The sequence below is a fragment of the Eretmochelys imbricata genome, chromosome 15 (assembly GCF_965152235.1).
Source record: "Eretmochelys imbricata isolate rEreImb1 chromosome 15, rEreImb1.hap1, whole genome shotgun sequence".
Taxonomy (NCBI): domain Eukaryota; kingdom Metazoa; phylum Chordata; order Testudines; family Cheloniidae; genus Eretmochelys; species Eretmochelys imbricata.
Genome location: NC_135586.1, coordinates 8,358,812 through 8,485,408, shown reverse-complemented (window position 1 = coordinate 8,485,408; position 126,597 = coordinate 8,358,812). Strand labels below are relative to the sequence as shown.

General features: G+C 44.6%; 2 protein-coding genes across 5 annotated transcripts; one reads left to right on the top strand and one right to left on the bottom strand.

Annotated features, from left to right (window-relative positions):
* Positions 1-9,039: 9,039 nt before the first annotated feature.
* Positions 9,040-49,385, bottom strand: RNFT2 (ring finger protein, transmembrane 2). Of its 3 annotated transcripts, XM_077834931.1 has the most exons (12): positions 49,340-49,385; positions 46,855-46,933; positions 46,106-46,406; positions 45,919-45,977; positions 41,688-42,166; positions 40,602-40,678; positions 38,946-39,046; positions 35,513-35,666; positions 20,772-20,921; positions 15,090-15,155; positions 13,795-13,896; positions 9,040-12,951 (listed from the first exon to the last, which is right to left on the bottom strand). In XM_077834931.1, exons 4-12 carry the CDS (start codon positions 45,963-45,965, stop codon positions 12,817-12,819), a joined length of 1,311 nt encoding a protein of 436 aa, XP_077691057.1. In that variant the 5' UTR covers positions 45,966-45,977; positions 46,106-46,406; positions 46,855-46,933; positions 49,340-49,385; the 3' UTR covers positions 9,040-12,816. The 3 variants fall into 3 exon arrangements, with proteins under 3 accessions (XP_077691057.1, XP_077691055.1, XP_077691056.1); XM_077834929.1 differs by having other exon boundaries at positions 45,919-46,406; XM_077834930.1 differs by having other exon boundaries at positions 45,919-46,343.
* Positions 49,386-49,454: 69 nt separating this feature from the next.
* On the top strand, positions 49,455-62,559 carry SPRING1 (SREBF pathway regulator in golgi 1). 2 transcript variants are annotated; one of them, XM_077835267.1, is made up of 6 exons: positions 49,455-49,580; positions 50,340-50,683; positions 53,269-53,422; positions 56,579-56,791; positions 59,165-59,278; positions 60,630-62,559. In XM_077835267.1, the coding sequence occupies exons 2-5, from the start codon at positions 50,510-50,512 to the stop codon at positions 59,242-59,244; spliced, it is 621 nt and encodes a 206-aa protein (XP_077691393.1). In that variant the 5' UTR covers positions 49,455-49,580; positions 50,340-50,509; the 3' UTR covers positions 59,245-59,278; positions 60,630-62,559. The 2 variants fall into 2 exon arrangements, with proteins under 2 accessions (XP_077691393.1, XP_077691392.1); XM_077835266.1 differs by having other exon boundaries at positions 56,579-56,730; positions 60,630-62,554.
* The last annotated feature ends 64,038 nt before the right edge of the window (positions 62,560-126,597 follow it).

The following is a 126,597-nucleotide window of genomic DNA, read 5'->3' as shown; positions in this document are numbered from 1 at the left end:
TGTGTTTTAAATCACAGTGCAGGTGGCCGAGGTGGTCTCAGGCTAATCCACGGTGATTGTTCGCACGCACACAAAAAGCCACTGCATAGTGGCTAGTCTCTGCTCAGCAGAAGCCTAGAAATAAAATTGACAGGAGTTCTACAAGCCAGAGCTGAGGTGCATTGACAGCATGTGTAGGAACCCAAGGCCGGAGTAACAGTTGTGTCCCTCACAAGGTCAAAAGCACTGAAGTGAGCTGTGTGTTCATACCTGCAATTAAACAACCCCCTAGCAAGAGCCCCTTAGCCCGAATCAGCTGGCCCGGGCCAGTCACGGTGTCTCACTGCAGTGTAGACATTCCCTAAGCCAGTATTATCATGCCCTTGAGCACTAAACACCTTTCCCCCTTTTCCCCACCAGAAGAAAGTTCCTACAGCATAAGCAGATCTGCAGAAAAGGTGAAGGTTCAGGCACCTCCGTGTGTGTGTATGTGTGTGTGTGCACACGCAGTATCATAGGTCAGGCAACTTGCATTGCTTCCTGTGGGTGGCCTAACCATTTGACTGGTGTTTCAGTCCTGGCTGATTCAATTTGGACTTGGTCCTTCTAGCTTTGTTCACGGTTGCTTTAGATACTTTAGTCTGACAGCAGGAGCCATGGATAGGGATGGGTAGAGAAGGGAGTAATTGCTGAAGTTCCATGTAGACAGGGACCTCTGAGACTTTGTGGAAATTGTTCTGTTTCTGTGGAAACACACCAATCTCTTGTTGCTGAAACAGAGCATGAGTTCAGGAGTTACTCAGCAGTCATTTGCAGCATGAGGATTTGACCAGTTTCCTTAATGGAAAAGATCTAGGGTCAGATTTGGATCATGTATATATATATATACACCCATGTAAATACAAAGTAACAGTACAGAAGCCATGGAGTTACTCTGGATTTCCATTAGTAACTTAGACCAGAATCTGCCCCATAACAAACTGTCAACCCAAATTACTCTCTCATAGTTGACATCCTTGGATATTTTACTACTCACACTTGTGAAATTCATCCGATACAGAGGGCCAGCATAGATTTACCTATTGAGGATTTTATGAGGTCACCCATCATGCTGGGACAGTGGGGGGCAACCTGCGGCCAACGGGCCGCATGCGGCCTGTCACGGTAATCCACTGGCGAGCCGCCAGACCACTTATTTACAATTGCACGGCCGCCCACAGCTCCCAGTGGCTGCGGTTCACCGTTCCCAGACAATGGGAGCTGCAGGAAGCGCTCTGGGATCTGAGAGCTATGAACCTCTTAAGTCCCTTAAAGGCCCCATAACGGGTATTAATGAGACTTAAAAAGTGTGTAGACCTTGTGCTGGCTCTCTGCCAACTGAAATACTGGAGATGCAAATATGACATAGAAACTCTTTATTTTAAGAGTTTTTCCACAATCTGCTCTTGAGAACTGGGATTTACACTTGCAAATGCCTTTATCAATGAGCACATGTGCCCTAGGACGACACTACCACTTATTTGCATTGATATGGCACCTTTCATCTGAGGATGAAACCCTAACCCTAAGCGTTTTACAAATATTAAGATATCTTTGAGGCAGGTAAGTTATTACTGCCCTGATGTTACAGTGAACGTGAAACACAGAGGCATGGGTCCTGCTTTTGAGCAGGGGGTTGGACCAGATGACCTACTGAGGTCCCTTCCAACCCTGATATTCTATGATTCTATTCTATGATTAAGTGATTTGCCCAAGGCCGCAAGTCAAATCAGTGGCAGAACAGGACTAGAACCCAGGAGTGCTGCAATTATCAATAGACCACAGTGCTTTCCTGTAACAGTTAGTTGTTTCTCTAAAAGTTAACATTTAACTCATCTGAAGCTGGACACCCAAGAAGACTGGGTGTCTTCTTTGGGATACCCAAAGTTAAAGCCACACAGGATTTGTGGTAGCACTGTGAATAAAAGCCAGATCTCTTGTTCTCCTGTGATTTAACCACAAAGCTGTCTTCCCCATAAATTACATACGCCTCTGGTCAGTAAATTCTTGCGTCAGCAGGAAGGTTTATGCATGCATTTAGAAGATGCTTTTATGCTAACCATTGCATCAATATAATGAAAAACAAATTATTTTGCTTTCTCAGGCTGGAGAAAACCCTGCACCCTTGGAGAAAATCATTTCCCCTTTTCCTGCAGGGAGTACAGAGTCTGAGCAGCAGCTATGAAGAATGGAGAAAGAAGAGGAGGAGGATAAAAGAGGCTGGAGCAATGTGAAAGAAGATTTGTACTGAAGGAGCTGTTCAAGTGCCCAGCAGCAAAACAGAGACACATACATGCTAATATAGAGAGCATACGTTAATACATGCATGCCTTGTTGAGAACGTAAGCAACATTCCTTTTAGATGACTGTGGTCTGAGCGCTTGTGCTCCTGCAGTTTGAGTCAAAAGATTAGTGATGTCCTTGCTGTAGTGCTAAAACTTTCCCCACCAGGCATTGTCTATTGTATGGTATGGCACGGCACGCATCTGCCCCTTTAAATGTAGAAGTGTGAAAAATCACTTGCAAACCCAGGGTTAAAGAATACCAGCAGATAGTGCATTTGCTGCAAATAGGCATCGGCTTGTCTTGGGAGGTGTGGGAAAGGGGTGTTTAGCCGTTTTGACAAGAGACAGAGTGTGTGTGTGTGTGTATATTAAGCTCTATGACACCAGGCGAGATATGCTTTTCTTACAACTGTACTTTCTCTGGTGCTACCTTTAATGTTTGTCTAGGGCTCAACTGTCTCTTTGTGGTGCTACAGTTTTACCAGGACGATGTTCTGAAACATGAGACTGGGAGAAATATATTTTGGTTATTAATATTTATACACAAAAAATAGGTTAAGAAGGTGCTATTTTCCTTTCTTTCTACCTGTAAATAAATTAACAAACAAACAAAAAAACCACCAGCCAATCTAACCCTGAACTTTATAAAACAACTCACTTTGGGACAGCTCAGCTCTTGTTTTGCTGGAAAGTACCATGTGATATGATAGCAGTCGTGCGGAACAGGCGATTACTTTCACCCCTAGATATTCAAAAAAGGCTGAAGGATTTGGCCCAATAATCAGCTATGTTAGAGCTCTGTGGTGGGGAGCTGGTAGGGCTGCATGCCTAAGTCCTTGCTACTCTTTGAAACCATAAGGGTTTAAAGAGCTACAAAGTGCTCAGAGCAGTTTTAAGGCCACGGGGCAATAACAGCCATTCCTACTAGTACTGCGTTAGGTGATGTTCCATTGTAAACCATTACTTTCAGAAGTCTCATAAAAACAGCGATAAAAATGGCTCTGGGCTGGACGTTTACCAACCGAATCTGATCCGATTGGTCATTGTTCTCACTAAACATTTTTAATAGACTGGGTCCGACACATCCATATTAAACAAGTGCATTCTGTTATTTCAGAGATGTTGTGTTGGATGATCAGCAGAAAGAAGACTCAAACACACAAAATATCACTGAATGTAAACTCACATGAGAGAACATTGTGTATTACCGTTGTGAATAGCACACACTGCACCAGCAACAAGACTAGATCTGGCAAAAAATATTTGCATGGAAATGTATTCAAATTTACAAACAAATAAATGCTCACCAGACCAGAACATTGAACAAATATTGCAGAATGCTCACAGAAAGTCACTGGTGAGTTTGTTACTGGGGTTTTTGCACCCAAAGATTGATTTTTCTAGTTATGGGGGAGATTTTCAAAAGACACAAAGGGATGTCAGATGCCCAACTTTCATTGACTTTCAATGGGAATTGGGCACATACCTGCTCTTTGAGGCTTTGAAAATCTTCCTGTACTTTCATCCCACCATAGAACAGAAATATACCATGTGACCTTTATATGCATAGAACTGTTTGAATTTTGGATACTTGCAGAGAAGAGTTTCGATGCAGTCTCTAGGCTGAAATCTGTGCGTCAAGCATTCATCAATTTTCAGGCACACCTACACGTGTCTGTGAGAATTACTGGTTCTTGAACAATTGATGAACAGGGAAAAGGGTGTAAAGAATAATTTTTTTCCCAGCTCAAATTATGACACACAGTGAGTGAAGAATGGCACTCTTGTTGAGGAGATTTGGATGGGACATGGCTACGAATGGACCTCAGTCTCTTCCATACCACATTTGGGGCATGATTCTGAGAGGTGCTGAACACCTTTAGCTCCCCTTGGGCCCTAGCTCACTCCTACTGAAGTAGATGGAAGTTTTGCTGTTGACTTCAATGGGAGCAGCCTTAGGCCTGCTGATTTCAACAAGCATTGTGGGTGCTCAGCCCTCCTCTGGATCAGGCTGATTCTTTAAGAGAAACATATACATTTATGAAAATAAATCATAAAGGAAATTAAATTGTACCTCTATATATTTTAGCATGATATCCTATACAGACAGGAATCCCGTACTGAGGTGGCTAGGCCACCTCATGTGGCAAATTATCTGGTTTATGTTTATTTGTACAGGACAGGCAGGGACCTCCCCTCCCATGGAATGTCCTCCCCTTTTTAAATGATCAGCTTCCTGCCTCTAAACAGTCAATAACTTCCCAGCTGAGGGAGGAATTGGTCCCCTTCCCTTGAAGCATGTGTAGTTTGCATTATCATTTGCTATTTATATTATGACCCATGGGCTACCTCGGTCTGCAGCTCCAAAACCTTATGTGGCTTTTGCCCCATCTAGGGCTTTCATAAATCAGTCACAGATAAGCCACAATCCTGTGACACAGTGAGACAGTTTAAGGGCACAAGGAATAGGCTCTGCTCTCAGTGTTGTGTCCCTGGTCAGTGGGAGCGACTTCAATCAAGGTATGAGACTCAACAATGAGGCACACAGCACTGACTAAACCTGCAAAGTCCCTTAGTACAGACAGGGCTCAATGTAAAATCCAGGAAGGATTTTCTGGAGGAGGACCGGGCCGAGGATGGGGATAGGGAGAAAAGGGACAGAGACCTCTTCAGCTGTTCCCAAGAACTCAGTCAAGAATACAAAAGGACACATTATGCCCAGGAAAGCTACAACCATATCAAAAGCATTTCACAGGTTTACATGAGAACAGAATTTGGCATGGGAATTCTTCTTTAACTCTGACTTGCCTGGCTTTTGTAGGCTTAAATCAGATGTTTTGTGTGAATGGAATGTTAGGTTTACGAAGACTTAATCTAACAGCTGAGTCAAGGAAACTTTGCTAGAGAAGTCTCTTGGCAGAAGCTTTACAGCCAACATTCTCTGTAGATAAATTCAGTGATTTACTAGAGGGTATGTATTTGTCTAAGCCTTACATTTTCAGGTATAAATGACTATACTTGAATGCCTCCATTTTTTGACAAGGAGTGTTTTTATGCTTTTTTTAAAAAAAATACCAGATTCAACTCCAGTTGATATTTGTATTTGGAAACTAATACATGTTGTATACTCCCCACCATTGTTCTTGTTCATTACAAGGACTGTGCAAGATGGTGGTGGTGGGGTTGTACTTTCCCAATGTAAAGGAAGCCTGCACGGTCCCTCCCCCCCTCCTCTCCTTTTTGCAGCACCCAAGAAGCCATTGATTTTGATTAGCTCTGCAGAGGAGCCTCTGTGAAGAGCGGGAGTGCTCTCTAAATGAAAAAAAGGCCTCATCTTAGGTTTCAGCAGACAGTGTGTGTGCAAGCCAGGGAAGAAGGTTATGAGATCATAGTCTGTATGGAATGCTGCATAATGTGGCTGTGAAGAAAGTCTTTATTAATTTTTAAAGCAGCACTTGCATGAGATAGATCCCATGGCTTATTGGAACTTCACATTTCAAATTAGAAATGCAGCTAAGAATAGGATAATACTGCCTCCTCATCCCCCGCATCACTAGGCCAAATTTATTCCTGGTGTAAGTCCATTGACTTGGAGTCAGTGGGGTTATACCCAGGGTGGAATCTGATCTAGTGTTTCTAGATTTCTACTCTCTTTCTTGGAATGCTTTTCACCAGCTAAAAGGGAAGGTGTGGAAGCCATTCTACCCCTTCTATATTACAAGACTATCTGCGCTCGCCTACATTTTTGTGTCCTAGAACAAGTGTTACCATTTGGAGGCGGAGGAAATCATCAAAATACATAGTTTTGTGCTGATGAGGCTTAACTGATCCACTGACTGCTTGTGTACACATTGAAATTGCACCAATTTAACTAAATCTTTCCCTAAATCAGTGTAGTTAAATCAGCGCAGCTCCCTTCGAACAGTTTAAAAAACTTAATTTGGTTGTTACCACCTTAAACTAAATAGAGACAAGACCTTCAAGTCAATTTTAGAGTTTCCAGAAAGAGGGCAGCAGGTATTTAACTAAATTGTTTAGAAACAGATTTAGTTAAGTGGGTATCCCTTCATTGTGTAGAGTGGGCCTTAGAGATAGGCACTTTCTCTGTTCTTTCGAAAACACTTGACTAAGGGCTGCTACAGCCATATTCCTCACACCAGAAACCTAGGAGATAGAGAAAGAAGCATCTCCCTGTGGGAGCTGGTGGAGAACAGAAAAGTGAGGCAGCTGGAAACTCTTCTCTTGAGAAGCCAATTTCCCTTGTAGAAAAAATGTGTTGATAATGGGACCCGGTCTCATGTTGCCAGACCCAATTTTATTTATTTCCAGATTTCTTTATGAACAGCTTAGAGAAGATAGCAGAAAGATCAAGGAGTACTTGTGGCACCTTAGAGACTAACAAATTTATTTGAGCATAAGCTTTCGTGGGCTAAAGCCCACTTGTTAACTGTAACAGAACTAGGGAGAGCTCCAAACCAAAACCGTGGATCCAAACCCACCAAACCTTGTGGTATTTTGGATACAGAGCCACACTTCACAGCTAGACCATACCTCTGTAACATGTTCCCACATTCACATCCCTCTAAGTTTTGGACAAGTTTAATTCTGGAGGCAAACTTTGTGGTTCAGCCTCATCTATACAAGCTGCTGTATGTGATTCATCTTGTTCATCTCATGGGACAGAAGCTTTGAAAACACTGGCATGATTGATTACGACCATGTTAATCAAAGTCAAAACCCACTTAAAGCATGAACAATGGGTGACTTAAGAACATAAGACCGGCCATACTGGGTCAGACCAAAGGTCCATCTAGCCCAGTATCCTGTCTTCTGACAGTGGCCAATGCCCAATGCTCTAGAGGAAATGAACAGAACAGGTAATAATCAAGTGATCCATCCCCTGTCGCCCTTTCCCAACTTCTGGCAAACAGAGGCTAGGGACACCATCCCTGCCCATCCTGGCTAATAGCCATTGATGGACCTATCCTCCATTAATTTAGCTAGTTCTTTTTCGAACCCTGTTATAGTCTTGACCTTCACAACATCCTCTGGCAAGGAGTTCCACAGGTTGATTGTGCATTGGGTGAAATATACTTCCTTTCGTTTGTTTTAAACCTGCTGCCTATTAATTTCATTGGGTGGCCCCTAGTTCTTGTGTTATGAGAAGGAGTGAATAACACTTCCTTATTTACTTTCTCTACACCAGTCATGATTTTATAGACCTCTATTATAACCCCCACCCTTAGTCGTCTCTTTTCCAAGCTGAAAAGTCCCAGTCTTATTAATCTTTCCCCATACGCCAGCCATTTGATACACCTAATAATTTTTGTTGCCCTTTTCTGAACCTTTTCCAAGTCCAATATACCTTTTTTTTTGAGATGGGGTGACAACTTCTGCACACAGTATTCAAGATGTGGGGGTACCAGTGATTTATATAGAGGCAATCAGAGTAAGCTATTACCAGCAGGAGAGTGGGATGGGGGGAGAGAAAACCTTTTGTAGTGGTAAACACCCATTTTTTCATGCTTTGTGTGTATAAAAAGATCTTCTATACTTTCCACAGTATGCATCCAATGAAGTGAGCTGTAGCTCACGAAAGCTTATGCTCAAATAAATTGGTTAGTCTCTAAGGTGCCACAAGTACTCCTTTTCTTTTTATAGAGGCAATACAGTATTTTCTATCTTATTATCTATCCCTTTCTTAATGATTCCCAATGACTTCACCTTCTCAAAAGAATTCCAGGATATCAGGTACTCTAAAGGGAGCGGAGGAATCCTCATGTGCTGTCTCTAGTGTTCCCCTTCCCCAGTCTGTTCTGGATTGAATTTACAACCCCGTATTCCAGAGCCCTCTTTTCTCATCACACAGAGCATGTTTCTGCATCCAGCATGAGGCACTTCCCTTGTCATCATCGTTAACCTCTCTCCTGCTGGTTTGAATAATGCTCCCTTTGCCTTTGCAATGATCACCACCGCCACCTAGCCCAAAGTCCTTTCCACCCTCAGGTCTTCTAAGGAACAGCATCTCCCACGACTAGCTGTGGGACAGAGCTGGGAGCTCTACTACAAACTGTGGAGTTAGTGTATCCGTAATATAAGAGGTTGGTGCCATTTATTAGCGCTCAGCACACAACAGCATTTTTTTTCTGTCGCTGTTCACTCAAATGCAAAAGCGGCTTTTGATATAACCATGTCCGTACACCATCAGCGCAGGTATTTGAGCACTTGTGCTTTACCGGCCTGCGAATATTTGTGAAAAGTTAGTTTTCAGCTTAAGGTTCGAATATTCACCAAAAGTAGATTTCAAACTGTATAAGGGACTCTCAGTATTTCAGGCCATATTATATCATTATTGCCATTCGGTCAGAGAGCAGAAACTATGTCCCCTGACTTAATTTGCAATCATATTCATAACACTCTAAGATCAATCTGAAGACCACGGTTTATTTGCTGAAGAAATTCACCCGGAATTTCAAAGAGTGAATACATTTGAGAGTTTTCCAGTTTGCTCCCAGTCACACTCCACGAACAGATTAAAAAACGTGAAATGCATCAAATCGACTGGGTACAGGAAAGACCCTACAGAGTAACCGTGCAAGTTCCTTCCCACACCAAAGCTAAGGCAAGGCATGTGCTTACTGCAGATGCAATGAGCTAGTTCTGGCTCTTGTGTATAGATGGACATGGCTTCTTTCCCTCTTTTGTAAAAGGAATTTCATATGCTGGAGACTCTTTGTACATATTTGTAATGACTTTATTAAAAAAATCAATTGTTCACTGGGAAGAAAAGGTCTTACTTTTTATTTTCTCTCCAAAATAGAGAAGATCATTTACTATGAATTCTTTTCCCAACCTTGCTCCTGCTCCTACTGAAGTCGATCAAAGTTTTGCCATTGACGTTCACTAGAGTAGGCGTCGGCCCTGTGTTACCTTCTGGAAGGCTAAATGCCATGTCTGAGAAGAGGCTAAGACTCTTTTGCCCCATGAATAAGAATCACCACAACTAATATGAGACAGGGCAGCTCAAGGAATTGCTAATGGACTATAGAGCCCATTACCTCTGTGCTGCCCAGCACACATTGATAATGACCAAAAAAAAAAAGTATTTGACCCACAGCTGTTTGGTGGAATATGTGAACTGAGTTGACCTCTGCCCTTCATGTGCAACAAGTGCCCACAGTACAAAAACACCACTATACGTGGCACTAAACAATCTCAGGAGGGAGGAGGAAGGTCCAAGGAGACTGAGCTAGTCTCTCACCTCCAGACATGGCTCTTCCACATCAGGACTGAAGTCCATTGGCAGCAATCAGCATGAAGAGAGTTACTCTGCTACGGCTAGCTCTGCACCTGCTCTGTAGCGAAAGGGAGTCTCCATTTCAGGCTCCAGGAGCGTCAGACCAAAACCCTCATGTGCTTCTGTAATTATAGAGACACTGGAAGCTTAGCATGGCTCGCTCCCTCAGGGCGGTCTGATCACATATCATGGCCTAATGTACTGAAATAGAACATAGGAGAACCATGCACATGTCTCTGAAGCTAGAATACAGGCCTGGAACAGAGGGGTGAAACAAGAGTCAATAGGGCACTTTGAGGAGGCACAGAGATGGAGAAAAGGCGCTCACATCTCCCAGCAAATTAAAGTGTTGTGGCAGGTGTATAATTCTACTGAAAGCCTCAACCAAACGGAGACATTCCCCCCAGTGAGCAGTAGTATCAAGCCTTGTGTTAGGCTTTTCTGGAGTGTTTTGGCAGTAGTGAAATGTTTTAATCCTATCAAGTTACTATTAAGATGCTAATTCACTCTCATGTTCGCAGCTGGAAGACAATAGTCAGGGGGGGAAAAAAGGGAAGAGAAGAGAAAAGACCAATAACAGATATATCTTGCACCTATTGATGGCAGGGGAGGAAACACTAAACAAAAAAAATCTTATTTACAATCAGAATGTCAAATGCCATCAGTAGTTTTAATCTTTCTCCTATTAACATTTTGATGCACTTCACTATCGTTCCCCACAACACAGATTTTTGCAGTAGTTCCTAAAGGCAAGCAAAGAAAGAGTCACTCCTAACTGGAACCAGGTTTTCAGAACAGCCTTGAGACTCTAGAAAGCAGAAACTACATATTAACCTATAAGTTTCACTCAATGGTATTACACAAAGAGAACGGAAGCCGAACCCATTCATACTACATTCACCTGTGTTTCCTTGCAGAGTCAGCCATTTGCCATTCGACCCAGATAAAAGTTCACCCAGGCTATGATACACATGTCAAAATTTTATGCCAGTTGGAAATCTCTCCTGTTTCTTACAGAATCTAAGGGACCTTTCCTTTGGAGACAACCAGAGGACTGTTTGGCTTAGTCCATGCTTTTCTAAAGAGGCTTTTAACAAAGGCACCTCACCGCATTTTGTGGGGCAAAGCCTATACTCCTCTCCCTTCATCCCAGCTCTCTCTTAATTCAGGTTTGATTCAGATTCTGCCTGCATCATTTCTCCTTTGTCCTATTTTTTTCCAAGGAAAGTTAAGACAAAACCCAGTTGCCATTAGCTCCTGTTTGCTTTAATTTTTCCCCCAAGGAGGCTTTACAGTAGGAGGGGAGGAAAGCAACCAATACATACGTGCAGCCCTGTTTCCCTGAGATACAGTTCTTCCTGCTTGATTATCCAGTCAAGTGGGATTGTAACCTTACGGCCATTTCCACAGTAATGAGCATGGAAGATGCCATGATTGCTTAATGAAGCCATTTCTCTGTGCGTTCAGCAAAAAGTAAATTGTCTAGTGAAAGAGAAAGCTCCAGCTTGAGACACAGTGAACAAACATCAAATCCATTTGCATCCTAGTGCCAGCGTAAGATTCTCGACAGACACTGTGACAGCAGAATACAGACTCATGCTACTCCAGCACATAGTCTGTTCATTTGCCTATTAAGGGTACAAGCCACTGTCCTTAAAAAGCTTTTTCTGAAGCTGAGGCATTTGCTTGTTTAGGTGAGATGTGGTTTATCAATAGAGAAAGTTTGTCCCAGTCTACCCTGGATGGTGGAACCTGACTGCAGGTCCTCATAATGAACAAACTCTCAAGTAAAATGCACCCTGCATCTATTTCACACAGCTCTCATAGAAGGAGGGGGCCACTAATTGCTTTTATTGGAGGAGTTGTCAATATGATAGGGAATTTAGAAATATTGTCTGTTTGCATGCAGGCTGGCCACATCCAGATATATACCCTAGATCTAGGAGAAATCTTAAGATGAGCTACAGGACCGTCTTTGGACATCTCAAATGAAGCTCGAAAGACTCCAAATTCTTTATGCCTGTACAGACTGGTAGCATTTGCATGCAACACTCCACCCTGTTAGCAGGCATCAATCCTGCTAGGAAACAATGAGGTGGATTCTGCTGACTCCCTACAGAGAGAGGATCAAGTGTGGGCTGAGCAGCCCCGAAAGAGGAGCCTTCATAACAGCCAAGCCTAGGAAGAAAGTTCTGAGCTAAACTATATGTTATTGGATTGCCATTTTGTTTTTTAAATAAAGCCAATCCCCAGGAAACAGCACGAGGTGCTTTTTTTTTTTTTTTTTTAATTAACTCTATAGAGTTTGTGGGCTGTGTTTGAGAAAGCCACCTCCGGACATGGCCTTCAATTAGCACTTGAGCTTTTGTAGTAAAATTCAGACCTGGCTTTAATCTCTCCCCATCTCGCCATGCTCTCCCACTTGCAGAGGAAGCAGGTAATCTGACCGTGAACATTAAAGATGGAACATTCCAAAACTGAGAAAATGCCACCCCCTCGTGGTCTCTTTAGTATGGCCCTCTCCTATTTCTCTTGAGGTTTCAGAAAGATCAAGATGGCAACCCATGTGTTTTAGGGTATCAATGACAACAACAGGGCTATCGGCCACCGGCCTCTCCCAAAACCCTAAATGAACCTCTGAACCAGTGGTACTGAAGGAGTGTTTCTCCAGGTAATATAATAGTGGCCATGTAACTTTATGACGACAGATTCTGGGGAGTCAGGAGGCTGTTTAATGACATAACTCCAGTCTGCTGTCCTCTCATGAGTCAGTTGAGGAAAGCTTTCCTCCAATATTATGGACTACACACATACAATGGGAAACTCTCATCATGTTTTCCCTACAAACAAGACATTTATGTACACTCAGATAACAGACAAAGAGGGGCCAGCCTGGGGTAATTTGTGCTGTAGACAGCAAGTTCAAGCAAGGACCTCGGCCCCAAGTTAGCAGTGAAGAGTGGCAGGGATGGATTCTGACTCTGAAGAGTTGAAAACCCTCTCCCCTTCCCTCTCCTTAGAGAACTCTTCATGCTAACGGACTCTGCTCCCTGCTACAGACGTAACAACATGCCAACCTGCTCCCCTGGTTGGATGGAGAGAGAGAGCTGCGTGAAAGACCGGGACAACAACCCACTAAATACTTGGAAGCAAGGAGTTTCCCAGCTTTTTCTTCTGTCTGCTCACATGTCATCCTGATGGTGGTATGTGCTGTGGTTAATAAACCTGGAAGTGAGCTGAGGTGGTACCATCTTTCCAACAGCGCAGAGTCTCCACCGCGATGGAGCGACAAAGGGGACAGGTCTTCTCCCTGTCAAACCACAGGCAAAGGCACTCCTCACAAAACACATGCTGTGGAGAAAAAGGGACTCATCAGGCTGAGGGGAGGGGAACAACCCCGTCACCCAGTGCCCGGATGCAACAGAAAAGCTTTGGTACAGGAAGCAATGCAAGTTCAGAAGGAGGGAGCAACCTGTAGGATCTCACTCACCCATCTGCATGAACAATAAACCCAAACATGAGCACACTAGCCCCACACAGGTAATAACTCAGACGTCAGCATCTCTTAATGAAGAAATGGAAACACACCTGTCCAAACTATAGTTCAGTGCGGGATGTCTCTCTGAGTGCATAACAGCAGGGCTCTGTGCTCTGCCCTAGCTATCTCTTCTCTTCAAAGTGCAATTCCAGGTGCGGGCCAGGCTCTCCAAACCTAGGGGTATGTCTAGGCAACATTTTGGAGTGAGTCACAGCAAGGCTCGTGCTAGGGCTCTAAAAACAGCCGTGTGGGCAGCACTTTGAAGTTGCAGCTTCAGCCAGAGCTCGGGCTTTGAAGCCTACGGACGGCGGTTGGCTTCAAAGCCTGAGCTGCAACTTCCAAGCGCTGTCCACACAGCTATTTCTAGCCCAGGTCTGTTGACCCTCTGTGTGGACCAGCACTAGAGAAGGATGAGACACACAAGTGCCTGCAAGTTTCACAGATGTTTGCTGACAGTAGAAGAATGGAGAGACTTGGGGATCTTGGTTATAATCTAGGCTCTGCAGGGGAGTATCTATGTCTATGCTATGTTGGGTGCTTGGACAGATGTCCACTGGGCACTAGACAGAGATACTATGTCTATTTCTATGCTATGTTTAGAAGTGACAAGGCTAAGTTTGATCCCACAACGGGTTTGTCAAGTTTGGTGTTCTTACCTGGCACATAAGGATCAAAGGTTCCCTGAACTCCACTTGGCAAATAGCACAGATGTCTCCAGCCTCACTGCACTGCTGGCTGGTTGCACGGACTCCATAGGTCTGTTAGGGAGAGGGAAGAAAAACCTCTCTGTGCAAAAGGATTTAGATTGCCTGGTTTGTTCTTGTACACGCACACAGATGCTTCTTTTCATGCCCAGCTTTTCTACACTTACGAGAGCCCACTGGAAACTAAGTTACATCGCTGCACTGTGGTGGATACACAGAACTTGGGAGTCTGGAGATGAGGGTCCTAGTCCCCGCTTTCACAGTGACTTTGTTGCAGGATGTTGGGTAAGTCACTTCACCCCTCTGTGCCACAGAGTCTACAGCTGTGGAATAAGGATAATGATATTTATTGAGCTCAGTGGGGTGTTGTAAGGATTAGTTCAATATCGTTTGCAAAGCACTGATAGAAGGTGCTTGGAAAGTGCTAAGTATTATTATCAACAAGTTACCTCCAAAAAACCCCCAAAACACTTTTCATCCACAGACCTCCAAGCTCTTTATAAAAAGGAGGGTTTATGTCATTACCCGCACTGTGCGAATGGGGAAACAGAAACCTAGAGAGGTGAAGTGACCTGCCCAAAACCATATGATGAGAGAGTCAAGTGTCCCAACTCATAGTCCAGTCCCCTATCCATTGGGCCACACTGTCTCCAAACATACACAGTGCCCATGCCAAGTGCTGAGAAAGTACCATGGTGTTAGGTCCCATATCTATACTCCACATGGCAGAAAAGCCACTATAAAAGATAATAACCACAGTATTCTCCAGCAGTGGCTGTAAATACCACCATAACACTACTGAACGTTGCCATGTTCGGGGTGAATACGGTAGTATTTATTTTAATAAAACTGCACATCAGGGGATGTCTTAAAGTCTCTGCCTCACACAGACACACACACAAACGGAAACTCGCCGTTTTATTAGACTCAGTGCATCAAACAATACTATTCAGCACCTCTCACCGTCACATCTCGTACATACTTGTCAATCTGTTTCCAGAAAAGGGATGCAGCATCTTGCAATAGACCTGCCATGCACTGTTTCATTAACATTGTTGGGAAAGGGCAGACATCAGGAATTGCTTCCCCACCCAAAAGTTAGGTAGGGCTACCCGTCACAGCCATGGGGTGGTGGGTGTCTTTTTCAAAAGTACCATAGATCTGGCACCCTGAGCAATGCTTTACTGAACCTTTCCTTTGTGGCAACATTTCCCATGTCAACCTGGCCACACACATTGACTACTTACCTGAGGGGTGCAAAGGACCTTCAGTGCCTTCCGGACACTCCCCACACGGCCACAGATGTCAAAAGACTGCAATAGAAACATGTAGCTTTAGACACTGTTCACAGGGTTATAACAGACGTAGAGTCCTGTAACTTGGAGAGCATCTAGGGTGAGATGGTCCAAACCAATACTCACAGGAAAGAAAGAGCCTGGGAAGCAGTAATACCCAAAGAGACTTAGGGGCGACAAAGAGCAGAGAAACAGACATGAGCGGTCACTGCAATATGGTAAATAAAAAGGACTATAACTTTAAGCTGCATACCCAGAGACTTCACGTTAGAGGAAGGGGGACAAAATAGTCTCTCTCACTTTCTTGACACCTCTGATGTGACCACATCTGGAACATGGTGTCTATTTCTGGACTCTTCATTATAAATTGGGAGGAGTTCAGAGAGGATCAACAAAAATGGGGGGAGTCCTGATTTCTGAGAAAAGATTAAAGGATCTAAATACATACAGCATGGCTAAGTGTGACAAAAGGTGAGTGAGTGTGTGTGGTGAGGGACACGACACCTGTCTACATATCTCAAGGAGGCCGAGAAATTATTTTGCATAAAAATAGCAGTGAGGATAGAGGTAAGAAAGGGAAAAATCTGACAGAGCATCAGGGATACATTTCGGAGAGTTTAATCTCTCAGCCTGTGGGACAATCTCCCAAGACAAATAGAGAAAGCCATACTGCAAACTAGACTAGACAAGATGTGAGAAAAGGCCCCATAGGGAACAGCTCTGCATTAGCAGGGAGTGGGGCTGCATGGCATAACAGGACTTTTCCATCTCTAGCTTGTCTGGATACGAAGCGAGTGGGAGGGCAAGGGAAAGACCTAATATGAAGAACTGCATTAGACTTACAGGATATGCACACACATCAGAAACACTGGATTTTTTTGTGGGGGGGTTTTTTTTCTTTTTGGTTACTGTGACTAAGTGGGCTCTCTGCAGAGAATGCCTGTGAGATCACCATGCAATAGATGTGGAATAAAATGCAGGCAGCAGTAATGCTTCCAGTCAGCAGATAAAAGGGCTCCAAGGGTCCTTCCGTAATGTTTCCAGTCAGCTCCTAGGGCTTGAGGCTGCGGACTGTTACGGATCTTTAAAAGTTAATGATCCCTAGATAGGTAGCAGCAGCTCTCTCTCACGCAACCCCATTCTCTCTCTCTGGGGCTTATTTGTATCTCTGCTGGGGCCCCACAGTCTCTTCTAGCATCCTCCCTACAACGTGTGTTTCCCTTGCCACCCACTGAAATCTAAATTGCAGCCACCATCTTTCTGGCCGAGGAATTGCTTCACCTCTGTTCACAGCTAGCCAGTGCTGCTCCTTAATGAGCTGGAAGGGCAGCCATAAAGCAACACCAAGTACCTTCAGCCTCCACTGGTCCAAGGAGAGTGAGACTGGATGGGGCTCAGATCAGGGTCCCTGATTTGGCAATACAAATTCCTGCCTGTAGGCCGGTGAGCCAGCCCTTCCAAACTGTTTTCCCAACCCCTCTCCTCTCCTATGCAAGTGAAGCCTATAGAACTTTGGGCAGAACTCCTCTCTCTGGTAGGGCATTAAGACATGGGCGTGCATGCATATGAACAGCTGGGATTCCCGCACCAACAACAATCCCTGTGTTTACACGTAAGTCAGCCATAGGCATTGAGGTGACCACTGCCAGCTGCTCTACACAACCTCCCTATAACTCGAGCCTGCCCTTTGTGCCTTGGAGAGGTGATACAGTCCAAGCTAAGCCCTGGATTTCTGCCAAGAGCACAGAAGGTCTGAGCACCAAATAGGCTTTTGTGGTTTTTCTAATGTGGTTTGTGGCTTTGCTAATGTGGACTCCTAGGGGTATATTTTCAGTGTGTCGGGCAAAGAATTAGACTTGCAACTCCTGTGACTGTAAATGGGATCCGAGCATCTAATATTCCATGCACTGTATTGGAAATGTATACCAGCCTATTCCCTCTCCCAGTCCACATCTCTCACACAGTGTCTCCAGTGAAAGGGGAGCTGAAATCCCTAGCCTGATTGTCCAGGATTTGGGGTATGGCTGATTTGGGGTATGGTTTAAGGGGCACCATAAATGATTCCGGACTCTCAGCCACTGGGTTGTATTAACTTCCCACTTACACTGGTTTAACTCTACTGACTTCAACAGAGTTACTCCCAACTTACTTCAGCGCAGAATGAGAGGAGAATCAGGCCACGTTTTGCCAACCTCTTTGGCTTTTCCCAACACTAGGCTGTAGGCTAGAGGCCATGGTTGCAGGCAGGAATTTAGGATTAAAACAGGTGTTTCCTGGTTAAAGGTAGCAGATATTTGCTTACAGCAGAAGCGGCCGGGTAGTTCCCTCCCATTCCTGACCTCTGCTGTTGGTTATGAGCCATGCGTTGGCAGTGTCATGAGCAGGACAGGGCAGAATTGGCAGTCAGAATTATGCAAGCGAAGAATTCACAAAAGATGCCAAAGAAGGGCAGCTTTAGTGGCAGGGGGGCAAGGTCCTGATCTGCTACAAAGGTGCTCTTCTGAAGTATGTGCACTGATGTCTCTCCTCCCACCACAGAGCCCTTGTATATCAACAAGGTCCTTGAATAAAGCAGGAAGGAAAGAAACTTGCACGCTAACAACATATGCAGAGAGACTTCAACAGAAGGGAGCCCTGCAATGCTACTCCTGAGCCACAGTGGAGGGCAGTAGATCGTTATTCTCCTTCGATACTGCAGCTTCTAAATCACAAAATAGGAGAACTTTTCAGGACAATCAATGGCTTCATCAATCCAGCTTGCCATCCAGCTACCTCAGAAGTCAGCACCTCACCCTGTGGAGAAATGTCAGCCTATTCCATAAAGAAGAATGACCTGAACCTGGGTTGCTCTCTCCAGACAACAGGAGCCATATGAGGAGCCCAAGACTGGAAACATCCCTTCCCCTTTCCCAGGCGCTGCCCATTTACATAACAAGAGACACCTAAAATACTACAGGAAATCAGAGTCACTGCGTGACTCAAAGCCACGCCCCACATGGTGCAGGAAGGACACAGAAGATCGCTTAGGTCCCCTCCTGGAAGCTTACACTCAATCCCACTTTTGTGTAGGGAAGCTTCCTACCACCCTAAAACATGAAACAGTTCAGTCCTCCAAAAGCACAGTGGAGAGCACAGGCAGGCAGTGTGCGCCAGTGGATAGGCACTGCACTGGGACTCAGGAGTCCTGGTTCTATTCCTGGTTCTGCCACTGACCTGCTATGACCTTGAGCAAATCACTTCAGCGCTCTGTGCCTCAGTTTCCCCTCTCTCCATTTGTCTTGTAATCTCTTTAGACCAGGGACTGTCCCTCATTAATGTCTGTACAATACCTAGAACAAATGGAGCCCTCTAGGCAATACAAATATATTACAAAGAAGCAGCTATCTCTGGACTTTACAGACTTAGGCCATATCTAGCTGAGCAACTTGCACTGACTTAAGAAAATCTGTTTAAAAACTAATTCCAGTTAAATTGGTCCAGCCCCCTTATGTGGACAGACTGATTTTGGTTTAAGAGCGTCCACACAAGAGGGTTACACTGTTTTAACTTAATCAGTGACCCACCTTTTTAGTTTAGAGAAGGCTGTAAGCTAAGCATTCAGCCTGCCTTTCTTGAGCAAACTAATGGAAAGCATGCCAAGAGCAGTCTTCCATTACATCTATCCACCACTCAGCCCCTGGATCTCTAATCAGCCCGGTTTCAGGCAAGGACACTGAATGGAAATGGCACTACTCGTTTTGTCCACATAGGGGCAGCAGAAAAGATTTATTCTCCTATTACTAGACCAGAGGTTCTCAACCTGCGGGCCCAATCAGTACACAGCTGCAGCCCATGTGACATCCTCAGGGCCATACAAGATGCAGTCCACATAACACAGAGAGGGCTGCATAGGGCACCCACAATGGTAAATAGGTTGAGAACCATTGCACTAGACCCTTCTGTATTCAGTACTGTTGATTACACTATACTTTTATTCTGCCTCACAGGAGGAGCAGGGATTGATGGGGAAACCCGGAGCTGGCTGCAATCTTTCCTCTGAGGCTGCACTCAGAGAGAATGGTGATTTGCAACTTCTCCTTGTGCTACCAGACAGTTCATCTGCAAAGTCTCTCAAGGCCCTAGACTGTCTCCCATCCTCTTCACTGCTTCTAGATACTTGGACAGCTACAGCTGCTCAAACCAGCTTTTTCCATCTGTAATTGGCCAGGGGCTATCTGTCCAGGACCCAGGCAAAGCAATCCATGCCTTTGTGATTTCTAGGGTTGGCTACCACAACTCATTGGACTAGAACACATTGACCTTAGAAAACTCCAGCTCGTCCAGAATGCAGCAGCTCACCTCCTTAGCAACACTAGCCACGAAGAACATAGCACTGCAGCACTCGAATCACCGCACTGGCTCCCCAGACAGAACTGGGTAACTGCCACGATCACAGTCCTCATCCTGAAGGTCATCCATCACAACAGACCAATTACCCGAGAGCAAGACCTCCCTTGGGAGTTATGTTCCACAGGAATAAGAAAACCATCAGCAGCATAGGTCAGACTGATGAAAGCGGGGCACACAGCTTGCTCAGAAACCACCTCAAGGCAATGGTGAGAATCACACTAAGGACCTTACATCCTTCAGAACTAACTGCAAAACTCACTTCTCTTCCCTCGTCTTGCCTCGAGTGAAAAGCAGAGAGGAAGATGAGAAACTCTCTTATACACACACACCTCTCCCAGAAACCGCCTGCAGAAGAGGGTGAAATTTAGTTCATTTGTCCATCTCTTAGTCTGGGACCTAACATTTATGCTTGTAAATGCAATTCTGCCCTAGAGCCTGGTTATTGTAATTAAGAACAACGGCAAACTCCAGGAAGCTTCCCATCTGGACAAGATCCATCATGCTGGTGGGGATGCCAGCCTCAGTCTCCAGTGGTGTTAATCCAGTATCTGCCATAAAACTATGTCCATCGGTCAGAGCTCTCATTCTGGCTGCACTAGTATGATGTCTTCACAGGCACATAACTAAGCATGGCTGCTTTCATAAGTGTAACGGGTAAAAGGATGATACAGCAATTAAGGTGCCAGCCTGATACACAGGGCTTGTCTACATGAACATTTAGACCGTGGCAAGCTATAAATCTATCTCACACGAGTCTGCTGTGGTCTCACTGTCCATGTGGACCCTGCTGAGGTGTGTGAACAGTTAGCTAGAGCACTCGGAGCTAGAGCAAAGTGCTCTGAGGAATTGTTAACGCACATCAGCATGGTGCACACTGACAGACAGTGGCAGGCCAGTGAGGGGCAGGATTCATACCCCAGCTTGCTGAGGTCTAATTGTTCATGTAGGCACACTCTCAGAAGACTAGGATTCAATTCCCAGCTCCACACAGACTTCCTGTAGAACCTTAGGCCACTCATTTAAATCTCTCTGAGCCTCAGTTTCACCATCTGCAAAGTGGGGATAATAGTACTTCTCATGGGTGTTGGGTGGATAAAATACTTTGAAGAGCATGAAGTGCTCAGATACTTATATGGCCCCCATGAGTGTTATATCTAAACTAGTACATTTTAAAAGAGCTTATTTAAAAAAAAATCAGGGATTTTGCTGCCGTGTACAGAGTTTACTCACCAGGCATCCCCTTACCTTGCAGAGACTATACAGTATGATCAGGATCCCTCCTAGGAAATAGCTGCTGGATGGATCATCCCCCATGATGTATTTGCACCACAACTGGATGGGGACAAGCGAGCGGAACAGCTGGCTCAGCTCTTCAATAACCAGATAAAACTTTCCCTGTAAAGCATAAATGATACAAATCATCATCACTGCCAGGGGCCCAAAAGGAGAAAAGAGAGGCTCAGACATAAGAGTTCATGCTATGAGGAGTCCTGCATGTCCATTAGCCACTCAGGCACTTTGCTAATGGTTGCACACACCAGTATCAGTGAGTTGCAACTATTGCCCTCTTCACTGTCATCTAATTCAGTGCCCAGAAAGGGAAAAGTATCATCTCATTGCTTCCTTGTGCTCCCGCAAGCAGTTTGTTTTATCCAGTTGTTGTCTACAGTCCTACACTTAGAAGATTTTCAGGGCAGGGACTCTTTGCTATATGTTTGTATAGTGCCCACAAGGCACTGGCTTGTAGGCATTGTTGTATGACCAATAATACTAACAAATAGGAAGAGGAGTACAAAGACATATTTCACTTTCCCTGGTCCCACCACTATGCTGAAGGCAGAGAATTACTATTGTACAATCAGCTTGGCCTCCCTATTTTGCAGAGAATCCTGGTGAATCAAATTGCAACAGGCCCTCCCTTGCTTTCCAGCATTCCCTTCTGCGCAGTGTGTGCTGGTCTCACATACAAACTCTGAGACACAAAGACCAGCTCTGAAATACAACCTTTAGTTTCAGAGTTGCTAAATCCTCCTAAGAATTGTATTGGGAGAGAGAGTTCATCCAACTAACTGCTCTACATTAGGGAGCCATGCACCTTGCAGGAAGGGGCCCTATGCCCTTTTTAAACCTCTACTGAAACAATCCTCTCATCTTGGGTATTTCCTCTAGATTGGAAACCATTTGTTCTTACAAAGGACACCATCAAGACGTCATTGATTACCTCCAGGTTTTTCATAACCCCGGGAGGCTGCAACAGAAGTACGTTTTCTAACCACATTTTCTTTCACTCTATAGCAGCACCGAGAAGCTGGTCACATAAGTAGGATCTAATTTTGGGTCTCCCAGCCTTGATGAGGATTTGTTTTTGTGTTGTCACTCATAGTTTAGAAGGAAGAATTGATGCCAGGGCAAAGGGGTGAGATGAGGGGTCGTAAACGTAAACGAACAGATCAGATGTCATGGCGTTAACACTCTGAAAAGTTAAATTTCAAGATGTCAGGATTTGGGATGGGAAAAATTCCCCTAGAATTTTGCTGCATGCATCACAGTAACAATATCGTTGATGATGTCATCACAGGTCGCTGTCATTAATCGCCATCGGTGGGGCGCAGGGATTCAATCCTCTGCAGTCCAGGAAGAAAGCAGCAGCCAGCACCCTCCCCCTGGGTCTCAGAGATGAGATCACTTGGCAGGCTGTCCTGCTGTGCTGAACAAATCGAATCCTTCAGAGAGCTCTGGCATTCTCATGATCTCATATCCCCCCTGGGACAGTGAGTGAGGTCACACCAGCTAAAGGACCTGGGCTTTTTTTCCCCTTCCCCCAACCCTCCTCTTTTTAATCCCGTGTGGCATCACATAGCAAAAATGTAACAGCAACAATCTGGGATTCTAAATGTAAGCAATTTATTAAATTAGCACGAAAGGCTCTCTCGCCAGACTCACGCTTCAGTACGATCATCATTTATTTCATAAGCCCCTGTGACAGAGGGTCGCAGTTTGCTAATGACTAGTCTATCACTTCCTTTAGCATAGGCAGCTCTCCACACACACATACACACACCCAGCAACCAACCCTGATGAAAACAACTGGCAAGTAAAATGCACTGCAAATTCCTAAAGCAATCCACTTTGCCTCTCCTTTTTAATCCTTTCTCCCACTAGACTCAGACTTTTCCTTCATCCAATTCAGCATCCGTAACAGACGGCCCTGGTATAGGTCAACACTCGATCCTCCAAAGATTTCAGATGTCTTCTGTGAAGCTATGGGATAACAAGAGGAGTGCCACTCCTGTGAAGCTCGGGAGCTGGCAGGGCTAAAACTAAGCTCCTGCAGAGTTTCTGAGCTTCCCGGGGGTGGAGCACAGGGCTTTGAAACATTCAAGTGAGCTCTGGCCAGGGAGCAGAAGCGTAGGAAGAGGCAGAGATGTACTTGCAGCAAATGGAAGACTCTGATTCTGTTAACTATGGTGCCTCCACTCCTGTAAAGCTAAGAAGTGTTACATATAATTCCAACTCAGTCACGTCCCCTAGGCTAGCACTTCCCACAGGCTTTTACTGGTAACTGGAGGACTTCTCAGCAGCCTAGAGATGTGTTAAGAGCCCCAGCTACCAGCATGAAATGGTTATGCACCATCCTAGATGACTCACCACCACCAGAATGACCATCCAAGAGAACCCTGCAATCAGATACACTATTGTCACAGCCAGGACGGGTGCAGCTACATAGATAGCGAAATGAGATTTCATAAAAGGAAAGAGTGCCCTATGAAATGTTGCCCCAACAAAATTAAAAGCATTGCCTTCTGGGAGCATGGAGTACAGAGCCTGTACCCATCAGGTACACCAAGTCTCAACCCTCCAGGACATTTGTCTGTGACATGGCCTCTTTTTAAATTTAGGAAAAATCTCAGAATAGCCATAAAACACTGGCAGAGATATGAGCCAGGAAAGAAGTAAGGTCCTTCTCTTTTACGAGGTATATAGTTTCCTTTATCCTCAGCTGAAAAATTTAGCATTTCTGATGTCCATAACTCATTACAGGCATCTTTGTGAGTGCTGCCTATTATTAAGGTTGGCTGACATGTCCCATTTTAAGACCCTGTTTCCAGTTGCTTATAAAACTTTGCTGAACTTTAACCATGTGGGCTGAAGTTTTCCATGCCACGTGTCCTCCTCAGGCTTTATGTTATTTATTTAATTAATTTGTAAGTTTCAGCTATTTCTGATAATGAGGTGAGGGAAAAGTCCATTGCTTCGCCAGTGTTAAAAATAAATCAGTCATAATGCAACCCTTTCCTTAAGAAGGTCCAGCACCCCTACACTTCAGAGCAGGGACCCAGGGGTGGCCTCTGTCAGGATATGCCTTTTGCTATTCCCATCACCATCTTCACAAATGTGGCCAAACCCATCAGCCTTTGAAAAAAATCTCCCTTCATACATGCTTCTTAGAGACTTGTTAGAGCGTCACCTAAAACCTGAGGATTCTGTCCACACCAAGCATTCGCCAGCCCCCCACTGCTCCTTCGTGTGACTGGATTGCACATGTGCCATCCCAACAGAGCAGATGAGCATGCTCCAGCCCAGGGCTGCAGGGGCTGAGGAGGCTCCTGAAACTGCAGCTCTCACCTGCTCCAGGACAGAGTGGGGCAAGGAACCAGAACTATGAGCAGAGCTTCTGTCTCTTCTGTGCTCTCACTGACTCCTGGCTGGTGTCCAGTATGGAGGAGGAGGAGGAGGAGGAAAGTGCATGGATAGAATGTAGAGAAAAGTTGAGGGAAGGGGACAAGGAGAGAAAGAGAAATTGGGACAGGGAGCTGAAGTGGGGCAGTGACTAGAACTGGTTGGAAAAGGAAATAGGATCTGGGATAAAAAGCTTGAGGAGTGGAGACTGAGAATGGGATGGGGAGTCAGTGATGGGGAAGAGATAGGACTAGGACAGTGAAAAATTGGAGGGGACAGAAGGGTCTGTGACCACTAGAGAATAGTCTTTTTCAGAGTCTGGAATGGAACCCAAGATCCCAAAGTCTCACCATTCCTCTACTGTCAGCAATTACCTGTGAAACTCACTAGCAAAGTATGTGTTTCATTTCCCTCTGGTGCTGGTCCACATAGTGGATGACAGCCTACTACTGCTCTCAGTTATTCCACTAGCTCAACTGGCAGAGATCTGTGTGGTAGATCTAAAGGTGATAAGACATGATGGAATTTCTTTTTTCACTTTCCTTTTTCTATCCCCCCACCTCCCGCAAACAGAGGAAATTACACACAAAACTAGGGGAAAATATTATGAAGGTTGCACTGTGAGACGTTAGGAAATGCCAGAATTAAGGTTGCCTGTACAACCTTAATTCAGACCCCATGTGTGTATGCATTATGATACAGTCTTTAATTATATGATCACATACTTTTTTCCTCACAAGCCCTCTGCTTCATTCAGTGTACAGGATGGATGGTGCTCATTTAATGAACAACTATTCAATATTTTGTCTTCATGTCATTCCATGCATGACCTCAGGCCTCATTTACTGCACAGTGTTTAAACCCTGCTCTGAAGCCAGAATTAATTTCCACACAGGCTTTTCTATGGCTCTCATCCCCATAGTATCTGAATGCGTCACAAACATTAATTTATTTTCACAACACCCCAGAGAGAGGTAAGAAGGTGCTATCCCCATTTTACAGATGCAGAACTGAGGCACAGAGAGACTAAGATCAGAAGTATCCACTAATTTTGGGTGCCCAGTTTGAGAGACCTAGCACCCAATATGTCTGAGTGCTTCCCATTATATAGCACTTTATCTGTTCAAACCGCAGCTCCTGACTTGAGTTGCAGCTGTGAGTGCTCAGCATTTCAGCAAATCAGCCCATAGAGTCTCAAACCAGGCACCCTGAAAACGAGGAACACACCCTTACTGACCTCCTGCGGAAAGTCTGTTCAAGTGACTTCCCCCGCATTGCACAGGCACTCTGTGGCAGAGGCAGAGAGAGAATCCAGTGCTCCGGGGTGGCATTCAGCTGCCTTAACCATGAAGCCATCCTCACCTCATTCACTATGCACCTCCAACTTCTGCAAGGAATGAAGCAGAGGACCTACAGAGAAAAGTGTCCTTCACTACACAACCCTGATTCATTCCCAGAGCAGGCTGAGCCAGTGCATTGAATGTGAGGGGTCCTGTGGAGAAAGCAGCATGGTGCTCATGTAGTTAAAGACGTTCATAACACATATGCGCAAATGGGCCAAATTGAGGCTGTAGGGGCAACATTAACTCTGGTATTTCCTAACTTTTGAGCGCTTGACGTTGCAACCTTAATGTTCTTTTAACGGTGGGTGGGTGTGCGTGGCAATGAGACAACTGTAAATTGCGTGTGATTGATTCCCTGGAGAAGTTCTGAGTCACCCTTGCCCAGTTGCCAGCATTGTTAGGACATATCCTAAAAGAAGAGGATGCTGAAGAAATCTCTAAGAGAAACCTGCTGGCTTTCAGACCACAGGACAGCAGGGAGATAGGCTCTAAGGGAGAGGGCTTTTGGTTACTTTGCCAGCACAAGGAAGGAAACAGGTTGGATAGAATGAAAAAAGAAAAGAAAAGACTGTTGCCAATATGTAAAGGCAGGTGAAAATTCACTGCAGCTAACTATGAATAATTTAAAAGGGGTTTTCTTTTTTCAATTTCAGTAAACGTGAGCAACTCCCATTGGACCTCTGCCTAGTCATTGGGAGTTGAAGGTGCTCAGCACTTCTGAAGATCAGGTCCCAGATCTCTCAAGTTGGCAAGTCAAAAAACTAAGGTACCCAAAATCAGTGGCCACCTCTGAAAATGCTGCTACGACCCTACCTCACGGGGCATTACGAAGGTAAAGACATTAAAGACTGTGAGGCACTCAGATACCACTAAAAGAAAAGGAGGACTTGTGGCACCTCAGAGACTAACAAATTTATTTGAGCATAAGCTATCGTGAGCTACAGCTCACTTCATCGGATGCATTCAGTGGAAAATACAGTGGGGAGATTTATATACATAGAGAACATGAAACAATGGGTGTTACCATACACACTGTAACCAGAGTGATCACTTAAGGTGAGCTATTACCAGCAGGAGAGCGGGGTGGGGGTGGGGGGGAACCTTTTGTAGTGATAATCAAGGTGGGCCATTTCCAGCAGTTGACAAGAACATCTGAGGAACAGTGGGGGGTGGGGGGTGGGGGGTGGGGAATAAACATGGGGAAATAGTTTTACTTTGTGTAATGACCCATCCACTTCCAGTCTCTATTCAAGCCTAAGTTAACTGTATCCAGTTTGCAAATTAATTCCAATTCAGCAGTCTCTCGTTAGAGTCTGTTTTTGAAGTTTTTTTGTTGAAGAATTGCAACTTTTAGGTCTGTAATCGAGTGACCAAAGAGATCAAAGTGTTCTCCGACTGGTTTTTGAATGTTATAATTCTTGATGTCTGATTTGTGTCCATTTATTCTTTTACGTAGAGACTGTCCAGTTTGACCAATGTACATGGCAGAGGGGCATTCCTGGCAAATGATGGCATATATCACATTGGCATATGTGCAGATGAACGAGCCTCTGATAGTGTGGCTGATGTGATTAGGCCCCAACGAGAGACTGCTGAATTGGAATTAATTTGCAAACTGGATACAATTAACTTAGGCTTGAATAGAGACTGGGAGTGGATGGGTCATTACACAAAGTAAAACTATTTCCCCATGTTTATTCACTGAATGCATCCGATGAAGTGAGCTGTAGCTCACGAAAGCTTATGCTCAAATAAATTTGTTAGTCTCTAAGGTGCCACAAGTCCTCCTTTTCTTTTTGCGAATACCGACTAACACGGCTGCTACTCTGAAACCTGTCAGATACCACTAAGCACCATAACCACTTGGCTTTGTGGTGATCAAGGCATAGTTTGTTACCAGCAACGGACTGCGACATGTGAATGTGTGAGTCATCTCTTCCTTTGCAGATTCAAGTGTCATCAAGGACGGGAGAGGAACGGACACCTTTGGCTAGCACCGCTATCGGAACAAACCATTGTTTTTCAGTCACACTATAGCAGAGGATTGGGAAAAACTTAGTCATGGAATGTGAGTTACACAAAAGAACCCTCCTGTGTCTCCCACACTGCGTCCAGGCCAACGCTGAAGCCACAGATGATGAGACAAACTATGATGATGCCGTGAGGCGGGGAGGAAGCGAGTAAAGGGAGACTGAACTGAATGGAGCAGTGGAAGGGTGGCAATTTCAAGCACAGGGTCCAACCCTTCACCTTTGAAGCCAGTAGAGCATTTTAATGGGAGCAGGATCAGGCCTATAATGACAGAATGTAAATTACCCACAGTGTTAAAAAGGCCTCTTTTTCCACCTAAAAAAGCCCAGTGGAGCAGAGCAGAAATTTAAATAGCAGCTGGGTTCCTAATTTCCACAGGAGTGGGGCTTGGCTGCCACCCCACATGCTGAAAGCTCTCCATTAAAAAAAAAAAAACCCAACAAATATCATTTGGTTCAATATAAAATGAATTAAAGTAAATTAAACTGTAGGAGCCATGTGGCCTGTGAAGGCCTCCATTGTTGTACATCTATAAATGGCAGCTTTTCATCTTCACTGCTAAGGAACGACAGCTTGGTGGGTGTGGAATTAAAAGTAAATAAATAGAAGAGACACGCTTACTGAAGATTGCAGTTTAGAAAATCCCAGGTGCGTGTGAGACTCCCCCATCCCCTTCCCATGTGGCTATTAAACAATCTTTGCTGCTCTTCCAGGGAATGGAATAAAGGGGAACAAACAAAAAAAGAGAGAAAGATGCAAAAATGAGTGAGGTAAGAGAGAAAGGAACCAGGCTTCTACTAGGGACAAACTTCCATCCAAGGAATCTTGATTGCTGGAGGCTTTTAAACAATTGATGGGGGCAACTTTTCTTCATGGCAAAAGGGCTTTCCTGGTCCTGTTTCGTATTATCCATCTTCCCCAGGAGAATCATGGAAACCAGAAGCTCCATTTAGAGGGGAGAAAATAAATACAAGGGGAAAAAAATCCAAGGGCTCAATTGTTTTAAAGCACTTTAATGAAATACTTATCACTCCTTTTAAAGATCTGGACCCAAATACTCCCAAATGTCCAGGGCGTTTAATATGGCCCATTGTGATTTGGGTCCTGGTCCTGAAAAGATTTATGCATGCACCAAGTCTGTGCCCTTCTGAGTAGTCCCAATGGTAGGTATTCAGCACCTCTGAAAGTCAGGGCTGAGCTATATAAAGTTGGCCACTCAGGACAGAATCCCCTTTTGAAAACTTGTAAGTGACTTATCAAAGGACGCAGTGTCAGAGATGAGATTACAACTCAGGAATTCCTGGGTTCCTGGCCTGGATCAGACTACTACTCCATACCTCTTATCAAACCTCTATTCCTCGTCTCCCTTCCAACCCAAGGATTTTCAACATGCCCAAGGGAAAGAGGAGAATGAGAGCATTGGAGAAAGCCACATAATGTTCAGAAAAGCCTGGGAACTTTGATGAAGGGTAGGAAAATCTTGAGGCATGGCCAGAAGAGCCAGAGTAGTTTTGGACTCAGAAGGATGGGACTAATCTGAAAGTGACTGGTCTGAAGTCAAACTGAGAAAGATAAAAGCCTGTACATTAGGCCCCAATTACCAAGTTTCACTATAACCATTGCCGAACACCAGAGAGGCACTGCCAGCAAACACAGGAGAAAATCCCGGCCCACCCCCTTCCTTCTCCATGAGGTTGAAATATATCATCTCTTTCACTGGTGGCATGAGGTTTTCCACTCCTGCTCCTAGGCCTGGCAGCTTTGATCAGGAAGAAGAATCCAGTAGCACCAGCATTATCTCATGGCAGCTGAAATAAGCATCCATCTCTCCACTCTGATTTTAAGTGGACATTCCTCTGGTAGCTTTCACCTTGAAGGATCCCAAAGCATTTTGCTACATTAGCCACATATAGATAAGACTCACCTCCCCCGTCAATGAAATCACAGACTAATATAGAATATCAGGATTGGAAGGGACCTCAGGAGGTCATCTAGTCCCACCCCCTGCTCAAAGCAGGACCAACCCTCAACTAAATCATCCCAGCCAGGGCTTTGTCAAGCCAGGCCTTAAAAACCTCTAAGGATGGAGATTCCGCCACCTCCCTAGGTAACCCATTCCAGGGCTTCACCACCCTCCTAGTGAAATAGTGTTTCCTAAATCCAACCTAGACCTCCCCCACTGCAACTTGAGACCACTGGAAATGGAAAGCAGCAGCTGTTTAAACTGCAAACAGCAATGCCATAATCATAATTTTGGGCAGAAAGTGAAGAATACCCTATCTGGCTGACATTGCAAGAGGAGCTGTCAGACTGTAAATACCTTGAATGGATTTTGGCCAAAACACAAAGAGTATGTCTACACTGCAAATGGGAGCATGCCTCCCAGCCTGGGGAGATAGACACTTTCTAGGTTCACTTGAGCTAGTATGCTAAAAATAGCAGCATGGACATTGTGGCACAGGCTAGCCACTCAAACGTGGACCCTGGGGATTGCACTACTAGATCCACTAGCTACTAGATCGCATGCCCTGGTTCTCATGGGTGACTTTAATTTTCCTGATATCTGCTGGGAGAGCAATACAGCGGTGCATAGACAATCCAGGAAGTTTTTGGAAAGCGTAGGGGACAATTTCCTGGTGCAAGTGCTAGAGGAGCCAACTGGGGGGGAGCTTTTCTTGACCTGCTGCTCACAAACCGGGAAGAATTAGTAGGGGAAGCAAAAGTGGATGGGAATCTGGGAGGCAGTGACCATGAGTTGGTTGAGTTCAGGATCCTGACACAGGGAAGAAAGGTAAGCAGCAGGATACGGACCCTGGACTTCAGGAAAGCAGACTTCAACTCCCTCAGGGAACGGATGGGTAGGATCCCCTGGGGGACTAACATGAAGGGGAAAGGAGTCCAGGAGAGCTGGCTGTATTTCAAGGAATCCCTGTTGAGGTTACAGGGACAAACCATCCCGATGTGTCGAAAGAATAGTAAATATGGCAGGCGACCAGCTTGGCTTAACGGTGAAATCCTAGTGGATCCTAAACATAAAAAAGAAGCTTACTAAAAGTGGAAGGTTGGACATATGACCAGGGAAGAGTATAAAAATATTGCTCGGGCATGTAGGAATGAAATCAGGAGGGCCAAATCACACCTGGAGCTGCAGCTAGTGAGAGATGTTAAGAGTAACAAGAAGGGTTTCTTCAGGTATGTTGGCAACAAGAAGAAAGCCAAGGAAACTTTGGGCCCCTTAATGAATGAGGGAGGCAACCTAGTGACAGAGGATGTGGAAAAAGCTAATGTACTCAATGCTTTTTTTGCCTCTGTCTACACGAACAAGGTCAGCTCCCAGACTGCTGCGCTGGGCATCACAACATGGGGAATAGATGGCCAGCCCTCTGTGGAGAAAGAGGTAGTTAGGGACTATTTAGAAAAGCTGGATGTGCACAAGTCCATGGGGCCGGACGAGTTGCATCCGAGAGTGCTAAAGGAACTGGCGGCTGTGATTGCAGAGCCATTGGCCATTATCTTTGAAAACTCGTGGCGAACGGGGGAAGTCCCGGATGACTGGAAAAAGGCTAATGTAGTGCCAATCTTTAAAAAAGGGAAGAAGGAGGATCCTGGAAACTACAGGACAGTCAGCCTCACTTCAGTCCCCGGAAAAATCATGGAGCAGGTCCTCAAAGAATCAATCCTGAAGCACTTACATGAGAGGAAAGTGATCAGGAACAGTCAGCATGGATTCACCAAGGGAAGGTCATGCCTGACTAATCTAATCACCTTCTATGATGAGATTACTGGTTCTGTGGATGAAGGGAGAGCAGTGGATGTATTGTTTCTTGACTTTAGCAAAGCTTTTGACATGGTCTCCCACAGTATTCTTGTCAGCAAGTTAAAGAAGTACGGGCTGGATGAATGCACTATAAGGTGGGTAGAAAGTTGGCTAGATTGTCGGGCTTAACGGGTAGTGATCAATGGCTCCATGTCTAGTTGGCAGCCGGTGTCAAGTGGAGTGCCCCAGGGGTCGGTCCTGGGGCCGGTTTTGTTCAATATCTTCATAAATGATCTGGAGGATGGTGTGGATTGCACTCTCAGCAAATTTGCGGATGATACTAAACTGGGAGGAGTGGTAGATACGGTGGCAGGTAGGGATAGGATACAGAGGGACCTAGACAAATTGGAGGATTGGGCCAAAAGAAATCTGATGAGGTTCAATAAGGATAAGTGCAGGGTCCTGCACTTAGGACGGAAGAACCCAATGCACAGCTACAGACTAGGGACCGAATGGCTAGACAGCAGTTCTGCGGAAAAGGACCTAGGGGTGACAGTGGACGAGAAGCTGGATATGAGTCAGCAGTGTGCCCTTGTTGCCAAGAAGGCCAATGGCATTTTGGGATGTATAAGTAGGGGCATAGCGAGCAGATCGAGGGACGTGATCGTCCCCCTCTATTCGACATTGGTGAGGCCTCATCTGGAGTACTGTGTCCAGTTTTGGGCCCCACACTACAAGAAGGATGTGGATAAATTGGAGAGAGTCCAGCGAAGGGCAACAAAAATGATTAGGGACCTGGAACACATGACTTATGAGGAGAGGCTGAGGGAACTGGGATTGTTTAGTCTGCAGAAGAGAAGAATGAGGGGGGATTTGATAGCTGCTTTCAACTACCTGAGAGGTGGTTCCAGAGAGGATGGTTCTAGACTATTCTCAGTGGTAGAAGAGGACAGGACAAGGAGTAATGGTCTCAATTTGCAGTGGGGGAGGTTTAGGTTGGATATTAGGAAAAACTTTTTCACTAGGAGGGTGGTGAAACACTGGAATGCGTTGCCTAGGGAGGTGGTGGAATCTCCTTCCTTAGAAGTTTTTAAGGTCAGGCTTGACAAAGCCCTGGCTGGGATGATTTAATTGGGGATTGGTCCTGCTTTTGAGCAGGGGGTTGGACTAGATGACCTCCTGAGGTCCCTTCCAACCCTGATATTCTATGATTCTATGATTCTATGGACGGGCTTGTATTCAGGCAGGCAGCCTGTGCTGCAACATCCATTTTTAGTGTGCTAGACATACAAGCTTTGCTTGAGCTCTCTACCCAGGCTGGGAGGCATGCTTCCAGCTGCAGTGTAGACATACCCCCAGGTTGATGCATCTTAGGATCTTCAAAAAGAAAAGGAGGACTTGTGGCACCTTAGAGACTAACCAATTTATTTGAGCATAAGCTTTTGTGAGCTACAATTATTATTTTAATAATATTTTAATATTATTAAGGTATTGTTTCATGGTCTCTGTGTATATAACGTCTTCTGCAGTTTCCATAGTATGCATCCGATGAAGTGAGCTGTAGCTCACGAAAGCTTATGCTCAAATAAATTGGTTAGTCTCTAAGGTGCCACAAGTACTCCTTTTCTTTTTGCGAATACAGACTAACAAGGCTGTTACTCTGAAACCTTAGGATCTTCAATACTCTTAAGTGGACGAGAGCTTGGGTTCTCCTCTGCCAGTGGGGCTTCCAGCATCTCAATGCACCCTAAAACTAAGCTGGGGCATCATCTCAGCAAAACCTGCTCGACTCCATCACTAACAGCACTTCCTGTAGTGTGCTGGGTTTTTCTTCGAGCTCTCCCATTCAGGTCTGATCCTGCTTTGTTTTCGAGATCAGAACAGATCACAGCCCCAAATGGTTTGACGGATGCAGAGAGAACAGTGTGTGTGTGTGTGCACAAACCCATGATTAAGTGATAGCAACAGAGCCTCAGATGTCAAGGGACAGAGAAACCATCAACAACATCTCAAGACAAAAATGGACGAAAAAAAATTGGAGAAATATCACTGTGCAGAAAAAGGTATTAAAAATGAAGCATCTGTGCTGCAAGCCATTATAGGCCCTTGACAGATGTGATCTTACCAGCCTCCCACTGTAGCTGCAAATAAAGACCCAGTCTCTTTCTTCTCCCCGGACAAGGATTAATGAGTACTTGGGATAGCTCTCAGACTAGCAAGCAAAGGCTGTGAACCTTTTCCAGTGCAGCAATTTATCTTGGGATGACTATTCACATCACTTTTTTTGCAAGCTGGATTATGCTCTGACCCAGCACATTAATCTCCCAAAATAAAATAATAACAATAATAGAAAAAAAAAAGAACTGGACAATCGCCAGAGATAAATTAATAACCATCTCAAGTACCCCTGGTGCACAGGAACAAACAGCTCAACTCCCCTGCCACCCATCTTATTTGTAAGCATAACTATTCCTGCTTTAAAAATTCCCTTTAAGTGCTTTGCCTGAGACTTTCAGTGAGGGATAATGATAGTAATATCTTGCATTTATATAGTGTCTTTCATTCCAAAGGCCACCAAAGTGTCTCCTTACAAAATTTAACTGATCCACAAGCTCTACTTACCACATCCATCACTGGTGACGGGTTGGGGGTGGGGGCAAAGAGAACATGACAGCTCTAATAGTGAACAGGAACTTTACACAACTATTTAGGACAGGAAGTGAAAAACCATCATACACTGAGACCTAGTCTACACACAGTTTCAGTATCGATGGAATAGGTTCAGTTAGGGATGCAATTTTCTACTGAAATAGTTAAATGGGTACTGCGCCTGCTTTGGGTGCAAAGGTGCCAATATAGCTTTCCCCCTTCCCTTACAAGAATAAGCTATACCCATATAAGTCACCTTCAGACCCACATAACTGCATCCACACAGGAAGGAGGTGTTGTGCTGCTTTAACCTGTGTGCAGACAAACGTTTAGGGTGATATAAAGTAATTATTTAAGCTGGAATGTTCCCACAACACTGGGGTTAACACATCTATTTTTGTAAAACTATAAAATAAAAAGAGTGTTACAGGTCTGCAGTGAACACAAGAGCTCAGAACCAGAGTTTCACATCTCATCCAAGAATCACAGCAGCATAATGTACCCTAAACATGCTGGGGGATTGGATAAGTACTGGCTCAGAAGGAAGAATACCAGCATCTCTGAAGATCAGCCCCCACCGGCCCCCCCGGGGGGGGGGAGGGGGCAGAGATCTCAGGTTCAGTGCCCAAAATTAGAAACTACTTTTTTTAAACAAACATTCACCTGCCATAAGAACTCAAATGCAAGAGCACTGAGATTCCGCATGCACATCAGGAAACCAAGTCCATAAAATGAAATGGATTCTAAACATGAAGTGACACTGGCCTGTTTAGTTTCATTGTACACAATGAGTGATGATAGAATTCAGGGTAAAAAACAAGAATGGTGAGGGAAGGGAGAGAGATTGTATCAATTAATAAGTATATATAACAGAGAAGTTTCTATCAGTTCTACAGTCAGTCAGAAAAATAACCCAGGAAAAATGGTGCAAAAATTTTACCAAAACTTTCCAGGATGTTTTCTTCCCTAACATCACATTTTCATCAAAATGTTGATATTTGAAAAATTGTGACCAGTTCTGCTACATACATGGTAAATCAGATTTTTAAAATTCCATTTTAATAATCTAAGGTGTTATCAGTTACAAGGATACGGATGCTTGTCTTCCGCAAAGCATGCAATTTTTATCACTTTAATCTACTGTTTTTCCAGCAGTGGGAGGAAGGGGGTGGGGGGTTCTTCACAAAAGGCTACATAGTGCAAACTGCCCACAGCCTGTAGCAAGGGGCAGTGCTTTACTCTCACCCATTGTTGTTGGCTATAGCCCCACCTCCCCCCTTCCCTTTTTGGAGCAATATGCAGTTCTGGGAGGGAGGGAGCCAGCAGCCCTCAACCTACCTTGAACATAGGAGTGAAAATCTGTCTGGTCCTTGCACAAATCATGCAAGGGTTTGGGAAAATGGAGACTCCATTGCCTTTGCACACCCAGGCAAGGACCAAGCAGAATCTGTATCTAACCTCAGAGGCATAGTTTCATTGTGTGGCTCCCATCAGACAAGGACCAGGAAGAAAGCGGAGTCCTTTACCTTTGACTTGACAGCCAGAATGATTTTAGGCAGGGCAACGACCAGGCATTTCAAAGAGATGGTGAGATACTTCAGCACAAAGTCCGTGATCCCCACAGTCCACATCAGGTCAAAGAAATCCAGGCTCTCCAGGTTGGGTTTCAGAAATATCAGGCTGAAAAGCAGGACAGCAAGACCCAAACATTAATGAATGGCACATCATCTGCCCTTCATCAAAGCTCCAGTACAAAGAATGGGCCCAGGGACTCCACCAAACGTGAGCACAGGTTCTTAAGAGCAAGTGTAACAGGAGTAAGGTCAGCAGGTTAGTCCCATAGTCCCTCCGGGCCTTTGACCCAGGCCTGCTCTTATCCAGCCCCCCTGAGGTCAATGGCTTCAGACTTGCCCATTTTCAATAAAGGGAACACAGTCATCCACAAAGCCTATGGTGGAAGTTAACCCCTGCACTCCAGGCCGATATAAGAAACTTCCCTCCAGGGGGGTGTTCCCAATATCAGCAGCTCTGGTCTCCAAGTTTTCCCCCTCCATCCTATTCCTGAAGGAAAAGCCACCTACATCTCTCCATCTTTACACTGGGGAATGCTCTGAACCATGCACTCCAGTGCAGTTCAGAGCCGCGCTGTGGGTCGTTGCCATTCCTCAGTCGGAACAGCGCAGGCCAATCCAAGAGCACCGTGCTCTGTAGACCGGTCTTGAAGCCCCACAAAAGCACATTCTGGCAAAAGCAGAACTACTGCAGGTACAGTATTCTCCACAGCACCCAGCTGGCTGGGTATGCAGGGCAGGCATGTGACAAGGGCAGCATCGCAATAGACACAGAACGCTCAGGGCCATTCAGCATGGGGTAATTGCACTGAGACAGTGGCTCACAAACTTCTGAGGCCGACTAAGAGCTGAGCTCTGTGAATCAGCATCGCCGATTGAAGCGCATGTATTCCAAACCTATAGAAAGTGGAATCCAAGCTCGGTCACAGATTCCAGCAAAGACAAACTAATGGGAGGTGGAGAGCAGTGACCCAGCAGGGCTCAGCATGCAGACCCTGCAGCTGCAAAGGATCCTGGGGCCGCAGAAACCAGCATGGTTCTGCTGCAGAGCGACAGAAGGCTGGATTCCAGGCGACTGTTCAAGGTGTACATGCTCCATGTGCGGCATTCAGCCCAGCAGCTCACACTGAACAGGAAGGAGCGGGGCATGGGTGCGGTAGGGTCAGAGTATCCACTGCGGCACACGTGATCTGATTAAGCCCCTCACGTGCGTTGGGCACACATTAGGGAATGTGCAAGTCTACTTCAGCCATGGGCTAGAACAGCCTTCACAGAGCAGCAGAAAGATGCCTCTCTTTTTCCTCCTCCTGCCACCCCCCGTTCAGCAACTGGGGCTGGACACTGAGTTGAATATTTGCTCCCTTAGGTAGGAGGAGCCTAGGGTACCAGTATTTCAGGATATCACTGCATGGGGTACCAATTAAATCAGGACCTTCTTCAGCAGCCACGAGGGGATTCTTGTCGCTATTACTGTCCACCAAGCTCTCTCATGTGAAAAGCAAAAACTTAACAAGAAAAACCCAAAACAAAAAGCCTGAGCATGAAATTAAAATACTCACAACTCTGGCACAGCACAACAGGTAAAATTAAACCCTAAAAACAGAAACAAAATCAGAGACTTAAATATTATTGTGGGCTAGGAAAATAAATACACAAAAACAGCAGCAAAATCAGGAAATGAAAAATAACTGAAAGGAACAAAAAGCAAATGGCAATTTCTAACCTCACAAGCCTGTGCAGGACTCCGGGCCCCAGTGCTGCCAGGGTCTCCACATAGACAGACCTCTCCATCCACACGGAGCACTGCTGAAGTCCAGGGGACTCTGCATGGGGCTGCTTGGCGGATCAGGCCTTGGTGTGGAACTCTTTGTCAGCCTTTTCAATATATTTAACCCTTTCACATCAACACACCACTCCCCAAAGAAAGGGGCACAATATTCCTGTTTTGCTGAAACTCTTTGAACTAACCTGCCCCTCTCCCAGCCCACCTCTGCTGTTCCTTTCCAAATCTGCCTGGCCTCATCAGCTCCCACACACCTCCATCTCACCTTCCAGCTCCCCCATACCCCAATCATCATCCTCATCAGATCCCCCACACCCCCATCTCACCCCCGCTGCTGCTCAGAGCCTCCCAGCAGCCTCCTTGCTGCCTTCTGTTTCCCAGCTGCCCACTATGGCAGCCTTTCCAGCACATTCTCTCAACCTGTTTCTCCTGTTCCACTCTGACCCAATCCTTCCCTCCAGAGCCTCTGAACTGCAACTTTCCCTACCATGTCCCTTCACTCGTCTGCTTCCAGTCTGATTCATACTACAGCAGCCCCTTCACTCCAAACACCCAGGCAGAATCCCAGATAAGAGTCATATTTTTTTTAAATAAAATAATTCAGAGTGTCGGGGTCAAATGAAACTCATTTTTCTCCAAGCAACAGTTAAAGACACAGGTATTTCTAATAACTGCTAATGACAAATTTGGTTTAATAAAGCAAATTCAGATGGGTGCCATGGTTCTGAGCGTACAAACGTTCTACCAGTCAATGTTCATTTTTTCCAGGGAAGAGATGATTCTATTACCGCTGCCTTATCACAATTAAAAATAGAAACACTCTACCTGTGATGTCATCTAAGCTATTGTTGCTCATCTGATGCAAGACTGTTCAATACAATGCATAATCCAATGATTTCTTTAATATATACAGTTCCAAGTCTCAATCAACACTGTCAGTGGGACTCCCAAAACTTCCCTTGGGAAATTATTCCACAGGGGTACAGATCTCACTTTCAGACCAATTTTCTTAACGTTTGGCCTAAATTTGCCCTTGCATCATTTCACCCCATTTATCCTAGTTACACTTGCTTAGCCTAACTCCAATAGCTTCTCCTATTTTTAGCATTTAATTCTTCCTTTGTCACTGTAACAAGAGATTGACCCCAACCAAAACCCTCAGCTTCGGAAAAGTTGAGCTCCATAACTAAATTTGGAGACTGGCCCCTATTTGCACCAGATCCAAACACCCCCAAATGCTGGGAACATTTGGCTCTGGATCCAAATCTAAATGTTACTACTCAAGTCCATCTTTAGTAACAGAGTAAAAGCCTGATACATAGCAATGGAAAGAAGCCATTTTGGGAAGGGAAAATGAATGTCAGTATTATCATCTGGTTCCAGCACTCAGGCTCTTTATATCTCAATTACACCATGATAGAAAATCCCAGCTTCCATGGGCAAAAAGTGACCCGCATGCTTTCCCTCCATTTACCGTAGCAGAGATGGCAGATTCCATGGAACTACACTTTCATCTCACAAAAGTGTGAGAGAAGGTGGGCACCCTCTGTTCCACCCTGGCAATTACTGCCTGTTTCCACCAGGCAGGAGTTACCACATGCCCACCTGTTGTATAGCTGCTGGGAGCTGAAAGTGTAAAGCAAGTATAAGGTATTCCCCAGGAGGAAGGCCAGGATCCAGAAGACAATCAGCACCGACCTCTTCTCCTGAACACAAACAAGAGGCAGACAAGACATATTCAAAAGTCTAAAGGGAACATGCATATTGTGCACAAAGCCTTTAACTGCTGAAAAATGTGAGACCAACCCAGGGGACAAACACACACTTCTGAGCATTCAGTAATTAGTTATTTACATGGGAGTGAGACATAAAAATAGGCAGCAAGGTACAGACATAGATAAACAGGACCAGAATCTGCTCTCGTTTACTTTATCAAGCACAGTTACTCCATTGAAATCAAGGGAATTACACTGGCAGAAAGGGAGAGTCAGACCCACATAACCCAGTTTTCAAAGGTGGGTGCCTCAACAGGACATCCAAATCCTACATGCTTACACTCAGCTTGATAAGTAGGAGCAGATATGCTGTACCATAGGTCTGAGCTTCCATAAGCAGGATCTAGATGGCCTTATCAGGGGACACATTTGATAACTGGACCTATCACATCTAAACATGTAGCTTTCAAAACAATATATTACCTAGACTCTTTTAGACCATTATCATACCTAGAACATACTGCATAGAGCATGAATGGACAGTGTTTGGATGCAGGGTGGTTTCAGAGCATGTGATATAAGCAAGAAACAACCGAACAGATGAAAGAACCAACAGTAGCGTAAATTCTACACCTGTGAAGATGGGAATGAATGACAGAATATTAGATCCTAAACTCAGCACGTGTGAAGGTCTGAAGGTTGCCTCTTCTGAGCCTTGGACCAGCGTAATTTTGAGAAGGAAATTCCCCATTTGGGAGGGAAAATGAGAAAGAATTTTTCGGGCAGGTTTATTTAGTAAAAATGTGGCTCTGTGAAGCTGTTCAGAGGAATGCTAGATTGAGTCTTCAAGCTAACGTATTAATGGGCAGGGTAAGGTTTGGCAGTCAAATGTGCAAGACAGAGATAATTAATACCTAATTGGGCAATTTATCCCATCAGTCTGCATTTTGTCACATTTATTTCATTACCACATGTGCATAATTATATATTTATGCCACTCACATATCAGCTATATGAAAATGCAGCCCCAACCTGGCACTGCCATGCTGTTGAGATATCCCAATGAGACTATAAAACATGATACCTGAAGAAGCCAATTGGTTTATTTAAGATGTAACCAGAACACCAAGTATATTAATAAGTAATACTTCTATAGCATCTTTCATCTGAAAATCTACAGGCTCTCTGTAAACATTAATGAATTAAGCCTCACCACATCCTGGTGAAAGGGGCATTATTATCCATTGTTACATATAGGCAAACTGGGGCACATAGCTGTTGCTTGAAGTTGCACTGCAAATCAGTGACAGGGCCAGGAATAGAAACCAGTTCTGATTTTTCATTCTCTAATCACTATACCAGGCTTCCAGCAAGACAGGGAGGCTGTGTGGGGCAGGGAGGGAACAGAGTGTTCATATATGTAAAAAAAATCTGTGCACATTCATTGTTTCATCCACAAAGTGCAAGACAAGATCTGGCATCAGCATTATGTTGCATATTAAGAGCAATGTCTCAGGAACACCATAGAGCAAGATACCATACTCACCTTCAAAGAGACCTGTTCTCGGAGAGTTGAGTTAGCATATGCAAATGTGCTGGCCATACCAATGCACACAGCAATCCCTGCAAGGAAAGACACGCATCAAAGGGCTGTTGAGCTGGGGAGGCAGTATTCACATTGTTAAATTATTTTATACTCAAAGTTTTAGGTTTAAAGCAACAAACAGAACACCACACCTGTAATTGTTGGATATAGTGGGGGATGCTAACACACTGGCTGCTAAGCTCTGGAGAACGGGGTTCAGATCACAAGCCAAATTAACGTGAATGTGTCATGGCCATTTCCAGTGCGTATATGCCCAGAAGCACAAGCTGCCACCCGGTCTAATACAATACTGAAGAAATGGCAGCCTCTGTTCAAGAGAGACCCAGGAACACAATAGCAAAGGCACTGCAGAGCATGCCTGAGTTGCACGAACAGAGCTAGGGAAGGAGGGAAGACTGGAATAGCAGCTGGTTCTGCAGATCAAGACTGAGGTGCACTGGCAACGCTATGTTGTGACCCACTAAGGGATCTGGATGCCCAATTCCCATTCAAATTAAAGGAAACTGGGTGCCTGAATCCTTTAGGCAGCTTTGAAAATCTCAGTTGTAAAGTTTAACTGGTGATCCCATCAGATCCCATCTCCCAGCTACCATCCTTCCAGCCAAGCACAATTTGAATCCCTTCTGAGACTTTCAGTACCACACAAGATCTGACCAGCAGAGGCTGCTGTAAGCATTCCCATCCCATCTGTCCCCTGGAGAGGTCTGAGTGAGAATGGAGAGGGGCAGGGAGAGAGACCAAGACAAGGAACAAAACAAGAGTCTGCCACATGGCAGGACAGGACATAAAACATGGACCTCACTCAGCTGTAACAGCTAGTAATGACATTAAAGGGGAAGAAAGGTCAAGATGCCTAAAGACAGGTAGCTTCACCCCTGACCGCCTAGGTCCCCTTTACCCACTGAATTTGTTACCTCTAAGAATTCTTACAGAGATGAACACAGCAGTCACTGCGGCAGGACACAGTTGCTGAACCACCCTCTCTCAACCTTGGAACCAAATGAAAATGGCGAGTTGGCTGCTTACCAAGCTTATGCTGGAAACAAACTTTAGCCAGGAGTATCAGGATGAAGGGAAGCCCCTTCTGGAGCCAGCAGATCACAGCCTTCAGCTCCGAGAGGGCAGGGGCAGGAGTCCCAGGCTGGTCCTCAGGATTGTCTTCTGCGTGTCCGTGTCGGTCTCCACTAGCCATGTGCAGCAGAGAGGATCCCCGATGGTGGCCATGGTGATAGTGATGGGGCTGCTGCCGGTGGTGGAATGGAGCTCCTTCTGTTCGGCTGGCCCCTTCTTCCCTTGGGGCTGGCATCTGAATGAACACATCCCCGCCTCCTGCTGAAGAACCCAGGACCAAACCTGACTGGAATGGGGTAGTTGGGATGGTACCAGATGGGATGCCTGCCAGCCCCGAGAAGAGCTGCTGGGGTGAGGGAGTTTCGGACTTCAAACCTTCGAAAACTCCACCTTCCTCCACGCTGGTCTCAGAACTGACCGTCTGACTCCGGCTTCTGTAATGGGGAGAGAGACCCCACAGCAGGAACCATCAAACAACCAGCTGTGCACTGGGAAAAGCATCCTCCTGATTCTCCAGAGCACCGAGGCTGGATTCGATTCACCTTGGCATGGCTGGAGTCGTTAGGCAGTTCAATGGTGCTGGTCAAATACTGTTGCTTCCCCCACCCCCATATGGGTCATAAAGTTCCTGAGCTCCTCGCTGGCTTTTTAAATCAGTGTTGGAGGGTTCCCAAAAACAGCCCAGTTACCGGCCAATTCAAAACTGTACATCATCTCTAAAATGGTTTTGACAGTAAACACATAGTGTATGCAAAACACCGTGGGCAGTGGTGTATGTTTTTTATCGGTACGAATCTGAGATGGCCACACTACCCACGAGTGAATTAACTGTGTCATCCCAAATAAATGACCTAACAGCTCCACTTGCCAGGCTCTTCCCACTTTATTTAAGGGTGACCAACTGCCATCCTGGCACTGTCTGGAGGGAAAGCCAAATGACAACAACATGGGTGTAGTGGGGTGGCTACCCCACTCCTAAAATAGAAGAGGTTAAAAGCAGCTCTGGAGAGGGCTGTGGCTGGCTGATTGGGGAAGCAGCCGCAGCTGGGCCACACCCCAATCAGGCCCCAGTTGGCCTGTATAAAAAGGCTGTGAGCCAGAGGCCCAAGGAGTCTCTCTCCAGGCTGGGAGAGAGCAGGGCCTGGCTGCCTGCCTGACAGGGGTCTGAGGGTGGCGCAGTGCTGGGGAAGGAGCAGGCTGAGCGGGGTGCTCCAGGCGGCAACTCCCCAGGCTGTAGGGCCTAGTCCAAGGCAGAGGAAGACAGTGCGTCCAAACACCCTTGCCTATGATGAGTGGCCTTTACACTGCAGTCTGCTCCAGGGAGCAACGGCTTGGTGATGACTGGCACTAGCCCAGACTGAGGCAAGGTGGGAACAGTGGGTTGGGGAGACCCAGAGGCAGAGTGGGGGGGTACTGCCAGGGGGCAGAACCCCAGAGAAAGGGGCACCAGGGTCTGTGAGGGACACGGGGGCCAGAGCTGTGTGGATCACCAGCCTGCAGAGGGCGCTCCAGGCTGGAAAAGAGCTAATTCCCAACGACCAGCAGGAGGCGCTGCAGGGGTGAGTCTGCCCCTTCACAATGGGGTAGAACAGCCAGAAAGAGCTACTTCCCTGTCACATGACCCAACAGGGGATTTAAGGGAAGAGACTATCCACCTGCATTTGTTTTGGTGGTGCACATGAATTTCATGTTTCACTGATAAATTATGCCCTGAGACAAGGGTCTGAAACAGACTTCAGCACAGCATTTGTCCCTTCCTGTGCTGGGGATACAGCCCACCACCCTACAGAGAGTTTCCAAGAAGAAGTTCAGGAATCTCATTATTTCATCCTAATGCCACATGTCAAAGGAAAATATGCTCTGTTTGTCTGTGCTCAGTGGCATGGTTCTACAGTGAATGTATGGAAGGTCTGACCCCATGTGACAGAGGAGACAATTCCCAAAGCAAGTCGCTAGCGAAGAAAATGCCCAGTGCAAAGTAAACACTTATAAACGCTGACAGAGAGAGTAAAGAATAAATACAAAGATCAGCAATAGGTTGAACCCACAAATAGACACTCAGTGCAGCGCTACAGTCTCTCCGGATCCTAATCCCTGGAAGCCTCCAATTTTAGAAACAGTGATCACGAGCTGAGATTACACAGGCGCATACAGTGCCCACACCTTCCCGTAGCCCATCTCTCCCCCCCGAGCCCATAACGCTCCCTAGACCTCTTACTTGGCACACAGCTTTGCCTTTCATCTTGCTCTGGAACCAGCTCCAGCTCCCTCTTGGGCACTTTCCCACTAAGCGAGCTCTAAACAAGGCTTTTCATAGTCACACCCCACTCCCAGAGTCTCTGTGCAGGCACCCGCAAAGACTCAAAGCAACCAGATACTGTACCTTTTTCTATGGTTCAGAATTAACCAGATACATACTGGATGACACACTTAATGCCTTGAATCAGGGTGGGACACCAGTAGCAATTCTGTATTTATCTCCAAAAACATAAACATCGACAATATAACATAGCTGGGGCAGCTCCATATGCCAATCAAGTACACTGATGTTGTTTGGAACAATGCTATTAAGACTCATGATTATTCCTCCAGCAGGGAAGAGGTTAACTAGCCACTAGTTAAAAAGGGATACTGTGAAGGTAAACATTATGGGTGAAATCTTGGCTCTCCTGAAGTCAATAGGAGCTTTGCCACTGACTTCAATGGGACCAGTATTTCTATATATACATATATATATTTAAATAACCCTTGCCCATTAGTTAGTGAAAGTTAGTGAAAATATTTGATTGTATTAAAAATGAAAGTTTTTAAAGTCCAGTTTACTTTACATTGCTTAATTTTTGTATTTGATAATGATACAAATCCTGAATTTGTACAGCACCTTTCATGCTAATCAATCCCAAAGTGCTTTACACATTTTTTACTGACTGGGGGCAAGCCTCACCTCATGTCAGAAGGTCCATGCAACATCCTAGTAACCACTCAGCTCCCAAAACCTCTGTTCCAGTGCTCAGCCCACACACCAGACTATATGCCAGGTAGGATCATGGGAAGTGTGAGGTGACAAAACTAGAGGTTGGCCAAGAACATGAAAATAATTTAACAGTGCAGAAGAGACAGGCCATGTATTTCTAAAAGAAAAGTTACTCTCCTGTCAGAATTTGACCAGGAGACCAGATTTAACCTGCTCTTGTGAAAAGTATTATGATCATTAAGTATTCCATAAGTGGTCAGGATCTTTTGCTTCACATTTCACTTCACAGACATTTCCCTCAACTTCACAGAAAAATGAGACTGGTTAGTTTCACTTTTGTTTCTGATTAATTTCATTTCCCCATTCTTATGCACTAGCTCAAGAAAAATTTAACATTGAAAACCACCACCACAATAAACCTGTGTTCACTGAAGATATAAAAAAAGATTAAAAATAGAGGAGGCATACCTTTATCTAACCATGTACAAAGGGATAAACCCTGGTTTAAAGAAGGTCTCAGGGACCATCCAAAATCTTCATAAAATTTGGGGTTGTGCTAACCGGGAGTTTCAGTCTACTGAAGCACCTAAGCTCCAAGGAGTTGCAGGTAAGTTCTGAAGGAGTTCCACAAGAACATTTCAAGAACATAGCTGCAGAGGACTTCCAATCCTGCAGAATTCACTTCCAAATCTTCAGCACTTAGGATCCCCACAGGACAATAGCCTAAAGTTCTTTTATGGAGTTTAGAACTTCCACAAAAGTAGAGCCTCAGTCAGTAAAATCTTGATGGACATAACTCTGGTTTATCTGAAATTTGGTTATCAGGAGTTTGAGCTAGGCCGAATTTGAAAAATGTTTAACTGTATATATACAAAACTAAATGTTGGGCCTAAACTATGTTGACCATGTCTCTTTAATAAACAAACTGTAGGAACCATGGCGTAGGATTTGCAATAGTGGATTGGCCCACAGGGTCATCTGATCCGATATTCTGCACCGGGTCACGACAAATGGTTTCACTTTTCTATGAAACATCAACTACCTCCCAATGCATCAGCAAGCTTTGCCATGTTATAGATAAAGAAGGAATATTTTCCGTTAACCCTGAAGCTTTTACCTTCTAAAAAGGTATGAGATACACCAAACAAATTAATCAGAATATTGCCTATTGGAGAGGAATGTGGAAGAAACATGAGAGGAAAGAAGACTTACCTTTCCGGAGGAAGGCTATCAGTGTTGCTGCTGTGCCGTCTCTGCATTTTCCTTAACACCTTGAAACACAGCACACTCAACATTAACGTTGCAGATCAGCAATCCCCAGCGGGACTAGTAACAAAGGCCCAGAGGGTCAGAGAGCTGTGACACCCATTCACCCAGTGACATGGTTAGCAAAAATCACCTGCTTCTCTGAACAGTGGTTCAGGAGTGTATCAGTTTTTTTGGCACACTAGCAAAAAACAACTCTTGAAAGGTATTCCGCTGACATTCGGTAGCGCACAGAAACAGCTCTCCAGTCGGGGCAGGAAGGAGCCAGATCACATTCTATAGCACCATTAACAAAGTTGAAAGTCACAGGGACTTTAGAATCCTACGATGAGATGACCTGAGAAGGGACTCCAGGACAACCGACAGTAACCCTAGATGTGACATACAAATTGGCTGTTTTCTGTCTAGGAATAAGATCTTTTCCTCCTCTTCTTCTGAAGGAGTTTTCAGGGCAATGTAAAGCACAACAGGAGAGGGGGGAAAGAAGTAATATTTTATGAAAAATGCAGTCATATCAGGACAACACAGTTTTATTTTTTGCTACATAGTGCATCCCTGGTAAATCACATAATTCAAACTAGCAAACTTTCCAGGCTTCCCTTAAATATGTGCATATATGAAAGATCAGATCTTCTTTTGGGCACTGTCAAGTTATTTAATAAACTAGGGTCTGGCGTAGGAGAAGATAAGCACAGAGATTATAATAACCTTAGACCCTTGGCTATAGTAGCCTTTCACAGAATTGGGATGAGGTTTTATTTATTTTTTATTCTCTTTCAGGCAGCAATTTGGAGTCCATGAAACTATTTTTCTTAAATAATCATTCTGCTTGTTGACTTAAATCTCTTTGATTTAACTCAATCCACCCTAGTAAAGACATACCTTTATTCTGGTGATATTTCCCAACTCTCCCTCAAATATCCTAAGCTTGCTTGACGTGTAGCCTATACTTCGTGGGAAGCTATAGAAGAAAAAAAAAGATTTAACTTCAAAATTTTTTCTGCTCATTTTGCCTTTGTTGCCATATTCCTCATCCCTCATTCTTTATTCCTAAGGCCACACATGGAAACAGAATAAACATTTCTTTGGCCAAGAAGCAAAAGGCCATGCAAATTGTATCAAATACAGACTTTATCCATTACATTAAAAAATCCTGGTCCTCCAACTTACAACACGTGAGCCGACGGATGCACATATAGGGAAGTCAGTGGGGCTAGGTGCAGGCAAAGGAGTCCATCTGCATATTGTAAGATGCAGGAGCAGGGTCAAAATAAATATTTTACATAGAACCTTTCCTCCCAAAGCATTTCACAAGATTATATATATACACATAAAGATACACATATTCCCCCACTCCCCCCCCCCCCCATATACATCTCAAGGCTGAAATGCAGCCAGCTCAAAGGTGGAGCTAAGTGACAAACCAATGAGGAGAGAAGGATATTTTGGCTAGAATACACAAGCAGATGCCTGTACTATTAAAGAGTACCAAAGGATTTTGATATCTACAAAACCTAGAGAGGACCTTGGTTTGTAAAGCCTGATCCTGAAGATTACAGTTTACTGTGCATGTCTTTGTCCTATACCTCAGAAGGATGAAGGGCTGGATAAGAGTCAATAGCAAGAAGAGGATCTCAGCATTTCAAACAGCCATTCCATCTGACATTCTTTTACTGAATATTTTCATAATTAGAGAGAGAGAGAGAGTTGGGAAAACCACAAATTGCCTACTAATATGGCTGAAACTACATTATACAGAGAGTACACAGATGGGCTGACAGACTCGTGAGCTTCAAGAAAGTAATTCCATTCAGGAGCTTTGGTGACTCTCTAAACCACAAGGACTGTTCTGATTACAAACATCTTCTTTGTAACTCATGGCAGCCCTTTGTTTATATACATTTTTGAATCCAAGGTTGTGTTTTAGGGTTCAGAATATATTATAAAAGATACCCTGCCCCCTCCCCGCAAATAAAATTGAAGCTGCAATCATGGTGACAGTACTTAGCATTTTAACAATAATTTACCTTTTCTCCCCCCCGATGCTGTGTAAATGTTAACCCATTCTCACAACACCCCTGCAAGCTACATACACAATATTACCCCCCTTTTACAAATGGAGTGAGACAGAGAGTGGTTAAGTGACTTGCCCAAGGCCTCAATCTGATCCATGCAAGCAGATTCCTGTGCCTATGCACAGCCACAGGGCTCCATGTTATAGCAGAGATCTGCCCATGCAGGTCTGATCGCAGGATGAGAGCAGAAGTCAGTGTGAGAACTCGGGAGTTCCTGACCCCTCTCCCAGCCCTGAGCTCAGTCTGTTGGGGCACCACTAGCTTGTGCTATAGGGTGACTATCCATCAATTTGTCTTTGCAAATGTTTTCCCCTACCAAAGGCAAGCATGGTCCTTTGCAGAGGGACGTCCTTTTAGGCATCAGCCATAGTGGGGGCAGTAAAGAGAACCGCAAAGTGTTAGGAACCAAGACTAACTCGGGATCCAATAGGACAGCTGATCTTTGGCCTTGTACCCAGTGCTACAAACCGAAGGCCAGATACCATTGGGGTAGATACCATCTCAAAAGATACCTAACTTAAACACTGAATGATTGAGTTGTGTCTGGATTTGGCAGTTCCACATCCTGTTGTGACATATGGTAATTTTGCACCTGCTGTGCCATATGCACACTAGCATTTATACCAGGAAAAAACAAATCAGGCTACATACTTCTTGCTAACAGAGGACTTCGGATAGTCAAAGATTGCACAGTATTCCAATGTTCACATCACAGGCAAAGAGTACCATACTAATTAGGTATAAGAACAGCATGCTCTAAGGGGTCATATTTGCAAAATAAATTGTTTTTATTTTTATTATTTGTATTTCAGTACTAACTAGAAGCCCCAGTCAAGGACTAAGGCACCATTGTGCTAGGTGCTGTACAAACACAGAATAAAAAGCAGACATGCAAACCTTCTTGTCTGTTTATTATGCACACACACAACAGGGCAGGCCTGTCCCGATGCCTCACAATACGCTGCAATTTGAAGCTAACCTAACAAGGGTAAGGCTGCAGAGTGTTTGATCTGATGACCGACTATTTTCTCTGGCTGCGCTCAGGCTTCCCCAGCTATTACGAGATTTGACAAACGAAACTTGTGATGAAGGAGGTGGCTAAACAATTGCGGGGGGGGAGGGGGGGGTTGGGTAGGGAAGGAGAGGAATCTCCCCCTTCTTTGAACGCAGCAGCACAATAAACACGGATACCACAGAGTCACCATCCCACCCTTTTAAAATGCAGGATTTCACTCTCGAAAAACACACCACGCTAGACAGGAGGACAGACAGCACCGAGCCCCTTCACCTACCCTCACAATCCAGCAATCACAAGCTCCATCGCCCAAACCTGCCAAGCCAACGGGGAGAAACAAAGCCACCCACGTGACTGGTGACTTCCGATCCCCCCCCCGCTTCCAGGAGGGACACAAAGTAACTTCCTCCCTCCCTCTTCTCTCGCGGCCTATCAGGCTGGGGCGACGGGCGCCGCGGGTCCTGCGCCGGAGCGGGATCGGGATCCGGATCCGGATCCGGATCGGGAGCGCGTTGCGGGTGGGTTTCGGTTCCTTTGGTGCAGGTGACAGGAGCAGGGAGGGGGCGGGTTAGCGGCGCTGTAGCTTCCGATTCGGCGCTTCGGAATCAGCGACTCTGTTTGGGTTTTTTTTGGTTGTTCCTTTTCTGAGAAAGGAGGCGAGGGTATTTTCCCCCCGTTGGATATGGGGGGAGGGACAGCTCCGTGGTTTGAGCATTGGCCTGCTAAAGCCAGGAGTTCAAGCCTTGAGGGGGCCATTTAGGGATCTGGGGCAAAAATTGAGGATTGGTCCTGCTTTGAGCAGGGGGTTGGACTAGATGACCTCCTCAGGTCCCTTCCAACCCTGAGAGTCTATGATTCTATGTAGACAGGCCCAGGAAGCTCCTGGGGTCCCCATACACCACCCTTGTTTTAGGAGCATGCCCTGGGGGGAATGGGGCTGGCCAGGGAGGAGCGGGCTGGATGGAGACTGGAGGGCATGCTGGCTTGGCGAAGGTTCCCTCTCGAAACTAGTGTCTTTTGTTAGAGTGCCTCTATTTCAGGCTAAATCTGTGCGTAAAGATAGTTAGATGGACCTGGCTGCAGCTGAGACTTCCCTTTGCTTTTTAAGGTTACAGAACCCTCCTGAAGTGTGTTCCCCCCTAAACAGCTCGGTTTAAACATTTGCTCATGCAGGGAAAGCTGCGGCTTTTCTCTCTGTGTTTAGTCCCAAACTCCTGGTGAGGATTTTAAGCTATAGCTTTTATGTTCAAAGGGTTTTTTTTTTTTTTTTTTTTTAGTGTTCTTCCAGCTCCTCCAGAGACTTCTCCGGCTGGTTCAGTGTGCAGCTGATTGATGCACTCCTGGAAACATTAGTTTACCTCTAGGAATTCTTTACATTCCCCGCCTAATGGAGCAAGTGCAGTAGCTGAAGGATAAATGAGAAAAATCCAGGGAGAATCAGAACCTGATGCAGGTAGTGCAACAAGGGGAAAATCCCAACAGAGCAGTGTCAGTGAACGTGTATATGGGAATGGTGCACTTTCTGTCAATGGTGTGGCGCAGGCTGCTGAGGAAGCGTTGGGTCCTGGGTATTGTATTTGGACTCTCCCTCATCTATTTCCTTACCAGTACCTTCAAACAGGTCAGTATTGCTTTTCTTCTTTGTCTTTTCCCCCCTCACTGCCCCATTTCTCTGTAAGTCAAGGCCCAGCCCTACAAAAACACTTAATGTCAAATATGGTGCTTATTACTGCTGGAAGCGCTCCCATCGTATGACTACAAATTTGAAATAAGTATTGCATCTGGTGATGGCTGCAGGTTTGGGCCCCTTGTCTGTAAGCTCCTTGAGATAGAGAACATCCCCCCACCCTGCCCTAAGTAAGGGTAAGTTTACCCTGTGTAAACTTGCAGCACATCGTAAGAGATTTTAAAAATGATTTCTCTTGCAGGTTGTAAATTATTTGTGGTGTTTAGCAGAGTGACCTAAAAATAATATGCTGAAATACTAAGATTTTTTTTAAAACTTGTGTTAATGATGGATCTCAAAATCTTATCATAGGTTCCTTTTGTTCCACCAACATCTTCAGTAAGATTTAAGGGGTACTGTTAGTAAGTTAGGAGCCTGAACCTGAAACTTTGTGTCAAGTGAACGTTTTACATCACTAATACCTTATAGCAACGTGTTCGTGGGATCTAAAGGGCAACTGGAAAGTTTTATGGGATCAAAGTATTCTCTTGTAATGTATGTTGTGAAATGCCATTCCAAGCAGGATAACAGCATTGTACATAAGGGCCAAAAAGTAAAACTAACTGCTCCAAGCAAAGGCCCTAATTCTACATTAGGAGCCATGCAGGCATAAGGGCCTGTATTTGTAAATCTGGTTGAAGGATTGGGACCTCAGTGAGCTGCTGAAAGAGAGCAGATATCATAAATGGTGAAAACTAATGGGAGCTGAATACTTAGCTCCCTTAGGTGACCATGAAAATCTCTACATGTGTAAATTCATTATTTTCTTAAATGAACTAACCTTCTTTTATTAAAGGTCAGGACATTTTCCCCCCTTGTAAATGAGCTTTGTTTAAAAATATCCCTGAAATTAGGTCTTTGTTTAAAGAAAAATACAGATTCCTGCTGGTGAGACTTGCTCTAGAATTGTTACAATCTTAGGATAAGTCCAACATGAGGCCTAAATTTCTTGACGCCTGTTGTATTTTCTTAAGCAGCACCCACATAAAACCCTATTCTTTTGGTCTGCAGAGCTGCTTTAAAGGTGCATGTGTAAGATGGGTTTCCAAAGGCAATCTTGAAATGTTTTGAGTATCTGTCCATCCTCAAATGGACCTCGCCTGGCTGGTCTTGAACTGCCTCTATCATATATCACAACATCTTTATTTGAGGTGAGGTAGAAAAAGCAGCTTTGTTTGTCTGACCTGTCTGGAGCAATAGTAGATCTTGCAAGGGAGTGTGTTTTAGTGACTAGAACATGGGGGCCAGGTGTCCGGATTCTTGGTTTCTGCCCTGGCTGCCCCACTCCCTATATGACTTTGAGTAAATCAGTTAAGCTAAGCCAAATTTTTACAAGTGGTCAGTGATTTTGGGTGCCGAGCATCTGCAGGACCTGATTTTCAGAGGTGCCGAGAAACTGCAGCTCTTTTTGACCTAAACTGGAGTCCTAGAAGGGCTGCACCAATGAAAATTAGACCCTAGGTGTTTCAAGTTACCCAAAGTTAGTGAAAAGAAAAAGAGTTCTTGTGGCATCTTAGAGAGTAACAAATTTTATTTGAGCATAAGCTTTCGTGAGCTACAGCTCACTTCATCGGATGCTTCTGGAAAATGTAGGCTTTCAGTGCTCTATGTCTCAGTTTCTCCCATCTTTAAACTGGGAACACAATATTTAATAAATCTCTCCAGAAGTGGGTAGCAAGGCTTACTTCAAAGTGAACACTGACCAAGTACTTTGGGATCCTTGGATGAAAGGTACTACAGAAGTACACATTTTATTGTTCTTAGTGTCCCTGCTTTGTAAAGATGGCTGATGGGGGATGGAAAGGAGAGAGCATTCTTTGTGTTACTAGGAAGAGGGTGAAACAACTTGTAATGTAGGTTACTTAGAGAAGGGAATGCTACTTTTATGGCCTGAAATAATGTCTGAGGAACATTGTGTTAAATAGTTCTGCACTTAATATCTACAGCCCCCTTAATTTTTATGATGCTGGTTTAATGTTACACGCAATATGTGGTAAACCACTGTTTTTGACTGTCGGTGTGATATCTCATACTATGTTAGTTTCTTGCCGTTTCCTTCTGTCTTGGGAATTGCAACAATTAGAGCAGGGGTCTCAAACTCAAATGACCATGAGGGCCACATGAGGACTAGTACATTGGCCCGAGGGCTGCACCACTGACCAACCCCCCGCTGCCCTGGCCCTGCCCCCACCCCACCCCTTCTGTGAGGCCCCACCCCTGCCCTGCCTCTTCCCACCCCTTCCCTGCCCCCATTCCAACCCCTTCCCTGCCCTGCCCCCGGTGCGCACTGGGCCGGAGCCGCTCTAGGTAAATGCTGGAGGGGGCGCGGGGGTCTCGGGGAGCTGGCAGGCAGCAGAAAATAACGCTGCAGGCCGTGTGTTTGAGACCCCTGAATTAGAGTTTAGCTGAGGGAATGGAGCGCAGAGTTGAGTAAGAGAAGGGAACTGTGTGTTAACTTGCATTGCTGTGGTTTGTTGCAGGAAGAGAGGACAGTACATGATCGGAATCTTCTCCAGGTACAGGAACATGAGCCCATCATGTGGAAGGTGCAGTTCAGCCTGGGAAATAGCAGTCAGCTGAGTAACCAGTGCAGAAATTCTGTCCAGGGGAAGCTGTTCATTACGGATGAGCTGGGTAAGGCCACTGATAAGAGCCTTTCCTGCAAACCATAATGCTCAGCACTGTGTGTACCCTCTGATCTTTGCTGGGACCCTCAAGTAGCAATTCCCTCCACTCTCATGCATTCCCACTAGAGTAAATTCTTCTGTTGTAGAAATGTTGACTCAGATTTAAGAATTTTATTAAGATGTTAAAAAAAAAAAAAAAAAGGGTACAGAGTTTAAGCATAGAAGTTTCTGGTTATCAGGGAATAGCATACAGATTATCAAGGGGTGTGAAGTTCAGTTTAGGATCGGATGGCGTAAGGAATACATAATCTGCAATATCCCCTATTGGGGTTAAAAGGTTAACGGGTCAAAGTACAGACACTGAGATATGCGGGTATGTTGTTCATATAATGGCTATGTTCAGCTTCCTTGCAATAGGACACCCCCTTGAATTGAAGCACGGGATGTTCAGTAATGGCTGTAGGTACTTCTGGGGTGAATGCAGCAACTATCTTAAACAGCACGCCAGAGGTAGTTGCATACATTCCTGATCACCCTTCACTTCATCTGGAGACCATGTTCTATTATAGGGAAGTAGCATTTGAGACATTTCCCATAATAAAATAATTTACTCTAGTGGGAATGCACTAAAGTGGAGGGATTGCTACTTGAAATCTGAATTTAGCCAGGACAGTAAAAACTCCAGTCATTGCACTTTTACGTATTTTTAAAAACACCATGCTTGGAATTTTGGTTCAGTGTTGACTTGGGGAAGTGAGTAGAATGCTTTCTGCAGGATTCACCTTCTGTAGCACTTAAATGGACTCATCCAAATTCTGAAGCTGACCCCATCCCTCCTTAGCTTCTGAGATCTAACTGGTTCATAATGTGAGATGGCTTAAGTGTAGGCGACATTTCCACCCTAGTTCCTTTTCATGTTTTATTGCAACAAAACCCTAAGATCACTGGCCACCCATCCTTATCAAATGGTCATTTTAAAGTTGTTTGAATGTATCTAACTGGTCTGCCCCTAATAGGAATGCAGAGGGCATATTTCATAATGGCATCCATTAGAGGTAAAATACATGCAGTTTTTCTTTTAAAGGTACACTACAAACATTCTTTCTTTCTTTCTTTTGGCTTGTCTGAAAATGATTCACGACTTGCTCAAATGCTCAACTAACCTCATTGTTTTATTATTGCAAATCTGTTTTTAAGATACTTACAAGCGCAGTTCCCCTTTAAGTTCTCTGACTCACTCTTGAGTACACTGCCTTGTTAAGTTAATCAGCAAGCTCCCTCTGTCCCAAGCCCTGTCATGTCCCACTTTGCTCTATGGAGATGGGGTAAGTGGGTTCAGAAGCAAGGGGGAGGGGGACACCCTGACATTAGCCCCCGTCTTCTTCCCTCCTGCCCCCCTCCCTCCCCAGCAAGCAGGAGACTCCAGAGAGCAGCTCCAAGGCAGAGGGCAGGAGCAGCACATGGCAGCGGGGGGAGGGACAGCTGAACTGCTGGCAATTGGTAGCTTGCTGGGCGGCTGCCGCTCAGGGAACTTAGGGGAGCAGGGAGCTGATAGGGGGGCTGCTAACCCACCCTGGTTCTAAGCCCCCACCAGCTAGCTCCAACAGGCTGCTCTTCCTGCAAGCAGTGCACAAAGTGGACGCCTGCCAAACGAGGTTAAAAGGGAGCATTGTGCAACTTTAAATGAGCATGTTCCCTAAGTGATCAGCAATGTAACAACGAAACAACGTTAACCAGGACGACTTTAAGCAAGGAGTCTTGTACAAGCTTCCCCCACAGACAGCTTTGCAATGCACCTTGCTCTTGTTGTTCCAGCACTGGGCTTTTCTTGATGAGAGGTCGTCATCAGTCATGCAAAAATTGTGTAGTAGCTTTTGTGATGTATGCAAGTAGAGACTAAACTGAGATCTACTGCAGGGTTCTCAACATTTTTCTTTCTGAGGCCCCCCCAAAAGGCTATAAAAACTCCACAGCCCACCTGTTTTTTTTCTGCATATAAAAGCCAGGGCCGGCGTTAGGGGGCAGCAAGCAGGGCAATTGCCCGGGGCCCCATGCCATAGGGGCCCCTGCAAAGCTACTTTGCTCAGCCTTCGGTTTTAGCCCTGGGTGGTGGGACACAGGGCCTTGGGCTTCCGCCCCATGCAGTGGGGCTTCAGCTTTGTGCCCTGGGCCCCAGCGAGTCTAATGCTAGCCCTGATTGGCGGACCCCCTGAAACCAGCTCATGGCCCCCAGGGGGCCCCAGACTCCCGGTTGAGAACCACTGGTCTACTAAACTCGCTGTCACTTGTGAGTCAAGCTAGGATTTGAATGCCAGTCCCCAAAGTTCCTAGTTTACACATTCCCTAAAACACTGAGGCGATGCTACTTCTTCAGAAAGGTTCATAATGGACCTACTCAGTTAAGCCTCCTCCTAAGTGACAAGTCCGTTTCGTACGCAGGGTATATCTAGACTGTAATCATGGGGCATGATTGCAGTGCAAGCTGATATACCTAAAATAGCTTTAATTTGCTAGTATGGGACCCAGAGCAATGAAGCTGCTGCAATGTGAACGTCAGTGCCGGCTAGCCTTAGAAGTACTTACCCAGGATTTCAGTTGGATTTGTGCAGCTTACACTGCCACGGCTTTGCTACTCCGGTAGCCAAACTAGCAAGATTAAAGATAGTTTGGGTATGTTGGATCAAGCGACAATCGCACCCGGGGATTACTGCAATCGCTAAACAGTGTGTATCTGGGACAGGGTTCTTTTTCAGATTGAGAGGGGCAGTGATCTATCTGGAGAAGTATTAGGTGAAATTACTGTAACCCCTTCCTCCCCCCCCCCCCAAAAAAAAAAAAAAAAAGCACTACGGCAAATTAGGAAGAGTGTAAGTTTTGGTCCTTAGAATGTATTTTAGTCCAATATATTTATCTACAAAGTATTATTATAGTACAGACTGGCCGTAAGATTCATTATTTCCAAATAGCATCTGCTGGGGCACCTGGTCATATCAGTCATTGGTGTACAGCAGCATTCCTCAAACTTGGCTGTTCTCAAATGATAGGGTCCTAATCTTGTACATGCGCTCCTTGTGAGAGCCCCGTTACGTTCCATGCCCCTGCTCCAGTGGGAGGCGCAGCAGAGTGGATTCTATAAGTTACTCCTTTTTCCTCTGTTTTTCAGGCTATGTCTGTGAAAGGAAGGACGTGTTGGTGAACGGCTGTTGTAACGTCAATGTGCCTAGCGCAAAGCTCTATAGTTGTGAGAGCTGCCTGCCCAACGGTTGTTGCAGCGTGTACGAGTACTGCGTTTCCTGCTGCCTGCAGCCCAACAAGGTGTGTGGAGCGCCTCTTTGCTTATCCTGTTCAGATGGCCGGCCACGTGTGTACGCTCATGGTGAGGGGACCTGGACATGGGGGAAAGCCTGCTAGGACCCTGTCAGAAATTGTCTCACAATAACCGCTCGAGCTCTGTGGAGGATGGAAAGTCCATTTTGCGAGGGATTTTGAGATTTCTTCATTCCAGTTAAGAAAGAGAGGCAGTAAATTTCAAAATTCTCCATGAAAGAAAATTTTTGAAAAATCCATTTGTTGCCATCCTCCCTCTGAGTCCGGGTGCCCTCTTGGCAGCATCCATCAGTCAGTGTGTCCATTGTCTGTTCTACCTTATAGCCACATAATCACCCAGATATCATTTCAGGTCTCCAACAAGGAGAAGTCAACCACTCCTGCAGTCAGCTGGTAGCCCTGGCCTCCTGGCAGGGTGGGCACAGCACAGTCTCGGGCTCTGACCCTCTGGGTGTGGGCAAAGCACTTCAGCAGACTGTGGCCCGCTGCCTCCTGGCTGGGGCAAGTAGCAATAGGCTAGAGCTCTGGCCTGCTCAGCATGGGCAAAGCAATTAACAGTTTATAGCTCTCAGCCTCCTCGATGGAACAAACAGCAACAATTATCTATGTTGCTGGCCTTCTGGCCTAAAGGTTAGTGCACTGCTAGCCTCTCACACAGGGCTGGGGGTAGGGGATCCGGGCCCACCCTGCTCCACCAGGTCTCAGCTCAGGGCCCTAGCAGTGGCAGGCAATCCCGCCACTGGGTTGGCAGGGAAACATGTGGTAGCTGCCTCACATCCCGGCAGCACAACCAGACCAAAATCTTCTTTCCCTGGGCTACTTCCTAGCAGTTCCTGCTGTCGCTACTCCATCACTGCTGGGACCTGGCTCTCAATCTCACAGTCAGGCAGGCCTTCCTCTGGTCTCTCCCCAGGGTCTTCCATCTCCTGGGGCAGTGGTTTGCCTTTTCTCCCTGCTGCCTGTCGCAGGCTCCGCTGAGGGCTCAGCTCCCTGGGAGGGACGTCTGCCTCCTTTCCTGGTGTAGCCACAACTGAGCCGCAAATAGGGCGGGGTGGGGTGAGATTGGTGGTGCCCACCAGGGGGCGGTAACCCTCCTTGTATGAGAGGGAGGCCACTCTGCATCATTATTTTGAGTTAAATCAGTACATTTCCTTTTGACAAGATTGAAATGTTTCAGTGCACCTTTTTTATGTAATACAAAATAAAAAAAAAATTCAAAACAAAAAGTTATTTCCAAACAGAAAAAAATCAGTGTTTCGTTCCAACTGTTTTGGATGTTTTGATGTCCTTGGAACTCTGTTCCTGGTTTTTCTCCAAAATGAAATTTTGGCAAACTGGCGTCATTTTTGTTAAGTATTCAGATTTTGACGGAACCATTTTCCAGAGAATGCAAAAATGTCAACGTTTTTTTCAACCCGCTGTAATAACAACGTCTTATACTTGTATTACACCTCTTATCCCAGAGGATCCTTCATAACTTTCCACTGCCTGTAAACTTATTTTTGGATGCTTAATAATAACCAAGTGTCAGGTCTGTAGGATGCCAACAGATGTCACCCTAAGACTGCAAGCTTATACCAGTTGACTATCCTGACATTCAGATACCTCCCCTAGAGAGGTGCAGATTGGATCAGATGTGCAACAAAACTGGCATCAGACTTTCAGGGGGAAGGACTGCTCCTTTGCCACTCCTCCAGGTAGTGCTTAACCCAAGATGCTGGTGGCAGAAGCACTAGAGTGAAACGGAGAAGACTGCTGCTGCCAGCATGTTGGGTTAAGCGCTACGTGCCTGCTCCTTGGTGTTGGTTTTGGGGCAGCACTGTGTATGTGAACAGCAGAGGCATGAGGCTGAATGAGCTTGGGGAGGTTGATACCTGGTAGCAGGGAATGTTGGCTTGGACAAACACAAACCCCTCTCCCTGTAGTGTCTGAGTGCCATGTAAACATTGATGAAGCTTCTCATGAAGTACAGAAGGGAAGTATTATCCCCATTTTACTGATGAGACATCAGGGAAAACCGAGGCACAAAGATTAAGGGACTCTGAATCAGGAAATGAGCCCAGATTTCCTTCTTGCATCACAGAGCTGCGGCCACAAGAATATCTTTCTTCATGACTCAAAGCTCTCCTTTTCAACGATCTTGCCTGGTCCTTGAGTATTAGCACTGCAGCACTTCCCTACATTCCATTAAGCAGGCACAGTCCAAAGCTACTTTGAACATTATTATTAAGAAATGGAGCACTGAGAAAGCATTGCTAATAAACCTTTCAAAAGACAATGTGAGAAGAAAAGTTTGGTGAAATTGTTCTGCTGTAACCTTAATTGTCAAACTCTCAGTGTATGCTAACAAAGAAATCCACTTTTCTCCATTCCCCTTCCGTAACTAACTTACATAGGTGCTTATTATTTCTGCCTCTCTCAGCAACTTCTGCTGGAGCGTTTCCTGAACAGGGCAGCTATCGCTTTCCAGAACCTCTTCACGGCTGTGGAAGATCACTTTGAGTTGTGCTTGGCCAAGTGCAGGACTTCATCACAGGTCAGATGCTGCAGCATGTGAAGTGGAGGAGGGAAGGGAGGTGCCAAAAATATTTGAGAAGGTGGTGGTGATGCTCTAAATGTATGGGTTTGTCTTTACTACGGGGAGATCAATGCTGCTGCAATCGATGCAGCAGGGGTCAATTTAACGGGTCTAGTGAAGTCCCACTAAATCGATGGCAGAGCACTCTCCGGTCGACCCTGGTACTCCACCTCTCCAAGAAGAATAAGGGAACTCGACTGGAGAGTGTCTCCCATCAACGCAGAGCAGTGAAGGCACCACTGTAAGTCGACCTAAGCTACATCGACTCCAGCTACGTTATTCACATAGCTGGAGTAGCGTAACTTAGGTTGACTTACCCCAGTAGTGAAGAGAAGCCCTATATTTCTTATATGTGCACATGTGAGTGCATGTGAGCCAACACTTGTACGCGTTGAGGTTGTCCTTGGGAGCCAGCCTTGGGAGAGAAGTGAGTAGCTTTCTCACTCAACTAGGGGCATAATGCCCTGCTAGAGCAGTACAGAAATGGACACTGACTTGTTCTTAGCACTAGAGACATGCTGTAAAGGGACTACTAGCCTGAAATGCGGCCAACCAAGTACATTAGTCTGCCTGTTTCCCCAGCAGCTTTAGTAATCCTTTATTGTACTGTAAAGGAAACAATACATCTGGGTAATCACCACTGTAAGTCTGCTGACTGTAGAAATTTTAAGTGATGTTAAAAATACGCAAACCAATGCTAGGTACTTATAATTAAAACCACCACCATTTCAAGCCTGTTTGGTTAGCAGAAGTCTTGTTTTAAGCAAACACGGTACCTGTTGGAAGTTGGTGGTGAGGTGATACCCCCACCTTCTTATGGTGTACTTAAGCAGGAGCTCCTATTACAAAGTAGAGATGATGCCTGAACCATAAATGAGGGATGATAGCTCCAAATGTCTCTAGGTCTTTGGGAAGGGGAGATCCAGTGTCTTGACTCTAGGTTCCTCTGCTATACACTTCTATATCTCAAGCACTGACTTGTTTTGTTTGTTTGTTTTTGAATAGAGTTTGATTAGAATGTGTGCACAGGAACTGGAGCAGTCTGACTCCAGCCTGCTTGGGTATTTACTCTAAAGGAGCTTCTGGCTACAGTTCAGCGACTGTGTGTTGTAATGTTGCAAGTAAATTTTTTTTTTTTTTAAGCTATGCTCCGTAGATACTATGATGGTGTGTCTGTGAAACAGCCATTGCCATATAAACACTACAGCCGCCTTCCTTTTGTGGGAGAGGAATGAGGTATTTTACACTGGAGAGCTGCTTTTTAATAGCACATGTTGTTCCTAAGGGCTTTTCCCTCTCTTTCCAACAGAGCGTGCAGCACGAAAACACCTACAGAGACCCCATTGCAAAGTACTGCTATGGCGAGTATCCCCCTGAGCTCCTGCCTATTTGAAAGCTGCAAAATCTGAACTAACATGGGGAAAACAAACTGAGGACTGGCGTCTGGAACAGCAAGACAAGAGCTTAAACTCTCATCTTGAGATTTCCAAAGACAAACAGAGTGATTTGCAATCTCAGCTTGGGACTTATTTCTGTGGGAAAACCTCTCCTATTAAGAGGGAAGAACAGGACAGACCTGCCATGGATGGGTGGGGGGGGGAGGGGAATCCTTTGAATGGTTTAATCTAACTGAAGAGCTACCATTTAGGATACACGCAATGGATTTAGACTATACATCAGCCTAGAAAAGGGCATAATACAGCCTTTCATCTATACATAGAAGTTAAATTATATTTCCAAAGAACATGGACTTTAGACCGACTGCTGTAGATATGAAGAGGGATTTTTTGTGCTTAAAAGGTAAAGAATGCCTATGGAGCTTATTTCCTGGAGGACTTTTCAGCATCCACGATGCAGACTTTATATGTAACTATGAATTATTTATTGGGTTTATATGGAATAGTTGAAAGTATTGATGTTTCTTGTAGCCATTGGCTGACTCCTTCCAATCCATAGATTATCCTGGAGAAAGGTCATCCTTCATCTTGACCAAAATAACTCATCTCTCCCTTCTGTCAGGGGTTGTTTTTTTTTTGTTTTTTTTTTTACTGGAGCCCACCATCATAGTATTTGTGTGCCTCCCACTTTAAACTGGCAGAGCAAAGTGCCCTCTGGAATTCATGGAGCCTTCAGTTCCCATAACATGAGAGAGAAGGGAGAGCTCTGCAAGGGCTGGGGCTTTTTTGTGAATGGACACATATGCCATCCTAGCTAGGAAACCTTAACTAAAGAAAGTCTCGCAGGGTAACCTGTAAGTCCTCCAACTCTTGATTATTCAGATCTCCTTGCCTGAAGAACTGAGGCTTCTACTGCTGGTGCTGCACATCAGTGTCGCTCCAAAATGCTTTGTTCCTGGTTGTGCAGGGGCAGAAAGCAGAAGAACTGAGGAGCTTTGGGATCCTGATTGTAGTGAGATCCTGATGTAGTAAGTAATTAGACTAAAATGTCACGTGGCTCTAGCCCTCCTCTGAAGTTAGATTAGCAGCCAGTTTTGCAGTAGTTCTATTAACAGCTTATTAATGACGTTCCAGCATGGGGTTCTGACCTGCTGCTGGGAGGACTCTCTGGGTTGAGATTTCAATCTAATTAGCGTGCTAATTGAACACAATGTTGATTTCCCCCTGCAGTTTCCTATCTCTCTCATAGGCTGCAGTTTAAATCTTTCCTTCTGATGCCTCTGCGAGGCCAGTCTGAAAGAAGGGAGTTGGGAGAAATGTTTTTCCCGTCCTTCTAAATGCAGAGAGAATTTGTTTCCTGAAAGTCAGACTCCCTGGCACTGAGCCAAACTGGGCAGTTCTGATGTATACAGCACCTCACTCCTCTTCTCTTCCGCTCTCGGCTCTACCATATCTGTGCACCTTGTGTATTGCCATGGTTTGGACTTTGTGCTCATGTATATTAATACCTCTTATTCCTCCCTTGGGATAAAGCAATTTACCCAATTAAGAAATTAGAATAATGTGGCTGGTATTTTAGGACATCCCGTTGTTAAAATATTCTTTATCCCATTGCAGGGTGTTCTGGTGTACTTATAGTTAAACTGCATGTGGCATAAGCGAGAATTAAAAAGTTACCAGCCATCTCTGATACGTGAAATTGTGAAAACTCACTTGCATTTTTTTCCTTATCCTTTCCCAAAAGTTTTCAAATGAGAGAAGGTCTTGGAAAATAAAATGTCCCTGGCCAGCACGTCCTATGGAAAGTCTTAAAAACTTGTATCTCATGGAGCTGTGACAGCAGAATTTTATCTGGTCACAATCCTTTCTCCCATTTGCTGCCCTTCTATGGCAACTTGCTGGAAGAAACATCATGGTACATAAAGTTGTATGTCTGTGCTTTTGGGTGGGCTTGGAGAAGCATGGTACTGAGGCATGGCAGCTGCCTACTGATGGGCAGATATAGCTGTGCCGATAAACCTTTACTGGCAGACCCCCCCAGTGGAGATGCAGCTTATACTGGCAAAAGGACTGTGTTGCCAGTAAAACTGCATCTATTCCTAAAACTTAAGTTGACTGAGCTACGTTACTCAGAGGTGTGAAAAATTCACACCCCGAGAGATGTATTTAAGCCAACCTAACCCCCATGGTAGACACAGCTAGGATGACAGAAACATTCTTCCATTGAGCTAACTACTGCCTTTGGTGGGGGGTGGATTTACTACAGTGAGGGAACAATTCCTTCTGTCACTATAGCAAGTGTCTGCCCTACAGTGCTAGAGCGTCAGCTGGTAGCATGTGTCGTGTGTACATAGCCTCAGGCTTTTGCCTACATAGCTGTGTGGGTTGGGAGTGTGAAAAAATCACACCCCTAACCATCATAGCTATGCCAGCAAACAAATGTAGAACAGGACTTTGAGAAACAATGGAGCATGAAGTCTAAGGAGATAGCCAATGTGATCATCTTAATGTCAAAGAAGGTGTCTGGTGCTTTGTCCCTGTACCACCCCACCACCCCCAACCTGTCTTTTCAGAGAGGACAGTCAGATTTGTCTAAGGCCTTGTCAATGCTGAGCTGTATTTTAACACTTCTCACAAGTGCACAACCATGCCAGCACAGCTCTAGTACAGTGCGGCACCACCAGGCCCTGGCTCTTCTTCCTTCCGTGTCTTCCTACTTAGGCTGAGTTTTTAGGTTAAACAATGTGGTTGTAAAATACCCTAATGCTTTGTCTACACTAGACCCCCTGTCACTGATATCACTGGTAGAATGGCGGTGGTAGGAAATTGTAAGAAAAGCTCAGCCTATACAACCATAGGGGAATCTCTTGGACGCTGTCTAGACTCGTGAAATAGGTGGAGTTTAGAAACGTGTTAGGGGACCATTGTCAATTCTGGGAGTACCGTGTCCAGCTCATGCATCTGTAAAGGTGTCTAAGTCCTGTCTATGCTAGGGGCCAAAGGGTATGTAAAAAGTCAGTTAATGTGTTTTAAAACCTCACTTGTTTTCCTAGTCTTTGTGTGCCCTTGTACTATGGGGTAGATGGAGCAAAACAATAAATCCAGATAAAGCAATAGGGTGAGACGTGACAGTGAAGGTAAATATATTCTAATCAAGGAAAGCAGGTGTGGGCAAACAGGAAACCATTTTTTTCTTTCCGTTCCATAAAGAGAAATAACATGGTTTCTCTTAATGGTCTGAAAAAGGCAAAGTGTGAGAGCTAGCCTATAGAAACTTATTCTCCATTGAGAAATCTGAGGTAGCTGAGTGCCAACAGAAGATTCCTGCAGTGGGGTATAGTAATACATGCCAGAAACTTATCCTTCCTCCATTCGAAGTATCAACTTATTACCACGTGACTAAATTTTATATGTTGGTTATGAAAGTGACAGCTGCATTATATGACATCTAGTGATTCTACCTGTCAAAGCAATCAGCTAAGCAGAGTTAAGATTCCTGGAAAACTTGTCCTGTGCTTAGAAGAGCTTGTGCACGATTCCTTTCCTGCAAATCCTCAGCTAGTGATGACTTGGAAAAGGGTAGTGTAAAAACTGTGCAGGGACCAGGGCTGAAGAGAAGCATGGGACCTCTTTTTTTTCTGAGCTTAATAGAGTGAAACGGTGAATGGGCAAATGCAGAGTCAGAGCCTCACTGAACATTGGATGACCATGGCTTTAGCATTCTCGCCTCTCAATCTCGCGGAGTCTCTTAGGTATTTTGACTATATTACAGTGCAAATTTATCACTCCACTTCCCTTATTGATAAGTTTTTAGGCTCTGGACCCTTGCAGTAGTTAACATGTGGTCATAGGATTAAAGAATTGAAAAGCTTTGACTATAAAGCACTAGATACAGCAACTGCTAATATCCTTTTACTTCTGACAACCTTCTACCCTCTCTTTGCCTTCTGTCTTCTTTTTGCTGACTCTGAGCTTTTTACGTAATTAGCCCATGGATTTTTTTTGTGGTGGGCTAATTGTTTTGCTCCTTCAGTTCCAGTCTAATCATGCCAATTTCCTTTATCAAATTTGCATGCAGGATTGATACTTTTTCTCAATCTTGGCAAATTGTGGGGAGGAGAATCCCTTCTCCCCTAATGAGTAATCTCCAAGGGGTTAACAAGTTCAGTAAATTGTGGGAGTCTTATAAAAGGGCCCTGTGCATTCCCATTATATCAGTGGGAAACTACTGTAGGCAGCGAAAAAGAAAAAAACAACAACCCACAGCCTTATCTGCTGGAGATGAAGGGAAAGCATAAGGCAAAATGGTGTTGGTTTCTGTCTCTCATTACTAAGGACTCCCAACCACACGCTTCTGGTTCTTAGCAACCTGCACTCTATATATTGTGCTTTCTAACACTGCACTGGTCTGACTCACTTGGCAGCTAGTGTAGTTTTTAAACCACAGCTTCAGCTAGGTTGGAAATATGAATTTTTTTCAAGGATGATTAAAATGGCTTTAGAATGAAGGACACTTGCGGTAGCTTGGATATCTCTGGTGCAAACTGTAATATGAAGGTTGCAGAGGGGAGAGGAGTGGGTAATGTGGCACACTTTCTCCCTGGCTGTTGAGAGCCTGCTGTTTGAAAAGGAAAACCAGATAGCAAGCACTACGTGGTTTGAGAAAGCAGAATTTCTTGTGTACAGGGAAGACCACACATTACTGTTACAGATGGGACTGAGCAGCAGAAAGAAGTATGTGATGCACATAGCTGAGATTGCGGATAGCTAGTTGTAGAGACAGATCATATCTGATCTTCTGCCAGTTTTGTGGGAGTTTCAGATTGGGCCCAGCTCTCCTCACATACAATAAATATTTTTTACCACAAGGTGCAGTCTGTATGACCAGCAGATAGAGCACTGAAGTGAGAGCCAAGGGACCTGGGTTTTATTTCCAGCCCTGTCACTGATCTGCTGGGTGACCCTGGGTAAGTCACTTCATCTCTCTGTTTCCCCTCCCCGTTTTGTGTCCCTTTTCTATTTAGATTGTAAACTCTTTTGCGCAAGGACTCCATGTACGTACAATGCCTAGTACTATTGGCCTTCATCTCAGATGGGGCTCGTGGTCTTATTTTAATACAAATTATACCTAGCTCTTGTGTAGATTTATAAGTAGAAAGTGCAACAGTCTGATAAGAGGGTGATAAGGGAGGGTATAACTTCCTGGAAGACTGTCTGGGTAGCCCAAACTGTTCTGCAAATACACAGTCCTGATCCACACACGGCATGAAAAATGAAGCTTCCAACTGTGTAGACTGCCACTCTGTATGGAGGTTGGAGAATTACATCCTATTTCAAATGTATTAATGTGTCCAAATCACATTTTCAGGGCCCCTTTGTAGTAATTTACATGGCTCTGTCATCCCAGCAAGTAAACTCGTTCATACTTGGATGGACAGTTCATAGTTTGCATAATATATAAACTTGAAATCCCCATATCTTTTAAAAAGTCCATGGCAGTTATGAGTAATCAATTCAACACACCTCTTACTTTCTTCACCCCCTCTTTACTTTGATCAGTTTTTGTTGAGATCAACTGCCAGGAAGGCAGGCTGAGGCTAACACCAATGTAACACCATTGATCAGCCAGCAGAGGTTACTATAAGACTTAAGTAGCATTCTCCCATTCAGGATGAAGTCAAAGTGTCCCTTTGAGCTATTGAGACAAAACTTCACTTGGCAAAAAACAGGAACGCTTTCTGAGTGCAGGGGACAAAGGTGATCCATGTTCCTCAAGGAAATGTGCAATTCCTCCTGTATTGCCAACTCTTGTTCTTCAACAGTACTGCAGTCAAAGGGCAAACAAACCCACAAAACCCCCAGAAAGTTAAGGCTGCTTGGGTTTTTAACATTTCACCCTCATGCTTAGGTGTTGTCATACAGAGTGTGTCATCTAGAGAAGTCACTGGTTTGAGGCAGCCTAATTCACAACCACTGTAATAAAGAAAAGTACCTGACCCTGGGAGAAACAAAAGAGATGGTATCGCACTACACAGCAAACTGCCAACAGCTCAGCAATGACAAATGTACCTCTCCGATCAAGCCCCAAACAGACAATGAGTAACTTTCCGAGGCGATCTTACTTACTTCTGACGGATAACTGCCAGTATAACTGTCTCTTCGAGCTTGTCATGCCCACAAAGTCTCCTTGACTTGACCTGTGTGCACCCTGCAGCATGGAGGTAGCAAGGACTGAATCCGCAGTACCGAGCCAGTCTGTTGATTTGCTTTTGCAGAGCAACTGAAAGTCCTGTGCGGATTCGGTGCAGCGAACGCTGGTCAGAACTGTCTGGTCGGGCAGGGCTGGAGGAGTCGTCACAGGAACGCAGCTCCAGGAGTAAAGCTGAGAGCGGACGCGCTCAAATTCCAGTGAGATGTACCAGCAAGAGTCCCGCCCCCAGCTCCTGTTCTGACTAATGATGGTCAAGCGTTGGTGGCAGCCTTCCCGCGTTTTTCTTGCCCCTCTTCCCCCACACTGTCACTGTGGGTAGGCTGCTGAGACCTGCTTCCCCTCTCCAGGAGCCTCATCGAGAAGGGGGCAGCCAGCCTCAGGAAGCGGGAGAACCGCTGAGAAAATTCTCTCCTGCCCTAGTGCAAAGACAAATGGCGGGGAGGGGACAACCCCTCAGCTGCCCCTTTCCACACAACCGAGTGGGGTAGCAAGGGAGAGTGGACACGTACTCAGCGCTCCCCAGCCCTGGATCCCGGGACAGAAGCAGCTACAGAAGAAGGGTGACACCCTGGTATCTGAGAAAAGCAGCTGCTAGGAGGGGACGGGAGAGCAAAGTCCCCCTCCTTTCCCCCAGCTATCACCTGCCTCAGGACAGTGGGTGAGTTCTGAGCGTCCTTTTGGTTTTCAAGTCCCCTCCACCCACTTGTGTATCCGTATACTCAGGGCTCAGACTGGCAAAAGGAGGGTTCAGAGATGCAGCCCCCTTCCACGTCATGGTTGCCTGAGGCCTTGTCCACACACACACACACACACACACACTTAAATTGGCGCAAACCCCGGCAGGGACGCTCTTATTCTGCTCTAAGAGGGGCTTATTTAAAGTCAGTTTAAACCTGCTTCTAGTGGAGTTTAAACTAAACCTCCATAAGCTCTGTTTTAACCGAAACAAGCGGGCACACAGAGGGCCTTGTGCATCCGTGTAATTAAAGCGGTTTAAAATCACGCCTTTAAAAAGGTGCAACTCTGGGCCTAGGCAAGCCCTGTGAGGTCCTCTCCCATTCCAGAACACTGGAGTGCTGTGCGTCTGCTCCAGCTCTTTCCATTCCTTTATTTCCTTCATTACCTGACACCCACCATCACCATTTCCACTGTCTCCTTTCTGGATTCTTTGCCTTTCCTTCAGGCCCTATACCTCCCCCCACCCCCACTTATCGGGTATTTCCTCTACTGTTAGAGGATTGAAACAGGAGAGGGGGCTCTGACTGCACGAGGGGAGCTCTGTTCTTCCAAGATAGGGGAAGGATGGAGGGCTCCCTTCTGCTTTTGAGATGGGGAGCTGGGCTGCACCTTCTTTCTCTTTGCTTTAAGCTCCTCCCGCCTTTGCTCTTAGATCTGGTGTCACAGGCAGTACACGCCAGCACTGAAAGCACAGTGGTTTTGAACTGGCTTCCTCCACCCACCTATGCTTTGAGGGAGGGATGCAAAAGCATCATGTTGTCGTATGTACAGAACCTGTCAGCACCCAGACAGTCCATGGTATTTTCAGGCAAGCAACGGCTCAGCCACCAGTGCTCTGAGGTAAGATGGGATGCAGAATGTGGATCTTAGTATTTGTACTTCTGTCGACCCTGGGAGCCCCTCAGCCCTGTAAAAAGAACAGGAGGACTTGTGGCACCTTAGAGACTAACAAATTTATCAGAGCATAAGCTTTCGTGGGCTACAGCCCACTTCATCGGATGCATAGAATGGAACATATAGTAAGGTATATAGATATATATAATATACACACACACACATACAGATAAGTTGGAAGTTGCCATACAAACTGTGAGAGGCTAATTAGTTAAGATCAGCTATTAGCAGCAGGAGAAAAAAAAAACTTTTGTCGTGATAATCAAGATGGCCCGTTTAGACAGTTGACAAGAAGGTGTGAGGATACTTAACTTAGGGAAATAGATTCAATATGTGTAATAACCCAACCACTCCCAGTCTCTATTCAAACCCAAGTTAATGGTATCTAGTTTGCATATTAATTCAAGCTCAGCAGTTTCTCGTTGGAGTCTGTTTTTGAAGCTTTTCTGTTGCAAAATTGCCACCCTCATATCTTTTACTGAGTGGCCCGAGAGGTTGAAGTGTTCTCCTACCGGTTTTTGAATGTTATGATTCCTGATGTCAGATTTGTGTCCATTTATTCTTTTGCGTAGAGATTGTCTGGTTTAGCCCTGTATAGACATACAACAAAAAGATGGACCCTGCCCCAAAGGGTTTACACTTATTTTTTCCGGGTCAGTAGGTCCTATTCTTTCTGCATCTTACTGAGGACCTCTAGATAGCTAAAGAAAGAGAAGGGCCACTGGTTATGAGATCCTGGCTCAATGCCAGCACAGTTTATTGCATGTTGTTTGTTTGTAAGGGGAATAAGACATGGGGGGGGGGGCAAAGTACTAGGTGGGCTCAGTAGTGCCTCTTGACACTTGACTATTTCAATATTTTTTTAAATGGTGAAAGGACTCAGTAATGAGACATGAACTAAATCCTTGCGAATGATCAATTGAAACGCTCTTTTGGGGTTAGAGCTTTACAAACAATTGACCTGGAGCTAGCTCACTTCCTTATAACTGCAGCTTTAGGTTGAAAAGTTATTTTTTTAAGAATATCAAGAGGGTTTGTGATTTCTGTGTCTTTGGTGACTCCAGAGCAAGTCTTTCTCAGTGTACAAGTATAAAGATGCTTTTTTGAACTGCCTGTCCTGCAAACCCAAACTGGGATTGGAGAGTCAAGCAAGGATCTTTCTGGACCATGCGTAATCACCCATCATAAAGGTTCTGCAATTGGAAATGAGTTAACAATTCTGCTGATACATGAGCCAGACTAAAATCCAGCTCAGTATTACTGAACCTGAACAGTCAATCATGAGTCAAAAACTCATGAGATTGACTTAAATCATAAGATTTTTTTTTAATATTTATTTTTATTTGCATTTTGATGTTGGAACATTTAAGGTTCACAGTTTCAAGCTTTCCTCTGCAACTATGAGGTCTACAATCTTTTTCTTAAAGGAAAGCTGGGTGTGTCAGGTAATGATCTAATTCCAGAAACTGGGGCTTTAGGAGAAACACTAACTATCATAACACTCACAATAAGATTATAAGAGGTGACACCACTGAGACCTAAGTTAGTTCTGCAGATTAATGAAGTTAAAACCCAGCTTCCTCTCTCAGCTCTGTGCTGATTCAGTAGGGCTAATAGGAATAAATTAAATTGTCATTCAATAAGATCGTTGGAACACGCACCAGGAGCAGATCTGTTAAATAAGCTGTCACTTACACAAAGTCACTTTTCTGACCCTAATAATAGGTCTTCGGGTCCTACAACTCAAAAAAATGACTTAAACAAATTTGACCCATCAAGGGCCAAATCCAGAAGACAGGATTTAGGGCTAAGTTAATGAGTGTTTTGGTTGGGTAGGGGGATGAAGGTTTTAAACTGAACTGGGATTCTCCCTGGCATCGTTTTCAGCTTGATCCCATTTCAAACAGCTGAGAGATTCATTTCTGAAAACTAAGGTTCGTGATAGAAACTCTGCAAGGGACAAGGCCATTAAAACAAACTAAGCTATTTGTGAGCACAGATAAAATGTTTTTGATGTCCCACTGTGTGCACTTGTCACAACCATGCCACATCAAGGTTCGAGGGGGAAAGCGACTGGCTGGTAGTTGCTTAATCAGATGGAGATGTTGATTTTCAGGTAACCAAGTCAGGGTGAAGTTTGCGTGCTCTGTCGCTTTTAACATAATGAATATGCTTTTGCTTGTTTCTCATGATGGTTGCAGCAGCAGCATGTGATCTGTGTCACTGTCAAAAGGAAAGTGAGATGTAGTTAATACAGAGCTGCACAACAAAGAAATATTGATCAGGTCTCTCCATGCTATGCTTGAGTATCTGTAGTGGCAATGGATAGCGCAGCAAATAGGGATGGCAGAACAAAAAACATTGTGTCCCAAGATCAAGGACATGATGGGGCAGGCCATGTAGCTTCAGTGCTGAGCAGCACCAGTGTGGAAACAATTCAGCTCCCATCCTCAAGCGTTTTCCCCCAAGACGCTAAATCCAAGTGAAGTGAAAGACACCTTGTTCATGTCATGAATGTGTCTCAGATATAGTAGCTATAGTGTTAAAATCAGAGGCTCGCTAAAGACAGGCTAGAGCAGATTGGCTTCTCCAAAGAGTCCCCACATTTGGTGACTCCAGACACTAAAATAAAATCAAGTAGTTTATGCTTTGGTCAGTCCAGGTCAGGTATACTTTGTGTAAGACATTAAGCAGTTTTAGGAGTTACCAGAGCACTTCAAAGGGAGTTGTAAAATGGGTTTTGTGCTGCATCATACTGCACTGTCTACAGTAGTTATATTGCAGCTTGAATGGACTATTATATATTTTGACAGGATGTTTTATTCTAAGATATGTGGTTTCTTTATAGAATTTTTAAATTCTCTTTTTTAAAAGCAACAAAATTGAAACAAAAACCCAAACACATTAGACGCTAGTTGTTACATAATCAAAAAATGACGGCTAAAGTTAACTTTTTTTAACTTGACTCAACTTGTGTTTCTTAAATTTACTGTCAAAGGCACCCAGGATCTTGTATTCTTTGGTTGGAATTTTTATGATCTACATAAATTGACAATCTATGCTTTTAAGTTAATATTTAGCTATTTAAATAAGCGCTCTCACTTATTTTCTCTCAGCAGTTCCCATTACAGTCAATGGGTGCTCAGCACTTCTGAAAAATGAGGACATTTATTTAGAAGCCTAACTTTAGGGTTTCATTTTATGACTGTGATTTTTAACAATAAAATAGCCTACAGTCATCACATGAGACCATAATAATTCACAACTATTTTTATTAACTAACAACTGACAAAGGGCCCCTTAAGTTGTCTGCAAGTGCAACATATCTAACTGTTCCTTCCAGTCAATTTCACTTAACAATGGATGCTTTATTTTTGGTTTTGTGCTGGAGGGAAGGAGTTGTATGCTAATGGATCTGCTAATTTCCCTCAAATCTTTCCAACTCTAGTTGTAGGTGGAAAACTCATATTATGTAAAGTAACAGAGCTGCAATGGTAACATGGTTCCCTCCTACTTCCCACCCCATCGTTGTCCCCCCACTCCTACAGTTCTCTCCCTACTGTTGGCTTTGGCCTAGTCTACACTTAAACCATAGGTTGACCTAGCTATGTTGCTCAAGGCTATGAAAAATTTTGCACTCTGAGTACTGTAGTTAAGTCGAACTGACCCTCGCTGTAGACAGGACTAAGTCGACGACATTTAAGGAGCCTTCCGTTGACCTAGTTACCACCTCACGGAGAGATGGATCAACTACATCGAAGGAAAAACATCTTCTGTTGACATAGGAAACATCCATGCTACGGCACTGTAGCTGTGCAGCTGTAGTCGGTAGACGTAGCTTTCATCACAACATCCCCAGGGTGATCCCTGTGTAATTCCTCGTTATCTTCCCTGAATTATCTGTAAGGGCCCAATCTTGTAAACTCTCTATTTCTAGTGACTTTCATGGGAGCCTAGACTGCTGAGTATTCTCGCTGACTGCATCCTGTCCTATGACTAGTGTCCTTGTCCTTCATAGCTATGCTAATGCAGTATATTACTGTCCCTTATAATCCTTTATTATTGCACACTGAAGCATGATCTTCAACCTCGCTCCATCATTTTGCCACTGACACCGGTTTTGCCATCTTCAGTGTAATCTATCAGTGTTGTCAGTGTCATCATCCTGAACAGTATTTATTGCAGCTTGCTTTTGTCTCATCGCTGTGATTATGTGAGCTTCAGTGATTGTGCTGCATCTATCACCTCATTACCGAAATAAAGTTAACGTTAATGGGAGTCATGCGGCTAACCCCCTGCTCACCGTGCTGGAAATTTATTGTCATGATGAAAAGGAGATGCATATGGATCCATTTAAAACTAGGCCAGCCATCCAGTTAATCCAGAGTTAAATCATCTTTTATATGTATAGCGTGCTTGTCATGCGGAAGGCCCCAACGCACTTTACAAACTTTACAACGTGAAGGAGGAATTTGCTAGTAAAGCACTGCAGAAAATCTTGAGTTCTAGTCTCTGTTGTACCACAGGCTTCTTCTATGACCCACATTTCTGCGTGGCTATAGCGTTTTCCTAAAGTGAATGCTGAGGAGGATCAATTTATTGTCTATAGAGCGTTGTGTGATCCTTGGATAGGGGAGATACAAGAAATGCAAGTTATTACTACTTCAAACCATTTCATCTATTGGTAAAAAGCAATCACCTCTGAAGAAACGTGGCAATTACGTGAATAGCACACAACAAACCATTTAGGACAAAAACAGAAAATATTGTCTTCAGCTGAAATGGAAAGTTGAAGTTAGATCAGCAAAGTATAATAACCTAATTCACAAGATGGCCAGAACAATGAGTCATACACATCTCCTTATGTGAAGAGAATTGTGAAATCTTTAGTGACCACAAACAATGAGGAACACCCTTGGCTTTCTTGTAGCTGGGATCTCCTTCCCACTGATCACTGTGCAGGGGGATAGGTTCTTTCTTTCTTAGATTGTGAATCAGTTGCACTAGCAACCATCTTTTCATTATGTGCATGTACAGTACCTATCACAGCGTCATCCCAATAATGAATGAGGCTTCTAGGCATTGGTGCAACACCAGTTAATAATATGAATACTATTGACTAAGAGGGACCAATATCTCCCACTGAATGTTTTCCTTCATTGTCTCCCATTGACCTAGTGACCAAGCCTGACCCTCTCTTAGCTTCTGGCTTCTGCCATGGTCACAGACTGAGTTAGAAAAGCTACACAAACTTACAACGCATTCTTAACTTAAAGTTCACCTGCTCGCTCCTCAAACAATGTAATGATGGGATAATCCATTATTACTTTTTTCCCTTTTATGTATACAAGAGATATCTCTTTTTAAAAGGGGGAGGGGAGGGTTGGGCTTAATACCCACACTGCTTTAAAATGTTTACTAAAAGCTTCTAAGGAGAAACAAAAATCAAAGAATTACCAACGCAAAGATGCATACTAAAATGATCTTGAAGTACTGCTCGTAGTAATAGTAATGCTTTGCACTTATTACACCTTCCACCCAAGGATCTCAAAGTATTTTCAAAAGCAAGTAAATATCTCCATTATACAGATACAGGAATTTCACCTGGTTTCATAAAGAACAAGTCACAGCTCTATTACCAGAAAGCAGAGTTTCCTAGCTGACAGATTGCTTAAATTGGTACCTTAGAATATTGAAATCCTCAACAAAATAGAAGCTGGATAGAGGCAAAGTTTCCTTGAGCCTTGTCATAGAATCATAGAAATGTAGGACTGGAAGGGACCTCAACAGGTCAGCTAGTTGAGTCCCCTACATTGAGGCAGGACTAAGTATTATCTAGACCATGCTTGACAGGTGTTTGTCTAACAAACCTGTTCTTAAAACCTCCAGTGATGGAGATTCCACAGCCTCCACAGGTAATTTGTTCCAGTGCTTAACTACCCTACAGGTAGGAAATTTTTCTTAATGGCCACCCTAAATCTCTCATGCTGTGTGTCTTCTCTCTTTAATACCTACTGAGAATTTCAAAGCCTAATGCAAAAGTTGTTAAGTAACATTAACTCCTCTTTTGCAGATGGAGAAACAAACACAGAGTTGAGCTAACTTACACAAGGAGTCTGCAGCAGAGCTGGGAATAGAAGCCAGAACTCCTGGTTCCCAGATATTGGCCCATACTCCTGCTCTGACATACACTCTGCCTTTCAAAAATTCCTGCTATTTCGTCTGAAGGCAGTAGGCACAGTGATTCCTTCATATACGGTCTATAATTTATAAAGCACTTTGGGATATTTCAGGATGAAAAGTGGTTTATAAATATAGGTTATCATATGATTAAATTAAAGAATTTAAAAAAAAACAGCTGTTGGTGCATACTAAAACATTTTCTGTATGGGCAAGGCAGAGTTTCTGATCCTCCACTTGCAGCCCTTCAGGTCTTCCTGAACCGCTCTGAAAATACCCCCCATCAGCAGCATGTATTAACATCCCCCCACTTTTTCGTAAAGTGTACAATCCCCCAGTCCCACCTGCTTCCTGGCTTGGCTGTTCCTCTTCTTGGTGCCCAGCAAATGCCAATGTCTTGTTGAGTTAGCTCTGCTATAAATCACAGTGTCACCACTTAGCTGGTAGAAGTGATTTAATTAATGTGTTGTGCCATCCCCAGAGTCTCTCCCCACCTGACTGCTAATCAACCTTCATCAGCAGGAGGAAAATGCAGCCCTTCTTCTTAGAATCACACAGGAGAAGCTGAAGGAAAGACTGTTAATTGCAGCTGTAGAGATGAGCCTATTGCTCATCTCTAACCTATAGTCTGCTTCTTCAATTCTGCTGTCCTAGTCTCTGACAAACTGGAGAAAAGACCAAGTGCATTAATGCAGACGTTATCTAGTGTCATATTGGACATCATTTCCGTCCTGGAACCACGTAGCTGCTGAAACTCTTAACAGGATCCTGTTAGGTGCGTAAGTATTTGAGCCACTTTTACAGCCTGCATACCAGATGGGATGAAATAATCAGTTTACCTTATAAACCCTGCCCACACAGTGGACACATTTCATGGGTCTACAGCACAGCATAATGATCACTTCAGATTACTGAGCCAAACGTGCCCAAGCCAGTAAGGAATTATAGGGTAGACAAGGGGCTCTCAACCTTTCCAGACTACTGTACCCCTTCTCAGGCATCTGATTTGTCTTGTGTACCCCCAAGTTTCACCTCACTTTTAAAAACTTACAAAATCAGACATAAAAATACAGAAGTGTCACAAGTACACTATTACTGAAAAAAAGCTGACTTTCTCACGTTTACCATATAATTATAAAATAAATCAGTTGGAATATAAATACTGTACTTACATTTCAGTGTATAGTAGTATGAACAAATCGTTGTCTTTGTTATTTTAGTTTGTACTGACTTTGCTAGTGCTTTTTACATAGCCTGTTGTAAAACTAGGCAAATATCTAGAGGAGTTGGTGTAACCCCTGGAAGACCTCTGTGTACCCCCAGCAGTACGTGTACCCCTGGCTGAGAACCAGTGGGGTAGACCAGGTAATGCATTGGCTCCCTTGGAGCCTTTTCTTGCTGTGAGGTAAACAATAGGTGATTTTCAAATTAGAATATACACGGGTCACAACAATGATTTTATTGCCGAAGGGCCCCCTTACCTAACAGTAAAGCTTGGTGTACTGAAAAACAATGCAATAAAACAATATAATGGGGGAGGGTTGAAAACGTGATCTGTATTTGGCATTCTTGAGCCCATGTCTAATTATAATAATAAACAACCGGGAGGGTCTGAAAAAAAGGGGTGAGGAGAGTTTATAAATAGCTAGCTGCACTCTCAAAAAAACCAGCTACTTCGCATGTTTGTGTCATTTAACAGTTAAGAAGGAGATTAGGGGAGCAACCCGTAGGCCACAGAGCTCATGCAGCTAAGCCTGAACCTCCTGCTGGGTTCAGATACAATGATGGGCTCTCTCAGCGTGGGATGGTGCCATATGATAGACTGTGTGGTTCAGTCGTTAGAACAGGGACTCGAGGGGCCTGGTGTCTATTCTTGGCTCTGCCACAGATTACCTATAGGACCTTTAGCAAGTCACTTCACTGCTCTGCACCACAGGGTTTTCAGCGATTAAAAATGGGAAGAGAAACAAGTGTAATGAAAGAGAGGTCCTTGAGAATCTCCTCTGCTGGGGTTCCCATGGCTCCACTTGATGTTTTTATATAATTAATCCTAGTTAGGCCAACCCTCCTGACATAAAACATATTTAACTTGGCAAGTAAATCCCTTTGCAGGCTAGCCCAATGTCCCTATGGCTATGGTCTTTACTAACATGCAAGAGACTTGGATTCAGTTCCGCTCTGGTGCATTCATCCCCCTGGCAGGGTACACCTCAGTGCAGCAACTCCGCCAGTTGGTGGAGAAGCTGCATCAAAGGGAGTCTCGCTCAGTCCACCACCTAATAAAGGATGTGGAAAGGAGGAGAAGTGAGGGGAGGAAATTACAAAGAGTGCATCCATGATCATTAATGTTCACCCAGCCAAATGAGAGAAAGAGAGGAAATTCACACCCATGAGCGAAGTGTTTTTCTAGCAGTTAGAGCAGGAGGGCGGGAGTCAGGACTCCTGGGTTCTATAGCTGACTCTATCATCAATTTGCTGTGCGCCTTATGTGAGATAATTAACCTGTCTGTGCCTATGTTTCTCCCAGCTATAATATTTACCCACCACAGAGGTATATTATGAGAAACAAGGGCAAACCCTACTCACCCTATTCAAGTAATTAATCCCATTGGAGCCCATGGGCCCTGATCGTTCTCCTGTTAAAGTCAATGGGGCTGCTTTGGTCAACTAGCATTTGGCCGAATGTCTTTGAATTCCTCATGTGATTGACACTACATAAGTTCAGTGCATTAATGCTTCAGCCACTCTGCCTGCACACCCAACACGGCTTAGCATAGTTTACTCCAGGAAAGCTCTGCCTAGACCTAGTCCAACACCCTTCTGAAAGCAGGGCCAATTCCCAATTTTTGCCCCAGATCCCTAAACGGCCCCCTCAAGGATTAAGCTCACAACCCTGCGTTTAGCAGGCCAATGCTCAAACCACTGAGCTATCCCTCTCCCCTTTATTTAAAAGGTTTCTTAGATGCTTTTAAATAAATTTATTTATTAGAAGAACTAGGTATTGGTTTTTATCTTATCCATCACATATTATTTGACACAAAAGGAGATATTATTATGCTCCCAATTAAAATAGTATGAAAACAGGTAGGCAGAATATTCAAGAAGCAGCTCTTTCCCTAACACAGTGCTAATTTTCTGGGTTAATTTATGTGTTTTGTTCCACTTTCATCCCGTGAACTAGAAGCAAAGTCAAATCCCCTTCCTATTACTTCTTATCTTGATGGTCTTTTGTTTTGCACTGTAATGTCCCTTAGGAAACTTCCTCTCTGCATAGGAAAGGAGTTTGCTGTGAAAGCAACTCTTCACTCTGCTTTGCCTTTCAGCATCAGTCATCTCCGGAAGGAGAAACTCTCTAATTTCTGGAGCAATAAAGTGCCTGACCTCGCTGTAATTATCAAATGAACCAGTAGAGAAAGAAATACTTGTTTAAACCTTTTCTATCCTCCCTACCCTTTCCCCAGCTTTCTCAAGGGAACTGAAAGATTGGCACCAGGGCGGATTGCTAACAAGCCACAAAAATTCACCATGGGGCCAGATTTTGCTCTTAAAATTGTTCCAACTGGGAATCAGTCCAGTTAAATCAGTGGAGTTACTGTAGATTTACACCAGTGTAACTGAGAGCAGAATTTGACTCCTCAGGTTTTTTGGGGAGGGATACTGAACACTACTTCTATGAATTTGTTCTCTCATGGAAAGTACAACCCAGGCCTTGTCTAGTCTTTAAACCCTCTCTAGTACAGTTATTTAGGCAAAGTGGAATACCTTCACCTGTAGGGATTCGGGAACCCCACATCAGAGTATCCCTCAGCTCAGTGGTTAGAGTAAGCACGCGCAGGGTGTGTGAGACCCAAGTTCATATCTGTTCTCCCCATCATGCAGAAAGAGGACTTCCCTCACTCTCCTACATCCCAGGTAAGTACTCTACTATGGGGCTAAATGTTATAAGGTGAAGGCCAGTGCCTCCTCCTCTGGCTGTTTCACATAGAATGAAGTAGGCACCTAATTCATTCTCCCAAAAAATTACTTAAATGCTGAAGCTGCCTGAGTCCAGGAGAGGGGTTCCCATTTGTGGATCGCTAGCAGAGATAGGCACCTTCCTGTGGCTGGGATAGAAGCACCGAGCTCTGGGAGCAGTGGGGTTTAGGACACATCCCTCTTCTTGGCATCTCGCATAGGCTACTTTAGATGGCTCCCTGCCTAGCACACTGGCTTTTGTGGATTGCATTCTTAGCCCTGGTCTACGGGGAGGGGGGGGAGTGTTCGACCTAAGGTATGCAACTTCAGCAACTAGTGTAGCTGAAGTCGGCGTATCTTAGGTCGACTTACCTGGCCGTGAGGACAGCAGCGAGTCGACTGCTGCCGCTCCCCCATCTACTCCGCTTCCGCCTCTCACAACCTGGAGTTCCGGAGTCGACGGGGAGTGCGTTCTAGACGAGACGTGATAAATCGATCCCCGATAGATCGATTACTACCCAACGATCCAGCAGTTGTGAAGACCTGCCCTTAGGCACCTCTCTCCCCATTCACCGTATAGGAAGGCTAAGCACCTAACTCAGACTTTGTGGATCACAAAAGCTAATGTACTCACTGCTTTTTTTGCCTCTGTTTTCACTAACAAGGTCAGCTCCCAGACTGCTGCGCTGGGCATCACAAAATGGGGAAGAGATGGCCAGCCCTCTGTGGCGATAGAGGTGGTTAGGGACTATTTAGAAAAGCTGGACGTGCACAAGTCCATGGGGCCGGACGAGTTGCATCCGAGAGTGCTGAAGGAATTGGCGGCTGTGATTGCAGAGCCATTGGCCATTATCTTTGAAAACTCGTGGCGAACCGGGGAAGTCCCGGATGACTGGAAAAAGGCTAATGTAGTGCCAATCTTTAAAAAAGGGAAGAAGGAGGATCCTGGGAACTACAGGCCAGTCAGCCTCACCTCAGTCCCTGGAAACTACAGGCCAGTCAGCCTCACCTCAGTCCCTGGAAAAATCATGGAGCAGGTCCTCAAAGAATCAATCCTGAAGTACTTGCATGAGAGGAAAGTGATCAGGAACAGCCAGCATGGATTCACCAAGGGAAGGTCATGCCTGACTAATCTAATCGCCTTTTATCATGAGATTACTGGTTCTGTGGATGAAGGGAAAGCAGTGGATGTATTGTTTCTTGACTTTAGCAAAGCTTTTGACACCGTCTCCCACAGTATTCTTGTCAGCAAGTTAAGGAAGTATGGGCTGGATGAATGCACTATAAGGTGGGTAGAAAGCTGGCTAGATTGTCGGGCTCAACGGATAGTGATCAATGGCTCCATGTCTAGTTGGCAGCCGGTGTCAAGTGGAGTGCCCCAGGGGTCGGTCCTGGGGCCGGTTTTGTTCAATATCTTCATAAATGATCTGGAGGATGGTGTGGATTGCACTCTCAGCAAATTTGCGGACGATACTAAACTGGGAGGAGTGGTAGATACGCTGGAGGGGAGGGATAGGATACAGAAGGACCTAGACAAATTGGAGGATTGGGCCAAAAGAAATCTGATGAGGTTCAATAAGGATAAGTGCAGGGTCCTGCACTTAGGACGGAAGAATCCAATGCACCGCTACAGACTAGGGACCGAATGGCTAGGCAGCAGTTCTGCGGAAAAGGACCTAGGGGTGACAGTGGACGAGAAGCTGGATATGAGTCAGCAGTGTGCCCTTGTTGCCAAGAAGGCCAATGGCATTTTGGGATGTATAAGTAGGGGCATAGTGAGCAGATCGAGGGATGTGATCGTCCCCTTCTATTCGACATTGGTGAGGCCTCATCTGGAGTACTGTGTCCAGTTTTGGGCCCCACACTACAAGAAGGATGTGGATAAATTGGAAAGAGTCCAGCGAAGGGCAACAAAAATGATTAGGGGTCTAGAACACATGACTTATGAGGAGAGGCTGAGGGAGCTGGGATTGTTTAGCCTTCAGAAGAGAAGAATGAGGGGGGATTTGATAGCTGCTTTCAACAACCTGAAAGGGGGTTCCAAAGAGGATGGCTCTAGACTGTTCTCAATGGTAGCAGATGACAGAACGAGGAGTAATGGTCTCAAGTTGCAGTGGGGGTGGTTTAGATTGGATATTAGGAAAAACTTTTTCACTAAGAGGGTGGTGAAACACTGGAATGCGTTGCCTAGGGAGGTGGTGGAATCTCCTTCCTTGGAAGTTTTTAAGGTCAGGCTTGACAAAGCCCTGGCTGGGATGATTTAACTGGGAATTGGTCCTGCTTCGAGCAGGGGGTTGGACTAGATGACCTTCAGGGGTCCCTTCCAACCCTGATATTCTATGATTCTATGATTCCTGTGATTTGCTAGGCCCTTAAAAATTAGGTATTGTGACACTGGACATAACAACACCCAAATTCCTTTGTGGACCTGGGCCTAAATGAATTTTTTTATGGAAAGTGTCTGTTTTCTTCACAAATTTTCAATTTATCATAAAAACCCCAAAACCTGAAAACCAAAAAATGTTTCAGTTTTTGGACAAAAAGTTTTGGTTTTTGCTTTTTCAATGAAAAGTCAAAATTTTCCATAGATTATTTTCCAATGATTGTTTTTTCATTTTTGTTGAAATTTTCCAGGTGGGGGGGAAAAAAGCATTTTCTATCCAGCTGTACATAGAAAAAAGATACACCTACCATACAAGCAGCTTTATTAGCTCTCTGGTCATTATGGCTGATTGCTTATCATAGCAAAAAGTGGGGAAAGTTATAGGTAAAATGCAAAAGTGACAACTATTGTTTTGAAAGTTATTTTTATTTTGCATTTCTATTACTGTAGTGCCTAAGGGTTCTTATAAGGGCCCTATTGGGCTAGGCACTGTCCAAACATGTAATAAAAAGACAGTCCTTGTCCCAAATAGCTTGCAGTCTATAATGGCACACAGCATTAAACTGTTATGGGAAATCATGTAAAAGCCTGGTAAACATCCTTTGCAATCAAAATGATTTTAAATAATTTAAAGTGGGATTTTCAAAAATGAAAATCCTCAAAGGCATTTAAGTGTCTAACTCCCATTGAATGGGAAATGAAAGATAGACATCCAAACACCATTGAGGATCTGGGCCTAAATAGCTTAAGAACACAAATCCTTTTGTTTTTTAAAATGGTACTTGTGCTCTGAAGTCATTTAAGGTTTTGAAAATCTCACCCTTAATAATTAACTAATTGTTTAAAGCCATTGCTAAACCCATACCCCATTAAACTGGCCACATCATACAGAGAGTGCCATGTTTTTAAAAATTCATTGAGGAGTTTTGCTCAGAACAGTGCTTAATTTGTGCCAGGGCTCAGCTCCAGCACCTCTGGACTTGCCGTGTCAGTTATGAAAAGTAAAAAAAATTACTGGAGCCCTGGCACTCTCTTTCATTACGAATTAAGCACTTGCTCAGTAGCAGGGTGAATGAGATGACATGGGGCACGGGTCACTTGCAGGTTTAAACTAGTGTAAATGGTGAATTCTCTGTAACTTGAAGTCTTTAAACCATGATTTGAGGACTTCAGTAACTCAGCCAGAGGTGATGGGATCTATTTCAGGGGTGGGTGAGCGAGGTTCTGTGGCCTGCAGTGTGCAGGAGGTCAGAGAAGATGATCACAATTATCCCTTCTGACCTTAAAGTCTATGAGACACAAATTGTGACTGTAGATGAAAAACTTCAGATAGTCACAGTTTGTGTCACTGAAAGTCATGACCCTCACCCAGCCTCACTTTTAAAGAATTAAAGCTGAGATCGCTATCGCATGGTCCACGTGGTCTGCAAGATGGTCTGTGGTGCCCATGTTATCAGCACACAGGTATGGGCTGCCGATTCCAGCACTCAGCATGTTCCGTCTTGGACCAAGCTGCCTCCAAGCAAAAGCAAGATTCTTCTGTGTGCAAAAGTAACTTCTTGTCTTCTTGGCTCTCCTTTTCTTGGCTGAGATCAGAATCCATCCAAAACCACACGTATGACATCACAGACTGTTGCCATGGAAATGACTGATATCCTAATTTCACCATGGTGGTTTTAGAAAGAAGATGCTGAAGGAGGAGCAGGCAGATAATGAGAAACAAAACAAAAATGAATGCAAATTTGCCAAAATAAATGAATGAGCCACCTGAAAGAGGAGTGAATTGACAGCTCCTCTTCGAGCTCTGAGCATGTTTCCTAGGGAGAGAGATATTTATTAATTGTGGGGGCACATTGTCATTTCTGAAGGAATCAGCAATGCAAAGGGGTTTTTTGTTTTCGGGCGGGGGGGGGGCGGCTCTGCCACATTTCTGTCTCTCTCGCCTTCTCATTTTTGTGTGTGCACTAAGTGGCACGTGCTGAGCGTAGCCTTGGGATGTGTCATCATGATAAATCACTTTGGGTGGGATTCATATTTTTCCCCCACCTGAAGCTGCCAGCAAGACACATTTTAATAGTTGCAAGTGAAAGTCTGCAACATCCTCTGCCACTTCCACTCCCTCTCTCCACACCCTGAAAATATGAATTAAGTAAACCCCCTATACCTGCCTGTAGGGAAGCTTGTCCTGTTTTAATTTTAGCTCCTGGTGAATAAATCCAGTGGTGGTGTCCAGTAACTATAAACACTGGCTCACAAGCCCTCTACATGTGGGCAAGTCTGTTTCTCTGCCCCCCTCTTCTGCTCATACCCAAGAACCTCAAAGTTTTTTACAGCATTCATGAATGAAGCCTCACAACTTTCCAATTAAGTCGGTATTACCCCCATTTTACCAGCTGGGAAATCAAAGCACAGAGGAGTTAACGTGACTTGGCTGAGATCAAATAGCAAATCTATGGCAGGGCTGTAGTCCCCTGGTCTAACCACTAGAACAGACTGCTTGATGTTTCAAAGTAAACTAGGGAAATGTCTTTCCCATCAGATTTCTGGGTAGGAGAGAAGAAAAGGGGCTTAATAAAAATAAATTCTACACCTGGATAAAAATAAATTCTACACCTTTAAAACTGTCAGAATAAGGGGGATGAGATGGCTTTGGGCTTGTTACTAGGAGGTAGCTGCTCACCCTGCTATGCTGTTAGCTTAACCCCAACTTACATCAATAGCAAAGGATGGCTTTCACCCTGATAGCGCTTTCTCGGGGTCTGTTTCCATATACTTCAGTGGGTCACAGTCCAGTTCCCTAGGAGAACTCTGGTCACATCCTAGCAGGAACACATATGGGTAAATTAAGCAGTGAGGAATAGGACTGAATAGACAGAGAGTGACATGCCCTCTTCTCCCTACATATGGTTGGCCCCTCCAGATCAGGGCTGAGACACATGTTTGGGGAAACTTCCCTTGCTGCTGTCCATGGTGTACCTGTCTGGTGAATACATAAACTAAAGTTTCCAGGGTACTTAGGTTGGCATCTTTCTGTCCACGGTTCTCTACTCGATGTCGCTCTGCTTACCTTGTTCTAAATCTTATGACCCCACTCCATTTCCAGTTATCTCTTTTCTTTGTCCCCAGGACTTAGTTGAACTCCATGTTGTTTTGGCCTCTGCCCTCCTTTGAGGGGAAGGTCATTGCCATCCCCGTGGGTGGAGACTCCTGGGGCTCTACCTCCCACTCCAGCTGTCTAATTGACTGGCACCTTTCTGGCATCTTACACCTGCTCTAAACTCACACCCATACAAGTCATTTTAAAAAGTCCCCAGAGGCCTTTATGTTTCAGAGTTTTTTTAGAACTGCATTCCTATTATCCCTTTCTTTTGTACTTTGCATTGCAGATTGGGGCATGCAGTGGCTGTGCTGGTTTCCAATTTTTTATTTTCTTGTAGCAGGCTTGGAAAATGCAGATACTTCCACTAATTAAAAAAAAAGATGTTCTGCTTTAATTTATCACCCGCTCGTTGTCCCTTCTCTGCTCCTTTTGAGCACAGTGTACTCTGGAGCAAACAGGGCTTGAACCATTGGTCTCCCTTAATCTCTGCATGTTCTAGAGTTCATAACAAAGTAAGAGGGTTTTGTCTGTCCCCTTAAAATCACAAGTGTGACGTTAGGGCTGATAAAACTTGAGGGGCAGAGAGCACTGTCTTGAGCCAGGTGTTTTAAGATGAAGGACACAGACATCACAGTAAGACCCTTACAAGCTCCCTTCCTTCTGCCCCTGCCCTAAATTTGTACTTGCAACTCAATACTGATGTGCAGCTCCCCCGCTATTTAATATTAATGCCTAGGTGCTACATAGCGCTTTCCATCAGTAGATTTCAAAGAGAGGTCACTATCATCCCCATTTTATAAATGGAGAAACTGAGGCACGAAGAGGTGAGGGGACTTATCCAAAGTCACCCAGCAGGCCAGTGGCAACACCAGGAATAGAACACATCTCTTCTGGGTCCTAGCCCAGCAAGTATGTCAGTTTTGAACCTCCAATCTCTGCGGCATTTTCTCTGGGCAATTAAGGAATGATGCTGATGTGCTCTGAAGAGAAATCACACAAAGTCATCCTCTAGAAAGAACCTAACTATGAGGCAATGCCTTGGAGAACTAAGAAGCTTGTAGCAAAGAGAACTAGCACATACTAAATACATAGTCCATCAAAGTTGAAGAGGACTCCTGGAGTAGCATGGAAAGCTCTCTCGCTCTTTGTAGTGAACAGTACTAATCAAAGAAGCCATTAGCATTGCACCATTGCATAAATGGACTGTGTAGCTAAGTGTACTGAATGGAGAGATACGAACACATTCTACAGACATTTGTGCCTAGGCCCCAGAGGTTGGCAGGGGAGTTAACACTCTCCCATAGCAGGAAAAGAAAACAGCTGCACGCCTCAAGTGTCAGAGTAGGCCAGCTGCAGTAAATTAAGCAATTACCTCAGCAGCCTGTGAAAGAAATGTGTTCTGAGGGGTGGAACTCTGCTTGCCAGCATCCTTTGTTTTATGAAAGTACTATTTTGGCTAGGCCCCTTTAGCGTTCAGGGCAAGCTAACTTTTTTGGCTCCTTAGTTAGAAGCTGTGACTATGAAAAGTGTTTGTTTTCACCAGGCTCCATAGGCCTGGATCTATTGGTCAGTTATAATTTGATATTCTGCAGTCTTGATTGTTTGCTCCTAACTATGCATTACCAGAACTGTCGCAGCCCTTCATAGGCTAATATGTCAGTATATTCTGAAGTGAATGTAGGCTGTGGGAGAGGATGGATGACTGCTTTACTTTGAAGGTTGTGAGCACAGATGTTCAGCTCAGCAGATGGCAGACCCTTGCTAGCAGTAGGCCACAAATAGCATGCAGTGTTCTCCTTGCACGTATTGCTCCAGCAGATGGAGATGTCTAGAGAGAAGTGGGTTCTACTTGTATTTCAGTGTTCCGCAAATGTGCCCTTCCTTCTGTGTGGTATGTGCTGCTCTGCTCTCAGTACAGTAGACTGTCATAGAGAATCTAAGAATCTTGGCTGGCTTACAGTCTGCTTGAGGCTTTTCTTGTACTAGTTCTTTGCTTTGTGCATGTTTTTTTAAACCACACAGAACATTTAATTTCACTAATGAATGAATCAGAATGAGCAAAAGGAGCCCAGCCATGGTGTATGGACACTGTATCTAACTTTGCTTAGTAGCTATACTTCTTCTTTTTTACCATGCACTTGTCAATAGAAACTACCCTCTTCTTAAGGCTACCATTCATTTTAATGATGCAGAGGGAGATAAAATAGCAGCCAGGGCTTCTGGCACCAGGTTTGATTAGCAGTGAAAATGTTGGGGGATGAGCAACACACCAGTATTAATCTGTGAGCCTTCCATGCGTCCGTCCAGGGCAGTTGGCGTTTGGGTACCACAAGCCTACAGTGCAGTGACAGTACGTGAAAGGAATGAGTCGTTCATGAGGACTTGGGTGACACAGTGGGTTGGTTATCGTTTTGTTCCTTGTTGAGGTGGTGGGCTCAGGTCCTGAGGCAAAGGGGCTACTTCCTGGTGCTGAAAAGGAAAGCACCCACGGTGGGCAGGTAAATGGATTTAAAGTGCACTTGCACACGTGGACACACTTCAGTTTCACTGGGTAGCCAGCTAGTGAAAGTGATACTTGGTTATAAGGAGTGATTATTTACTTGCTTCATAGGTATCCTGGTTTCCCTTTGGGGTGGTCTCAGAGGGTTCACTCACTGCTGGTGGCATCTCCTTCGGGCCATCCTGGGGAATTAATTCCAGCCAGGCATTGCACCCTCCCCGGTGGTGACTCTCTTGTTATCCTCTCACCCTGTAGACCCCTCACTCCAGGGACTGCAACCTCCTCTTCATGACTTGGCTCTCTGTCCAGGTCACCAGATATACCCCTCCCCCACTTCCAGGGTATCAAAGTATTTTCAGCACAAATCGTCGCAGGCAGTCTACTGTCCTCTGCCTCATCTGTGCCACATCCCCAGTGGCTGGTAGAGGAACCCAGGCCTGCCCTTTACTCCAGGTTCCAGCTTAGGGACCCTCCAGTTAGCAGCTAAGGCCTGTATTGTTGTACTTTGCTGCTCTTTCCCTGAGCCTTCTCCTGTCTTCCTGGCTTCCCATCTCTGGGTTTGCTAGCCTCCCAACTTCTTCCTCTCAGGGATTAAAGATGGACTGCCTCTGTAGTCCTCAGCACAGATCCATCCTTCCAGGGTGTGACTTCAGCTCCCTTCTAGTGGCAGCTTCCTATCTTATATAGGCCCCACCTCTTCCTCCTCAGCTGGGCCTGTTCTACTTCAATCCCTGCTCCCTGTCTCCTTCTCCAGGTGAAGTCTGAGCCATCTTAACCCTTCCAGGCCTTGTGGGGGATGTTCATCTCACCACGGATGGGAAGAGGGCGTCCTTTGCTTGCAGAGGAAAAGGAGTGAAGCCCTACTTCTGAATGTCTGCTAGTATCTATGCTGCCTACCAGCACCTGTTCCTCCTTCAAACATGTTGGCAATGTGAAGTCTGTCCTGTCACAGTAATGTGCTTACAATTTAATGGATTGTCCTGAACAACCAACTTGGTCCCCCATCACTGAATGAGGGCTCCCAGGTGTGCATTTATGTATCCTGTGGAGGAGAGGTGGGGAAACTTGACAAATTGAACAGCCAACCCACTCCAAGCTATCATGTTTCTATATGGCTTCTTGAGATGTTCTACAATAAATAAATTAAATAAATCATTTTCTCCCTCTTGTGCACTAAACACTGTGAATCTGATTTGCTTTGCACTGTATGTAACTCTTAGATTTCTCTCTGCCTCCCAAATGCTTAGCAGCTGTAAGTTCCAAAATAGGAAGCAGAGATTCAATATGCCAAGCAATTATTTTTTGTTTGTTGCCCATGCTACTATCGATCTAAAAATCTTCTTAGAGGGCAAAGGGGAACACTTTGGCCGTCTATCTGGTGCCACTGTTATTTCGCACCGCCTCAAAATAAATACTTCCAGTTAAGGTTGGAGAGAACACAACAGTATCATTTTGACAGCTGGCTTCATCACGCATTGAACCAACAGAAGGGAGCACTAAAACAGCCTGCAGCAGAAAAGGCAACCGACGGTAAGTCGTCTGAGACAAGGAGGGCAGCTGAGCTGCAACAAGAGAGACCTTTTATTAATTCTGACCTCCAAATGTGCAGTGATCACCAAAGGTGGTCAGGCTCAAAGATCCCTTTCACATTCCCAAGGGTGTGCCAGCTGGTCACTTAGGCTCAGATCCTCTAAGGTATTTAGTGCCTAACTCCCCATTCCCACGCTGGATCAGACCATGGATCTATCTAGTTCAATATTCGGTCTCCATCCATGGCCAACATGAAACCCTGGAAAAGAAGGTGAAAGAACCTTGCAGTAAACCATTAAGGAATAATTTGTTCATGTGGAGAGCTTCTCCCTAACCTCTGTTAGTTAGAGGTATGGTCCTGAGGCATGAAGCTTTTCTGATCGTGACCAGACAGGTCAACTCCACTTCATTGCTTTCCCTTTTGAACAGCTTCGGAACTTGAACAGCAGCATCCTTATAGATCTTCAAAAGAATTTGGGCCAGATTTTTAAGAGATCCCAGCACACAAATTCAAGGAGAGACTTTTGAGAGAACTCAGCCTGACTTTGAGTGCTGATCTCTGTCTTGAAAGTCTGATTTTTAATGTTTTGACACAGACATATACCTGTGTCTGACAGCTTTCTCTTCAAAGATTAAATGTTGTAGTTTCTGGACCAGTGAAGCAGTAGGAAACATAGTTATAGTGAATGGCTTCTTGTCAAAGTAGAGTGAAGACAATAGTTGTGTGTCCTAGGGGTGGGTGTTGACTAGCATTTTAAATAGACTAATGGCTTGGAGGAAATGGACATGAAGTTTTGAAGTTTGTGGGTGAATGTGGGTTTGAAGCTATGGGGGGTTGCGATACCCAACTAGACAAAGTAAATCAGAAGGCCAAGCATTATAACAACATATTAAATTCATTTGCTGTCATCACAGATTAATGGCCTGAAAACGCCCTCCACACGTCACCTTGTATGCCTCCCTCACAGATATCCATTAACTTATCACGATCAAATTTGGCTTCAGTTGCACATATTTTTTTCTTTAACTTAATTACTTTAATTAAAATTAAGATTATCAACAGATTAAAGCAAATTTTAGAGGAAGTAGTAGGTGAGGAACAGTGTGGCTTCAGACCAGACTGAAGTTGCATTGATCAGATATTCACTCTCTGACAGTTGATTTGCGGGGAGGAGCAGAGGGAGGGGAGCAAGAATAGGGAGCTAAAGATGTTTGCAGTTTTCATCAAATTCACAAAGACATCTGATTTGCTGTAGAGGAAAGCAATATGAAAAGTAGTGAAATCACAGGAGTTCCAGATAAGATAACTGCAATTATAACAACTGTGTATGAAGACTCCTGTAGCGCCATAAGAAATGATGGAAAATTAACTGGCTGGTTCAAGTCAAAGTTTGCTGCAAGGCAAGTTGGCATGGAATCACCATCACTTTTCATCTTGTTCTTAAATTGGACATTCAGAATGTTAGATGAGTAGAAGAGCATGGCATTGGATGATCTAGAGTTAAGCTCTTTAGTTTACACAGATAACTGGCACACATTTGAATTAATGCCGATACTGTTCACTATTTTGGAAAATTGGACTTACAATAAATGTGAAGACTAAGGGCTTGTCTACATTATCCGCTGGATCAATGGGCAGCGATCGATCCAGCAGGGGTCGATTTATCGCGTCTAGTCTAGACACGATAAATCGACCGCCAAGCGCTCTCCCGTCGACTCCAGTACTCCACCAGGGCGAGAGGCGCAGGCGAAGTCGACAGGAAAGCGTCAGCCGTCGACTCACTGCAGTGAAGACACCATGGTAAGTAGATCTAAGTACGTCGACTTCAGCTACGTTATTCACACCCAGTGTAGACCAGGCCTGAGTGGTTGCATCTTGAAAAAGAGACAATAGATAAAGTGTTGAAATAGAGCAGTGGTGAAGCAGAACAAGTAGAATTTTACGTGTACCTCAGGAGCTTGATCAGTGCCTGCAATTCCATGAAGAATGAGTAGGGGCCTACCAAATTCATGGTCCATTTTGGTCAATTTCACAGTCATAGGATTTTAAAAATATATTTCATGATTTCAGCTATTTAAATCTGAAATTTTACAGTGTTGTAATTGTAGGGGTCCTGACCCAACAAGGAGTTGTGTGGAGGGGGTGTCACAAGGTTATTGTAGGGGGGGTTGCGTTACTGCTACCCTACTTCTGCGTGGCTGCTGGCGGCCGTGCTCCCTTCAGAGCTGGGCAGCTGGAGAGCAGCAGCTGCTGGCCAGGAGCCCAGCTCTGAAGGCAGAGCCGCTGCCAGCAGCAGCGCAGAAGTAAGGGTGGCCTGGTATGGTGTTGCCACCCCTCCTTCTGTGCTGCTGCTGGTGGGGTGCTGCCTTCAGAGCAGGGCACCCAATCAACAGCTGCTGCTCTCCGGCCACCCAGCTCTGAAGGCAGCACAGAAGTAAGGGTGGCAATACTGCAAGCCCCCTAAAATAACCTTGTGACCCCCCCTACAACTCCCTTTTGGATCAGGATCCCCAATTTGAGAACCCTGGTCTCCCCCATGAAATCTGTATAGTATCGGGTAAAAGCACACAAAAGACCAGATTTCATGGGTGGAGACCAAATTTCATAGTCTGTGACATGTTGTTGCTGTGAATTTGGTAGGGCCCTAAGAATGAGATTAAAAGATATGCTTTAGCTACAAGTGCTGCACAGAAATGGACAAAATTATGACTGATAAGAAACATTATATTTGGTACCAAAGTGAAAATTTATCAGACTGGTGTACAAATGGTATTAGTCTGTGGTGTGGATAGACCTGCATCAGAAGGCTGAAGGCAGTAGAGATGAGAGTTCTCTAAAAGATGGCAGATGTAAAGAGGAATGATTTTAAGACAAATGAAGAAGTTAGAAGGAGAGTAGAGTCTGAAACCAGAGCTTGGTATTGGCTACAATTGAAAATACTATGTGGGTGGGGACACAGCAGAAGACAAACAGATGATAGGATACCAAAGAAAATAAAGCAAACAAAACAACTCAGTCTGACTTAGAGGCCAACCACTGACTAGATGATGGGACATTATAAGTAGGGATGTGACCAGGCTGGGCTTAATGACGGAACAAGCCATGGGTAGGTATGAATGGTGATTCTGTATTATTCTCTGTGTCTGCAAAGACGTTCCAGGATGAAAAGAAGAAGTGTCAAGTGTTATGTGCAGGCAAAAATAATCTAAACTTCTCATGTGCAGTATGCTAATGGGCTCTGAGCTTCCAGTATCCTCTAAGGAAAGACTGAGCAGTCATTATGAATAGTTAGATCAATGAAGATGTCTACTCTTCATTGATACCTGGAACCATTATAAATGGGATAGAAAGTGATGCAGACCAGAAGGGTTTTATGTCACCATGCCAAGCACTCCTATCCCCTCACTCGCATCCCTTCTGACCTACAGGGCTCAGATCTGTCCCCTATCTTATATGAAGTATCCTGTATATGAAACTATTATCCATTCATAGCCTCTGCATCTTTCTCAACTCCTGAGTGCTTTTGGACACTCAAACAGCCAGGCTGCAGAAAGATTCCACTTGCAACAGGCCAGAACAACCTACCTTGGGAGATGCAGATTTGGCTAGCTGACTTATGCATTCATGACCTGAAGCTGCAGTCTAGGAATGAAGCCATTAGACCTGGAAAAAGCTCCACCTAGTACAAAATGCAGCAGTTTACCTAGTAATATAAGTCACCCTCAACACCACACCCCAGAGCCCTGATGGCTCCTGTAAAGGGGCTAGCCAGGGCTCAACCCTCTCCGGGGCAGCGGGGAGCCACAACGGCTCACTACACACAGCTGAGGATTGGGGAATTAGTTCGGCCGCAGAAGTCTTCCCTGGCGGCTCTTGTGGAGGCAGAAAATAAGTACAGTTATGCTGGGGCCCTAGGTCAATGCGGGGCAACAATGACTCAGGCAGGGGCTGCGCAATAATACGATAGCAGTAGCAATATAAACAGTAGTAAACCCTAGCCCTGGGTCAGGGCGGGGCAGTACTGAGTCAGGAGCTCAGGCCCTCAGGCAGGGCTGAGCAGTGACAGTACAAACAGTAGTGAGCCTGAGTTGGGTGGCAGGCGGGACGCAGGCCCTCCCACTCTACTGCATCCCAGCCCGGGGCCCTAGCAGTGGTAGAAGACCCGCTGTTGTGTCAGTGGGGATCCTGGCCACAATACACTGACGTGGGCTCTGGCGGTGCTGCAGCCAGACTAGGGTTGGCTGCCCCCAGGCTAGTTCCTGACTCCCCCTGAGTCACGGTGGTGTCTTCCAGGGGGTCCAGCACCATGGGTTCCTCAGGTGAGCAGCAGGTCCAGCAACTCCTCCGGATAGCGGGCACAAGGCAGGTCAGGCCAGTCCTGGTATGCACCTTGGGCTACAGGGGCTTCCCTGGAGGCGTCTGGCCTCCCTGGCATCTGGCCCTCCAGTGAGCTCTGAGGGCGAGCCTTTATACTTCTGGGTTGCCGCCTGACCCTCTGAGGGGCGGGCTCAGAGCTCCCTAGCTCCGCCCACCCCAGCCTCTGGATGGGCTCGTCCCTCTCCAGGGTGGTGGGGAGCCACACTGGCTCACTACAGCTCCCTATTAAATATAGAGTCCAGTTCAAGGTCTTTCTTTCCTGATCTTCAAATTGATTCATCTACTCAGCCCTAGCTGCCTGAGGTCATCTCTTTCTGTGATGTTGAACTCTTATGGTTCCAGTGACATATATCTACCCTAGAACTGTCAGTCTAACAGGGAGACATAGACAGAATTTTCACGGGAGCCTGACGTAGACTATGGAACTTGCTTCTGAAAGAAATAAGAATGACTATGGACCTCTCCACTTTCAGAGTTAAATGCAAAACTAGCTCATGTAGCTTGATTCTCCCACAACTGCTCTCCATGCACATAGTCAACCATGCACCTACTTCCTTCTCTTTCCTTTCCCCTCTTCCCATCCCCACTCGCATGGCCCTTAGACCTGCACTCTGCAGGATAGTAACTTCAACTCTGCATTAAACACAGACTTACTATAGTGCAGTAGAGGATCCATGAACAATGATTTATGTAAGCATCCTAAATCAGTAGAGCTGGCGTGGAAATTTTCAACAAATTTTTCTCCCTACCCCCCACCAAAAAAACCCTGCTGAGTCATCAAGCACAAAACTTTTGTGGAAGCGTTATCAGTTTTGATGAAACTTTCATCTGGAAAATTTCTCGGGTCCAAGTTGGAACGAGAGTGAGCTGCCTTATAGCCTGGTGGTCAGGGCACTCCCATGGGCTGTGTGAGACCTAGGTGTAAGACTCTGCTCTGACTCAAGTGGCGTTAGAACTTGAACCTGTGTCTCCCAGGTCTGGGTGAGTGGTTTACAGTCTCTCTCTCTCTCTCTCTCTGGTTTTGAATATACTGGGCTATAGGTTATTCTGGGGTGTGTCTGACCCAGAGAATATTTAATTATTTATACACAGTGGAACAGCTCCAACAGGAAAGACTGAGAGAGACCTGCCCCCATATAGCCAAGAACCTAGTGGTACAGGGGACAGGCAGGTTCAAGTCTCTGCTCTGAATCAGGCAGAGTAGGTACTTCAAGCTGGGTCTCCTACATCCTAGGTGCATGCTTTAACCAGCAGACTATTTCTCTCTCTTGTGCCACCTCTCCTTTCACTCCCTTCCCACACTCTCCTCTGCCCTCCACTCCTCAAAAACCCCACAACTCTGTGTCATCCTGATATAGAATGGGACACTTTTTTGAAACCTTGAAAATTTTCATGAGATGAAAATGTTTTACCCCTCCAGCTCTACCAATAAGTTCAAAATAAAGTCTGCTTTTTATTTAATGTAATTAGAGTGATGTTTGGCACTAAACTTGTACTTTTAATTCATCTTATATTCCAAATTTTGTTTTCGCACACAATATTTTTGACCCACAACTCATTATTCAGCTCCATTATTGGTGATCCGTCTGGTGTGACTAAGGACTGATCAGGTCTGTGAGACTCTACAGAAGAATTTGTGGTTTCATCAACATCACATGGCCACCCTGACTTGAAGCAAATTTATTATGGAGCAGCTCAGGCACTTACCTTGCAACAGAGTTTGCCCCAAGTTTAACATGCACAGAGCAGCAGTACAATCAGAAGGTCAGGAAGAGTCCAGTTCATATCACCAGGGAGCAACTGTTACAGCGTTTACTGTATATGACATCCAGAGAAACAAATCCTCCATAATATTTACAGCATTCTTGGTTCTAACCCAAATCCTGAATAGTGATGGAGGGGAAATTAATGTTGTTTTGTGATCACTAAGAAGAGATTCAGTGATGACTGACTTTTGTTCACAATAATGAATCCACACAAAGTTATTCTGGGTTGTGCATATAACAGGTGCCATGGCCTTAGCCAGCAATAAGGACGAGGAAGATGTGGGAAGAAAAGGAAATCGGTACATTTTCATCTAAGTTGATCTTGTAAATGTAATATCTGAAAATGCATGGTGCGCTGTTCAACGCTGGGAGTAGAGAAATCTTCGGGCAAAGATGCTACCCTGCAGAAATATCAATACTTTTGTTGAAAGAAGAGCTAGTCTTTGCACACCCACAGCTGTGAGAGCTCCTCATTTGAGGAACCTAGAAATGTAAAAAATAATCTGAGTTTTCATACCTCCCCCCGCAAAAACCTTGGAAATGTAACTGATACAAACCCATGACTAGGGTTGAAGGCTTCTTGCTGATCTTCTCCAAAGAGCATGGGTTATTCACAGCAAGCCAGGGCTGGCTTTTGGGGCCTGGAAAGGAACCAACAGCTGTAGACTTACTGGTTTTGTGGAAGGTCCCAGATCAGTTCAGAGCTGAAGGGGTAAATGCCAAGTTGATGTTGATGGCAATGGAGCAGCAACACTCTCCATCCCAGATGGCAGTTTGCAGCTGAAACAGTTTCTTTGCTGAACAGAGAGCTGACCTGTGGCCACAAAGAAAAGAATCTCACTACCATGAGAAGAAGCATGCTGGTGTGGAACAAGACCTGTTTTCATGATCAATTAGTACTTGTAGTTTTCAGGTTTCAGAGTAGCAGCCGTGTTAGTCTGTATCCGCAAAAAGAAAAGGAGGACTTGTGGCACCTTAGAGACTAACAAATTTATTTGAGCATAAGCTTTCGTGAGCTACAGCTCACTTCATGGGATGTAGTTTTCAGTGACTTCAGTGAGAGTGGGGGGTAATAAGGCCTTTAATTTTTTGGCAAAACAGCTAGAATGTCTCTTATTTTAAAAGGTCTCCTCCAGAAATCCCCATCCAGTAAATAGCATAGATGCTAATAGCTCAGGAAGGATGGATGTTGTTGGGAGCAGGGCACTGCAAACCTGTGGCTTAGCCTGCTAAGCCATCCCCCCCCCCGGCATGCACATGAAAATTGTCGTCTTCACAGAATCTTATAGCAGTTAATCAAGTGTTGTGGGCTACGGTAAGCTTCTTGAATTCAAGTGGTCTCTCAGCTTTATTGAACATGTCTATACTATCTGTGTATCTGCACCCTGCTAACTAAACTCCAAAAGCCCTTTACTGTGGCTGCTGCAAAAACCTGGGTTTGTTCCAAGTCCGGCTCTGGCATCGAAAAGAGGATTTTCCAGGACATTACAGTTCACACAGCACTTGTAACTAGGCCTTTGCCACCAAAGGCTTTCTTGCCTTGCACAACACACTTTTGCATACAGTAAAAAAAACAAACAAACCAAAGTGCTCCTCCTAGGGCATATAAAGCAGGGAAAAGGTAAAGATCTTAATGACAAAGATCAAACTATCCTGAAATGCTTTCTCTCCCCACCCTACCTTTAGGCTTCCTGAGCTATTCAGGATGTCAGTGCTGTTATGTGATAGAGTGTATTCGGTTGATGGTGACTGATGATGTCTGCAACTGTCCATCTGGGAGCTGTGGGCAGCTTCAATGGTGCTGAGAAAAAAAAATCTGCTTTTTCTGCTTCCTTCAGTATTAAGGACTTACTGTGAAGAAGAAAAACACGACCCAAAGTCATACACCAATTCTACCTGCAGTCTGAAAGGTTCAGATCTTCTAAGCCTTGCTGAACTTTAAGAATGAGAAGGCATTCAAAATGTGGAGTTCAGGGAGCACCTTCTAGAAAAATGAAGGATGGAGTTGATTCCTGGGAAACTGAAAATAGAAGGTATCTAAAGCTGCAATGGTATGAAGTTATACAACAATAAAATTATGCACAGGGAAAAAAATGTATTTCTAGTGATTAATAATTTAAGCACTCCTTCCCTGTGGACTGCATGCTGTACAGTAAGTAATCTAAAACCAATCATTCTTAATGGGCAGCCAGACCCCTCTTTTAAAAACTACTTAAAATACAAAACTTTGCCAAAACTCGGGGGGTTGGGGTGGAGGGGAGGGGAATTGTTCACCTCTAAGAGACACTGATACAAAGCTAACGTCACTGTGTTCCTTGGGCATCTTTCACCAAGTCCAGCCAGAGCCATAATGGAGACCAGCACACAGCTTTTATAAGACACATTATACCAGTCATCATGCACTTGACATCCATTGAACAGCATCATTTGGGACAAGCTCTTAAACCCCAGCACTGCCAACCTACTGCTTCACATGAAGACTGGATGTCTTTCTGGAAGACATGCTTTAACCAAACACAAGTTATTGGGCTCAATGCAGAGTTAAATGGCTGAAAGTCAATGGGCTGAGATATACAGAAGGTGAGACTAGACAATCTAATGGGCCTTTCTGGCTTTACAATCTATGATCTGGTGATCTGCTGAGGCTGAATCATAGAATCCAAGGTCAGAAGGGACCATTGTGGTCATCTAGTCTGACCTCCTGTACAGCACAGGCCAGAGAGCTCCCCCAGAATAATGCCCTTTGGCTGTAGCATTGTACTGGGAGCTCATGTTCAGCTGATTATCAACCAAAAGCGTCTGGTGATCTGGATTTGGCCTACGGTCCACATATTAACTACCTGTGTGCTAGCAAGTGGGAACACAGCAGCTATATGTGGAATCCAGTTTAATCTGTGTCTATATAATGGGAGATAATTGACTCTTTAATTACTGGATTAAACACTGAAAAATCCATGGCTGATAAGTAGGCTACTTATAAGTTTGGCTACCGAAGTTGGGAATTGCAGTCATGTGACTCAATTCTCCAGAAGAAATTATAACTATTTGGATAAGGTCAGAATGGATAAGAAGTCCTGAATTCATCATAAAAGCTGTTTTTCAATGAATAATACATCTGTTTCAATTTGGCTTTCTTGTTTGTTTGTTTTTTGCTTATTCTAATTCCTTCTCTGCCATCCATCCCTTCTGACCTATATTTAGATTCCTCCTATATTTAGCCTCATATTTTAGACTGTTTGTGTATTAGAGGATAACACCCACACAATCAAGATCCATTATTGCTTTTGCTCATCCCTTGCTTCGCATCCATTTCATACAGGGCAAGTAATTGAAGAGGCTGATAACCTTTCAAGAGAAGCCATCATTCCAATCGTCATACCAGTCATCCACTGCTCATCTCCTGACGGGAACAACCTACCATGCTTCAGATAATAAGGAGATTGTTTTATTTGCTTTCACACAAGCCACCAAAGCCTGAAAGGCCAAAACAGCAAATAGATTATTTTCTTTTATTATTTTCAGCCTAGAGTTATTTTTCTTCTTGATGTAGACTTTAGTTTAACTTGGATTCCTGGTGTTAGGGTAAAGAAGGTGTGTAAATGGTAGGGGGGAGAATCTCAGAACACAAGAATAGAAGACGTGTCAAAAATAGTAATACTGCACATTTAGAGAGTGTCCCTGAAATGCCGCCACCTTAGGAGGGAAGGAAAGGTGCTAGGTAACCAGCACACCTTGAGAAGAGCGCATGGGTGGAATCCTAGCCAAAGCAATCTCGCGCAAATTGCTACTCAAAAATAAATGTGCCATAGGATCTTCAGGATCCATATAGTGCAGACAGGACTTTAGTTTTAAGGCTCTCACCCAAAAGATACACATTAAACTCTGTGAAACTAAAAGTATAAATCGTAGGAGAAAGATGCAAGATGGAGAATGAGAGGGAAATCTCATTCTTAAAGTATTTTTGGTAGACGTAAGCAGTGTGTAGTTTTACCAAGAGAAAACAATGATGTAATGGAAATTAAATGGAGTCTGGAGTATTATTAGAAGGAATGTCTCCATTGATTAAATGAGTTGCTGACAGATGGCAGCAGCAACGTTGCTGGGCTATCAGTCTTGCATTCTTTGTTTGACATTTTAAAAGAAAATGATGAACGTCATTGAGTTTTTCCTGTTATTATTTGCATGAGGTAAGTGATTCTGCCTCATGGGTTTCAGATCTTCTAGGTTAGTAGGATCCTGAGCATATCTAAATATTTGCTGGCTATCTTGTTTGGAGCCAAGTTTCCTTTATTTTTCCCACTGGGGCTCCAAAAGTAAGTGCTTGTCTACGCACAAACTGGAACTGAAATAATCAAATGTCTTCCATTGTTTGCATTTGGTCCCAGGATATGAGGGAGACAGGGTGGATGAGGTAATATCTTTTATATCTATTGGTGAAAGAGACATGAAGAAGAACTCTGTGTAGCTTGAAAGCTTGTCTCTTTCAACAACAGAAGATGGTACAATTAAAAGATACTTTCTCACCCACCTTGTCTCACTGAAATAATTAAGTCAATTTTAATACACATCTGTACTCATTTCAGAGCAAGTCTGTATGTAGACGCATTTCCTGTAGATTAAGGGTGTCTTAAAACTGACTTAGTTATTTCAGTTCCAGTTTGAGTATAGACAATCCCTAAATGCCTTCTTCCAAGGTACGCTTCCAATGCACAGGATCTTCCATAAGTTTTGAAGATGGTAAGCTGAGCATTTGACTATGGCTTGTCTTTCAGGAAGCATTTCTTTCCTGCTTTGTGAAGCCATCCACTCTGATGAAGGAGAAGAAGAGAAGAGAAAGAAATGTCTTTTTTCAAGCAAGCTGATTTCTTTTTCCATTTGGGTCTCTAGCAAACTGATCATTGTCATTCCATATGTTCTTTCATTATTTTTACATTAAAAGTGCAAAAAACCAACCAACCAAAGTGTAGTGATGAGCAATTGCAGAAGCATCAAACTTCTGTGGAAAAGGCCAAATACTACTTTTAATTGCAGTTCCTGGGTTACATATTGAGGGGTACATGCTAACCTTAATCCACAGCATTTCTCCCACTGCTGTCAATGTGAGGTTTGCACAAACATCAAGGTTAGAATCTGGTCTTTATGCAGGAGCTACATTTTTAATATGAGACTTTCCAAGGTGTCTAAAGATTTTGGACACCCAGTTTTTAATGGGAACTGGATACCCAAATCCCTTTAGAAATCGTCATCTGAATCCCCTAAGTGACTGTGAAAATCACACCTGTAAGTCTTTATCGTTATTTATTATTGTTAAGTACTATATTGTTGCATTCAGTATCACTCAGTGGGAAAAGTCTGCTCCCCTTCTAGACCACTGCTATTTCTGCCCTGTGTTCCTATTACTTGAACATCTTTCTTATTCTGTGTCTTTCCCTTTGTCCTGGCTTTTTGTCTCTCCTCCTTTCTTCCCTTTGCACCTCCTTCTCTGCAACAACGCTCGGTTCCACCCTCTCTGCATCCCAGCAGCAATGCAAGAGCTAATGCTAATATTTTAAGTTGTCCATGTTAATTTGCCAGTATGATTAATGGGTGAATTCAGCTCCAGTATTTCCAGCCGTTTGCAGAGCCAGGAAGATTGCACTGCCTTGACTTACACTTGGGGTGAGACTTTCAAAAGTGCCTAAGTGCCCACACTGACTTTCAGTGGGACTTGTGCTCCTGAGTCCCTGAGGTGCTCTTCAAAGTCCCACCCTTGAGTCAGATTTTCATACCCAAGAAGGCCAGAATCTATTAATGAAAGCTTGAATTAAGTCCTGTGGCAATGTGGTCATAGAGCACATTCATTACACACTTTCCCTTAGAAGATGCCTGTCACCTCCATAGGTCCCCAGCTTGCCCCCCAGCATTGTGCTATCATTCAAGCCATATGGTGAGATACTTCTTGCATTACACTACTAACCTGAGTAACATTCTTATTATGGAGGAATTTTAAAAAAACACCTAATAATATGCTGACCTAATATTACACCTTAAAAATGGCATTCAATTTCAGCTCCCAACATATAGAAGTCTCAAAGTATAACAGGACTGATTTATGCAACTGGAGAATCTATTTGAAAATCAGAAATCACTATTCTGAAGAAGGGATCCAAGTAGGAACATGGGAATCAGCATTCTGCATCAGACTAGTAGTCCATCTAGTCTAGTATATTTTCACCTGCAGTGCTTTAGAAGAGGTGCAACAAACTCTACAGTAGGCATTTTGGGGATAAACAAACCCCAAGAATTTTTTCCTCTTAACAATTATCGGTTGACTTAAATTCAGAAGCATGGAGGGTTATGTCCCCTTTCAGCAGATGCAAAGGATATAACAAAGTTCATAGTATTTGGTCACTATTAGGTTTTTCTATTTTACACCCCCTGTTAACTCCTTCTCACCCTGCATTGTTATGTAGGAGCTGTGAAGACCTGGGCAACAGCCAACTCAGTTCTGTCTTTTTTAATCAGTTTGCCACCACAATGTTGAAGCAACAGTCATCTGGAAGTTGCCTTTATAGTCATCCAAGTAGGACTGTCTTAGCTATTATGTACACTCCATGTACTCATTGGTAAAGAAACTTTATGCATGAGACTTTTTTTCCTTTGTAAAAATACCCTCCATTTTTCTGCTTGTGAGTGATACCTGCCAGTGACCTTCTATGGGAAAGCTCTACAATTTCAGCAGGATAAATTATCCCATCTTTATAGTGCTATGTCTGTTATTTCCCTGTAGGAACCTGGCCTCACTGTTTTGTTGGTGGTGCAGTGGGATTACTTGGATGCTGCTTATATGACTTAGTCATATCTCTGGTTTCAGAGTAACAGCCGTGTTAGTCTGTATTCACAAAAAGAAAAGGAGTACTTGTGGCACCTTAGTTAGTCATATCTCTGATGGTCCAATGATGCTTTTTCTCCCGGTGCCATGGAGAAGACAGTAGGGGCCCCTAAGGGGCCTGTGTCTCTAGCAGAGAAACAGGGCACAGCTTGCTAGTGACCTCTGGTGGAATCAAATAATGACAATGGGAGTAATCCATTCTTGTGGATATATAATGAACCATTTCAGCCACTTCGGGGGTGGAAGGCACTTGCTATTTTATAGTTCACCCCACTTACACAACAATTTAAATCAGGGAAATGAAATATAATACTAAACGTTCTGTGGAAATGTAGGTAGACAGAATGTAGCTACCTAACGTGACCAGGACCACCAGAGTCAACATTTTTACCCTTGAAAAAAATCTTTTATAACGAGAAGGGGTCAGGGATTCTGGTATTGTGTCTTATCCAAAAGATGGCAACTCAAGCAACACTTAATTTGTAGGTGGCAGGATATCATTATGGAAGACAGCTAAGGAAGACCTGCTTACCTTGTGAGAAGAGGTGGCATCATAGCACAAGGTGATATGGCTGTGAATGGACTCTGGAAAAGAGACATTGCACATGCTCCATAATCTGTCTAGTCCATATCATTTTCATTCCATGCCTGAGGAATGAAGAAGGACTTGTCGTAGTGGGCACTCCTTTCCAAGCCTGAGGAAAGCCTAAAGAAGATACCTTATGCACCATGGGGAGTGAGGAACCAGGTTCCAACGTGTTCAGCTCTGTAAATATGCAGTTGTCAAGCACCTCAAGGTAGGTACATCTTCACTTGTTTCATGGGAGTTACAGGCCTGGCAACAAACAGCCTGGTGTAACATACTTAGTCTTTGGCTCAAGTGGTAGAGCGAGCTATGATTTGAAGCTAGAGAGCTTAGGTTTAATCACCTACTGGGGCAGCTGTTTCCTCACATCTTGTTATTTCCTCTGCATCCTTATGGGAGGTTTCAGCACCCACCTCCCTCCATTTGTACACATCTCACAGAACCAGTATCCTAGACAAGGCTTCCTTTCAGAGTCCATCAATACCACTCATTAACTAGCCAAAAGGCGATCGGAGGCACTCTCTCTCCCGCTTTGTTTCTGCATCACAGTAACACTCATTCTGATTGAGGTGGGCTGCAAGAGGCTCCTTCTGTTTCCCACCAAAGCTCACTCCATGATGCAGTCATCAGAGAAGGGGGACTTGAGAGTACTGCAAAATGTGCACTCTCTCTCTCTCTCTCGTTCTCCCAGACTGTGTGTGCCTTGAGTGGGGATATCAACTCTGCCCTTTTAACTCTGAGTGCCTGACTGGCAGCCAGTTTATGCAACTGCTATTGCAGAATGCACACAAAATAACTGCAAAAAGTCAAATTCCAAGCAGGGAGATATGTCTGAAGCTGCACACATTGCACCACGAGAGGGCACCACACTCCTCATCACAGCAATAGATAGCAATGACTCAATTTACTTTGAAGGCTGGTCGTTCCAAGTGCCCAGACTCTTTTCTATTCCTTGGGCTTTGTCTACATGCAGCTTTTGGACGAGTGTAAGAGTTCTGGTGACTTTTCTCCTGAAAGGGTTAAAGTAAAACTCCTGGGATGGAAGCAGTTATACCAATATAAAGATGACTTATACCAGTATATTCATTCCCCTTCCCATATGGGAAAAGCTATACCACTATAAAGCACCTTTATACCAGTATAACTGCCTCCAAACTAGGGGAGTGACACTGTTTTAACTATACTGGTATAGTTAAAGCAGTCCAATTTGTGTGTATTGACAAGAATTTACACAAGTGTACCCCAGATAAATAGGGATTAGCATCCCTTCCTTTTTTCTTTGGTATACTTTAGCCCACACTCAGAAGTCTGGAATTTGGAAGTCAAAGAGAAGCCCTCTCCAACTGTCAGTTGCAATGCACAAAGAAGTTAAGTACACCCTTACTGCATCCTGAGATATCAGGATGCTCAGGTACAAAGATAGTGGATGTGGTATAAAGACCTAAATAGAAACATTAAACAAAAATGAAGAGATTGGACACCAGAGGTGCTGACTATACTCTCCCTGCCCCCATCCATCACTTGTGCCTTGGAAAAGGCTGCTTCATTTTACAAGTCTACTTGTTGAGAAAGTAACTGGATACAGGAATTCACGTAACTGAGTGGAATTCCAGGTGTGCACATCTGCCTTCCAGTTCTTGCCTTCCCCAGAGCAATGCTGGCTGGTTGACAGCGGAGAGCAAATCAAACCGTTTAGGAGGTAGGTGTATATTTCTGCCTCTTAACTAAATGTTGAGGTGCCAATTCAGGGCTCTTGAAAGAGAATTACTGTAACTGGATATAAGCCAGCACCGTACAAATTTCCACTGAACACTTCTCTGCTATTGCATCTCTCTCTTGCCATAGAGAAACACCTGCTGTGCAAGTCCTGAGCTCGCCAACACCTCTTTGCTTCCCTTAATATGGACACCTCTCTCCGCACCCCCAACCATGCTTAAATCTTGACCTGCAGCAATCTTAGTATTCCATACTTGGGCTTTTCTTGAGACAAAGCTGTCATTTAAGCAAATCTTGTCAAGCTGTGGGATGGTTTGGCAATATGGCAGGCACGCAGATGCTATGGTGATGGATGTCAGTATAAAATCTAAGATAGAATAGTTATGGACCAGACTAAAGCTACCAAACTAGCTTTCATTTGTGACCTCAACCAGGTTTGAACTCTGGGCCCAACGTGGCCTTCTTCCCTATAACCATAATCTCTCTCTCTTTTTCTTCTGCCTTTGCCTCCCCTCCTCAGGGTAAAGGTGCGGTGGTAGAGGAATCCAGAGACCTTGCTGCCTTCTCATCCTGTTAATTGATTCCATATCCATTGTGTACACACTTCATGACTCACTAAGGCTCTGCCCCTCAAGGCTTCTCCATAGTATCTTGTAATCACTAATAAGAGTCAGATTAACCTTGTGTATAGTTGACTATTAAGGTTTTTCAATCTTGCACTCTGTTGCTTTTATGAGTCCTCTGGTACACCATTCTCTGAATCGTATAGATTAACCCCATTTATTTCACATATTAACCCCATTCCCAGCCTCAGCAAAGGGAAGGCCTCAGCACTACAAGGCACTTCTCGGCAGGAAGCTCTTCGCATCAAGTCTATTAGGGCAGTGACAGCTGAGCCTCCCGCTAATGAGTTACAGTACCAGATTGGGACGAATTGTTCTTATTTTGTTTCTTTAATATATATTTTGAGAGTGAGATCGAGTGCGTGCATGCACTTTCTCTGCCAATAGACTGTTTTAAAATAGGGACAAAAAGACATTGGAAACAGAGGTCAAAGGGATGCTAAAGAGAGGAGGAATGACTATTTCTATTCTGCTTCCTGGGCTAGAATGGAATGAGCAGTTGCAGAAGATAACCATGCTATGGAAAATACAAGGATCCCACTCTACTCCAGTGCTGCAGAGAGATGCCGCTGCACTCTGGCTTCAGAATGCTCCGAAGTCCCATAGAGATTCTGGATAAGATTTTTAAAGGCACAAAGAGCAGTTTGGTGACTGGCTCTCATTAAAGTCAATGGGTGTTGAGCATTTAACCCTCGTTTGTGCCTTTGAAAATCTCCCTCTCCTTTCTTTTCAACAAGCACAAAACTTCCAAGGACAGCCTGGGAGGCTGAGAGGTGCATACTAGATCAAGCTGGCACCAAGTGCAGCACAAGGGTTAAGTAAGGCAGCCTCTAACACACCCGCAGCCACCCACTGGTTCAATATAGGCATGACCCAAAGCCATCTGAAGCCCATGGGCATCTTTCCACTGACATCAATGAGATTTGGATCAAGCCCAATCTTTAACACCTTTTTCCTGACAATCTCAAAGATTTAAGCTTAATAAATTATATACCTCACAACTTCCCTATGAGAGGAAGCATTGTCCCCAATTTACAGATAAGAAAACTGAGACACAGCAATTAAGTGACTTCTCAGAAAACTTTTCCCGACTACAGATGTGCAGTTTGCACTGATAAACAATTTTCATAGGCCATATAGCCCATGCCAGCTGTTCCTCTGAAGCAGTCTGGTGAACGTCTTGGCTTTTGGTTTTCATAGCTCATGAAATGTCTCCAGTAAAAATTCGTGTTTATCTAATAATGAAGAAAGAGGGCCAAACAAATATTCTGAGCTTTGCACTAATTCATTTTTTATTTAAAATGGCAGGTAAATATATGCAAGTTAGGTGTGGCCCTCACAATTTCTGACTAGTATCAGGGGGTAGCCGTGTTAGTCTGTATTCACAAAAACATCTGAAGGAGTGGGTTTTTTACCCATGAAAGCTTATGCCCAAATAAATCTGTTAGTCTCTAAGGTGCCACCTAATTTCTGACTAGTCACCACTGGCCTGTTGGTGTGAGTTGGGGAGTCACTGTGCTAAACAAAAATGTGGAAGGAACAATATAATAATACTTATTTCTTATATAGCACTTTCCATTAGTAAATCTCACAGCACTTAAGAACCTTAGATGTATTTATCTTCACAACACCCCTCTGAGGTAGGGAAGCATTTTAACCCCATTTCACAAGCATGGAACTGAAGCACAGAGAGAGGGAGTTACTTTGCTAAGAACACATAGGAAGTCCTTAGCAGAGCAGCAGCTTGAACCCAGCTCTTCCAAATCCTAGCTCAATGCCCTAACCACTGGTAGGGAAGGATTGTAGCTAATTGAAGTGCTTTCCGGTGCGTTTCTGAGTCAGCCTCTCCACTTAGGGTCAAAAAAGCCAGAGCATGTGAATCTGCCTTACCTAGTAAAATGTTTTGAATGGATGGCTGGGGGGCGGGTACAGTGGCCTTGGCGGCATTAACCCCTTGTGTGCCAGGATGTTAAGATTTCACACCCATTTAATATGTAACAGCTAGTATAACAACTTGCTCTACAGGGCAATATGGGATTCCTGCTTCCCAGACTCTTTGTGCATCTGTAGAGCACTGAAAGAGTTAAATATAGCTTTTATTGACAGCGTGTGGCACGGCTGAGGATTAGGGCTTATTTTAGCTGCTCTTCCTAAACATAGCAAAGGTCATGAGGGAACAGGCTTCATTGCTAAGTCTTGTTGGCCTTGTTCCTTCTGTGGGTTTTGCTGGAGGATGGGACTGTCTCACTTACAAGGATAATAGATGACTAGCTTGGTGCTGATTAACCTCATTTTAATTGATAATTAATTTTAAACACTATTTACTTTCCCTGGAACAGCTGAGACTCCAAGGAAACCACTGTGAAGGCACATAAGGATTGAAATCTTCTCCAAGGGAATGGCTGAGCGTGGGAAGGGATATAGTCTTATATTCAGAATCAGTTTCCAGTCGCACTGTGACTTTAGAGCTTGAGTGAATCTGTGGCTTGTGGACAAGAGGGACTATCAGCTCTGACTAGAATGAGGAATAGTGCAGATAAGTTCAGTCTATGCTTCTCCTGGTTGGCTTGGCTAGGCTAATGCATCCTTGTCTTGATCTGTAAAGATATCTGCTGTTCAAATCCTGATTGGGCACTCCCCAGGCTCTGTCAATGCACCTACTTCCTGGCTTACCATATTCCCTATTACTCTAGTCCTGGGGATTTGATGAGCAGACTGGTGATGTGGCTGAATATCCTTCCAGGACCAGTTCAAACCATGAAGGTTTTTTTGCTTGTTGCAAAACTGCCCAAAAGGTATGTGATTCCATAATTATACAGCTCTCATAACTTGAGGGTTGTCCTGAGAGTCATTCTTATTCAGAGCCCTATTCTTTCCCCATTCTGGACTTTGTTCTGTGGGTCTCACCATCCCAGCATGATCCTCTCATAGCTGTGTTAAGTTTCCTAGCAGTACATTCACCCTGGGGCTTTCCTAACCACAGTTAAAATCTATTGAGTAGCCCTAGCTAGTACAGTAATACTTTGTCCTTCTATAGCACGTTTCAGCCAGTGACCTCAAGCATCTTAGGAACATTCAAGAATTAAGTCTCACAGCACCTGTGAGGTAGGTATTATCCTTATTGTATAGGCTGATAAACTAAGAGGCTGTGGTTTGCTCAAGGTCACAGCTCATGAATCTGTGCAGGTCACAGCTCGTGAATCACAGCTCGTGAATCACAAGGTCACAGCTCGTGAATCTGTGCAGAAGTGGCAGTAGATCCCAGCAATACTGACTCCTCTTAGCTTGAGGCACTGGTGTACACTGCTTTCCAGTACAACACACAGCTGACATGAGCTAGATTTTAAATTACTTCTTATGTCATGACATCTCACTTGGTGCTATATTGTGATGTCTCATAGACTTGTATTCAGTGGAATTACCAAGTCCTAAAATGTAGCCTCTAGGTACTGCAATAATAGGTACTTTAGAAAAACCTAGGTAATAACAGAAAGCTTGAACTTCCCTTATCACAGTCTACCACCAAAGGTAATTAAAGCAAATAAAGGCTTTAATGTATTGGCTGCATATTCACAATATCATTCCCAATATCATTTGCCCACCCCTCTCCAGTAACATATTCCAGCCATAGCTCCTCTTAATATATTGGCTGCATATTCACAATATCATTCCCAGCTATTCCAGTAGCTGGGCTGTGAATTGCTGCCTTTCAGTTCTCCGTGTGTGTGTGTGTGTGTCTCACTGGCAGAAGCATCTCTCGCTGCTGAAAGGAAGATGCATTTTCTTTGAGTCCTGGCACAAGCTGCCAGACTGGCTGAATTTTTGGAATGTGCAAATGCATAAAAAAGGCCTCATGGGGTTCCTGCATTAGAGCAAATAGGTTAAAATAGCTACTGTCTAATTAGATAGAATTAGAACTGCTTATCTGAAGGGTGCTTGCCACTCTAGGCAATTTCACCCTTTTATAACTAATGCCAGTTGACCTCCACTTTCACCTCACCTGTTATAGTGAATGATTGAGGATTCCTTTTAAAATGGGCATCTGTTATGAAAAGTGACTGCATTAAGTAATAATGCTGTGCAGGTTTGTCTGAGTGTCTTCAGATCAGATTTTACTCCATTTACAAGTAGAAAATACTTCCTCTAACCCCCAGTTGCCAGCCCTACAAACTCAGAATGGAATCTGAAAGGCAAGCTGGTTTCTCTTTTGCTCTTGCATTATCACCATTAATAAAAACTCTGCAAGCCAAATCCTTCTTTTTTTATACCTTGTCTAAGGTTTATTTGCCAGCTGAGCAAAAGAGCTCCCCTTCTGGGGCCAGATTTTCCACTGCTGTTCAGGCAGGCTTTCGAAAGTGGCTGGCACCAACAAATAGAGCCAGACTTTCAAAAAAGCTCTGCACCTAGCAGATCCCCTTGTTCTCAATGGAAGCTGCTGGGTGCTAAGCCCTTTTGAAAAAACTGACCTTAGTGACTGCTTTGCCCACCCCTCTCCAGTAACATATTCCAGCCATGGCTCCTCTTAATGTATTGGCTATTTGTGGGATGGAATGTGGTGTAGCAGTTAAAGCAGGAGGCTGATACTCAGGATTACACGTTTTTAGTCCCAGTTTTGCCATAGGCTGTGTATGTGACTGTGGGCAATTCCCTTGACCTCTCTGTATGTCTGTCTCACCATGTGTAAAATGGAGATAATTCTTACCTGCATCCCAAGCATATTGTGAGGCTTAGTTCTCGTTTGAAAAGGGCTTTGAGATGCATGAATGGAAGGAACTGTAGAAGTTTTAATAGAGGAAGTTAATACTCATGGGGTCAGAAGGGATCAGGTTTTACTAGCTGCTATGAGGGGGGCATGACCTGATCAAGCAGAGAGAGGTCATTAAAGGTGATGGTAGGATGATTTCCATGAGCTCCTCCTACATCTAACAACCGTTCCAGTGTTAGAAGTGTTGAGTGGCCGGCTGCTACACCAAATAGCATTGGTGGCTAACCTGTTTACACATACACAAAATTTCCATAAGCTGGATGCTCTCTGGGATTTTCCATAATGCCTTTGCCCCCACCCCTGCCCCTTTGAGTTGGGGAGGGGAAGAGATTTCCTGTTGGCTTTCTCCATAAAGACTGCTTTTATATTTTTAGCTGCTCAGGATGTCTCCAAGTAACACGCTGGCTCTGAACTTGCCATGTCAGCCTTCCCTTTTAAACCCCCTCTTGAGAGGTTTATGGCTGGCTCTCTGCAGCTTTGCTGATGCAGCGTGTAATGTTTATACCTGCAATCAAGTATCAGCTGAAGCCCAAAGCTGGGAGTTTTCCTCTTTCTTTCTCCTGATGCTGAGTTTGCAAGCTGGTAGTCTGGTAGTTTTCCATGCACAATCCCCACCCCCACCCCTCAAAATCCTGCCACCTGATAGCTTTTTATAAACCTATGTGTTTGTAGTCAGTAGGGGATGGGATGGACCTAGCCTCTAGATTTCTATTTCTAGGTGATTTATAATGCAGTCTTCCCCCACACCCTTACCTCCCAGAGCAGTACATGGATGTTGAGATTCACCACACAAGAGTTTTATCTACATTTCATAAACCCCTTTGTAAACAGAGAGGGAAGGTTGGCTCTACCTGAGTGCGTTCTCTCCTTGCAAGCTCCCTTCAGTACAGAGTATCCAGTGGCTTAAGATGTTCTCAAAACTCCTCAATGAAACGATAGGCCTGGATCAATATAGCTGCTTCCCACATTGTATCTGTTTCTGTCACTTCAATGCAACAGACATTTCAGGCTTTAAAGTGACATACAGACAGAGTGACAAGGTGGGAATTGGTACAATAAAAGATATCACCTCACCCACCTTGTCTCTCTAATATCCCGGACTGATGGCTACAACGGCACTGCATACACAGAGTGGCCGTCCTGGAGTTTTATGACAGGTTTCAGAGTAGCAGCCGTGTTAGTCTGTATTTGCAAAAAGAAAAGGAGTACTTGTGGCAGTCTCTAAGGTGCCAGAAGTGTTCCTTTTCTGTTTTCTAGAGTTTTATATTATAGATAGGTGGCACAGCATCATTCTACCACTGTGTTATCTGAGCTCATGACATGGCAGTAAAAATACTTAAGTCCTGTCTGAAACAATGATCACACCTGTGGTAGACCCAGTGTAGCTGCATTATAGTTGAAAAACGGGTAAACTAAATTGTATGGTAGACAAGGCTCAACAAAGCATCAAGCCTTAAGCTTCAGAATTGGCAACTCTTCCCTCTTCCTGAAGTTTAAATTGGTCTGTGATGAGGTTATCTTACCCTCATCAGGTCATGTTGCCTCAGTTTCCCCTTCTTGGGCTCCCCAATACACTCATGCTTCAAGTAACATCCACTTTTGGGGGTCTAGTTTATTAACAAAATGGTTCATTGTGGGGAAAATGTGTATTTGAGTTAACAGACTTCACAGTTCCTTCCCCAACCCGTGGCCTAGTGCCAGATCTTTCCTAAAGCCTTTCCTAGCCGAGTCTTTTGCTCAAGCTCTTTATGAGCACCTCCCTTCCCTATCTGTCAGCGGTCTCTAAAAGGCAAAACCTGCTATGTCGGAGTTGCTGTCATGTGGTCACCTGACCCAGTCATCAGTCAGGACCTTAAAACAGGGAGCAAGGAAGCATGCGTATTGTATTTGCCTAAGGACCAGTACAGTGTTATGTGGTCCTCTGGTTTATAGGAAATTTCATGCTAATGTCACTCATAGTGACAGGGCAATGATTTCCATAGTTGACTGCTTTGCAATAGTAAGAGCTAGTAAATGTTTCCATGGCAGTTGTCATGTTTCTCATACACAAAGAGCAGCCACCTGCTTTCAGTCTAAAAACTCCCATTTTAAAACATCCTTTTAAATTAAGGTAAATAGCAACACAGTACATGAGTAAAACCCTCCAGGGAAAGTACACTATGCCTGCATCTTCAGTGTGGCAGGCTCCTAGCAGCTCTGAGAACAAAATGGCTGCTGTCTCAGGAAAGCAGTGGAGAAGTTAGACATTTAAAGATGCAGTGCACAGAAAAACCTGTGTCTCAGATTCCTAGCTACATACAGCAGTAGCAATGAATTCGGTTTGCTCATGTATTTGTTTGCAGGAGTGGGGGAGGAGGGAGTAGGGAGTGAGATGGGGGAGGAGGGAGTAGTCTTGCTTTCTCTTCAAAACTTTTATCCCTCAGCTGAGAGAGATCTACATTTGAACCCCTTCTGTTTTCTTCTGCATCTGCAAGTACTGTGGCAGCCCGGTCATTCTGCAATCCCCCGTCCCCCACCCAACTTTCCGTTATGTGGCCTATCTCCACTGCAGTATGTTTTTTAACAGGAATGTACTGCAATACAGAGAGACCTTGGGGTGGTGCCAGTCAGTTTTTTCACAGACCTTGAGAAAGGGACTTGGAGGTTGGTCAGAGGATATGGATAGCAGTTCTGAATTGTCCAGTTGCTCATCAGAGAAGGAAGCTTCAAGGAATATTTCACACATAGTGATACACTGTCTAGCCACTGGCTGTCTGGAATGCTATGCCAGCACAGGGTGGGATCATGAGAGTCTCTCCAAGCTGCAATTACACAGAGATCCAAATGAGGGGGTGGGGGGTTTGGGAATGAGAGGAGCAGAGAGAACTGGGCAAGAAGTCAAAGGTGTGTGTGTGTGTGGGGCGGGGGGGGGGGGGGCGGGGGCGGGAGGTTATGTCCCAAGGAACTGGGAACTCCTGGCCTCCAAGCACCTAGACTCACTTATGTGACTCACTGTTATGTGCTTTATTGGGTCACATCAGCACGGCCTGCATAGCTGCGCAGCACTGACTAAAACTTCCAAAAGTCCATCCTACTATCTGCGGGGCTCAGCGTAAAACCTTGGGGTGGGGGAGGAGGGAGTGTTTTCTTTGTTAGCTACAAAGGCCCAGATCCTCAAAGGAATTGAGGCTCCTAGCTTCCACTGAAATGGATGGACGTTAGGAGCCTAAATATCTTGGAGGATCTGGGCCAAAGTCCTGCACAAGAATCTGGTGGGATTGTTCCTCGGGGCATTTACAAGATCATGCCATGGAAAGAAATGGTCAGGGAGAGGTGCTTGCAAGGAAGGGATAGAAACCCTTTCAAACTTGCTTTGCATTTCAGGAAAGAAGTTGCACAGACCAGACTCTAATTCAAGGATAATCCCACTCATGCTCCAGCCTGAGCATCCACAGAGTGATCAGCTGACCTTATTTGCTATGGTGGCACATTGGCCAAAGACTGTCCTGCAAGCACCTCTCTTCTAGATCACAATCCACTCCAGCATGTTAAAACAAAAAACGGATATGATGGGAGTTGTGGAGAAATTCCCAACCTTCAGCCTCCATGCCTGGCTGCAGAGATAAACATATAGCTTAATAGTGATGTGAGGAGGCAATATTCCCACCTTGCTCCGAAACGAAGGCTCTGCAGTCTGGATAGGGCCAAAACTTGCCTCCTTTCTTGGGTTTGGCTTTAGTAACAAGGTACACAAAGTGCAACACAACCTCATTTTGTGACACATTTGCTGATGGCCTGGCATGATACCACATGACAGTCCGAAGACCCTTCCATCAGTGCAGATGTGGCATATTGGCATATTGCCTGTAGGGTCAGATTTTCAAAAGAGCTCAGTGTCCCGCAGCTCACATTGTGATACTTATGGCCAGATTTTCAAAACTGTGCAGGCTTCACTCAAGAACTCCCAGTCTTACTGGACCCATTTCCATGACAGTTTGAGTATTTATCATTCAGAGCAGCCACAGAACTGAAACCTTTGGAATATTCCTTTGTATATTGACTTTAAAAACCATAGCAAAGTCTTAAACGGTTGGCAATAACAACCCATACACAACTCGTTTGCACGTAGCAGAGACTGGTTATAGCTCTTCTACCCATTTCATTTTCTTTTTGATTTTATTACCTTAAATATGTGTATGTTGTGGGGAGAAAGTGGGTGGCGGGTGCAGTGGGCAGGAAGGTTAAATAATCTTTTTTAAGCTGTGAAGTTTGTTTTGTAGCTCTGTGGGTACATAGGAATATATGGGGCCAAATTCTGCACTGGCTGAAATGACTGTAATTCTATTGAAATCAATGGAGCTACCCCAGATTTATGCCACCATAAATGCAATCTCAGAATTTGGCCCATGGTCTTAAACTATTAGCTAGATGAAGTAATAGTTCCAGACAACACCAAAATTTATTTATTGTTCTGCTGCAACTTTCGAGAACTCCAGATCCAAACTTGGCAGCTCTACCTCACCTCAAATTAGACTTCACAATTTTGCCTGCACTTCAGATCTGTGTTCAGTTCTCTGGGCACTTTATTGTAGGAAAAAGACTACTAACATGGAGAGGGGGTAGTATACGAACATTGAGATGAGCCCTAGTCTTGAGGATCGGTTTCAGGAGGAAAGACTTAGCATTGTCCCTGAGCTTCTTTTCATAGGGCAAACTTTAAAGTGCCTTGCTAGACGCCTGCAAAAATCATGGACAAGAAACATGTAACAGCTCATTCAGGCAAGTTATTGACTCTGGAGACAGGATTTTAGATAATCTCGGGATAATATCTAGGGATAATCTCAATGCCACTTCTGAATCATATTTTATGTATGGCCCTCTGGCACACCCTCTCATGAGTGCTGGAGTTCCTCTTCTCAGGACTACTCTAGGATTACTCTAAATTTCCCTTGAATACCCCTAGTGACTGAGCCTCAATGACTTCCCATGGGAGATTACATTAAAGAGGCACTATAGAAAGATTTATTGAAGGTCTATAAAAAAAGGTGTATAGAAAAATCTAAGCAATATGATCGCCACGGAGGAGAAAAATGGTGCAATTTGCCATGAGGTTTTTTTAAAGCTTGATTCATTTTTCCTTTTACAGTAATTTTATCTCCCTCCTCCCCTCATAATGGGGAGTGGAATGGGCTGGGAGGAAAAGAAGGAGAGAGCCTCTGTTAGACTTGGTTTCTATATGGCCAGGTGTTCAATCCGAAGGCCATCCCGAAGAATGAGAGACAGGGAGCTTTTGGACATTCCTCCAGGAAAACATGTGTCTGCACTTTTGGGATGTCCTGAAGCTGGCACATCCTGGCATTTCCATTGATTTCAAATGACCTTCCATAGAAAACCTCCTTTGTGCACTCTGGGGCTCGGAACACATGCACACCTTGTGTCAGCAAGGGAAGGGACAATCCGCACGGCTCAGCTGATAAATGGATCTCTAGGTCAGTAGGTTGCGGGGCCAGAGTTTCAGGACACGGTGTCTTGCAGTATTGGAGTGGGACACCACCTGCTCTGAAAACCCTAGTGTTGAATATATTTGTGCTCTCCCTGTGGGATCTTATGTCAGGGAAATAGACACCCCAGACCGAGTGGCATGCACATACTGACTCTTACCAGCACTGTCTGACTTTGTGTTTGTCTCTTCCCCAAGGGCTGAACTAAGGAGCGGTGGGAGAGGTAAAAGCAGAGAGGAGCTCCTTCTCCTATCCTTGGCTTGGTTAGAGCATCATTTCTGCACATTTCCCCTCCACCCCCTCTTTGGCTTCTGCTGTGAGACTTCCCCACCTGTTTCAATCTACATTAGGCACTGCTTTCCCTCATCTCCCTGCGGCTCCCTACTTCTTTCAGCTTCTTGAAAGTTAATGAACAAAGTAAGGGCAGAGAGAGGTTAGTAGTTGTTGTCCTCGTTCAGATTGTCTTTGTCTTTAAAGTGCTGTCTGGGGAGGGGGGAGAAAGAAAGAAGTTCTGAGTACAACACACACAAAATTTCTAGACTAGGTCAGTGCCCTAAATTGCTGTAATCTTTATGGGTGTCACCCACCGAAGTGCCACTACCAGCTACAGGCAGCAGGTGTTGCTGCGGTCCTTGCTTACCCAGGAGCCAGAGAGAAAGTGGAGGAGAGAAAGCAGTGGAAAACAGGCATTTAGAAAAGGAACAATTTGTTCCAAAACATTTGCTTTGTAACGGGGTCATCTATAAATTCTGGGATTTCCTGTTTGCTGAACGGCAGTCCTTTTTTTTTTTCCTTCAAGCTGCAGACTGGGATCATTTTATTGCAGCTCACTGCAAGTCCCTTTCCTATTCCATGTCTAAGTTTGCAGACTTTGCGCAGAAATTTCCCAGCTCTTGAGGGTTTAAGTCAGATCCTTCAATGCCGTCCTCTGGAGTCATGCTTTAATTTCCTTTGGGCTTTGGAGGTGATGAGATCATGGTAGTTTTAAGAGGAAAGTACTGGATGTATTAATGACTTCTTTTCATGCTGATATATGTTTGTTCTTGATGCAAAGGAAGAAAAATATGCTTGTTCTGGATACAAAGAGGACAGAGAAATCTGGATTGCTTGGTAAACTGGGTGCAAGCAAACAATATGTGTTTTAACATGACAAAATGTATACATCTGTGAACAAAGAATGTAGGCCTTACTAACACAATGTGGGACTCTGTCCTGGGAAGCAGTGACTGAAAAAAATTTGTGGGTTGCTGAACACAAGCTGCCATGTTGACACTGTGGCCAAAAGGGCTAATGCAATCCTTGGATGCATAAACAGGGGAATCTTGAGTAAGTGCAGAGAGGTTATTTTACCTCTGTATTTGGCATTGGTACAACCACTGCTGGAATACTGTGCTCAGTTCTGGAGTTCACAGTTCAAAAAAGGATGTGAATAAATTGGAGAGGGTTTAGAGAAGAGTCATGAGAATGATTAAAGAATTAGAAAACCTGCCTTATAGCGATAGGCTCAAAGAGCTCAATCTATTTAGATTAACAAAGAGAAGGTTAAGGAGTGACTTGATTACAGTGTGTAAGTACTTACACAGGGAACACATATTTAATAATGTGCTCTTCAATCTAGTAGAGGACTGTATAACCCAATCCAATGGCTGGAAGTTGAAGCTAGTCAGACTGGAAATAAGATGTAAATTTTTAACAGTGAGAGTAATTTACCACTGCAACAATAATTTATCAAGAGTTATGGAGGATACTCCATCACTGATGATTTTAAATTTAATATTGGACACTTTTTCTAAAAGATCTGCTCTGGGAATTATTTTGGGGGAATTCTCTGGCCTGTGTTATGCAGGGGGTCAGACTAGATTATCACAGTGGTCCCTTTTGGCCTTGGAATCTCTGAAAAATTAAATAAAGAAGACTTTAGAGAAAGCAATGCTTAGCCACCTGGGGCCCAATCCTGCATTCCTGATACATCCAATGAGCTTGAGTGGGAATTGCGTATCGAGTGGGAATTGTCGCTGTGCAACAAATGCAGGGTCTGAACTAACTTACCTCTGTTGAGCAAAACTGGCACCCATAGCTTACAGTCAGAGAGCTTAAGGCCAGAAGGGACAGGCAGATCATCTAGACTGACCTCCTCAACATCACAGGGCACTATTCGCCGCCCAGTCGCCACTGCGTTGAGCCCAGTAACATGGATTAGACTCAGAGCTACAACACAGGGTAAAAATCATATTGTATCTGACTCAGAACAGACTAGGCAAATCCTCTCCTGCCTACCCCATGGAGAATTTACTGATTGACTTTACGGTGAGAGAAGGTGACCCATTTTTTATGGGGATTTGGGGTGGGGGGAAGAGACTATTCCATCCCCACACCCCACCTCGAACTTAACTTTCAAACAATTTTTTAGAAGGTTTGAAGATGCTGAGGAAGTGGCTTCCTTCTTCTCTGCAGAGCTCCCAACATGATATGTGCATTCTCCAACCACTCCCTCTTCCAATCTGCGGTGGCAGACATTTTAAGGGATGTCTTCTGCCCCCCTCATCTTTCCCTTGGAAAGCCTCTGTTCTGTTGTGCTTCACACACAGTGAAGTGCACATGGTATAAAAATCCTTGGAATTATTTTATTATTTATTATTGTACTATCTGGCTGTGGAAAGCAGTGGGCAAAAGGAGTAAAGATAGAGACAGAAGTCATTTGGCTTGTAATGTTTTCCCTAAATAGTAGAGGGGATTAGTTCATGTTTGAGGGCTTGTCTACACAGAGACTGAGTGCACAGCAAGCTGGGGTAGAAATCTACAGGACACTAGCAAGCTGCATGCCAAGTCGCCATTTGGACTTTACTGCACTCTAAAAGTTCTATAGTGCACTTTGACCTACAGAACTCTTAGTGGGCGTTAGTAGGGTCCACATGGCCAGTTCGTGCACAGCAAGCTAGTACACTGTAGATTTACACCTGAGCTGTTCACTAAGTCTCAATGTGGACAAGCCCTGGTACAAATGCCCTCAAAGGCTGGCTTAGCCATGTGGAGACAGATTTCAGAGTGTCCCACACCCAGTAGCTTCCGTTGTGACATCTATGGCAATTTACAAGTGTTCAGTACCCCAGTGTTCTGGGCTCTTTGGAAAATCTGACCTGACTGTGGCTGCTGAGCACATTTTTGTTCTATGTTTATACAGTGCTTAGCACAGTGTAGTCCTGTGCCATGACTGGGGCTCCTAGGTGCTACAGTAATACAGATAAATAATAAAAATCATTTGAAAATCTGTCCACCAGTGGTAGGGTACAGCACGTGGGGATTCAAGTGAGGGTTCAGAACTCACTCTATTGATCCATTGCATCAGGCCCAGAGCCCACAGCAGTAACCCCAAGTCCAATTACTCCTACATTTTGGAATGGGGTGTGTCTAACCCACCCTTTTTGTCTAATACAAGGCAATGGAATTGTGAGGAGGTGATAGAGAGAGAACAATTGTTATTTATATTTTAACAGGTGAAACAACCTATCCCACTGTTCGCATGGTGCTGATGCTTTCCATGGATGTTCCGCCTGCATTAACTCTGGCAGCAATTAAAAATATTCAGGAGGCATCTGTCACTTTTGTTCTGATATTTCCACAGGACACTTTATTTGTACTTTATGAAAGAAATATAAAATTCAGCAATATGGTTTCTGCTGAACTTCAATCATCTTACATATTGAGGTGGAAAGTGACAAGCAATTTTCTGTTCATTGGAAGCTGTTCTTCCAAATATCGCAACATGGAGATGGTGATGGAAGATTTTTTACAGGGAATAGCACTTCATTATCACTTGCTATCTAAGAATTGGAAGCACTTTTGTGAAACATTAATGAATTAAGCTTCATACCTGTGAAGTAGGAAAATGTTATTGGTCCCACTTTACAGATCGGGAAACAAGCACCATGATTAAATATCAATTATTCAAAACTGACACTAATTTTGGATGCCTGCATTTTTGGAGGCCCAATGTAAGGCATCAAGGGTATGATTTTCAGAGGCACTGAGCATTGCAGCTTCCACTTATTTCAGTTGGGGTTATGAGTGCTGAGAAACTCTGACATATTAGCCCACGGTTTTCTAAGGTTGGGCACCGAAGTCAGAAGCCTCTACTGTTGAAAATTTGAACCTAACTGAATTGGCCAAAGTGACACCAGAAGCTTTTGGCTTAGCTAGAACTAGAACTCAGATCTCCTTTTTACTCACAAGACCATCCTTTCCATCCAGCCTGTTGAGTACGTTTCTTTGACGTTGAATGCCTGGGTGACGCATTAAATCTATGTATGGTATGTACATTGTAACACTTTTGTTTGCTTGTGTGGGTATAACCTAAGAAAACATTCAATCAGAGAGAAACTAAGGAACTAAACTCATTTTACTTATCATATGTGTAGCTTTTAAAATTATTGCACTGCTACTAATCAGCATTTCTCCAAGATCTAACTCTGCTATACAGTCAGTTACACAGAACTTTTACGGTGATCTATAATTGTACTATTTGATGACTCTCAAGTGGAATGTACATTGGTGAGTATAGATGAGCCGCCTGAAACCCAAAGAGCAGCACTCAGTTATCCAAGCACACGATAGAGCAGCTCCAGAACAGCTCCCATTCAGTCTTGGCTAATTCCACAAACATAAAACACCATCACACACGCACATTCAGACTTCAGTGCTGTAGTTTCTACCTACAAATTTCCGTTAATTACTGACGAAAGAGATCACCCACTCACATAACATTGCACTAATCATGGCAGAAAAAAGGACCTCATAGCCCCCTAATGGCAACCTGACGCCATTCCTTCACTTCCAATTGTGCACTCATGCGAAAACCAAGGGACAGAAGTTTATACAGTATAATTTATGAAAGCCTCCCCCGCTCTATATTAATCATCAAAACATACAACCAATAAACATGGTGGGAGTTAAGGCTGCACGTTGTTTGTTCAGGATGAGGGTGGAGATATGTGGGCGGTATGTGGTAGAAGGGAGGTAGTTGAGGTTGAGAACGGGAACTGGTGAGGCGAGTGTAGATTGGGTGTAGAATGATTTAACTGCTTATTTCCTTGCTTCTTATGGTTTGAATTTGGGCTGTGCCACCTAGCAAGCTTATCTCAAAGTTAACCAAGATTTCTTCTGCGGGGGATGCTGTGGTTACATGTCTAACATCCTTTGCAGCTTTTGGGGGTGCCTACTCAAGAAGTTAAAATTATTCTTGGTGTGAGGTTTGTGCTGCTGCCTGTTACAAACTCTTACTTCGATGTTCCTTGTGTTATTACCACACCCGTCAGTGTCCGGCTCAGGAGAGATCTGAAGGTATTGGAAGATGGAATGCATTTTAGTGTTTTGCTCCCTGGGGTAGCTTTTATTATTTATTTATTTGGCTTACAGTAGCAGCCAGGACTCTCAGTCATGAACCAGAAGTCCATTGTGGTAGGTGCTGTGCTAAAACAGAACAAAAGGAGGGTCAGTATCATCAGTGATTTTTGACCCTCTTAGACATTATTGCTGCCTGGTGGGGTGCTGGGAAGGATCAAAGTCCCAAGGGAAAGCGCTTTAGCCTCTGTGAAGAGTGTGGTTTCTTTTAAATAGAATCATAACTGGCTATTAGACCTAAGAATAAGGTCCTCTGCATAGCAAAGCCATACACCAGAGCTTTTTAAAAATATATATGTATAATTTATGCAGTGTTTCTGTTAATCACACTCTCTACTTTAGATATCCATTAAAGCCCATCACATTAATTTAATTGAAAAATTCTAAGGGAATTGTATTTGATTTTTCCCCATTAAATTAACATTACAGCCTTTAAATAGAAGTCCTAGGCATCCATTGTTGTTAACAGAATTATTATGCAAATTAATATCTACTATCTGCCCTTTTCGGAGCTGACCACCAATTCCTTCTCCCCCCCCCCCCCCACAAATTTAATTATCCTTTTCCTTCTGATTTCTAGGTCATTAACACTGTGTTTTCAGTAGTTCTTCTCACATGGCACTCCCTGCTTATCAGTCTGCTTGGGCCTCCCAGACTGAACCGTGTTAAGTTGTGGGGAGTATGAAAAGATCGTTCCCTATGTAGCTCACTGGCTCTACAGCAAGAGAAGCAGGAGCTCATTCCTCACACCAGTTCTTGGTGAGTGGGGCAAGGTGAAGTGAGTTTTAGCCCTGTTCCGAGCTAGTCCATAAATTGGCCATCTTGGGGGCAATGAGAACACTAGACCAAGGACTTGAGTGGTATCTCCGGGTACGGTTACACTGCAATAAAACACCTGTAGCTGGCCCATGTCAGCTGACTTGGACATGGGCTTGCAGGGCCCAGGCTGTGGGGTTATAAAACTGCGGTGTGGACATTCAGGCTCTGGCTGGAGCTCAGGCTCTGGCTGGAGCCCAGGTTCTGAGACCCCCATGAGGGTCCCTGAGCCCGGGCTCGAGCCTGAGCCCAAACCTCTACACAGCAATTGTATGGCACTGCAGCCAGAGCCCTGTGAGCTCCAAGTCAGCGGGCCCAGGCCAGCTGCAAGCGTTTTATTGAGGTGTAGATATTCCCTATATGGTCCACTGGATCCATCAACAAAATACTTGGGTGGGGGGTGTCTGCTTAGAATCCCTGATACAAACAGCATGTGAACTGCATTGGAGAACACCAGCTCTTCAAGAGAGTCAAGTCTAGACCCCTCTATAGAAGAGAGTGCTATATATTTGCATATAAATTGCTGCTCTTCTTAGGACCTAACAGTACCTCAATAAAGGCAGTTCACATAACAGAGAATTCAATGCTGGTCACAGCCAGCAACAATAGACCATTCATGAGATTTTCATAGTCCTAGATTGCCTGTCTAAAAAACCCACACACATTTTTTCTTAATAATGCCTCCACCCCCAAATTCTGTCTCCATGTCTCACTCCTCCCCCTGCACCTTCTCCAAAAGTTTTTAGTGAAATCTCATTTCTGTGCTGGGTTGTGTTGTTTTAACTGGCAGCAATGGCCAGCTGGAGCACTCAAAGGAAACAGGGCATTCTCCAAGCAGATTCTGCATCTGTGAGATGTGATTTAGCTGTGCTAGAGCACTGAGGGAACAGCTTGTGCTCATATCTAAAGTAACAGGTGACACTGCACAACTGAGTAACTTCCTGGACCCAGACACAAGAAAGCAGCAGTTTGTACAGACCTCCGTTCATGCTGTTCCATAACCTGATACAGGCAGTTGAGTGCATTATAAGGCAGATCCTTACCTGCATGCTGCCCCCTTCCCTACGAATCATTGAGCTCAAAACTTTCCCACCTTGGATTGGTAAAATCCAGGAGGTGATGGATTCAAGCTCATGCTCAGTTGCTGGGACTCATCCTGAACAGAACAAAGTAGTGATCAGCACAGACCTGAGCCCAGATGAAGAACAGAGCAAAGACTAAGACTGCGGCTTAGTAAACAGAGGACTTTGGGGTTTTGTTGTTGGTTTTGGGGGTTGGTGTATTGCTGGATTTTTGTTGTCTAGAAAATGTGCAAGCCCTTGCCTTCATGGTTATTTTTGCATAACAGCTGTGTTTCTGTTGAGCAGCTGGGGGAGCCGTCTGATTCAGCAAAACTGCAGCATTAACTGTCAAAAAGTGCACTCAGGCAAGACTAGAAATCCTGTGGGCAAAACAATGGATCCTTTTCACTGTGACTGAGAAGAGACAAAGTGATTCATATTGTCATAGGTGCTCAGATACAACAGTGATGGGCATGATAAAGGAGTTTAGATTCATTTACCCCAGGGCATATTCTCACAGAGGAAAAATCCATGGTTCTTTGTTTCATAACTGTATTGTGTGCATGGCTGTTAAAGGTATCCAGCAATGTATAAAGGAAACTTGATAGAAGGTCTGATCCCACAAAGTGCTGAAAGCCCCTTCCAATGGGAGCTGGGGGTGCCCAGCATTTCACTGGATTGGTCTCACAGTTCAAATGGAGCAATTTTTATATTTCAACCTTATGACAATATGCAATGTCCCAGATGTATGATGTGTCACTCTTTCCAGACAGGGTCAGTGTATCCTCTGCATTGACTGAGTTTGACGCGCGTGTGTGTATGTGAGGGAGACTGATTTTCAGGACAATTGCATGGATTTTTTTTTAGTGATGGAGAAGCAATGTGACCTAGAGGACAGGGCACTGGACTGGGAATCAGGAGACCAGGGTGCTATTCCCAACTCTGTCATTGACCTTGGGCAAGTCCATTTATCTCTCTATGTGTCTGTTTCCCCTCCTGCTCTTTGGTAGAGGAACTGCCTCTTACTAGGTGGCTGTAGTATAATGGAACCCTGGCCTCAGCTGTGACCTTTAGGCACTACTGTAATACAAATAAGTAATAACAACAACAACGGAGATTTGTCCATTTTGTAACCACAATGGGACCCACCTATAAAGAGAGCAAGATCGCATTTATAATGAAGAGGAATTAAATGTCCAACATGGTTTCAGTCTGTTGCAATGAGCAAACTGCTATTCCAGTTACAATGAAGGTGTTCTGTGCATGCGTGTGTGTGTGTGTGTGTGTGTTTTGGTGGCAACAGAGAAAGAATTATTTCACAATAAGTGATTTAGGATGGCTTTGTTTTTAACAATGTAGAAATGTCATCATTGGACTTTTTAGAAGGGAAACAACTTCTTGGATTGGTGAATAGCCTTCTAGTGGCAGCATGTCAGAGTAAAAAGTGGGAGAGGCTAATGGTGGCTCCAGAATTTGGAGGAAATGGAGATGGAGATGGCCCTCACCGTATGGTGCGTGCTTCGGAATAAGCACGCTCGGTTCTTAGTTGTCCCTGTTAGGAGCCTGCAGACATCCTCTAACCTACATGGTTGACGTGTCCCTAGCTACTCTGCCAGCAATGTCTATTTATATGCACTTCCTGTTCCAGACAGAGCAGACTAGGCTATAGGTCTGATATATAATAACCAGCCTATATGCTATAAAACCAGTGTTAAGACTTGATGCATGTTTGTCACCCCCCGGATCACAGGGTGGTACCTAAGCAGTATCCTGGTGGTTATTCCAGTTGCATGTGGGCCCATCTATGCTATACAATTTTTTTATTAATTGGGCTTGACCCTTAGTCAAACTGCAGCTCTGGGTGAAGAAGAATGTGGTGCCACGTCTTCCCTAAAAGCAAGAAATGGAAGATAAATATTCAATTCTAGTTCCAATCACACTATATAGTTTTCAGCATCTTGGGTAGCCACCCAGGTCAGCAACCAAATATGCTGGGTATTCACTCAGCTGGTATCTTAGAGTTTACACTGGATACCAGGGAATTTATATTGCACCCCCATCAGAAAATTCCCAGGTCACTCTTTGTTTTCACATGTTCATCCTGCATGCTCAAATCACCAGGTGATTAAAGAGTACCCTGTTATGAACCTTGCAACCATTGCTGATGTTGTATCATGTCATGAAGATGCCAGTGTTGGTGATTTTGCAGTACTCCTTCATGAAGTTCCAGTGTAGCTGTTTGTTCCACAGATCAGACATAAAAAATGTTATCCCTAATTCCAGGCCATGTCTGTTTATAAAATTAGGATCTGGCAGCAATAATCCTGAACATTTATTTAATTATTTACTAACATATGTTGATACATCTTCACAACAGCCCTCTGTACTAGAAAGAGAAAAAGAGGTTGAGATGTTCAAGTGACTTGTTCACTTCACCCAGCTCCAGGGTGAAGTTTCCCCTGTGTGGACAGCAATGAATCCTTAACCACTTGTTTGTTCCATTACCTTTCCCCTCCTCAGAACAAGTGTTACCTACCTTATGCCAGCTCATGTAGGACTTTACTGAGGTCAGAAGAAGCATTTTGCTGTATAGAAGGAAGGACTCAGATTTGCCCACATAGTCCCGCTTCATTCATTAAAATTCTTTGTGAAACTAGTTGTCCACGTGACCTTAATGTTACATATGTTGGAGTGCTATCTAAAACCGGTTTAAAAATTGTAGGCTATGAACGTTGTTTATTGCAATTTGAATCAACTCAGCTGAATCCATACCCAGTCTGGCCTACCATAGTTCAGCTAGGGTTGCTAACTTTCTAATTGTACAAAACTGAAAACCCTAGCCCTGCCCTTTCACTGATGCCCCGCCCCCTTCCCCACCCCTTCTCCGAGGCCCCACATTCCCCCTCCCTCGGTGGCTCACTCTTCCCCACCCTCGCTTACTTTCACTGGGGTGGGGCAGGGGCTTGGGGTGGGGCAGGGGTGAGAGCTCTAACTGGAGGTGCAGGCTCTGGGGTGGGGCCAGAAATGAGGGGTTCAGGGTGCAGGAGGAGGCCCTGGGCTGGGGCAAGGAGTTGGGGCGTGGGAGGGAGTGAGGGCTCTGGCTGGGGGTGCAGGCTCTGGGGTGGGGCCAGGGATGAGGGGTTTGGGGTGCAGAAGGGGGCTCCAGGCTGGAGGGTGAGGCTGAGGGATTCGGAGTGCAGGAGGGCGCTGCGGGTTGAGGCAGAGGTTTAGGGTGCGGAGGGGGTATGGGTTCTGGGCTGGGCGGTGCGGGCTCTGGAGAGAGGCTGGGGATGAGGAGTTTAGGATATAGGAGGGGGCTCTGGGCTGGGGCAGGAGTTGAGTGCAGGGGAGTAAGGGCTCTGGCTGGGGTGCGGGCTCTGGGGTGGGGCCGGGAATGAGGGGTTTGGGGTACAGGAGGGGGTTCTGGCTTTTGGGGGGAGGCTCAGAGCTGGGGCAGGGGTTTGGGACTCGGGGTTGGGATGTGGGCTTACCTCAGGTGGCTTGCAGTCAGCGGGGCTAAGGCAGGCTCCCTGTCTGTCCTGGCTCCGCGTTGTGCCCTGGAAGCAGCCAGCAGCAGGTCCAGCTCCTAGGCGGGGGAGCCAGGAGGCTCCACGCGCTGCTCTTCCCCACAGGCACCGCCCCCCCAGGTTCCATTGACCGCAGTTCCCAGCCAGTGGGAGTGTGGAGCCGGTGCTCAGGGTGGGGGCAGCACGTGGAGCCCCATGCCTCCCCTCGCCCCCCCCCCACTGGTTGCTTCCGGGGCGCTGGACCTGCTGGCTGCTTCCAGGCCACTGTACGGTGCCAGGACAGGTAGGTACTAGCCTGCCTTAGCCCTGCAGTACCGCCAACTAGACTTTTAATGGCCCGGTTGGCGGTGCTGACTGGAACCACCAGGGTCCCTTTTCAACCAAGCGTTCTGGTCAAAAATGAGACGTCTGGCAACCCTAAGTGCAGCTGGTATGGGGATTTTAACATAATATATTAATAGATAACTGATATGAGTGGCTTGTGACTTGCTGAACTCTCCCGCTGATAAGAGATTCCGCCTGCAGAAAGCTGTGCTCTAAATATATGAATAATCTGACTAAAAAACTCTCTCTCTTCTTGACTAATCCCATTGTGCCTAGACATAGTAGCACACATGGGATGACAAAACCATATATGCCTTTCTGGGCAATATGCTTTAGCCAGATACTATTTATGGAGCTCAATACAGGGGTAACTGGGTGAAATTTTCTGGCCTGTGATATACAGGAGGTCAGACTAGATCAGCAGTTCTTAAACTGTGGGTCAAGACCCCAAAGTGGGTCATGACCCCATTTTAATGGGGTCACCAGGGTTGGCTTAGAGTTGCTGGGGCTTGGAGCCAAAGCAAAAGCCTGAGCCCCACTGCCTGGGGCCAAAGCCAAAGGGCTTCATCCCTGGGTGGCAGGGCTAGGTTACAGGCCCCCTGCCTTGGGATGAAGCCCCTGGTCTTTGGATTTGCCCCCACCCCTGCCTGGGGCTGTGGGGCTCAGGCTTCAGTGCCCCCTTCTGGGGTCGTGTAGTAACTATTGTCAGAAGGGGGTCATGGTGCAATGAAGTTTGAGAACTCCTGAACTAGATGATCTAATGTTGCTTTTTGGCCTTAAACTGTGAATCTATGGAACCCCCAATAGGTGGCTACTGAAGTGGTAAAAAGTAATGTCAGAAATCCCACTGCCAGAAAGAACATACACCACTTTCTCTCTGTCTTCACCGCGAACAGGCTGAACGTTGCCTTCTCAACCACACACTCTGATTGTTTACATATTAAAGTTCTTACTGTTTGTTAAAGCGGGAGGGAATCTGGTTCATAGCCTGACACAGTGGGCTTGCCTACCTGGAGTGGCATCGCACACCATGGGGGTGTTAACTGTAAAGCATTCTAAAGAGCTGCACTCGAACTGCCC

Excerpts from the sequence above, each read along its gene's own strand:
- RNFT2 (XM_077834929.1), bottom strand. The coding sequence starts at position 46,001 with ATGTTGAGTGTGCTGTGTTTCAAGGTGTTAAGGAAAATGCAGAGACGG. Across the intron at positions 40,679-41,687 it reads TTGTTTCCAGCATAAGCTTG|GGATTGCTGTGTGCATTGGT; the intron begins GTAAGCAGCCAA and ends CTTTCCTTGCAG. Across the intron at positions 15,156-20,771 it reads TACTGTATAGTCTCTGCAAG|TCTTTTGACATCTGTGGCCG; the intron begins GTAAGGGGATGC and ends TTTCTATTGCAG.
- SPRING1 (XM_077835266.1), top strand. The coding sequence starts at position 50,510 with ATGCAGGTAGTGCAACAAGGGGAAAATCCCAACAGAGCAGTGTCAGTG. Across the intron at positions 50,684-53,268 it reads TTACCAGTACCTTCAAACAG|GAAGAGAGGACAGTACATGA; the intron begins GTCAGTATTGCT and ends GGTTTGTTGCAG. Across the intron at positions 56,731-59,164 it reads GCTGCCTGCAGCCCAACAAG|CAACTTCTGCTGGAGCGTTT; the intron begins GTGTGTGGAGCG and ends TGCCTCTCTCAG.